We start from the raw sequence: 144,179 nt of genomic DNA, 5'->3' as shown, positions 1-144,179 counted from the left end.
GTCCTCACCAATTTTTATCTTGTCCTTCACCCAAAACATATCTCAACTCTACTTGAAATAACCTTGGTCTCCACAAACTTTAACTCATGTGTATGTTATAAATTAGAAAAACATTCGAATAATGTAGAATGAAATTAAAATATATTAAAAATAAACAAATAAATAAAATGATATGTAAAACAATAAATAAAATAATTTATTTAAATGAAATTATTGTAAAAATACTTAGATCGAGGTGACACAAGCCCATTAACTTCCCTCTTGGATCCCCATGGCTCCCCTACAATGACTCTCGATCCTTGCATCTGACGATGTTCACTTGAGGTGGGTCTTAATGGCCCTACCAAACAATTTCTCTCACAATCATGGAAGCCACCCTAGCTTCATAGAACATTAACTGCAACCCTCCACATGGCCTCACAATCCACTAACCCCAACTATAGGTTGACCTTTGATGCCCTATGTAAATCATTTTATCCTCCAAGGTACACGAAGCTCTTCCCCCCTCTAGAGCTAAGCCTGCCCTTGTCCTCCAACCATTTCGCATGAATATCTATTCCAGCACTCTTCAGTGGCTCTTTAGTGCAACCCGCTCTTTAATTGCTCTCTATTACATCTATTTTTGTTACAATCCTCACTTAAGGGGTCCTCCATGATCATCTCATACACCCACTATTTATCACTCGTTAGTGGCATCCCTCTATCCAAGTCACTCCCATTTAATGGTTCGAGAATAAGGCCGACCTGGACGTGGTGGAAATGGAAGAGGCGAGCCTCCTAACTTACCCTAGTATGCCTTGGCTATAGAAAGATTTTACCCATGCATTCATTAAAGACAGTAATGCTAAGTGGCAGAACTCAAAGATATCGAGCATTGATTTGTGGACAAAATTCATGGGCTCTCAAGAACATCCTACGTTGGCTTCTATGGGACTAAGAAGGAAGCTTGCTGGTGATGGATGTCAAAATCCTAGACCACTTACATAGGAGAATCAATGCAACTCTCAGAGACATGGAAGGCTCTCTCGACATCATTTTTCCTTCCTCCTCTCAGTGTGGATCACTTAAAATTTGTAATGAGAATGCCTCATAGTCAGCTCCTCATAATGCAGAGACATTTCCTACATCTACTTATCATGCCAAATATCTTTGCTCCATGTCTGGACATCTTGTCAAGCATCAATGTAGTAAAGATGACTTTCAAGCTAGTGTGAGCCCTCAGTTTGGTGATGAAAAGTACTACGGCATGACACCTGTTGAGGAAGACTCTTACCTCACCATCTCTCTTTTGGCAATCTTTTGTTCTAGCATTAGTCCATGCCTCACAGCTGATAACATATTTTTCATGCAAATTCCCACTATATTTTGGACTTACACCCTTTGCAAATCTAAAGAATTTTAGCTAGTAACCAAAAAAATCACTATATATTCCATGTGATACAAATATTTTGAACTTTTATATATATATATATAATTTTAATTTTAATTTATTTCACCAAATCACACTAAAATAAATATTAATGAATCAGCTAACTCACGAGGGCCCCTAAACTATCTAAAATACAGTAGCTACATTTATTGACAAACTGATTATTATCATGCATTATTTAAAACATAATAAAATAGAAAATCAATTTTTAGTATTATTTAATAAAATATTTGAATTTTTTAATTATAGTTTATTGGTTAATAACATTGTTTTTATTTAAATGATTTAATGCTCAAAAAGTTTTTTTTAAGGAATTATAAGTTTAAATCGAGGATAATAGAATGCCTATATCAAGTTAAATGTCCGATTCAAATGTAAAGAGAGAGAATATCCACACCTTAAAATAATTTGGCAAATAATTATTATCTCTAAAAAAAAATAAACTTAATATATTTATTTGATATTTGATTTCACTATTGTTATATTAAATAAATCAACTCGGTTATATTCATTAAAATAATTGAATTCATTGATCCATGTTTCAACATGGATTAATTTCATTAATAGTTGTTTCCCTTTTCAATGTAGTACATTAATTTTTTTTATTAATTACAAATCTTGATCTGATGATGTAAAATTAAAGATACAAGCATATTTTTCTCATGTACCTTATATCAAGAGATACAATTTTCATAAATAACTTCCATGCTTCTATAAATCTGTCTCTAAATCATATTTATATTTTCACATTTAATAAATATAATTATAAATTTACGATACAATTTATAAATTATCACATATCAATATTAGCTAAAAGTGAAAGAGTGATGGGTGAATTCAATATGCCATAACTCGAATTAATATTTTTTCTGAATAAGTCTACTCCTATATTGATACAAAATATTTTTACATAGAGGCCACGGCCTCGAAATGTCTAGCCCAGAAAGGCGGCTTACTCACATTACATTGCTGAAAATTGACCCAAAAAGACTAGCTGATGACTGACTAGAACCAGGACCATGACTAGTACATAGAGACTGAATACAACATTGTCAAAACTGTAGACTGACCAGAGGACCAAAACGACTTGTCTGAGCTTATACATATGATCAGGGGAGCGCTGCCCAGGTCAGAACTACAATCTAAGTCATAAACAAGCATTGAACCCTTAACATTGAACAAACAGGGAGACTGCAACCAAAGGGTGAAGACCTGATTATGCATCATGAGCGGTGGAAGGTGCTTCTTCCACGATTCGACATCCAAAACTGAAGGGATCATCATCATCTGAGGGATGGCCCTCTTCGCTTGGAGAACCGCCTTCAATTGGACCACTCGGACGCGCCTGAGTTTGCATATCCTGGGAGGTAGTACCACCTGGAACCTTATTCTGCTGGCTGTGAAACTGAGAAGTGCCTGGCGACTCTTCCACCCTTGCCTCCGTTGTCGCACCTGGAGAAGCAGCCACCAAACCAACTGTGCCCTCGCTCAGCTGAATAGTAACAAAAGCAATGAAAGAGTGATTACTGAGAGTGCAGGGGATTTGAAAACAGGTCGTATGAGCGTGAGAATTGTGAGAGCTCGACAGTAAAGCGTGCTACCCCTGCCCTCGTCCATGACCGCTCCTAGTAGCTGGATGGCGATCAGAGTCGAAGCCTGATGAGCAAGAAGAGGGGTCCGTGGTTGAGGAGGAGGGCTGGCGGATGGGTCGCCCATGGGAGCTTCCCCTTCTGTAGCCCATTCTTTGGCGCAGTTTAGGCATGCTGAATAGAACCAAAGGAGCGGAACAAGCAGCAAATCTTTGCCGGCTGGGAGAGACTGAAAGGGGGAGAGCAACCTCGCGTGATGGAGCGCTGAGAATGACGGAGGACAAGCGGAAATTACAGTTGCAGGAAGGACTTTGGAAAGCCAGAAGTCCCAGCTGAGAGTCAACACTGCATTCCTAAGCGCAGCGATTTCCTGGACTGACCCAAGAGCAGAGCGCTGCGGCAACGAGGAAGCAAAACATTCGCAGGGGAGGAACAGTGAAGAACTGGAGGAGCGCCATGACATAAGAGCAAAAATGCCGGTATGGGATGTCGAGCTGCATTAACGCAGCATTGAATGAGCTTTCAGGGAGAATGAAGGCTGGCAGCGAGTGAAGCCAGATGGCGTTGGGTGTGAACCACGTGCCAGCCCATCCAGCCGTCTTCGTACCCTACTCTGTACTACACACCCGCATCCGGGAGGGATAGATCTTGTTGCACCAGAAGAGTGCAGTCTTGTTTAAGTTGCTCATCATTAGAACTGCTCAGAGGACCGGAGAAGAAAGGGGATTGCTAATCAGATCCTTGATTTACCAATCTATCCGCTACCTTATTGGTTAATCACCGAATGTGCTGGAAGGTAATGCTGCGGGAAGCCTTGAGCCATTCTTCAATTTTCTCCAGTCTACTTAGAAGCCACCAGCTCGAAGCAATCTTTCTTGCTGATGTGCTCGAATGGATCTGAATAGCTGCCTCTATTAAGATTTGTGAGTCCCCTTCTACCACTAGAGGGAAAAAAATTTCATTATCTGCTATGCAGATGCCCTTCCATAAGCCTTCAAGTTCGGCAGCATTGTTGGTGTCTCTTCCAAGCGAACCATGATATATATGCAGAGCCAAGCCTTCAACATTTTTGAAAATACCACCATAACCAGCCGGCCCTGGATTGCCCTTGGCAGCACCGTCGAAGTTCAACTTAAAAGTCTGAGCGGTGGGAGGAGACCAGAATTGGGGGGAATCTGAATGGATGGAGGGATTGTGATTGACGGGAGCTGAGAAAGTGAGGTTCAAGTTCCAATTTTCCAGAATGAGGCGTTCCTGGGGTGAGGCAGGTAAGTCCGAGTTTTGCCAATGTTTCAGGGCTAGTGTTTCTTGAAGGTTCTGTATGAGAAGAAGCCAAAGGGAGTCCAGGGGTGAATGGAGATTTTTAAAGATCTTGTTATTTCTCTCCTTCCAGATGATCCAATAGACGAAGCCCGGTAAAAGGTTCCAGAGGGAGTTGAGTACAAGACTTTGGAAAGGATGTTGAGGCCAATTCCTGATGGTATTTATAATGTCTCCCACACGTCTGCCTGTTCTCCTGTTGCACTGTGCTATTCTCTCCCAGAGTTCTGCTACCAATGGACAGGTATCTAAAAGATGTAGGATGGTCTCTGTGTGGTGATTGCAATTGGGACATCTGGAAGGCCCAATAAATCCTCGCTTTTGAAGATTGTCCCAAGTGAGGATCCGCTATTTGCTTAAAAGCCAAAGGAAAGTAGAGACTTTAGGCCAGATGCTTGGTTGCCAAACCTTATCCCATAGTTGATCCTTGATTATCTACGCTAGATGATAGAGAAGTTGGTATGCTTCCTTGGTAGTGAATGTCCCTTTGGGAGTATATCCCCATCGAACTTTGTCCCTCTGATCTGAGAACTTAATTTTCCTTAGTTTGAGCTCTTGATCGATCTCTGCATAAGTTTCCTCCTGCCAGTTGGCCTACCAGGTATCGGCTGATCTCCATAGTTGAAAGCCTTGAGGGGATTGCTGCTACCAAAATTGATGAACATGGATTTGATCATTGTGCTGCATAGTAGCCTACCATTTGGGTTTGTGGAAGAGAGCAGCGAGTTTGGGAAGCTGCTGCCAGGAGTCTTCCCAAAATCTTGTTGTGGTGCCTGAATGAATTTCCCAAAATCTGTGCACTTGAATAAAGGCACTGTGTTGTCTAGCTGCATTCTAAATTAATGAGCCAGGGGTGGTAGTGATTATATGGATGAGCTCCTCTAAGGGACTACCTAGAGCATATTTGTCTTGCCAAATACGATCCCAAGGAGAATGTGGTTTGGAGACCCAATTCCACCAGATACCGGCGCACATGGTGTTATTACTATGGAGGGGATCCCTTAGACCAAGCCCACCAGCTGACTTCGGAAGACAGACTTCAGTCCATTTGACAAGTGCCCATTTTCTGTTGAGGCCTGAGGAACCCCATAGGAAATTTCTTTGAAGATTGCGAATTTTCTTAAGAACCCATTTGGGAGCTGCCAATATGGAGAATAAATACAGAGGCATGGCTTGGAGAATGGATTTGATTAGAATGAGCCTGCTGGCAATGTTGAGCAAGCGGAAGGTCCAGGAGGAGAGCCGGGTTTCTAAATTGTCAAGGAGGGTTCTCCAGGAAGCATGTTTGATGACTGAGTCTACCAGGGGAGCTCCGAGATATTTCGAGGGAAGTACTGCGATTGGAAAGCCCAAGATCCTAGCTATATTTCTCTGAGTGAGGATGGGGGTGTAGAAGAAGAAGAGCTAGGATTTAGAGGCGTTGATGGTGGTGCCTGAAGCTTCTAAGAAGAGATTGAGCAGGGATAGGAAGGCAGAGGCCTCTTGAACTGAAGGGTGGCCAAAAAGCATATTTTCATCAACAAATTGTTGGTGAGAGATGGGAGGTTGACCATGAAGAGAAATGCCTTTTAAAGAGTGAGAAGAGATGGCAGAATGAAGGAGGCGACTGAGACCTTCAGCCATGAGAACAAAAAGGAATGGAGAGAGAGGGTCACCTTGACGAATTCCCTGGGAAGGTCAAAAAGGTGAGGAAGGAGAGCCATTCAGAAGGATGGAGAAACAGGGGGAGGTAATAAGATTCATGAGCCATCGCGTCCAAGTAGCACTGAAGCCAAAAGCTAATAGCATTTGATTGATATAGGTCCAGCTAAGTTTATCGAAAGCTTTAGAAAGATCTAACTTAAGAATCATACCTGGCTTTTTAAGAACCTTGAGAGAATGGATCACTTCATGTGAAAGAATGATACCATCTAGAATCGGGTGCCCTTCTACATAGCCTCTCTGCTCTGGAGAGATAAGGAAAGGGAGAAGAGGTTTGAGCCTATTCGCCAAGACTTTAGAGATGAGTTTGTAGATGATGTTACAGAGAGTGATGGGCCTGTATTTGTCTGGAGTGCTGGATTCTTCCACCTTAGGTACTAGCGCTATGAAGGTCGTATTGAGGGAGGGGAGGATCTAGTGCATCGATCTTGCTTCTTCCACCAGTTCCCAAACCTCTGTTTTAATGTGCTCCCAGAAGGTGTGGAGAAAAATGTTTGTGAAGCCATCAGGTCCACGCACTTTTCCATCCTTAAGTTGGGCGAACGCGTCCTCCACTTCCTGCATTGAGATTGGCTGGAGTAGCATTTTGTTATGGTCCTCCATGATGATCTTTGGAATATGCTGTGTGATAGAACGTATTGCCTAAGTTCTGCAACCTGGAGGCTCTCGAAGAATATCCTGAAAGTACTCTTTGAATTCTTGTTCCATTTCTTCATGCACCTCCAGATGCTCTCCTTGCCTATTATTGATGAAGGCAATATAATTGTGCATTATCCTTTGAATTGTGGTCTTGTGAAAGAATTTGGTATTTTTCTCTCCATCCTTGAGCCATCTAACCTTGGATTTTTTATGCCACAATGTCTCTTCTTGTTGCCGTCATGCTTCAATCTTGGTTAGGAGGGTCCTCTCCTGTTGCGCATAATCTTCAGTTCTTCCCTCAGTGATAATGCATTGTTGTAGAATGTTCATTTGCTTCTCCAACACTTTCTGATGGTCAAAGATATTTCCAAACTAAGAGTGGTTCCAAGATTTGAGAGCTTGTTTGAGATGTTTTAACTTTTGTTGAAACTGAAACATCTTGGCTTCTTCTGGTGGTCTGAAAGATTTCCATGCATCGATAACAACATCTTTGAAGTTAGGATTTGAGAACCAAAAAGATTCAAAGCGAAAGGGTCTATTACACCTAGCACCCGGTCGCGACCATTGTAACATTATGGGCCAATGATCAGAGCCCACTTGAGGCATGATGGAGGGATGAAAGTCCCCCCCAGATGAATGGCATTATCCGACATGAGGAATCGATCTAGCCTAGAGGCTATCTGCTATGATCCCCTTCTTTTATTGGTCCATGTATATGTACCATTGGAAGTCTATAGGTCCATTAACTAATTTCTGTGGATGATGTCTTTGAAGCTGATGCTGTCTCCATCCATCCTCAAACATACACCTGACTTTTCCTCCAAAGCAGTGATGATGTTGAAGTCACCACCACAAATCCAAAGGGGAAAGCTCCTGTCAGAGTTGAGCGCTGAAAGAGTATCAAGCAGATCCAAATTTTTTTGTAATTCTTGTGGAAAATACACATTAGACAGATGTCCATGGATATTGGTCCCGATTAGATGGAAGGTTGTCTGAATAAAGAAGTGTGAGGCATGGAAATCATGAAGGGAGAGCACTTGAGGGTTCCATATGACTGCGAGCCCTCTGGAAGCTCCAGAAGCATCCACCGAGACTGAACGGCATCCCGACCAGGCTTTATTTAGAATTTTTTCTAGAACAATACTATTGCATTTTGTTTCTTGTAGGTAAATTAATGAAGGATTATCTTACTGGATCATATTTTTTAACATTTTTTGTTTTGCAGGGCTGTTAATCCCTCTCACATTCCATGAGATTAGCTTCATGGGGAACAGTGGGGAAGAGTTTTGTAAAACTTGGTCAACTTGGGAAATCTTCTAGATTCCACCAGCATTTCTCCAATAATAATGGTCTTCTACAGATCTATTTTGCGTCCACGTTTCTTCGTCTCTTTCAATATTTTTTTCCCATCCCAAGGACTGCCTACCTGAATACCAAGATATTTGTTGTGTTTTGCTTTGGCTAAAGCTACTTCGAGTCTTTCTATTTCCCGAGGGGGTATAGTGCTGAATTATTTCTGTTTACACGCTGCTTCCAGCGTGAGAATGTCCAGACCTTCCAGATCTACACTTTCTGGTTCCTCCTCCATGTGTATCGGTGTATTCTGCTCTTCCTCATTTGACTGTTGATGAATACTTAGAGCTAGAGCTACATCTATCTCCATGTTGGAAGATTGTAGGGCTGTATCTTTATCTTTGTTTTCAGAGGAGGTGGAGATGGGATGCTGATGGAATCGGAGGCCAGGGGCAGATCGGATGATTTTGGAGAAGGAGGGGGAGAAGAAGGAGATGGATCTGAGGGGGGGATTGAAAGGTTATCCTCCATGTTATTTTGAGAAGTCAAGATTTCAAAACTGTTCCGAGTTACGGGTTTCTTGAGATTATCAGGGTCGACTGGGGATTTCTTGGCATGCTTCCTTCTACTTGAAACTTTTGTAAAACCCTCAGCATCTTTTCTTGTCTCAGTGACAGGGGTTTTGGACTGCATATTCAGTGGGAAATCCCTGAAAAGATGGCCATGTTCATGCAATGAAAAGGAACATGCTCGTAGTCTATTGTTTGGACCTATTCAAAATCATCATGAAATAAGCTTACCGAGTCCGTGAGAGCTTTGGCTAGATGCATGTGTACATAGATCCTGGCATATGAGGTATATCTTTGGCATTTTGTTTCCTTAGCAACCTTGATGAAGACCCCCAACTATTACCTATGTCCTTTAGGGTTTCCTCGTTCCAGTATTCCAAGGGAAGAGAGTACACTCGGATCCATACTGGAGCCTAGTTGATGTCTTCTTTATCAGGATTGAACCTCTCTATCCAATCATGAAGGTATAGGCCTACAGAGTTGAAGAATTATGGACCACCCTCGAAGATGAGTTTTATCCTCTAGATAATTGAAAGTAGCAGTGAAGAAGCCTTTAGGTCCGAGCTGCAGGGTAACTTGACCTTTAGGCTTCCACTTGGAGGCAATCCATCCTTGCAAGGCCTTTTCAGTTGGCCAGAATCCAAGAAACTTGCCTATGAGTGCATGATCCCTCATATATTGGATTTGGCTATTGATACGCTGATTGGGGAGATCTATTTTGATTCTTTCTGTAGATCTGGGGATGCATGTTGCAGAGGACGCTTTGGGCCTTGACGTCGAGGCATTCTGGTTAGGACCTTTGTCTTTGGAAGTCGTTGGTCTTGCAGCAAAGTCACCATCACTGTTAATGGCAGGATCAGTGTCATGCTCTGCCAGCGGGGAAGAACCGGGACTGGCCTGAGTTCCTGCGCCTACCGACTTGTCAGAAGAGGGATCGATGGGGGGAGAGGGGGTCATACCCGCCCCTCCGGAGGGCGGATTCATGAAAACGGTGTCAGCAGAGACACAAAGTCAGGATAGCAGTGAGCACCATGGGGAAGGACAACAAGATTACACAGGAACCCTAGCAGCGTCGCTCGGCCCTGATCGCCATTCATCCCATAGCTATGCTTGCACTATTGCCTTGTGGAATCTAAGTGCATGTTTCTCATTGAGCACTCACTCAAATTAATATTATTAATATAAAAGAAATAACAATAATGGATCACTTTTTCATCGTTAAGTTCGATATGCCATAATTCGAATATACATATATATATATATATATATATATATATATATATATATATATATATATATATATATATATATATATATATGGTTTTAATGTCACAATCAAGTCAGATACCAAATTGGTGTATGAGACCTCCTTGTTTGTAAGACAAAGGACCTATATTTGCATAGTGATTTGAATGTTAAAATTTATGAAGGCATACATACTCTACCCATTTGGTTTTAATCCTATGACCTCTTATGAGGAACACATGATCTTAACCATTAGACGCACTCAAAATATAATATAACAACAATAACAATAACAATATTAATAATAATCATTTAAATAAATTTAAAACATAATATTACTATTAGTAATATTAATAATAATAATATTTTGACATATTAATTGTACCATCATTAATAAGATTAAATTTATTAAATATAATAAATTAGTGTAGGGTTGAGGAGAGTGATGGTGAAGCGAGAGGGTAGGGTTTCATCAAAATAATCCAGACAAACTTGCAGGAATCCCTGATCATGAAGTGATTGCACAAACAACATATGACGAACCTGCTGACTGCGGCCATGAGTAGATTCGTAGGGGGGAGAGGTACCCTCCTATGAGAATATAGCGGCAGGGGAATCCAGCTAGCACAGAGTAGTAGTAGGAAACAACGATGGCCACGAAAAAGGACCTCTAGTCCTAGGAGCGAAATGGCAACAATGTCTGGGAGGCCAATGCCTACCACGAGCCACCAAGTAACCGAGATTCATTATACCAAACAACAAGCAGGATGAATACAAGAAGTACATGAAGGACCATGCCTTTATCTGCAATTTTGTTGGAGCCTTTCCAATAATAAAGGGGTTGATTAAATGGATTCAACAAAGATGGAAACCGTAGGGCCACATTGATCTCAAATTGGGGGAAAAAGGCTTCTTCACAGTGATATTTTCCAACCTGGAAGAAAAAGAGAGGGTTTTTGAGGATGGGCCCTATTTCTTCAATAATGTGGGCCTTTTCATAAGACATTGGGAGGAATGTTACAACCCAGATACGGAAAGACTCCTTGTTGCCCCCATCTAGGTTCAACTTTTTTCCTTACCAATGGATTTCTACTATCCAGAAATCTTAGAAGGAATTGGCAACTCTATTGCAACCTTTGTTAAGGTTTCAGACTCCACATGATGGGGAAGGTACACCTATTATGCCAGAATCTACATCTACATGAGCATCACTGAACCATTACCAGATTTCATAGAACTAGTATACCATGATGATATTTGGAAACAAACACTAGATTGCAAGCACATCCCCTTGAGATGTCAGTGTTTCCATCAATATGGCCATTTGTATTGAGCTTTCCCGTTAAGCTAGGGTGAAAAACCTACAGCTGAGAAAAAAGAAGGGGAATCAACAGCAAGAGAAGATAGGGAAGGGTTCTAGGAGGTTCACAGACTGAAAACGAATCAGAGGCCTATTACAAACCAAAGAGTGAGCCAAGACAAAAAAGAGCACCGAAACTAGAACTAGTTCGTAGTCTTATAAGACGAGGAAGCGGGAGAGGAAATCCCTGAAATTACAATGGAAGCTAAAAATACAGAAAAAAAATCCCTAAAAGGAAACAAACCCAAGAGAAAAGAGGCAATAGAAACTCAAGGAAAGGATAACCCCATGAAAATGATAGGGAATAATCATATGGATATTGATAACCCGAGGGAAGACCTCATGCATCAAGGAAAAAGTGATGAAGCGCTTACGCAAGAATGGAGGCACTTAGATGAATGGTTCATCACAGAAGATGAAAAGCAATTATATAAGGAAACCTTCCAACAATACAAAGCCAAGCAGGGCACAACTATCATAGTTCAATAAGAACACCTAGGCTCCGAAGCCAGCCAAGGGAAAGAACGAGGACCCAAAGGAAAAGGGGGGAATAAGAGGGGAAGAAGAACCTTGAATGAGTCCATATAGAGGGATTATAATAATTTAATCCCCCCTCTCTCATTCATAATATAAATAAATAAATAATTATCTAACATCCTCTTAAAAAATAAAAATATATAAACAAATAAATAAATGATCATCCTATTGAATATAAATTTTTCTCATTATAAAACATTTCCCAAATCTAATTTATTTCATTACTAACCATTTATTAATAAATAAAAATAAAATTTTAATCTTAATTTATTAATTATTATATTATAATTAACACATCAATTAAAATTAAACAAATGGTTGTAATAACTCAAATTAAAATAATTTAGAACTTATTAATACTAGAATTTACATATTCTAATAAAATTATAATGAATCCTTAATGGCTTAAAATTCAATATAAGACATTTCATTTATTAATCTAAAATCAATAATTCTTAATAATAATTAAACAAATATATATATATATATCTATATATATATATATATATTCTTATTCTTATATGAAAATAATTCTCAGATTAATCAAATTTCACTACTATTCATTTATTAAAAATAAAATCAAAATTCTCATAATTTATTATAATCTAGAAATTCACATTAAAAGGGGTTGTAATAATTCAAATTAAAAATAAATCAAAACTTATTAAACATGAGATTTTATATATTCAATTAGGTTATAGTGAATTAATTAAGTAAATCCTTAATCAATCTAAGACATCAACAAAAATTTCATAATTATTCATTTATTATTCTAAAATCAAGAATTCTTAAAAAAAAAAATTCTAAATATTAACAAACTAATCAAATATTGGCCGACTAAATTTCTTATATTATTCCTTTCATAACCCATATATATACTCTGAAATACAACTCCTGGATACATCATTAATATCTTCTTAAAATCTATTGACACATCCCCTAATGATGGACTCACTTGGTAGTCTGAAACGTTGGGTTCATAAAACTCTATAACAGGTCATTCCTCCTCTATCAAAAAATTTTCCTCACGTGTATGGATCCATTATTTAATATTATCAAGTCCTACCATGGAAGGGACATGATGGACAACGCATCAGAATTTGAGAAATTAAGATTATCGAGAGAGAAACTAATTTCCAATTTAAAATTTCTTAAAAATTGCAAAGATAATAATCTCACTCCTAAAATCGCTACCTGCAAACATCCTCTTCGCTTGGGCGGAAATTTATCCATTTTTCAAAAAGTTAAGGGAAACTCTAATCAGAAATGAAATTAAATCAGTTAGATCAAAATTAATAAAAACTTCATAGAAAATTCTTTCCTCTCACCTATACCTTTCCTCATATCTCAGATATGATCTATGGCAATCCTTAGATGCTATTACATTCATAAAATCTGATAAATGCTTAACAAAATACAACAATAAAAAATTGAAGAAGCTAAACAATTTGCACACATCCTTTGATGATCCACCACCCAGCTTTGTTTGTTCAAATTATAACTCGTGCTCTCATTGCCACCACATTTTTTCTAGTTTACAAGTCTCAAATAGCACCCATCTTCATAATTCTAACAAAACTTCCCTCCGCACTATCAATACACCACCGTTTATAAACAGTGGAAACACACAACCCTTCATCACAACTGGTATTGGCAGTGTCAATACAAACAACGCTTCCTCCAGAATTTAGTCCATTATTAATTCCCAACCCCAGGTCTCGGTCAAGAATCTGCTTGTGAAGAGCCACACTTGCCCAGATTACCATAACTCATCATCTCTTGATACAACATGGAAGCGTGATCAATGATACTCAGTCACTGGTAATGACAACCCAATTCCTCCTCTCGAAATATCGAACTACAACAAGGTTGATAGTGGTCATTCTCACCCATCTAACACCACGATTAGTGATAGCAATGCAGCTACAAAGAATGATCACAGATCCCCATGTGGATGCAATGCAGATATGGAGCAGGATAATCCCAACAGCATGGTCCAAGTGGTAACCTGTCTATTGTACCCCTCCAACACCACATTTGATGACAACAACACAACTACGAGGCATGATTACAAATCACCATGTGGAAACAACGCAGATATGGAACAAGATAATCATAGCAGTGTGGACAAAGAAAATTTGTTAGCCTGTCAACAACTCAATAATACCCATCATTCGAATGTGGACAAAGGGTACTCCGACATCCATCGTAGGGACAACAATGCAGCCATATGACGTTACTATAGTTCCTCTAGCGGCCATAACATAGTTATGAGGCATGACAACCAAAATAGCTTTTCCTATAGCAAAGAATGCCAGAATTTAGAAGCAGACCATCAACTTAGAAATCCCCATCCAAATTCTGACATAACGTATTCCAGCATCCCTCATAGGGATAAAAACCCATATCCTGGCTTGTGAATCCCTCACTCAAGAGCTCGAACCATAAATACCAATCACCATCAAAGTCTAAAATCAGAGAATGCCTAAGTCATTAACTTAACAAACATTTGCTTAGATCAGGCAACTAAATCCATCCTGAAGAAAGGTCTACATTTAAGAGAATCATTAAGAGAATTGACTATCACAATCACGAAGAGAATTGATTATCAAAATAAAATGGAGGAACATCTAAATAATAGTGGTTGTTATGAAATCATTAATAAATATCCCAGTGATAAAATTATGCATGAGGTAATTAAGAAAATCAAAGAATCATCTCTTGACGACATCACAAAAAAGAAAATCATCCCTAATAGTTCCATTATTCCTAGAATCTATGGCTCCCCTAAAGTCCATAAACCTAACATACCTCTCATACCTATCATCAATACCATAGGTTTCGCTACATACCTTGTTGCTAGATACCTTGTTAAAAAACTCAAACCCCTATCTCGTAAAATCCCTTGTAATATTAAAGACTCCACTTCTTTTGTCCAATGAATTAATAACATAGAAATGAAGGATGAGGACCTCATGGTTAGCTTTGATATTGTATCTCTTTATACTATGATTCCTATTGATGAATCTATTAATGTCATGAGGGACATCATTGATAAAGAAACCATTAATCTTCTAGAGCTTTCCTTAAAATCCTCTTACTTCAGTTTCAAAGGAAAAATATATGAAAAACCCATGGTGTGGCTATGGGCTCTCCTCTATTCCCCATAGTTGCCAACATCTTTATGGAGCACTTTGAACATAAGGCTCTTAAGTCATTTCCATACACCCCTGAAGAATGGAAAAGGTCTTTTGACGACATACTTGCCAAATGAAGTCATGGAAAAGAAAAACTTGACCTATTCCTCAATCACTTAAAAAGCCTCTCTGACCATACAAATTCACTATAGAAATTGAAAATAACAACCAGTTTCGCTTTCTAGATATCCTTCTAACTAAAAAAGAAGGGTCACTTTTGTTTCCAAGTCTATAGAAAGAAAACCCACATAGAACAATATCCATATGCAAATTCCCATCACCACGCTAAACAAAAAATTGGCATCATAAGGACCTTAACCATTAGCGCGGCCAGAATATCTGATCCTGACAATTTAAAGGATGAACTCAACCATCTTCATAAAGTCTTTGAAAAAAATGGTTATAATAGAAATACCATTAAGAAAGCCGTGCACCAATCCCTAAGTAAGAATAACAATGATATCAGAGGTCAAAATTTGTCAACTCCTAAGGTCTCCTTTCCGTATATAAGAGGCACCACCAATAAAATTACTAAAATTATTAATAAACACAACATTAATGTAGCCTTCACCCCTACTAACAACATCAAACAATTATTCAACATAATTAAAGATCCCATACACCCTAACCTTCACAAAGGTGTTTATGTTATTCCTTTCTCATGCGGAAAGGAATACATAGGTGAAACTGGAAGGTATTTCAACATCAGAATTAAAGAACACACTGCTGTCTTAAGAAGAGAGAAGACCTCAAAATTTGCCTTAGTAGAACATGTTCAATCTTCCTCTCATTAGATCTGCGTGGAAGAAGCCAAACTAATTAGAAAAGACGACCACTATCTTAACAGAAAAATAAAAGAAGCCATTGAAATAGAAAAAAGAAAGAACAACTTGAACCATGATGATGGATTAAAACTAAGCGACACCTGGAAACCTTTATTCGAAATCTTAAAGAATGAATGATTAATGCATATCCCTTATAATAATTTAATCCCTCCTCTCTCATTCATATTATATTTTTTTTTTATCTAACATCCTCTTAAAATATAAAAATATATAAACAAATAAATAAATGATTTTCCTAGTGTATAATATTTTCTCATAACAAAACATTTCTCAAATCTAGTTTATTTCATTACTAATCATTTATTAATAAATAAAAATAAAATTTTGATCATAATTTATTAATTATAATATTATAAGTAACATATGAATTAAAATGAAATAAATGGTTGTAATAACTCAAATTAATGTAATTTAGAACTTATTAACCCTAGAATTTACATATTCTAATAAAAGTATAGTGAATCCTTAATTATTTAAAATTCAATATAAAACATTTCATTTATTAATCTAAAATCAAGAATTCTTAATAATAATTAAAAAAATAAATAAACATATATAAAAAAATTTCTTATATGAAAATAATTCTCAAATTAATCAAATTTCACTACTATTCGTTTATTAAAAATAGGATCAAAATTATCATAATTTATTATAATCTAAAAATTCACATTAAAATGGTTGTAATAATTCAAATTAAAAATAAATCAAAACTTATTAAACACAAGAGTTTATATATTCAATTAGATTATAGTGAATTAATCAAGTAAATCTTTAATCAATCTAAGACATCAACAGAAATTTCATAATTATTCATTTATTATTCTAAAATGAAGAATTCTTAAAAAAAAACTAAATATTAATAAACTAATCAGATATTGGCCAACTAAATTTCTTATATTATTCTTCTCATAACCCATATATACACTCTGAAATACAGCTCCTGGATACATCATTAATATCTTCTTAAAATCTATTGACGCATCTCCTGATGATGGACTCACTTGGTAGTCTGAAATGTTGGGTTCATAAAATTCTATAACAGGTTATTCCTCCTCTATCAAAATATGCATGTTTACTTGATGGGAGATAGGTAGTAACCACAACAGAAGGGGAAAGACTGAGAACTATGGGAGGGAAGTTTGGAAAGGGCACAAAACTAGCTATAATTGGAAGATAGGCGATGGCAACGTCATGGGGCTCAAGGATGAGGGGATGACTGGGTTGGGCTATTTGATTGCATCTTGGGCAGAGGGGAAAGGGTATGCATATTGTGGTTGGCTGAATGAGGGCGTGTGGTAGTGCTCACCAACTCGTAATTGGGGAGTGGAAGCTAACATTCTTGAGGCCGAGAGGTGGTGGTTGTGGCAGAGAGGTACCATTGGGGATGGTAGTTGGTCAGCCCTCTCCGAGGAATTGACCTACGACCATAAAAGCCCTGACACTACAATTGATGGGGAAGGGGAGGAACAAGGCAGGGTGGCAAGTTGTAACACTACCACCCAAGTGCAAGACTATTGTTATATTCTATTTAATTGTCTCCGGTTAACGAATTATTGCAATGAACAGGACTGGGATAACACAACCATGACTCGTCATGCGAAAAGTCATGGTTGTGGAAGACAGGCACAAGCGACCAAAAGGGACACAAATCCGGGCACGTCTGAGGCTCACAGAGGTAGGAAATAAGTGGAAAGACTTATCAGTGAAGCGGCAGAGGCATACCGTGAGGGCATAAATGAAGGTATCCTCAAGATTCTAGAGGAATGGGAAGATGAACTTAAATAGGAAAGTGAGACAAACATGAAATGGAGGACTGAAGGACCCTTCTCTCAGACCCTAGGAACAATAGAGGGAGGATCACTCAATACGAATAGACCATATACATGTATTGGCTGATCAAAAGTCTACTGGGCAAGGTTAAGGAGCAGATCTCGGTGGCCATGCCTGTCACTATTCAAGGCATGTCGATTTATAAACAGGAATTTCAGAAGGTCCAGTTTAAACTGCACAAGCAGGATGTTGGACTTGGCAGAATGGAGAGCCACATCTCATGTCTCTTGGAACTGACCGAGTAGCCAAGATTGAATGCCAAAGACCCATCCCCGATGGAATTCGCTTCGGTTGAACAAAATGGCTAGATAATCTCTCTTGTTAGTTTTGTTTATATATGTGTATAGTTTTTACATTTCCTTATGCAATCATATGTATATGTAAATATCTAGAGTTTGGACATGATTCTGACACCTATAGCTTCGGTAGAAAAAATGAAACTATTTTGTTACTCGATGGCATACAATGCAGATAGGTGGCTAATAGACTTGGTTTCCCACTGGGTAAGTTGAGGCCATCTAGCCAATCTATGTGGTGTAAATTTTCTTTATAAACTAATGAAAAAGGATGATGTACCAAGCTTAACAAAAAAAATATTAACATTGTTATAGTAATACACTAATTATAATAAAAACACATTATTAATGTAATAATGTTACTTTATTTAATAATTTATCTTAACGTTAATATTAACAACAAAAATGTAATAAGTTATTATTGCAATGTCACAAAAGAAAACTTTACTTTTCACTGTTATGAAAATTGTGGTACATCAATTTCGATGAACATATCTCCATATCAACTTTTACTGTAGACATTATAGTTAAACATGATAACCCAGAACTAACAATTCACGATATTGACCATTATCAACCATGATCAACCATGTAAAAGCGTGACCAAACTTAAGAAAACATAGTGAATATGTGTCCATAATTAACCACTTAACTCTGGTAACTATAATAAATTATGCTATTAATTTTTTAACATTATTAATGTTAACCATGTTAATAATAATAATAATATTAATATTAACCATAATTTTATGTTAATAATAATAATAAGATGAATAATGTTATTAAAGTTATTAACCATAATAATCTTTTTAATATTAATATTTATTTTAATTTTAATTCTTATTTAGTGTTTTTACTATCACCTAATATTTAAATGTTTCAATGTTTATCTTTTAATATAATTTTTATAAATGTATTGTAATACTAATTTTATATTATTTTAATTTTATATTGTTAGTAATATAACTTAATAATTTTAAAGTGGTTGGACAAACAATTAACAACATTACAATGTGTTAGACAATAAATGATATGGCAATTTCATGAACTATAAGCAATAATTTAGCATGATGAATAATAAACATTACCATGATGAATATTAAATGTCATCATATTGTGACAAACAAAAATGTCATTACAATGTGTTTTTTGGAGATTTTTTTTTGCACTGCGGCCCCAACCTAGCCGACGCTACGCAAGAGGCTGCTGGCTGCCTCGGCCCTTGTCTGCCGCGGAGGGCCTATCCTTCTTCCTGCTGATCGCCGAGAACTCTTCTCGCGCCCTTGAGGCTGCTGCGCCTCCGCGCTCGGTCCTGAGGCGCTCTTCTGAGATCATGGACTCCACCGGGGGCTCGGCTCCCCCTCCTTCGGAGGTCCTGGAATTAAAAGCACTGATCGAAGCTTGCCCGAAGAAAGCCCCATCGGTGGCTCAACAAAAGTTTATCAAGAGGATGGACAAGATCCCCTCAGTTGCCCTTTCAGAAGAAGAGACGTGTAAAGCAGCACTGAACCTGGCAGAGAGAGGCCTCATCGGCCAGTTCATAGGCCTCTGGCCTTCTCCAAAGTAAGTAGAAGATTGGACACAGAGAAACTGGAGCCCCCTGATCAAGAAGGGTGTGAAAAGCTACTTTGTTGGGAAAGGATACTTTGTCTTTGTGTTTGAAAACCCGGAAGACAGAAGCTTAATCTTCAGAAATGGCCCATATTTTATGGGACCGCAGGGCCTGTATCTGAATAAATGGTCCCCAGACTTCGATCCCTCCCAGGATGTCCCCTCAGCAGTCCCGGTATGGGTGAGACTCCCCCACTTGCCTCTCCACTGCTGGAACCAAAAATCCCTTGAAAACATCGGCAATGCACTGGGTAAATACATTGACAAAGCTGCAAGAAAAGATCAGTATTCATGCGCTTGAATATGTGTTGAAGTTGATCTAGAGGAGGGGTTACCAGAAGCAATCAAACTTACAGTTGCAGGCTGGGTGCATATCCAAGAACTGGACTATGAACAGCTTCCGTTCAAATGCAGACACTGTCACGAGCACCGACACTTCGCGAAGTACTGCAAGAAGAAGACAGAAGAGCAAACAGACAAACAGAAAGAGGAACAATGGACTCTAGTCCAGAAAACAACACACTGAAAAAAAGGCCCCAGCAAAGGAAAGACAACAGGGATGCCAAGCAGCTCCAAACCCATCCAAGAAGAGGAAGCAAGTGTACAAGGGACAACAAGCACACAGATCAACCCAACAGATCCGGAGCATGAAAACCTAGTGCATGTAGAAAGCACCCCTCCATGCAAAGAAAGTGAGAAAGAAAAGCAGGTCGAAGCCACACAAGGCAGCCTGCCCAACCCTTCATATGCAGAAGTAACAAAGAAAAATACAATAGAAAGTTCAGGATCATCGGAAGATGAAGCCTATGAGCGTCCTACTAAAAGAGCTAGTAGAAAATCCCGTAAAGAAATGAGAGAAGAAGAGGCCGAGAGACTTAAAACCCAAGGGAGCCAAGCCACAATAGAAATGTCCATTGGGCGGAATACCAGGCTGAGACCTTCCAAGGGAGGTCCCACCCCTCCACTAGGTAAATAATGAAGTTTTCCTCTTGGAATTGCAGAGGACTGGGAGCCCTGCAAAACTAGAAGCAGTCAAGGATCTTCTTAAAGCTGAACCCTCAGACATCCTCATGCTCCAAGAGACCAAAATTGAAGGGCATTCCCTTCTTGATATCAGCAGTCTAAAATGGAATAAAAATACAAGCAAGGCAGTTAGCGCAAGGGGAACCTCCGGAGGATTGGCTACTCTTTGGTCAGATAGCACATTCCAGCTCAATAATTATCATGAAACCCAGCACTGGATATACACTGAATTGACACACAAAGTTAGTAAGTTGACTGTCTCTCTTTTCAATTTGTATGTTCCGGTAAATTATGCAGAAAAAAGAGAATGCTGGTACTCTCTATCAACTTACCTAGAACAGCATTCCCCAAACAATATTATCATAGCAGGAGACTTAAACATAGTTCTGAAGCCAAAGGAGAAGAGGGGAGGCTCCAGTACCAGAGACTCCATGCTGGCCACGGTGGAGGAGCTCGTACAGAGCTGGGATCTCTTAGACTTCCCTCCACTCCATGGGCTTTATACATGGTCGAATAACCAGGTCGGGTCGGAACAAATCTCCACCCGGTTGGACAGATTTCTGGTTCAAAGCAGCCTTTTGGTGAATAAAAAAATTTCCAACACAAAAATCTTGCCCAAATTGACTTCGGACCATAAGCCAATACAGCTTCTGGATGAGGAAGTCAAAACGCAACGATCCACCTACCAGGCCTTCTGAACTGAAGAAGAATACTGCAGATTAAAGTCTAGAAGTTTATGGTTAAAGGCAGGGGACCGGAACACTTCTTACTTCCACAGAAAATACAGAGCTAGACTGTCCCGGAATCATATAGCGGAAATTAAAACCTTGGAAGGACATGTCTGCAAAGGGTTCGATCAGGTGAAAGGCATTGCTAAAGCACACTTTAGGAATTTATACAACATAGGAATTCAAGGCGAGGAAGAGGAAATCTTTGACTTTCTTTCTAACATTCCCCAACTTGTTAACGCTGAAGAAAACACAGACCTATGCAGACCAATCACAATTGAGGAGGTTATCAAAGTTATCTGGTCAATGGAAGCCGATAAGGCCCCTGGGCCCGACGGATTCACAATCCATTTTTATCAATCATGTTGGTAAGTTATCAAAACTGATCTCCTCAAAATGATCAGAGGCTTTATGAGAATAGCTAAAATAGGAGGTGGTATCAACTCCACCTATCTAGCTTTAATTCCAAAGGAAACCAATCCAGATACCTTTGCAAGATTCAGGCCTATCTCGCTGTGTAATGCTTCTTACAAAATCATAGCCAAGATCCTAGCAAATTGACTCAAGCCTCTGCTCAAAAAGTTGATTTCCAGCAACCAAGGCGGATTTGTGGAAGGCAGATATATTATGGACAATGTCATTCAGGTTTAGGAGACAATCCATTCAAGCAAACAACAGGGTGAGAAAGGTATGTTGATCAAACTCGATATGGCAAATGCATTCGATAGAGTAAATCGTTTGTTTCTATGCAAAGTCCTGCTTTCTTTTGGTTTCTCTCAGCACTTTGTCCAGCTCATTAAAGCATGCATAGAATCCCCGTGGATTGCCCCTCTCATCAATGGACGCCCTACTAACTTCTTCCAAGCTCAGAGAGGTATCAGGCAGGGATGCCCTCTCTCTCCCTTCCTGTATATCCTCATGGCTGACTCTCTCAGTAGAAAGCTAGCAGTTGAAAAAACCGCCGGCTCCCTCCCGGGGCTCAAACCTTCGAATGTAGCAACTTCTCTAAATCATGCCCTCTTCGCGGATGATTCTCTGCTCCTTGGAGGCGTTTCCACCAGAATAGCGAAAGCCTTTGACAATGTACTGAAAATTTACTACAGGGTGACTGGATCTCTTATCAACGAGAGCAAAAGCGAAATCTATAGTTGAAACGCTGAACAGCAAGAGATCATCAATATTTCGAGGATCCTCGGGTTCAAGGGTCAGGCCAAATGGGACAGCTTCAGATATCTTGGTCTTCCCATTTCCTCAGGGGTGAACAAGAGGTGTCTTTGGACTCATATAATCAGCAAAATTAAATCCAAAATCACTGCCTGGGGAGGATATTGGTTAACAAAAGGCGGCAAATCCATTCTAATAAAATCGCAGCTGTCAGCTCTACCCATTTATCAGGCACCTTTTCTCGTCGCCCCCAAATATGTCACGGACCAGATTGCTACCCTGCTCAGGAATTTCCTATGGCAAGGCGGGAAAGGTAACGATAAAAAGTTGCACTTAGTTAAATGGGACACGGTCAAGAGGCCAATAGATGAGGGCGGACTTCAAATTCGGGACCCCTCCCTTGTTAACAAATCGCTGGGCGGCAAACCTTTGTGGAAAATAATCAGCGACCCCTCACATCCTATCACCATAATTTTACATTCAAAATACTCAGACAAAGAAGCGCTAAGGAAAATGCAACTACAGTCTACAGCAACCAGTTCGCAGGTATGGAGGCTCTATTGTAAGAGCAGCGAGTTCTTCAAAAAACACATGTACAGAATTCCTGGAAATGGTAAGTCTACACATTTATGGAAAGATCGAATTATGGGAAAAGACCCGTTGGCAGAAAGAGAGGACATCAAAGAGCTCAGAAATTGGCTGGAAAGAGCAGGAGTTAACAGAGTTTATGATCTGGCAAGCTGTGACGACCGTGGAGAATGGTTAAGATGGGACTTCCATGGAGTCCCAGAGCGCCTAAGGGACCAACTGATTTAGCTCGAGAACCTGCTAGAAGATGCCACCCCAGTCAGTAGATTCAAAAAGGATAGATGGGGATGGGGAAAGTTTGGAGTATATACCTCAGCAGAGGGATATAGGACTCTTCAGGGATACAGGAACAACCACCATACTCCAGCCTTCTGGAAGCAGGTTTGGGAGCCATTAGCTCTCCCAAAAATAAATTTTTTCTTTTGGACCTTGGTACACAACAAGTTATTGACAGGGGACAATCTGACAAAAAGAAAGTTTGAAGGGCCTCATAGATGCGCTCTCTGCAGATGTCAATTAGAAACTGCCCAGCACTTGTTTCTAGACTGCGCCTTTGCCAAGGAGGTATGGGGGCTTCTTCTCCATGAATTCCAGATCTCTCTCCCTCAGCAAATTTCTGTCTCGGATCTGTTTGCGTCTTGGTGTGCTAGATACCCCAAAAGCATCCCCCCCAAGTCCTTTTGGCGTAGGATTTGGATAGCGCTACCCAAATTTGTATGCTGGCAGCTGTGGTTAACTAGAAATCAGCAGGTTTTCAAAGACGTGCAGAACTCCCCATCTCAAGTTGCTGCAAAAGCTAAGGCCCTTCTACTGGAAGCGGCTCAGCAGCAATATTCCAAAGAAGACCCCCTGCTCAGGCCAGAAGAAAAAAGGTGGCTTGCTCTAGATCCACATCCCCGAAAGTATAGAGTCCCACCCCTGAAAGCTAACCCGGATTGGAGAAAAAGAGAGACTGATGACATCTTTCAAAGCTGGTGGAGGGCACAAAATGTAACTACTATTTTCTTTGATGGAGCGTCCAAAGGGAATCCTGGAGCTGCAGGTGCTGGTGGAATCATCTACTTCACGGAAGGGCTCTCCACTATTTCTTTTGCATGGGGCCTCGGAGAGAAAACAAACAACCAAGCGGAGATTCTCGGGCTGCTTAAGGCCTGCCACATTGCTAGAGAGAAAAGAGCCAAAGAAATTCAAGTTTTCGGAGACTCAGAAATTTTAATCAAAAAACTAATCAAAGAGGAATACTTCAACAATGCTGGGCTCAACAAAATAATGGACAGACTGAAGATGGTTCTACAGAGTTTTGATTCATACAAATTTTATCATATTCTCAGAAATTCCAACAAGGAAGCAGATCGCATGGCGAACTTAGGTAGCACTCTCATCAAGGGAATCTTAAATGTAAATGGGGAAAGTCTTTATCATAATTTATGAAACTGCCTCTTTCCTAAGGCAGCAAAAGTAGGATTACAGCCATGTAAGCAGGGCTGCCTCGGCAAAGTCCCTCTTTGTTTTTAACATATAAATAAAATATACAACCGTTTTAGTTATATAAAAAAAAATGTCATTACAATGTGACAAACACCAAACAATGTCACAATGTCAAGAACAATGTCACATGTTATAAATAATCAATATTGTCGCAATCTGTAAAGTCACAAATGATCTCGTAATGTGATGAGTAGTAACATCATCACCACGTGACCAACAATATAACTATAATAACTTTAAAGTTGTTTCCAGTGCGACAAACAACAGATAACATCACAACCTATTAAGAAACAAATTGTGTTGCAATGTGAGAGAAAATAAACACCATTAGAATGTGCCAAACAGAAATCACCATCACAATGTGAAAATTGATATTTTTCATCATAATGTGACAAACAATAGAAGCCATTGCAAAGTTCCAAACAACAAATAATGTCACTATGTGACAAACAATGTCTTATCCTTACGAATATTCATTATTGTCCCAATATGCAGAATAAGAAATGATGTTGCAATGTGATAAAAAATAAATATCATCACAATGTGGCCTATAATATAATTTTAATAACTTTAAAATGTTTAGAATGTGTCGAACAACAATTGATGTTTCAATGTGAGAATAATATCACAATATTATGAATAATCAACATTATCACACTATGCAAAATAAAAAATGACCTCACAATGTGATCAAACATAAAATTACCATAATGTGACCAACAATAAATATCATGGCAATGTGCCAAACAACATATAACATAACCTAATTTCATATGCATCATAATATGGGTTGATGATGCCCAGCTTTCCCAATTTATTCTTCAGAAAACAATTTGCATTAAATACAAAGTTTACACCGTCCTCCAATAAAATTGCAATCTGATTTATAAAAAATAAATAAACCTCTTCATATCCACACTATTTCCTCCACAATTGATAACTAAACAGCTAAACATTGGTTTTAATAGTATCATTTCGAAGTCTTAATAACCAAATGTAATCATCCACCATACTATGTCCCAATGTTTTATTTTACATGATGTACTACTTTCTTTCCACTATAAAGAAGAACCGTTGGAAAGAGTAGAAGAAGAACCGTTGGAAAGAGTAGCAAAATTGTTACTTAGGAATATGAATAAGTAAGTTGTCACATATGTAGCACGCACTTTATAATGATTTTTAGTTCGGCAAGGAGGAGGAAAAGTTGTGCTCTTTGGGGCCGTCACACAGTGGCAAAAAATAAGAGAAATGTATGTAATTCGACCGGGTAATAATATCTCGCTCGGAAACGTGGTTCTCAAAGCATTTCGTAATCACAGAAGTGCGTGACATACTCACCCATTACTTGGAACACTCCGGGCAGACAGATACTTCTAACTAATATTTGGCAGATCGGTTGGGTTGTTACAATCAAATTTCTCCAATACACTGAAAGAAAACAAATAGATGGAGAAACAGAGGTGCTATCAATCTGTTTATTTTGTTGCTACGAAGAGCAATCTACCCCTGAGATGGTGAAACGGCATCAACTCCTCTGAGTTTAAGTCGATTGCTGATTCGCAGTTGAGTTTAAGTTGAATCTGATGGACATGGCCTGGCCAAATTGACCACACCCATATCCTGTTAGAAATCTGCTATTAGAAACTGCAAATGGCTCATTTACTTTTAACATTATGCAGTTTCTAATCTTAATGTGACGTTATGCAGTTTCTAAATCTGCTATTAGAAACTGCAAATGGCTCATTTGCTTTTAACGTTATGCAGTTTCTAATCTTAATATGACGTTATGCAGTTTCTAATCTTAATGTGACCCGATTAATTAAGTCATAAATAGATCATTCTATAATTAAAGCATTAGATCTGTGATTAATCTTAAGCGTTGAATTGGTATATGATGGACATATCAGATTTAGAGTTAAATGATATATAAAGGATTGGGTCCTCTCTCTCCCTGCCATGAGTCGCATTCTTCTCCATTAAGAAACGCATAAAGAAATAGGGTTAGAGAGAGAAACTATTTCATAATATTAAGTGTTGAACATCATACTATGATAAATTGCTGAGAGTTATGGCGGTTGTGCACTATTAATTCAATGCATTCCCTTCCATATACTACAATACCAGCAATCCATCAATTCATACTCATAATTTATATAAAACAGCATAATGGTCCACATAATGTCTTATATCATAATGATTAAACATAATATCTTTATAAGACTCTTTCTTGTTTAAAATTATATAAAATACGTACTACTACATTAAAACAAGAGACACATAATTGTATATCAGAAACACATAAAAGAGATAGGGTTAGAGAGAGAAACCGAATTCTGAGAAGAAGAGTAACCGTCAGGAGTCAGAAGAAAGTAGATGGCAGCCATTACATCTTCCGCTGTTAATCAAGGTATGTCATCTTAAACAATAGATCATATTAAGTTTTGTTTGTGAAATATTCGGTATTGATGATCTTTGGGCTGTTAATTGAATTGTTCATAATTAATCAAGAAAGATCTCAGAGATAAAATATATTTTACATATCCGACCAATTCACGAATATTCAAGGAATCTATGGCACATAAACTCCTTACTTCTTGAAAAGCAACAAATTGATCCAGGCAATTACCTGTCTACCCAGCGCAGAATGGAAAGGGTTTCCGGTGACCCGTGAATCAACAAAAAAATCGGAAATTTTAAGATTGCAAATTGAAAATGTTAAAATTAGTCTGGTTCTCTGTGTCTGTGAATGGATCCGGAACCCACTATGGACGATTCATTGTCTTGTCTCATTCATAACCGGTGGTCATTAATTTTATTTCACTGCAGCATTCCTTGTATTGTGTTTAGTGGCACCCTTTCTCCTGAGAGCTCTCCGTGGACGGTGAGAGGTAAAAGCATGCCACTGTAGCGGCGTAAACTCCATTAGATAGGCAATAAGCAGCTTTACCCTCCTATTCGTCCAGAAAAATTTGTTATGTTCCGTCAAAGTTTAGTTTTGTCAAACTATTCGTAGAGAAAACATAAGTAGGCCAATGTGCACCATATCTGCAAAATATAACCAAAGCGTATGACATGGTAGTTGTGAAGTGTTTAGTCCATTGGTTGAGTCCAGGAGTCTAGGTACTTCAAGCATTTTTGCAACTTTTTCAAGGATTTACGGTTGAGTTGGCAAGGAGTAATTCCTTTTAAGTGTATCAGTATCATACAAATATTCCCGTTATATCTATAAACCATATAAAAAAAATGACTCGCTACGTGCCATATGATGAAAAACATTTCAATTTGAAAAAAATTTAGACATTATATATCTTAAACCTTTAAATATATAATTTTTTTAATGTAATATCTATATTTTAAGTTTATTTTCTTTTATTGATTTTGAAATTTAAATAATTTTAATTATATAAATCATTTATAATTTATAATTTATTATCTTCAAAATACTAATTCTTTTCAAAACTCCAAACTATATTTTTTAAAAAATTTTAATTTATTTAAAATCTTTTTATAATTAATACATATGTAAAAATTAAATATATTTTTATAAAATTTTGTTATGTATATAAAAAATCAATTATTATATATATAAAAAATAATTATTTTTATAAAATTTACTCAACTTCAAAATTTCCATTTTGCCTGCTATCCCGCGGTAATCTGCATCTATTTTTGTTTAGGAGTTACAAGTTTACTATTCGAATTTGTATAGAATTATTCGATATAGGAATCGAATTTCCCTTTTTCTCTGATACAGGCGTATTTGGTCACTGCGACTCAGTATACAGCTACTAATAACTTCTTCCACCATTTTACTCAATGGCTATCATTTTTTGGATTTTTTTTATCATTTCATGAAATGGTTATCACTATTTTTCGAAGGACACTGAAGCAGTATATATCAATCTTTGCGTTTAAACAAGTACAAAAATAAAAAGTTGCTATATATTACCCAGTACATTAATGGAACTCTACTCCAAAATATATTGAATGTTACTTTGCATTTCATTTAAGGCTGACGTGAGCGTACAGTTTAGCGGTCCTTTTGGTGAGTGTCCAGGAAGAATGTTCGATGAGATGATTTTTTTTAGTCTTTCTAATTAGGTTGTAATTAGGTTGAGGAATTGATTGGACTGTTAAAAGTGGTCGAAATTTCCATAATTTTTTTTAAAAAAATCTTGTAGAAGTAGTGTTTGAATTGTGGTTTTATGGTGGAAATGGGTTCAGCGTTATCAAATACTTCAGAACACTTAAATTTTTAAACTTTAACAACTATAACTTGGATTTACAAAATGCTGGCCAAATTTTCTCTAAATATGACCGGAATTTCCATAACTTTCCTGGCAACTCCTCCCCTCATTAGACTACGCGAATTTTTTTTTGTTTCTAAAGACTGTTACTGTTCAGTGTGGGAGAATATTTCTCCGTCACTCTTCCAATTTTTTTCCTTTTTCTGCCGCAGAATCTTTAAGAGGCCACCGGCCTCTGTCTTTTGAAGTAGACTTCTTATCAACAATTGTCTGTTTAGCCATATATTTTTTTGTAACTATTATTGTTTTAAGTATGAATTAAACGTTACAAAAACTATTATTTCACACTCAAACCCGTTCCGTGCATGTTTTAAAAATCGTATGTTTTCGAAATTGTAAGCACGGCCAAGATAAGAGACATGGTAGGTTTGTTGGCGAGATTCTCGTCGAGGGTCATGAACTATGAGTGTTATCAGAGTGGTTCCCCGCAAGTGTTGTTTTGCTTCTCAAAAAGCCAACCAGACAGCATTTGTTGTGACTGCATGTGATAAGATTTCAACGCACAGATTCAAATGATTGCATTTGAAAAGACACTGGAGACTGCATTTTTTGACTGCTAGCTCCAATTCTATAAATGGAATCCCACGAGTACTGGACCATCTGGAGAAAAGTCATTTTCTCTGCTTGACATAGCAGGTCTATTCATGCAAAAAGTTTTTTTAAGATTCTACATGTGTGGTGGCCTAGTTTGTCTGTTGCTTATATGATCTTGTTTATTTAAGGTGCGTGAATCAAGGTTTTTTAATTCACTTTGATTATAAGACAACTTTGAAGGAAAAATTCTTCCGACCGGGATGAATTAAAAGCAATGTCTATGAAATTGTAAAATATAATGGCGCTTTCCTTTATTTAAAAAGTGCTCTCATTATAAATATAAGAAACAATTTGGAGGCAAGATTCTCTCACTGGCATGAATAAAAATCATTGTCTATGAAATTGTAAACATCCTCCTATGATCATGCTGATCTTGATTATGTTGTTGTGAAGATAATGAAAATTCTTGATTATGTTGTTATGCAGCTAATGAAAAATATATCTTCAGCCGATACAAGACCGGTTCATTATTATAACATTGCCAATTTTTTGTAAATTGTAGGGTTATATTGTCGGGTAAGAGGATATGCATTTTGGTAATTATTTAAAAAATTTAGATGTGTTTTAAGTCGGGTATATGGATTAAAAATTGGAAACGATTCTTTTAGAATTTGTTTCTTGCATATAAACGTTTTTGAATGATCTTTGACTTATAAAGCGATTCCAATGGAATCTTGACTCGTTATAAATACTTTGACTGATTTAATTTGGTACATGAACATTGAAATATACTTGGTCGAGAATGTAAGATGCAGATATAGATTTTGCGTATTTCCTTTGAAACTGCATATTTCCTCTGAAGACTTGACCTACTCCCTGTTTCTTTGGAAGAAGGTTAATGTACGAGCCCATAAAACTATCCAAATACAGCATAGCATATGAAAAAGTATGGAAGTAGATATGAGATGCTTTATCTATGGAAGTTGATTTAAAAATATTTTTTTAATGAAAGTAGATGTGAGATGCTTTATTTATTTACGATGAACATTAAAATGTTTTTAAATTATTTCATTATTTTCTTTCGAATGTTCTTTCTGAACCCTAAGCTAAACCCGGAAGGAATTACAATAGATTAATGAAATTTTAGACCCTAGTATATATATGTGTGGAAGAGATTATTTATTTATTTAATTTTTTTTTTATATGTATGTTAGGAAAATATTAAGTGAAGATTTTTTTATAAGTACAGTTTTGATGATTTAGAAGTTTAGAGAGGTTGATATTGTGAGAAATATTTTGAAATTGTATTGTAATTTAGAGTATTTAAAGAATATTTAAGAAAATATTTTTTATCTTTAATCTTTTTAATGTTATGATAAATTCTTGTGTCTTATGATGTTTTAGAAATTTTTATCTAAATGAATTTCTTATATGAGATCCAATTTTATAAATAGGATTCCTCTCTAGGGAAAAGTTAGTTTGTGTGCTTTACATGGTAGGTTATGTTGAAATTAATGGAGAAATCTAGTCTTTTCTATATTAATGTATTTGGTTCTTTGTTGTTGTAAGTGAGGATTGAGATCTTCTATATTAATGTATTTGGTTGTTTATTGTTGTAAGTGAGGATTGAGATCTTCTATATTAATTTATTTGGTTGTTTATTGTTGTAAGTGAGGATTGAGATCTTCTATTTAAATCTATGATCTTATTATTTAAGGAGTGGTTCAAACCACCCAACTAATGTATAAATTTATATATACTAAACTTTGAATGAATATAGTGTATTTAGTGCTTGGGCATTCTCCAAATATCAGGCGGAGAGCCTGGAGAGCCTCTTGAATTTATCTCATATTCTGCCTCTCCTTGATTTTAACCTCTCCTTGATTTTAACATGGTATCACTGGCAATGGGGGAGTTAGGGAGATTGTTGCCTGCGTGGTCCGCAGCTCGATTGAGATCAGCATGAAGAATACACGGTGGACCGTGAAGCACATTTTTTGTCATAATTTAATTGGCCTTGCGGAAGCTATACAAGCTCACTGGTGTGGTGGATGGTTGGTGCAAGTCAACTGATTCCACAAGTTTTAATGGTGGATCAACGATCCAGCGATCGAGCCATCCTCAAGGGTTCTTGATCGAGGCAGTGCACAGACTCTGTGCATCTGTTGTGTGGTGAGAGGCTGTTATGAGGGCTGTTTTTGCATCGCGAGCCTGTAGATTCGGTGGGAGGCGATAGCATTAGCCTGTTATTGCCTGATGGCGTATATAACCTCCGTGGAGCTGCAGACATGTTAGTAAATCCGACTGTGTGAAGCTGCAGAATATCGACTCAATATTTTTTTGTGAATCGAAGCCTATGTGTTGTATGAAGCCAATGTGTTGATTGATTTGTTTTGTGGCGTGGTGCACATAGGCCTTGGAGAATCTGTGGTAGATTAGTATTTCCCAACTACTAACTGATTGAGCTCACGAGGCTTCAATTTTCGGTGTTGATTGGGACTGTTGCAGCTGCAATCTGTGTAGAGCCAACGGGTAACACAATGACCAACCACGTTGGATCTGTTTTCTTTTGTCCTACTGTCTTCTAGCGTTGCGTCAAGTATTGCGTTGAAACATAGTGGGTATGTAGAGTGAACGAAGAGGCGAGGAGTTGTACGACAAATATTTGAGCTGTGACACATTTATTTTTGTTTGCGCAGAATTGTTGTCGTATAAGGTGTGTGTAGAGTCTCGAAAAGGAATGTGGAGTGAAATAAGTTTCGTTAGCAATAAGTCTGTATAGGAATGTGGAGTGAAATAAGTTGCGTTAGCAATAAGTCTGTATTTTCAGATTTCTTTGACATGGATCTTTTTCATGATGTATTTTTCATGTGGCTACATGGAGGCATTTTTGGCTTGGATAGTATTTCTGAGTCAGAAGAATTCTCCAACAAACAATATGGTTTTCATAATGATCAGAATTATCATAAGCCATATTCTTCTCAACAGGTTCCTGCGATTAAAGAGGTTTTTACAATTGAAAAGCTACCGGTGGTTCATGAAAAAGGGTGTAAACACTTAAATCATGAACCAATTGCTCAAGATCTAGATGATGACGAGGAGAACATAGAACTAAGAATACAACAGAGACAGAAAGGAAACAAAGGTGCCTTAAATGTAACTAATCATTCTTATCAAAGCCAATCATCATCTCAAACATTTCCATCTCAAAGCTCCAAAGTAATCTAGAGGGGACATAATAAATCATATTATACATTCTTAATAATAAGGAGATTGGTGATCCACAAGGAGCACATCCTATCAAATAAAACCCTGTGCGGGTGGAAAGATTCTCTTACTTAGATGATTGATACTGGAAGTGATGTCAACAATGATAAAGACACACCACATCAAGTGACCTATGTTAAGTCAAGGAAGAAAAAATATGACTTTGGGTGAATTTCTCCATTAAGGGGGAGTTGAAATTAATTGAGAAATCTAGGCTTTTCTATGTTAATGTATTTGGTGGTTTGTTGTTGTGCATGAGGATTGAGATCCTCTATTTAGGTCTAAAATCCTATTACTTAGGAAGTGGTTAAGACCACCCAACCCAACTAATGTATGAATTTATATGTAAAAGACTTTGAATGGATGTAGCGTGTTGAGTATTTGGGCATTCTCCTGATGATTAGCCTAAAAAGCCTCTTGAATTTATCTCATATTTTATTTTTCATTAATTTTAACTAGTCAACTTTGTTTCTTAAGATTCTACATGTCCGTGGTATAGTTTGTCTGTTGCTTTCATCATCTTGTTTATTTAAGTTACGTGAATCAAGGCTTTTCAATTCACTCATTATAAGAGAACTTTGAAGGCAAGATTATTCCACTGGCGTGAATTAAAACCAATGTGTACGAAATTGTACAGTATAAGTTGCTTTACCTGATTTAAAAAGTGCTCTAATTATAAGAAACAATTTGGAGGGCAAGATCCTCCCATCGGCATGAATAAAAATCACTGTTTATGAAATTGTAAACATTCTCCTATGATTTTGCTCACCTTGATCATGTTGTTATGCTTAAGGTAACCATAAGCATATCTTCAGCTTAGGATAGACACGTTCATTATTATAATATTTTCAAATTGCTGTAAATAGTAGGGTTATGTTGTATAAAAGGAAAAACATTTTGGAGAATTATTAAAAAACTTTAAATGTGTTTTTAGAAAGACTATCTTTTATAAAATTTGAAAATGATTTTGTACAATTTATTTTTTCATATATGTGGAAACGTCTTTGAACGATCTTTCAGTTATGAAGTATGATTTCCATGGCATCTTAACTCATTATTAAAACTTTCGTTTAACATGAGTTATATATTTTAATTTTGTACATATCTTTTACGAAAAATACTTGGTCGAGCATGTTAAATTCTTCAGGTAATCTATAAAAAATGAGTTGTTGACTTCCCTTTGAACTAGAAGGAGATTTTATGCACGAGCCCGTAGATCTATCCACAAACAGCATAGCATATAGGTGAAGATATTTAATAACATAATACAGTCACGAGAAAAGCATTTATGAAAGAGTCCCGAACATAAAACCACAGACGAATTAACATCCTGTTGGAGGATAATGCGTAATATAGATATAATTAAGAGATGCGTAAACTAAATTGTTGGTTAAATATGGTGTTAAAAGAAAAGGATTAAAGGAAAGTTAAGGATGTTTGTCTATACTAATTATTTTATTTTGTTTCGATAATTTATTATGCACTAAGAGAATCAAACTTTTGAAGTGAAATTTTTGTTTTATATTTTTAACTTATAAAAACATAAATAAATCTCCAAAGCTTATATATATATATTTTTTAATTTTATATTAAATATAAAATAGCTAAAATATTTTTATTTTTATTAAAATATTTGAATAATTTTTTTATTAAATATATATTTAGTTATTAATATTTTTTTCAATTTTAAATGATAAACTAATTATTGATATCTCTAATACATATTGGTTTGTAGAAAGGTACTTATCATTTAGATAAGAAATATTTACCTTTAATTAGGTTGAGCAGGAATGAATTCCACATTTCCATAATTGTATAAAGTGATTGTATAAAGTGTCTTTCGTTGTGATTTCATAGGGTTGCAATTTTCTTGCAATTCAAAATGGATTTGGGGGTCTCTCTTGTGTAGTGAGTGTGATGATGATATCTATGTGAGATTATTATTGTTGAAATTTATTTAAAGCATTAAGAAAAACTCTTTTAGTGATTGTAGTTTTGATAAGTTAGAAGTAAGGGGTTGATATTGTGAGAAATATTTTGAAATTTTGATTTAATTTGGATATATGTAGGGTATTTGAGAAAGTATTTTTGATTTTAAACTTTTATAGTGTCACAAAATATATATTTCTTTATACTATGGTGTTTTGAAAATTCTCCAATGTCAACTCTCACTATGTAACTCTGGTACATTGTAAAGTTGATTTTCTTCTTTGTGCTAGCTAAAACTAAGACATACTTTTGATCTTATAAATCATGATTGATTTTCTTTTACTCTATTAATTTTTTTTTCCTCTCTAATTCTTTATTGGATCATTAGATTATTTTTAAATTTGTATGTAACCAAAACAAGCCGTCTTAGTTTCAGATCTACCAACACTAAGAGGGATCAATCTCTCACATTGAAAACCTCCTTTTGAATGAAAAACTTGAGGAAATGTTTGCACATCAAGATATCTTATTGGTTATTGCAAGATTTGGAGTCAACTAATAAATTTTTTTAGCTATTACAAATTTTTAATTTTCACTTTGTTCTATCTAATATATAAATTTATTTTTATTATTATTATAATTTAAAAGGTTACATCTCTCAATGGAGGATAAAAAGAGCTACACATAATATAGTACCAATAATATTATTTTTTTCTCCTTCATTGCAAAAAAGTATTTTTCTCTTTTAATTTCAGTTATTACCTTTCTATATAAAGTTTGATGCAAAAAAGTATTTTTTTTCTTTTAATTTCAGTTATTACCTTTCTATAAAAGGTTTGATGCACAATTAAGATCGCAACACTTTTTCTTAATTACTAGTTTTTAATTATTAATGCAAGTATTATTAGTGGCTAAATGACTATAGCAATCAATTTCCGTGTTGAGCAGTAATTATCTAGCGTTGGCCATGAAAGTTTCTCATGTTTAACTTTAGAAATTAAACATATTTGTAATTAAATTAAAAAAATAAATAATTTAAAGCAAATTTTATTAATTAATTGTTGGTATTGATTAATTGTAAATATGAACATAACATAACATTAATATGGTTGTGTTGAATTAACATATCATTATTATTTAGAGATCTACATGTTAAAGAATCAAATAAAAAAATATCTTGATTAAAAATTATATATTATGTACTTAAATCAAATTAATAGACATTACTTCTGATTAAAGTTAAATTAAAGAAAGATATACTCAAAAAATTATAAACAAATAACACAATGACTATATAAGGTCAAATAATAATACGTTTTCAAAATAAATAAATAGATGAAGTTATAAACGATTATATGAAATTGCATTGTAATAAATTTTAAGAATAATAAATAATTACATTTGATGTAAATAACTAATTGTATACACCAACACTACATATTGTTAATAAAGTAAAAATCTCTGATAATTTTTCAATTATCATGGATATAATGGTTATGTTGAGTGAACATATCTTTATTAAAGAATCAAATAAAGAAAAATTCTTAATTAGAAACATACATTATTTATTTAAATCATATTGTTCTTGATTAAAGTTAAATTAGAGAAAGATATACTGAAGAGAAAAAAATTGTAACTATAAGATGTCATCTTCTAATCCAAGTAAAACTAATCAACAATTCAAACTAATTTTCATTAATTAACTCTTTTTATTCATTATTTTTAAATACGAACATAAGGTTAAGTTGAGGTAACATGTCTTTATTAGATCCTAAGACATGGTCACTGTATATAATATTTTTTTAGTAAAATTAGGAAAGAAATGCTCCCAAAATTCTAAAAGCTAATAACCAATTATCATAATAGTTATTATTTATAAAAAAATATAGGTAAATAAAACAAATTTAACAAAGTTAGGAAAGAGAAGCTTAGGAGATCCTAAAAATTACTATCTATATACAAATAAAACTAATTTAACAAAACTAGGAAATGAATACTCACATGATTCTAAAAAGTAATAAATAAATAAGACTATATAAGCTCAAATAATTATACATATTTAAAGTAAATAAATACATGAACTTAACTCTTTAACTCTTTCTATTTATTCATTGTAAATATGAACCTAATATAATGTTAATATGACTATGTTGAGTTAATATATCTTTATTATTTAAAAGTATACATCTTAAAATTATATATATATATATATCACATAATTGATATCACTTATAATTAAAGTTAAATTAGAGAAGAATACACTGAAAAAATTGTAATTATAAACTGAAATCTTGACAAATGAATAATTCAAATTATATTTTATTAATTAACTCTTGGTAGTGACTAATTGTAAATACGAATATAAAATAATGTTAATATAGTTGTGTTGAGTTAATCTATTTTAATTATAAACTAAAATCTTGACAAATGAATAATTCAAATTATATTTTATTAATTAACTCTTGGTAGTGACTAATTGTAAATATGAATATAAAATAATGTTAATATAGTTGTGTTGAGTTAATCTATTTTATTAGATTCTAATAATTAGTAACTATATATAAATAGTTTTTTAATAAAATTAAGAAAGAAATGCTCACATAACTAATTATGAGAATAGTTATTAATTATAAAACATATATGTAAATAAAACAAATTTAACGAAGTTAAGAAATCAAAGTTTAGATGATCCTAAAAATTAGTAACTATATACAAATAGAACTTGGAAAGAAAAGTTCACAAGATTCTAAAAACTAATAACTAAATAATAACATAATAACTATATAATATCAAATACTAATACATATTTAAATTCAATAAATACATAAATTTATATATGATTATATGAAATTGCATAGTAGTAAATTTTTTAAATCATGAAAAATTCTATTGAATGTAAATAACTAATTGTAAATACAAACCTAACATAACTTTAATAAAATGAAAAAATCTATAATTCAAACTAACTTTTTATTAATTAACGATAAAAAAACTTGAAAACGAGCTTAAATAGATTGATTCGTTACTTTATACAAAACTTACTAATTCTTATTTTCTTAGTTCACAGTGAATGCAAGCCAATAATGGATGAAAATTATCTAAGAAGTATAAGGTAGTAAATTAGCGGTAGCGGTGTCTCACTGATTGACATTCCTATAATTGACATGTCTGATGATAGGCCCCTTAGAGCAAGCAAGGCCGGATCGCCTTCGAAATGAATCTCATTGTATCGGTTAATATTAGAGGTCTGGGACCAGACCTGAAATTTTTGGCCTTAAAAAACTTCTTTTTGTCGGCAAATCCTAAAATCATTCTAATACAAGAGACCATGCACGCTGCACCTGTAACAGTGACATATTTCAAAAAAATGTTTCCCCTCTGGCATATTTCTGCTGTGGAGGCTAACGGCCTATCTGGCGGGTTGGCAGTATTATGGGATCCTCTGTGGATCAATGCAAAAGCCTATAGTTGCATCGCAGGCATACTCATTACAGCTCTGATAAGGGGGCAAAAATGTCCTATTAATATATTGAATGTTTATGCTCCATATAAGAACAGATCAACTTTTTGGGAAAGTCTGTTTGTTTCAGAAATTTTTGATGTGGAATCATTATTGATTGCAGGTGATCTAAATATCACTCTTAACATGGATGAAATATGGGGCAACAACAAAAAACAGGATCCTATCGCAGCCAAGATCAAGAATGAGCTTCTTAGCAGAAACTATATTGACATTCTCCCGCCCAAAATTCTTCCAACATGGGAAAATGGAAGGATTGAGAACGCTTATATTGCTAAAAGAATTGATAGATTTATCCTGCACGCCAGTGTAATAGACATTCTGGGCATGCCTTTTTCTACAATAGAGAATATCTTTATCTCTGATCATAGGCCGATCATTCTTGGATGGAGAGATAAGGGATTCAGAACAGGCTTCTCATTTAAATTCAACAGGCAATGTTTGGAGGACCCAGATTTTAATAACACTATAATAAAAGCGTGGTCCGAGATGTCGTCTTCAAAATCGCTACCTGCCTTAATTACTTTCAGGGAAAAGATGGAATCAATCCGAAAGGTAACAAAAGAGTGGCAGTTCCAAAAGAGACAAGCGAATAAAAAAGATCTTCGGGAAATTCAAATGGAGCTTGACAGTGTTGCGGATTCCATGGCTAACGACTCATTAACTTTTGAAATGAGATGTCGAATTAAGGATCTGTATAAGAAAAAACTGGTGATAATGAAACAAGAGGAAACCTTCTGGAGGTTAAAAAGTAGAGCGACATGGATGAAAGATGGAGATAGAAATTCAAAATTTTTCCATAATTATGCTAATTTCAGAAGGGAAAAAAATTCGATATGGAAAATCAGCGATGGTAAAGGGGGCTTTCTTTATTCTCAGCAGGATATAACAGACGAGGCGGTGGCTTACTTCAAAAACCAGTATAAAAGATCGGAAAAATGCAAAATCCAGGACATTTTATGGGGAATTGAACTATTCCCTCGCATGTTTGATGAGGTTTCAAACGAACAAATATTCAAGCCAGTTTCAGAGGATGAGTTGCTTACTACTATGAAATCCTTCAAAAAGGACAAGAGTCCTGGTCCAGACGGCTGGACGGTAGAATTCCTCATTCATTTCTTCGACATCATAAAAGCTGATCTGTTGCGGATGGTCGAGGGCACCAGAATGGCGGGCAACATTAATAAAAAACTCACCTCTACCTACATAGCGCTTATTCCCAAGAAGGGGGATGCTCAAACTTTTAAGGACTTTAGACCGATCTCGCTATGTAATATTTCTTACAAGATTGTTTCGAAGATTATAGCTGAGAGGATCAAAGGAGTTTTATCAGAGTTTTTAACAAAGGAGCAGCACGGTTTCCTGAAAGGAAGAAACATACATGATGCTGTGGCAAGTACTCAAGAGGGTCTGTATGCCATTCATTCAAAAAAATGTGATGCGGTTATTCTCAAAATCGACCTCTGGAAGGCATACGATTGCCTGGATTGGGGCTTCATCAGGTGTTTGCTGGCAAAGATCGGTCTGAATTCCAATATGATCAACTGGATCATGGCATGTGTTGAGCCAGTGGACTATGCAATTATCATCAACGGGATTCCATCCCCATTCTTCCGTGCGGAAAGGGGTCTTCGTCAGGGATGTTCACTCTCCCCGCTGCTATTTATTTTGGCAATGAATTCTCTTAGCCTGCACATCAATAAGGCTGTCAATGAAAACATGTGTCGCCCCCTTAAAATATGCAGAAACATTTCAATCTCACACAATTTATTTGTTGATGATATCATATTATTTGGCTTGCTTTGCAGGGTCACCTGGATATGCTACTATGAAATCATAAAAAACTTCCAGATGGCTACGGGTTTGATAGTTAACAATGAGAAATCTGCAATCTATCACAATGAAACAAATCAAGAAGTTGTTGAATGGTTATCTGATCTTTTCGGAATAAAAGTGCAATCTATCAGCTGTGGTATGAAGTATTTGGGTTTCCAGATCAAAGCTAATGGTTACTCAAAATCTGATTGGGGTTGGATCCTGGATAGATTTTACAGGAGGATATCAGCTTGGGAATTCAGGTGTCTATCCCTGGCGGGAAGAGTGGTTCTTGTGCAATCAATATTGAACCAACTCACGGTTTACTGGGCACATTTATTTTCTATCCCTGCAAGTATTATTAAAAGCATGAATAGACTGTCAGCTAATTTCATCTGGGGAGGACAAGCAGACAAGAGGAAATTCCATCTCACAAAGTTAGCCAGTATCTCTTTACCAAAGAGCATGGGGGGTTGGGGTTTACTTGATATGCACTCTTTCGGAAGGGCCCTGTTGTGTAAATCGCTGTGGAGAGCTGTTCATGGTGAAGGTCCATGGAGTAACATGATTCAGACGAAATACTTAAGAAGGAAGAGCTTAACTTTCTGGCACAGAAAAGGAATGATCGGGGCTTCATATGGTTCCTCAATTTGGCTTAGCCTTCGTAAGATTGAAGCTTATTTTCTGAAGAACTTAATCTGGCATTTTCAAAATGGTAACAAAATTCTTATTGGTAAGGACCAGTTTAAGAGTAGCATCGGGGAGATTAATATTCCTGAACCTCTTTTGAATTTCCTTCACAGAAGAGGATATTTCTATTGGGATAAGCTGATAGATGATTGGCAGGGACCTATTCCTCTGTGGAAAGACGCAGCCGCACTACAGATGCCTCAGAAGATCGCATTTCAGTGGGATTGTATAAGGGCGGGCCTTAGAAACTGTGGTATATTTCGCACTGTGGACTCTGATTACCTAATATGGAACCACTCGAAGGAGATGAATGTAATAAGAGTCAAAGAAGTATATCAACACATTGTTGACTCAAAGCGATCTCCACACAATCCTATCTTCCCACTAGTTTTCTGGAAGGATGGCTGCCCATCGAAAATGATTCATTTTGCATGGCTTACCTTTCATAATAGGAATTTAACCTGGGAGAATTTGATGAAGCGAGGATGGCACGGACCGGGCTTATGTCCACTATGCAGATCAGAAGGGGAAAATAATGTTCACCTGTTTTTAAATTGCTATAGATCTCAACAAATTTGGCAGACTCTGGAGAACTGCTATGGAGTCCAACTCAAGGCGCATGCTTCAATTAATGAAATGATCGTTTGGTGCAGCGTACAGAAGTTAACTTGGAGAAGGTTCTTCATCCTTTCCCTGTGGAACATTTGGAAATGGCGTAACAGCATCATTTTCAATGGTACAAAAATATCCAGCTCAGAAATCATCTTTAAAATTGTCGCTGCTTTCGAAGCCCTCCCACAGAAATCTATCAATCATAAAAGGGTCGATTCCTCTGACCAATCTATGGAGTGCTCTCCCTTCCCTAAGGCGTTCTTTGACGGTGCTGAACAGCAAGGCACATGCGGCTGTGGGATCCTGATCATGATAAATGAAAATACACAGTTCGCCATTCACTGGAACGGGGGGAGAGGTTCCAATAGTAAAGCGGAGGCCATGGCTCTCGCTGGGTTATTAAAATTTTGCCTCTTCCTTGATCTTCAGCATGTTTCGATATTTGGAGATTCGAAGGTTATGGTTGACTTCATCTCAAGAAAAAATCATATTTCAGTGCCACATTTGATTGGCTGGATGGATAGGATCAATTTCTTCTGGGACTCTATGGTCGGAGGTTCTATTCACTATATCCGCAGGGACAAGAATATTCAGGCCGATTCACTGTCTAAAATGGGTCTTCATGCTGCTACAGGTTTATGGTTTCTGCAGATTTTCTCTGAGGGGGAAAGCTATCATATCCAGGAGTTTAATCTGCCGGATTTCTAGGTACATTTTTGTTCTTCACAGGTTTCCCTTGGCGCGTTATGATCATATGCGGCTGCTTTTGCATATCTTGTGTATATGGGTGGTGTTATGATGCTATTGAACATGCTTATGTTTCCTGTTCTCTATGATCAACTGGTTTTTATTCATAGGAGATCCCCCAGATCATTTTGTCACAGCTTGATAATCTTATCATATAGCTGGATTTCTCCCATGCTGATCCCATTTTGACTAAATTCAATGGGTCTTTTTCAGATGTAAATATTTGAACTCTTATATCTCTCATATAATATAATATTCAGCTTTTTCGTCCCAAAAAAAAGAGAACTGTCTGGTTTTTGTTGTTATTAATTACTTTGCAGATATTTGCAGAATGTGAGAAAGTCACTGAAAATGAGTAAGCATTTCGGAATAGTCCGTTGACATTTGCAGAGGATGGTGTCGCATTAAGTGTGAATTATAGGGGTTTCGGAGAAAATGTAGATCCCCATGGTCCAACCCCACGGATGCCTCTATCCTCTTAGAAAAAGTAACTCGCACGGTATTTGATTTTGACCACAATTATTCTGATCAAGATTATTCTCTGTTGTATTGAATTGAATTATTGTTATCTTAATAATGCCAACCTGCTTCTTGATAATGAAGAGAAGGTCTACACGGATTTACAGTTTAGTTTTGGAGGCTCTAAAATTTAGAATTCAACTTTATATGGATTTACAATTTAGTTTAATTTGATTTTGTAGTGGATAATAAAAATCAAAATTTCGTAATTACACGAATCAAATTTTACTGTCCCGAAATATTTTAGAATTATTCCGGACAACTTATGAAGTCAAACATTATATTCATAATATTTTTAAATTTACAAACAAACAAGAATGACAAGGAAAAATAAAAGATTACAATTGAATTTAAAAAAATAATTTCATTTTAGTTTTCCACCAATGACGAATTAAAATGAATTATTCCTTTCATATAAAGTGAAAAAAGAATTAAAATTTCTTACTTAACCAGCTATGGTATATGATGATCGCTTACTATGTTACCTCAAGTAGAGAATTGTGTAACTCCTTTGATTCAGAGTATATAGACAATATTATGAAACTAATTATGACTATCCTGTATAATCCATAATATAATAGTGTTTCCTAAATAGATTTTTATGGTGTAGTTTAGATTTTTATCTTTTATATACTTTATTATTGGTATATGTATTATATTTTAAATTGTGTTTTTTTAAGAATGTGATGTAAACATTTTTTCTTTGAAATTACGAATTTTCATTCTTTAAACTATGATATAGGTTTGTTATAATTGTAACAACCTCGTTGTAATCAAAAGTTTTTAATTTGAATGGGGTAAGAAAAACTTTATTTATAAAAAATACAATTCCTTAATGAAAACGTCACTATCATAATAAAAAATTAAAAACTAAAGTGATAGAATCACTCATTCATATTTATATTTTTTTTGTCAATGATTTTTTAAACAACCAATGATTTGCTTCACAAAAGTTCCAGGTTGAGAACTCTTTCCCTTAACTTGATGCTAATATTTAGTAGCAATGTTATATTTTTTTTTGTCAATGATTTTTTAAACAACCAATGATTTGCTTCACAAAAGTTCCAGGTTGAGAACTCTTTCACTTAACTTGATGCTAATATTTAGTGGCAATGTTATAAGATATATGCAACGCTAATAGACAATTTCAATTAATTTACAAATAATTTAAGCATATTTTGAATCAGGTTCAATGAAATAAAAATTGAAGTACTTAGTATATAAAGAGATATTTTATGGAAATAAAACTTTTATACCATTTAGTTAATGGAAATAAAAAAATTAGAACAATGAGATATTTTATGCAAAAGATTTAGAAAGTGAAAAAGACCTTGAAAAAATGCATAATTCAAGCATATTTTGAATAAGGTTAAATAAAATAAAAAAATTGAAGTAGTTGGTTTATAAAGAGATATTTAACATATACAAAGATATCTAGAGAAGAAAACTTTTATACCATTTAATTTATGGAAATAATAAATTAGAAACAAAAGAAATTTTATGAACAAAGTTTTGAGAGGAAAAAAATTGAAAAATTTACAAAACCCATTTAGATTTAATTTAAAGGGATTATATTTATTAGAGCATATTATTTTTTAATAATGTAAACTTTGCAAAATTTAAAAAATGATTTATATTCTGAGAGATTTAAATATGGAAACAATTACACATGTTGATAATACACTGATAAAATGTTTTAATCGGCCTTGTGGATGAAAACAATGTTTCTTAAAAATATGACTCGAGCATTTATGGACAATTATTTATAGGATATTGTTGAATGGTTTCCAAGATGCTTAGCTATGTTTAATGGTCCCCAAGTGTGTAACCGTTACTAAAATCACTTGAGGTTCACCATCATCTTAACTTTATTAATACCATGTACTTTCAAGAATCTACAAAATGTAGATAATAATTTATTAAATAGGAAAATGATTATCAGTAAAAGATGTTCATACTTTTAATCAATTTTTTGTCTAATTAGTAAAAGAAATATAAACTCTCTTATCATTTTATGGAGCTAAGTCAAAATTCTCTACATGTAATATAATAGAAACTACATATCGTGGAAGAATAGGTAACATAGGAACATAGTTAATAATGAAATTCTTAATTCACAAGAAACATAATTTATTTTTTAGTTTTAGGGGACCAAAGCAGCAGAAAAAATGGACTTTGGTTTCATGGCAACATGTAATCAGGCGGAAAGAGGAAGGAGGCCTTGGTGTCAGGGATTTGGAAATAGTCAATAAGGTTTTAGGGGCAAAGTTATGGTGGAGATGGGTGCAGGGGGGTGCGGATGTATGGAAGAGAATATGGAATCAAAAATATGATATGCCACGATCAATTGCAGGACGCCTACGGGTAGCAGAAACTCCACGGGGGTCACAAATATGGGAGTTAGCAAGAAATAACAAAGATCTGGTTCGGGACTTCGCTTTCTGGGAAATCCGTGAAGGAAGTTCAGCGAGGTTTTGGGAGGATGGATGGCAACAGCGTGAGCAGTTGGAGAGAAATCAAACTTTACATGAACTTCAAGCAGTAGCGCAGCGGGCAGGAATGGAATACGTTAGGGATTATTGGAGACGAGCAGACTTGAATGATATGTGGAGGATATGGAAAAGACCGCACGAATGGGATGAGAGAATCAGTCCGGAGACTCAGCAAGCGTATATCAGAGAAATGGATTCGCGGAAAATTAAGATCCGGGCAGGCAGCGATATCCTTAGATGGGGTAAAGCAATGCAAGGTATGTTCACAGTTAAAGAAGCTTATTACTGGATTACGAAGGAGGAAAGGGTGGACGAACCAGTGGATTGGAAAAAGATTTGGGAAGGTAAATGGTGGCCAAAAGTAACACTTTTTGCATGGTTGGTGTGCAGAGGAAGGATCTTGACTTGGGACAATTTGCAGAAACGAGGAATGATTGGTCCATCCCGGTGTTATCTGTGTAGCAAGGAGTTAGAGAACCAGGAACACCTATTGAATAGATGTATGTATACTCAGAGTCTGTGGGAAGAACTTCGGGTACTCTTTGGCCAGTCAAACAGGGATCCCGACAGTCTTAGGAGTACCATTTTACAATGGGGAAAGGGGAATTTTCAAAGTAAACTTGTCAGGAGGATATGGAGTCTAGCGGTTGGTTTTGTAATATGGGAGGTGTGGAAAGAACGGAATCGTAGAATTTTCAGAGAAAGAAGCTGCCATGAATCAAGAATTTGGGATGAAGTCTGTCGATCGATTAAAGAGACGGTCTTATCTGAAGCCTGGAGTGAAGATGATTGGAAATTAAACTTGGACGAGCAGCGAATACTATCCAAATTGAATATTGACTTTACAATGTTATATCCCAACACTGACAGGAGTAATAGGTATCGCATGCAGAGCCCAAATCATTTTAGATTCCCAGGAGACAGCCGAATTAAATTGTCCTTCGATGGCGCATCAAAGGGCAATCCTGGGCAAGCAGGATGGGGAGGTATTTTCCGAGATAGTAGAGGGATTTCAAGGTGGGCATATGCTGAATGGGGAGGGGAAATGTCAAATAATGAAGCAGAGTTATGGGGGGTCTATCATGGACTTCGAATTGCAGCAAGAAATGGATATCGAAACCTTGATATTGAAGGCGATTCCCAACTTGCGATCGAAATGCTAAGGAAATTGAGGGGTGGCAAAAGCTGGGACCATGTGGCGAAAAGCTGGAGGACAGCTGCGATCATACAGGACATAGAAGGTCTGATGCGGACGGTTGACTATATTACGATCAATCATGTTTTGAGGCGAGGTAATAGGGCTGCCGATTTCTTAGCCAATTGGGCATGTGGAGAGCCGAATAGGGCGATGGATGGTAGTTGGTTAGTATTCCAGGAGGATCCACGGTGGAATGAGTTAACATCCATATTAAGACAAGATAATGATGAGGCGATCGCGCTTGACAGGACCGATTAGCTGCCTCCTCATAATGAATTGGAGGGGAAAAGACAGGATCATTAATGATAGCACCGGGGGTATGAAGAACAGTGTCGTCCAAATTAAATTAAGGAGGAGTGAGTATACTCAGGCCTTGGGAGAAATGATCATCCCAAGAAGGAATGGGGGTCAGGTACCGAGGTGGTGGAGCGGTGGCGTCAGAAGGACAGGGATCGTATCACATCATGATCCAAGACCTGAGACGTGTAATAATGAGCAGGCTTGGAAGCACCCAAGCAGTAAGGAGGAAAGGTGGCCGAGCGGGGTTATAATGCTGCATGCCTGTAGATGGAGCAGCGCTCTATTCTTGCATGCCTGTAGAAGGAGAAAGGTTTTATTGATGCATGCCTGTAGACGAACGGCGACAAGGCTCAATTTGAGAGTGTACAACAGTCAAGCGAGGGGGGGAGGCTTGGATCTTCTGTCTGAGTACAGTATAGCGGAATTGGGAGCGCATATTAGAAGGTTCACGAAATTGCTGATAAACATTATGGCAGTGAACCCAGACAGAGGTGAAGGTAGGCGAACGCGCAGCCAGGGGGTGAGTATGGATGCGAAAGGGAAGAATGTGGCTGAGGAACCGTCGCACCGCATTTACCTGGACATACCGGAAGATTCGGAAGAGAAAGAATTTGATATACGGGATTATCTTGCAGAGGAGGAACAGCGGCCGACCTCGGGCGGAAAGGTTGGGATATGGAAGCGGAGCACTGCTCCATTGGGCGCCAGGGGAGATACGGAGGAGGATTCGGAAGACGATGAAGAGGATGAGGGTAGCAGGCGTGGAAGGAGTCGAGGTCGACGGGGTCGAGGCAGCGTGAGGAGCAGAGGGAGGCCTGCAGGAAGTGGAGGGAACCGAACTAACAGAGCTGCGTATGAGGAAGGTTCAGTCAGTGGGGTCAGAGGCAGGAAGAGAGGAAAAAAGGATATGAGGAGGAAGTTGCAGGAGGCAGAGGAAGCCTATATTAATGAGACCAATCCTAACATTCGGAGAATTATAGACCACTTAGAAGAAGAGGCAATGCAGGAACTATCTGAACCTGAAATGGAAGATTGGGAGAGTTTTCTCCCTGACCCGGGACACACTAGAGGGAGAATGTCCCTTTATAAGCAGTCATTACATGTCTACTGGGGTATGAAGAGATTACTCGCCAAGGCCATGGAACAAGTGGCATTTGAAATGGTGGAGCTGGCTCAAGGAATGCCCACCCTTAAAAGAGAACTGAAGAATATCCAAATGACTCTTCTCATGCAGGATAGGAAGATGGACAAGCTGGTCCAGCTGTTTAAAGCAAGTGGAATAGAGGTTAAGGCAGAAAATGAGGTCAAGCCTGATGCCATGAAGCAGTAGAATATGCAGATGTCGACAGGAGGTTTTTCTATGAATCTTTTTGTATTTTTGATATATTAGATGGTCTTGTTTCAAGTTACGAAAAGTATGTTTTTAGGACGAATAGAGGGGTTTTTAGCATGGTTAGATAGACTGAACATCTACTTTTTTTGGATGGCTGTTATATACTATCGAAGGCCACCCGGTTTCCCTTCTGGGCGGGTGGCGTCCTGTTTATGTATGTACTATTTCTTTTAGTAATAGAATCTTGCCTTAGTTTACAAAAAAAAAAAATTATTTTTTAGTTTTAAATTTGCAAAGAAATATAAGTGGAATGTACTGAAAAAAATATGCCAATAGAGTAATCATCTTTGCATAATACTCTTCCTACATGGTTTTAGGTGCAGAGGTTTGGATTGCATGTTTCACTAAGCTATCATAATAATCTTATGGAAAATTCTTATATCACTCTTTGTTCAAGTTCATTTAGCAATTTGTAAATCAAATACGCAAGGAGAGTAATCATTTTTGCATAATACTCTTCATACATGGATTTAGGTGCAAAGGTTTGGATTGCATGTTTCACTAGGCTATCATAATAATCTTATGGGCAGTTCTTATATCACTCCTTGTTCAAGTTTATTTAGGGATTTGTAAAACAAATACGCAAAGAAAGTAATCATTTTTGCATAATACTCTTCATACATGGATTTAGATGCAAAGGTTTGGATTGCATGTTTCACTAAGCTGTCGTAATAATCTTATGGGCAGTTCTAATATCACTCCTTGTTAGATACACAAAATCATTAAAATGACTTCATAAAGATTGATTTCATATTAAATCCATACACAAAATTGAGTTAACTGGTTACATAATATTATTTTCTTAAATTTATGTGGCAAAGACTATTGTACCATACAACCCTTTATTATTTCACCCAAAAATATTACGAATTAGCCTCAATATCAAAGTACATAAAAATAAAAATAAAAATAAAATAACATTAGGAAAAATTTAAAAATTAAATTAAGAGTAATTTTTCGATAGTATTCTTAACCGTGGGCTTTTTTAAGGATATTCTTAGATCCCTTGGCAGGTTGGAAGAGTCGTACGCAAATGCAAGTGCCTCTTAAGCCTTGGTGGATTAAGCAATTGTCATCACTGATTCCAAAAGGCCTTTCGGCCAACGTTTGGCCGGTGGTCGTCTTCAGTGTATCATACAGTCGAAGTAAGCATCTCTCCCTATAAACACATGATTATACAAATGCAACGAACAACTTAATGTTGAGCTTCACAATTGTGTGTGCAGTGTTTCCGCGAGGTTCATGATTGCGTGTGTAGTGTTGCAAAAATTGGCAGAGCTTTTCAACACTTTCCATTATATTTTTGACCCTTTTTGTTTGGAAAATTTCTTCAATGTTTTTCTCGTTTTTCTCCAATTCATTTTTCTGGCCGAAACCATCGATTCTCCATGTTTACCAAATTAACATTCTGGTTTCACATTGCGCTTTTCAGATCTCTTATTGGAAAAATTATTCTGCTATAAAAATATTGCTTTCTATTATAAGAGAAAGTATATGAGTGTGGGCCATGTGATTCTCCATTACAATCCTAAAACAGATAACAAAAAAACAAATTGCATACAATATATCCTTTATCAGAGTACTTGAGCAGGGTTGCTCATTAGAGCTTACAAAACTGTTTTTGCCCGGTGCTGAAATGATCTGAAGAAAGAAAAACCAGCCATTACAAATATCACACTTAACAACATTACAGAGGGACAAAAACCACAAGAAAACAAAAGGAAAAAACAAGGCAGACAGAGTATGCCAGCAAGTAGAGTGTTCATTTTAAATAAGAATGACACCTTCCGGCCCTGTCAGCGTCTCTGTTTCGAAAGACGGTCGGCTTCACTGTTTTGTGTTCTGCTTATGTGCTGAAAAGTTAAATAATGGAAAGCCCCTGATATTCTACTATATTTATCCAGAATTCCAAGCAGCTGCGCAGTACAATTTTCCGCATGTAAAAGCAGTAAATGATCTCATCTTTCTGATAATAACTTTATTTGATTTGACTTCTTCAGGATTCGGATGTTGGATTAATTCGTGACTGCGCAGTACAATTTTCCACATGTAAAAGCAGTAAATGATCTCGTCTTCCTGATAATAACTTTATTTGAGTTGAATTCTTCAGGATTCGGATGTTCGATTAATTCGTGATTTTTGAAGATATCAAGGGAAATTCGAATATTCCTACTCGATCGGCTCTGGAGTGAAATAAGCTAACAGAAGCTCAGGCTGTTTGAATCTATGTTCTGGAAATGCAACACCCAGCTGATGTGATTGGAAGGTTTTTCACATTTCTTCCTCTGTGAATTATCGAGGAGAGTATTGATTATCTGAACCTGCGTTGTTAGTACTTACTTGATTAATTCTCTTCTTAGACATGCACTAAAATGGTGACCCCTGTAGCCCAAACGCACATAGAATGATGTTTTCTTCGTAGCCAGTTGAAGCATGGTCGCAGTTTGATCTAAGATCTATTCGAAGCAGTGCTCGAAGGATTTTGGAGTAATGCCAAGGCCATACGGGATAATTGCCGAATGTATATATAATACAAAGTTGTTTTTTGTTTTCCTGAATCAGACTATTTCTATTAATGATACAAAAATTTTACATAGGGGCGGCAGCCTCTTGAGGTCTAGCGAGGATATTGGCTACCTCACCTGAAGGATTTGAAAAACAACAAAGTTGTTTTTTGTTTTCTTGAATCAGACTATTTCTATTAATGATACAAAAATTTTACATAGGGGCGGCAGCCTCTTGAGGTCTAGCCAGGATATTGGCTATCTCACCTGAAGGATTTGAAAAACTAAAAACCAGACTGCCTGAGACTAAACCCAAACTGTCATTACAAAACGCATACTGACTGAGGTTCCAAAACTGCTGAACATAAGTAAAACTATTGACGCGAACTGTTTACATAGACAGTGGACCATTAAACAGAGACAGAAAACCAGTAAGCATGTTCTTTGACCAGACACTATGATTCCAAAGGATGACGACATCCAGATCAGGTATCGTGAGCATAGGAGGGCGATTCTTCCACAATTCGGCAACCATAACTGGAGAGGTCATCCTCGTCAGATGAAAGGCCTTTATCATATGGCTGATGCCCAGCATCCGGAGGATTTGAGTGCGCCATAGCCGGCTGAGCCAGGAGAGAAGAATTTTTAGGTACCTGAGACTGCTGGCGATGATTCTGAGATGTGCTTGGCATATCATTCGTCTTCTGCTCTGAAGTTTCATGCGTAGTAGCAGCAGCCACATCTGCGACGCCTTCACTGAGCTGAATCGTGACAGTAGCGACGAAGGAGTGGTTGCTAAGCCTGCAAGGGATTTGAAAGCGGGCCGAGTGCTCATGAGAGTGATGAGGATTCGAAATTGCAGCCCGTTGTCCCCTGCCACGGCCACGACCACGACCACAACCACGAACAGGCGGACTTTGACCACGACCACAACCACGAACAGGCGGACTTTGACCACGACCACGACCACGAACAGGCGGACTTTCAGTAGTGGTATCCTCGGAGGAGGCAGAGGCATGGCGCAGGGGCCGACCATGAACGCCTCCTCTGCGGCAACCCATTCTCTGTCTCAGGATGGTCATTATGCCCAGAGGATGGAGAATAGAGCAAACAGCAGAACTGGGCTGAACAGGATCAACGAGAAGGGGGAGAATTGACTTGAATATCAGAGAATTAGGAGAGCTGGAGAGCTTACAGGGGAGGAGAATGCTGAATGGGCAGAGGCGTTCCAGTAGAATCTTAACAGAAGGAGTATCACGAGCCTGTATACCTTGGATACCTGAAACCTCCACCGGACAGAGCTCTGCATCTGCGTGGAAGCCGAAAATGCGAGAGGAGGGAACAAATCTGGGATGGCTATGCGCCATTGGTTTAATGCCAGAGAACTTGTGGGGAATGTCAAACCAAGAGAGCTCGGCTTTGAATGAACTTGGCAGAGAATTGAATGCCATCTGCAGGTGGAACCAGGTGGCACGAGGCGTACTCCACGCGCCGACTGCTTCTGCCGCCATCCTCCGATCATCTGTCCTAGGGAAATATATATAATACAAAGTTGTTATTTATTTATTTTAATTAAATTAAAGTATATAGTATATATTTTATATTGAGATAAAGGACTGAACACTAATAAATATTTTTGCGGAGATTATATAATTAAATTTGTAATTTTAAGAATAAGTAAAATTAATTAAAGAATATATTAAAAATAGGATGTAAAATGAAAAATATTTACATTGTTATTTTAATTTTAATTAATGCACAATTATATATGAGAATATGTTGCACATTTTAACTCAATAAAATATATTTAAAATATTTTCCAATAAATAAATATATATTTCTAAATATTTTTTATAAAATGTATTTAGATATTAAATTGAAAATAGTTTATGCTTACATATCATAATAGCTTTAATAAAACTAATAATTAAATCAGTTTAGATAAAAAGTAATAATTAAAGTAATGTTGGCTAAAAGAGATTTGTATCTCAAGAGATTTGATTCTTTTTGGAGTTTGGTAGATAGACTTCAGATGGATTTACGTTTTTTATTTTTAGATGAACATTATATGACAACATCTCCCTCCTGATGAGGGAGTAGGCTCTATGAGAATGACCTTATTGACATTTTATAATGATTTTACTCAAAACTAACCAAATATTTATATTCATTTTTGTTTTTATTATAACCAACATTGATTTTTTTTAAGAGTATATTTTATTTTTATTTAAAAAGGGGCTCATGTCAACTCCACATTCAGCATGGAATGCATTACACATCTCCCTTGTTGTAGAATGCACCTCTCAGTACAATAATACTTCTAATATTATTGTTTTCTTGCAAAATGATTTCTTCTTGTATTTTTCAATGATTTAGCCAAGTCTTAGCATCTTTAGGCCATGCTTGCTTCAATGGTGAGTTGTTTTAACTAGAGTTTGAAGCAACATTTGGGAGACTATTTCCATATGTGTTTCTTATCTTGTTTTCATAGATTATGTATATAATTCTATGATGAAGATCAAATAGGGTGTATTTCTTTCATTCTTGATATTATAGGTTATAAAAAAAATTGAATCTACACCACACTTTTCCAGGATTCTCTAGATATATGGCCTCGCCATACATCAATTACATGTATGAGGGCATTTCCTCCAAGATATTCGTTGTACATGAAGTTGTCTTTGTTATACATAAAGGAGTTATAAATGTGTGTTTTTTCATTTGCTACACTTGTATCTTGCACTATTTTTATTCTTTTTAAGGAATTTTTACTTCAGATTAACTAATCATGCAAATAATTAACTAACTTGTTTTAAAAAAAATATGGTTTTTATTTTAAATCCACTCATTCATCTATACTCTATAACGCTCACTACAAAAGTAGATCTTGCATATTTTCATGTAGAAGCATTGACTTTAATGCTACACCTTCCTCTCTTGAACCTTCTACCAATATAAAATTGTTTGTCTCCCCAACCTTACTACTATGAATCCCTCACTAATGTTAATGAAAATGCAATTTTTTAATACACTTCAACCCTTCTTTTGATGCACAATTGTAAAATAAGAAATTAACTAGCTACTTTGATCCTCAACAATTGAATCTTCCCACTACCCCATACCCCTTTTATTACTAGTTGTGTTGGGTTTAATAATATGCTCCTCGTTCTCTCATTAAAAAGAGATGTGCAATCACATTTGATATAATACATTTTCATGACATAGTAGGTTCTGACATCTCTTAATTGACTACTCTAATGTCCCCTGGGGAGTATATTATAAAATGCCACAAAGTACCTTACACAATGATCACAATAATACTCATAATATTTTTAAAGATTGAAATTCCTAAGAACTTATCTATACTACAATTTCACTACATTTCCCCACTACATGTCCCAATGAGTTGGTTTTCACAACCGCCTCTCCTTATTTTTTTCTCTTCATATCCTCACCCTAAAAGTAGCTCCTATATCTTTCATCCAATAGGAATATTACCATTGTTGTATTTCACCCTAATACAACATAAGGTAATTAAGATTACATGCATGCCTTGGACCTCCTCCCTATTTCCTATAATCGTATTCCCTTGGTTCTCTCAACAAATATATCAATGAACTCTAGTGATGGATATCAAGTCATATGAAGAACGTTAATTATTCCAATTTGATGTAGTTATCAGTAGCATCACCAACAAAATCCACTTTTGGACACTATTTTATTTAGGCATTCCTGGTCTTTAGCTACGGGGTGACTATTAGCACAAATCCATTCTTTCAATTCTTTAGCACCACTTACCTTGGACTACTCTTCTTACAACAAAATATCATCACTCTATTCCTCCTCCAACATACTTGGTAGACATAAATTTTAAAAGTAGCCCCATATATAGTTTGATGGAATGCATTAAGATAAAACACATCATCATTTAATTACCTTACCATTCATCATGAGCGCTTTGGTGACCACTACCATTCAAAAAAGCCAAAATAGAAGTGCCCATTATCATATTCTAGTTAGCCCACACCACGTAGCATGGTATTCACGCTTCCATATAGGCATTCAGGTACTTCATGGATCACAAGAAATCTATTGGAAATATAGGCTAAAGTTGCACAACAATGTACTCTTGAATCTCATGCTTTCCTTTGTCCTAGCATGAAGGATAATTTCTTGAATGCATGATACACATCATATTTAAATATTAGTTCTATGTTGGGTATTATCACTTGGAGACATCAGCATATTCACACTAAAAAACACTTCTTAGATTGCATGCTTCTGTGGTTCATGATATAATGCTAAGATCTCTAGGTGAAATGACATAGAGAACATATGGTTGACATCCCTATGAATTAGTGTTCCCTCTTTCTACAACATTTCCATCACGAGATTATGTCAAACTTGCAATTTCTTTGTCAATAGAATGATACATTACTTCTAGAATGTCCCACCCCCTGCCCATATTCCTAAATTTGGATGAAGGGAATACCCACCCACACATATAACATCTCCTTAACCAATATAGTTTTACTATTACAAGCCATCATCCTATAGACTATTCTTAACATAACAATTTCTTTCATTTACTGCATATTTATTTTGATTGTTTCCCACAACATGGCTTTATCCATCCCACTGTTCTAAATATGCACCTACTAAATTCCTTTTATATCACTTATAGAATGAAAACTAGGAAGTGAACCCATGTTTTGTTGAGAAATAAATTTTCATAAGGTAATATTTTCTAGTTTTGTAAGGGATGGGAAATGTTTTCTCTTATTTAATATTACTATTTACGTGATTCAAATAATCAATCCCATAAGCATATTTTCCTATTGACAACCACTAAAGAGTTGTTTAGTTTACTCCCTATGAAGCTACCTATGGGGAAAAAGTATGGTATGTCAACTTCCTTTAATAAGCTTAAATCCTATGTGAGAAATTTATTGTTGGCCATGAATGAAAGAAATGTTGATACCTTTGGTCACTTCTCTTTGTTTATACTTGGTACCATTACTTTCCTCTATTCTCGTCCATTTGAATATCCTAATACTGCATAAAATTATTCTTGTTGTAGTTCTTGATTTCTTGATTCCCATATGGTTTGTTTAGCTATGGATCACACTAGTTCTTCTAGTTTGTAAGAAACTATAAGGGAGGTTGTAGCAATTGTCATCTACCCTTGCAGGCCATTCTAATCCGAAGATCCATAGGCTATAATAATTGTGAGGATTTTCTTCATGAGCCTTCTAGTAGTTGCTTAATGAAGTCTACATCCAATCGTGTAGGATTATTTTTTGTTTCAACGAGGTGATATTAGACAATATAATTCCTCTTTACTACAAAAAATCACCCCATATTTTAAGTTTTGAGTTAATCCATCTCAACAACACAATTTCTTAAAGATAATATCCAAAGAATAAAGTGAAAAGATTAAAACAATAGAGTCATTGCTTAATTGAATAGTTTTATGGTTCATTCTAGGATAGGATATGAAACCAAGCTAAGGGAATAAAATTTATCATGATCATGGAAATTATAATCATGATCATGAAAGCCGCATATTATAATTGAATAACTTATGTGATATGGTTTGTTCTAGGATAGGATATGAAACTAGGCCAAGGGAAGAAACTTTATCATGATCATGAACATTAGAATCTTGATCATGAAATATACACATTACCATTACCCTTGCTTCTATTTTTTCTACTAGTTATGGTGGTGCTAAACCAATATATCAATATACAAGGAGTACTTATTGGAATATATCAATTGATTATCGTGTAAGTGTTACCTTGGTTTTGTATGACTACTTTAGCGTCTCAGTGTAGAACATTTGATTATTCCATCACAAAGAGTCTTCCACCTTCACTGGTATCTACTTATCAATGTTTTCTTCCGTTTATGTGGATTGTGGCTACTTCTAAACCTTTCTTATGAAAATATTAGGATCCATAAGGCACAACTATCCTAAAGAGTTCACCTTTCTATGGTGGTTAGGCATATTGTTTCTCAAACCACAAAAGTTTCCAAGGAAAATATCTTTCATACCAACATGATCTATAGACAAACTTGGATTTTTCAATTTTAAATCCACAAAGCATATGTGCAACCATAACTACTACAATTAAACTATGCCCAACTATGTAGCTAACTATTAGGTATTTGATGTACTTTATTAGAAAATAAGACACACCAACTAGATTTTTTCAATATCATGACATGAAAACAAAACTATTATAGAATTGAGACACATGACGAAATACAAAATTTATCTTGGGAATGTCATACTATGTTTTTTTTGTAATAATAGAATATTTTTATACCTTATCCCCCATCCCATTTGGGAAGAAATATATTGCCCCTATGCATAAGTGCCCATTTTCTTCCCCTAATAACGCTACCTCCTAACAAAAATCTCTAAAAGTATTGAATCTACTTGATTATTTTGGAAGGATATATAAAGAAAAGGAAAAAATTAATAAAGATAAAGGGGTTGAAACACAATATTGATTAAGGAATTTTTATAAGAAGTGAGAGAAAGTAAAAGGTTTAGCTCTGTTGTTTGTTATATAGTTTGGTGAGCTGTTCTTTCCAAGAGGAATTTCTTAGAGTATTGAGAAGGAGAAGAGAACCCCGAGTTTGAGGGTATATTTACTTATTGAAAACATGGTATTATAGATATATAATTTTAACAATTAGAGGAGCTTCAGAAATCTATATAAAAGGTTTTTCTTAAATCACCTAATCTCCCACTCATAGTAATAATGTGGCCCACCTTGGTTCAAACCATGACTAAAATTGGTTAGTATAGTGTGTGGTATATCAAATTATGACATGGGATTTTTTCTTGGTGGTAATTCTACATGACCCTTGGTGAAAACAATGATTTCATGTTCTAGTTACAAAATCCTGAAACACCCCTCCCTCACTATAAAAAAAGGAACAGACATTACATGTGATGCATAGGAGAGCAAGAATGTGTCAAGCATGTAATTGAAGGATTTAGCTTCTCAAACTATCAAGTCTCCCATTACAAGAAGATCACCCACACAGTTTAAATGGGACATAGTTTCAACAACTTGATTTAGATTTATCCCATTGAGAGAAACATTTTCTAGTACTTATTTGATGCTTCTTCCAAGACCTTAAGCACTAGTTATGAACATAAAGGTTTATATGGGATCACATTGTGAAATTCCTATGGAGGTATTAGAAAAATAAGAAGGATCCACACAACCATAGATGGAGAAGAAAAGAAAGGATATGAGGTTTCCAATCTAAAAATTTCCTTCTTAATTGAAGCCAAAAAATGTTGGAATCTTAATCATGAATTCCTTATTAAGGTTCACATGGACTTTGGAAATACATATTTTATTAGAAATCTTATACAGTTTGCTAGTTTTAAGGATTGAATAGTTTCATGGGATATGATAATGCCATCTAGGATTTGTAGCACCTCCCCCTCCTAACCCATAACCCAACCAGAGTTAGACGGAGGTAGTTACTATGTGAATCCAGATCTTAAGGTACAATTATTGGAATGGGACCTAAAATTTTCGACCTTTTTCAAACTTATATAAACCCATAAGTACCATCTATTACAACAACAAGGAAAACACATGGAAGACAAAAATTATCTATGAAAAATATGAACTCTTCATACACACAACATAGATGAGATTTTAGGTTAAATCCAAAAGAATAAACCAATTCATTCGAGCTTATGAAACAATACCATTGTATAATAGTAGTTACAAGAGCCTACAAAAAGACAAGAATCACACCATTATAAACATGAATGTACCTTCATGCTACTTATTTTCAAAAGGGTGATCGAAACACATATAGTATTTGCAAGGAAACATTGGTTGAGAATCATAAATAGAGTCATCTCACATTTCATAATCTCATTGCTTGATTCTAACAACTCTTCAATACTGTCAAGCAACATTCAAGTTAGCCTATATAAGAAATAAAACTCAATCCAAATTTCAAACAAGAATAACATCAACTCACATTAGAAATATCAATACTGATCAATGGCTACTAAGAACATGAAACACTTGTATGCATTCACACATCCTTAAATGGATCATAACCAACCATTCAACAGATAAACAAACGTATTCCAAGACTGTAAACGAAACAATAACACAACCTTCCTATCCACTGCAACATGATATCCACACAAGAGTATGTACGAGGAAACTTATCTTGGATACAATCAACATGGGAAACTAAGTTTGGGACATCACCTCCCCACCCAACCATAGACAAGTTGCATCCAAGCGACTTGCAGTTATCACCCCTTAGCCACATTGCAAGGGTCTCACATGGCCTTGCTCAAGGGAATAAACACCATTCTACCAGCTCAAATAGGTACTATAGAGGTTCTTCTTCCTCCACCCACTAGTTTCTCAATTGTTCACTAATGCACAGAAAGTTCTAGAGGTCAATTGGCTCCACCATCCAACTATCTAGTAATGGCCAAACAAATGCACAAGGAATACTAGAGGCTTGCTACAGCGTGTATCCACCTCTATGTTGTCTCTCTCTTTTTCCTTTCGATATGTTTGTTGGAGAGCCTCCTCTCAGCTTCAACCTTTCTCTAGTTTTCCTCTAGTAGTGTCTCCTACTTCCTGCTGTAGCTCCATTTTATTTTTCGAGCAACTTCATTCCTTCCTCCTTCCTTTCTATCTGTTCTCGTAGGCAAAGTCCATCTCGCCATGTTATTTTTATACGTCTACTAAGTTGAGTTCCCCAGACCTCTTCAAATATGTGTGCCTCACTCAACCCATTTAAGTTTTAAAATTCAATTACACAATGAAATTGTATGTCCAAATAAATACATTCATGGGCTAGCCTGTTACAAACCTTTCCCAGTTGGGGGAACAATTCCCTTTTTTTTCTCTATCCATATACACACATAAAATACGTTAAATCAAGAAAACATTAACTCACTATATTTAGTGATTTATATCCAAAACATTTTATGATATTTACATTTACTTACATGTCACTCATTCATAATTTCTTACCCAATAACTAAAAAATTATAAAATAAAAATGGTTAATTAGATCGGCCACATTTTGTGGCTCTTTTGAAATTTCTCGGTGCCTTTTCCACACCAAATAAGGCTTAGATCCTTTCCTTTTTCTAGAGGGTAGTATGCCTCCAATATCTAGCACTTATTTTCCTTTCACTCTTATTCCATCAATGAGAAGTTCCTATCTCATTTCTTCCCTATACAACCCCAATGTGCTTCTGATTCCAATCATCTCTGCTCATGAACAAGAAACCCAGTTTATTTTTTTCCCTTCCCTTCTCTACTTCTTAGTACCTCAAGAAATCCAGTTACCCCTTCTTCGAACAACCACTCACCTTCCATGTTCAGTCATCCTCTTCTCTGTTTCTCATTCCCTTCAGTGATCCATTCCTTAACAAGGCTTCCTCGTAGTGGAAAGGTGTAAAGCTAAGCCAATCCCACCTTATCATGGTTATACGGGTCATAACATGCTTAATCGTAATAAATTAACATCATTGGTGTTAGTATATCACAATGGACCCATTATTGAAATCTGTAATCAATGTTCGAGTGCACACTTTGATATCTTTTAGCTGCAACTATTTATCTTACAACCAAGTCCATCCACCCAACCAACAATTTCATACTTTTTGGCATCATAGCACATATGTTTCCATGAATCCCATCATTAAGGAAATGAAATAAATTTAACTCATACCTCACTATGAGCTTATTCATGAGGTGGATTGGAATTATCCTTTAATTCGTATCACAACAAAACTAGCTTAGCTCATAAATCATCCCATCATAAATCATAATATTGAATTTAGATTCATAAGGAATAAATTTCAAAATCCATGAAATATTGATGCTTAGCTTGATTTTCTCCTTGTTACTTCCTCTAGACACATTGGGTCCCATCTCGAAAGCACCTAGTAACTTCTCTTCACTTTCAGCACATACACACACTGGATTGCTTCAGTGCCTTCTCTTTTATTTTACTTCCACTTCGAGGTGGATATGGGGTATACATATGTATTTATATGTATAATCCCTTTCCCTACATTGTGAATATGGGTACTACCATCCATGTAGTATATTTTTAACAAGAGGTGTACTCATTACCATTCATACATTCCTTTCCACCTAAACAGGGACACACAATCTGGTATTTTCCTAGCCCAAAGATAGGACAACACATAAGAAATTTACGCATACACAACACAAAGGCCAAAATAATCCCATACTTACATGTCCTCGAAAATTTTCACAACACACACTTGTACATATGGTACGATGCAACACACATAATACAACTTTTCCCTGTTCCCATACACAACACATGCCTATGTATGACAGAAACACATACACGCATAACATATCACGTTACACAATCTCACAATTAATCCAGAGACCACACTGTCTCCATGCATGTGAACCAAGCCTTACTACCTCCCATGTTCTCAACCTTGACATGGGAATAATGTAAGAGATATGTTTCTTTCTTCCCAATAAATTCCTCATCATAGCGGGAATCTTTTCATGCCATACATATCATCAAAAAAAAATTGAGCAAACATTTTTTCATTCGAATCACCTCTTACAACCCTATCATACACAATGGAATTTTCATATATATATATATATATATATATATATATATATATATATATATATATATATATATATATATATATATATATATATATATATATATATATATATATATATATATATCATGATCATGTATGAAGCATACCACCATCCACCAACATAATCATGTATGCAAGATATATGTACAGATGTAAGTATATTCAAGGGTTAAGAGAACTCCCTTCTTTCTATTTTCCTCATTGCACATGTCTCTATCCATTATTCTCATGGAATCAAGGAGCCCATTAGGCTATTACATTACTTAGTCATGGCCACAACAACCATTGTATTGTGCCAAATAGATTTATGGTTTAGATGACTCCCTGATTAAGGCCAAGCAACCATATACAAACTTTTCACACTGCTATCATTTTCGTTCCTACTTCTTGTTCTACTCATGTACATTTCCCAACAATGTTCCATTTTTTCTAGAACTTTACTCTACATGATCTCCTTGAATCCTATCAAACGTTTCCCTCATTTTTGTTAGGATTCTATGGCCTTCCAACCACTCCAACCCCTTATTCCAAGATTCCCTACGCATGTGATTCAAAATTCAAAAATCAAAATCCAATGCAAGAGGAATAATAAGGGAAATCATTGGAAAAGGACATGGAATTCATAAAATGGTGATACATAAAGTCAAACTAAAATATCATCATAAACAAGACCAAAAAAAATATGATAACCAAACCTAAAAGCTAACATGTCCATGCACAAGTCTAAAAAAAAATGATAACAATCCATGAAGTCGATAACTAAAGCCACAACACATAGGCATCAAGTAAACAATCCCCAAAACTAAACTCAATATTCATGACTCCAACATTAATGGAACTATCAACCATCATACAATTGTACATCTATACACTTATATACAAAATCCGTTGAAGAGGTATTTATAATGCTAGCAACAACCTTGAAGTCTTATGCTCCAAAAACATTCACAAGCAGTCTTTCAACATATACATGTGTGTATCAATGAGCTTTAGTGAGTGCCCCTTCCTCCTTCTCAAAATCTTGCATTTTTTTTTTGTGTGTCCTTGTGCATCACAAGGGTTTTTTCTCTCTCTTTCTCTTCCATTGGGACAATCCGTTTTTTGACACTCTTCTCCACAAAACCATCAAGAGATTATTCCCTTCTTCTCTTCAGTCTCATGAGGCATTTTCCTACTATTACCATTGTTCCTTTTTGAGGATTCAACTTGGTATTGTATCTCGCATGACTACTTTTATATATAATCATTACACTCTACCAATTTTTGTTGTCTCCTGGTGTTTTTTCTAAGTTTCGCCTTGCATATTTTTAGCTCATTTTCTAGGTCTGTGAGCACGAACTCCAATTTCCTAAATGTTATTTTTCTTTGGAGGGATGTCCCTCTTTGTTAGGTCCCTATAATACTAGTGTATTCCCTCATTTTTATTGTTAGTGTACCCACTTATTGTATTGTTGTTCCCCATGTAGTCCCCATATTGTTATTATTGTGCCCTTACATTATTATTTTTATGTCGGCTTTTGTCGGTCAGATAAATCGTTCTTGCGGACAAGACCGATCTCCCTAGTATCTACAGATATCTAGAAACAAGCAAGACAAGCAAATTCTACCTTTCTCTAAATATTGCGATTTATAAATAAAAGCCAAGAGGTGTTTTAGACCCTACCTTAAGTCCAATGCTAGTTTGTGGCAGCCACGCTTCGACCATCCAAATGAGCTTCCTTTTGAGAACCTGCAAACACAAACAAGCACACATCAAATAACACCTGCATAGCCAATATAATAAATCATATTTATCATGATGATCAAGGAATTCATGAAATAAACCATAGAAGACAGCTTATTGAGAAAAATGAACTTGATTGTATTAACTTTAAACAAAGAATAACTTTACAACCTTGGTGCCTTGATGTTGTACAAGCTCCTCCCAGGGTCCAGCAAGAATCTCCTCTACTTTGACAAGCTTCACACTCTTCCCAATGAGATCAAACGGTATGTAATCTCTCCTCTCAAGCTCAATTAGGATGTCTAAATTCCAACAGCATTTACCCTAAAAAATATTCAGCTTTCAACCTCCTTAGTAACCACCCCAATGCCTCATTTTATAGTGCAGAGGAAGGAAGTTATGAGGTCCACCTTCAAAGGAATAGAGTCCTCCTTCAAAGGGATAAGCTCCTCACATCAAGAGGTTAGCTGCTTTAGTTATGGGATGCATGAACCACCTAGGAGCGAACTTGCCACCTCAAGATTCCTTCTAGAAGCATCCATAATTAACCTAAAGTGAGTTTTTAAGAATAAACTTGCGCCTTTTTTACTTTTATAGCGGTTCGCACTCTTTCCTTTAGAAACAGAGCGGGCAGGTCCGCAAGGGACATGACCAGGAAGTGCGGGACTGCAGGTAATGCTAAGAGAAAGTGCGGAACAAGAGTTTTAGAGATTTTCAAGAACTTTCTCTCATTTTTAAGGCTTGACATGAAGAGATGAGGTTTAAGAATTGCCAAGGAGGACAGTATGAGTGGTGATAGACTCACACTGACTGCAGAATGTCATGGTGACAATATTTTGTGTAACAGATTGCCCCCTAAAGTGTGAAGTCTTTAATAGATAGTATTTGTCATCTAAGAAGAGTGAAGTACTTTATCATTTCAAGGATCATCTTGTGTAGAGCCTGGTTGGAACCTGTAAAAACATTCAATACAATATATATATATATATGTGTGTGTGTGTGTGTGTGTGTGTGTGTGTGATCATATCATCGCTAAGGTAGGCATTCCCATACTCAGATCAAAACTGACTAGAAAACTAGCTAAACTACTCTGATATAGAATGATCTTGTAATACATCACAAGTATATACATATGTAGACACAATATGGATGTAGCCATCTATTTATGAATAGTCCACTGTATAATGAATAACAAAATTTCTCACAGCCTGGATGGTGGAAACTAGATCCAGGGTCTTGATTTCTACTTCCCGTAATAGTACGATTCTATCCATGTGAATGAATGAGTCGAAGTTGAACATGGTAGAAACCACTTGATTACTAGTCAATGATGTAAACTGTTAACAAGTGTGAGAGAAACCACCAGTAATGTCAATGGCTCTCAAAGTACTCAGTGCAATGAATGAAATGTGAATAGATGAGTTGATGTCGAACATGTCACGGAATCCTTTGATCGAAGGTCAATGATGCAACCTGTCGTCGAAGGCGAGAAACCTGCCATTGAGGCATGTAGATTCCAAGGTACTGATGGTTTCTAGATCATCTTTCTAGACAATGAGTTGAAGTCGATAGAAAGTGATTTGTCGTAGGCAAGCCCACAACATGAAATCATAGATCAAGTTTGAAGAAATATGTTGCAAGGACTGACTCAGTGATGGTCAAGATGGATGATAGACATTTTGCAGATGAATGGTTTATTTGTACTGACCTCTTGAACACATAACGACACTGCAAATGGTTTGGTGACAATTCACCCAAAGCTAATACCCAGAAACCAGTGGAAGACTTTCAATACGGTTTGATTAAATGTTAGGCAAAAGATTTCCCAACCCAAGTGAACAAAAAATGTCGTGTTCAAGAGTGGTTGAATGCTTTTCTGAGACAAAGTATAACAAACAGGTTCATTTTTCTCTCTTTTCCCCCACCATTTTTGGCAATTACCTCTTTATTTTTTAACAAGCTTGAGGAGGATAACATTTGCTTGGTTATAAGCTCATCCTTCGGATGAGTGTAGCTTAGTTTAAATTCGAACCCTAAAAAGGAGTGGTTCATTCCTATTTGTAATTGAACAGGTCCTTTATTGTTAAATTTTAACGAGTCCAGTATAGGAGAAACTTGGCATTTTTAAATTTTATGGAGTCAAAAGAAAAACTTAAGAAAACTCCATGGTTGTCCTTTTTCGTAAATTTGTGTCTCCCAAGCCCGAAAAAGTATAAAATAATACTTGAGAGAACCGCTTGACCATTACGATCAAGGAGTACTTTTCATAATTAGTGTCTCTGATCTGAAAAAGTAAAAAAGCGATCAACGACACGTCGTTTTATAACCAATATCGAATTTGAAACGACAAAAATCTGGCAATCTTTTCATGTTTATACGGTCAGAAAAGAGCTGTAAGTGGACCATCTTTTTAATTCCGTTTTAACGAGCTTAAAAAGAAAAACTCGGCAATCTTTTCATATTTTAGGAGTCAGAAAAGAGCTTAAAGATGACTCTAATGTTTTCTATTGAAAATGATGATTTTTGCCTGAAAAATCCGACATTCTGCACAAAAACTCAAACATTACTCATACCCATTTAAAATAAATAAAAATGCATCAAAAAGTTACCACTTTAAAGTGAAAAATAAACAAATTAAAAATTCATTTATTCAAAAAAGTTTATAAAAAGGGCTTTTGTAAATTCATATTTACTGTTTGATTTAAGAGTGAGAAAAGAGAGCTTTTAGGTAAGAAAATTCCCCTGAAGATTGCGGAAAATCCGCCCATTGGAATCGAAAAACGTCACCTCCAGGTAATCCACATCACTTTAATCTTGCATTTCAACCGTTTGAATTTTGTTTTTAGGTTTCTATTTTGATTTTTAGGAAGAATTTAGTTTAAAAGACTGCTCGTGGGGGTCTGCAGGCGCAGCATGCGAAACTTGCGGACCCATACTTTTTCCTACACAGGAAATAGCCAGGGGCCCGCATCTGTTGTTTAGGCAAAGTGCGGACCTACGCACTGTCCTTAATTGGAGAGTGCAGTCCCCGTGACATAGGTTTTACAATTTCAAATTCTTCAATTTCCGCCCAAAAATTTTGAATAAAAATGTTCTATTCTGCCTTTTCTTTCAATGTAGGATATATACCATGCTTAGTTGGCGGGAATGGGAGCACGAAGATGTGGACCTCGCTGAAATTAATCATCAACCTTCGATAGATATTGAAGGCATGTGGGTTATTTAAATTCTAGGCCATACCTGGAATGAGGGCCCAAGTAGACTTTTTGCAGTGGCTGGTGGACAGATGGAATATACAGGACCAATGTTTCATTATTGGTGGCCATTAGCTTGAAGTGGAGCTAGAGGACATTTAATTTTTGACTGGTTTTCCCAAGAGAGGTGAACAATTGACTCTATTCGGGACTAGGCCAGGTGGCTAGTCTATCGATAGTCTCCAGCTAGAGTTTTGTAACGACCAAACCAAGGACAAAGGGATTGATATCAAAACCATCTACCATCCTGAACTCAAAGTGATTGCATTTACTATCACCAGACTCTGCGAAAGCGCAACACTGCATATGGCCACCGGATCCCAAATGCGGATGGCAGTAGACTGTTATCTAGGCACCGTCTTCAACTGGTGCGAAGCTGTGTTGGCTAATGTAAAAGGCCAACTGACTAGAGCAAAGAATGAACAACTAAAAAACTTTGGATATGGTTTCTTAGTTGTGAGCTTTGGTCTGGAGAGGGTCCCGATGTTGGTCTCACAGCATCTTTCCATTGGAGCTGGACTTCCCTGAGAGCCCAAACTGATGTGTTGGGTTGCAGTTATGGTCCGTCATCCTGAGGAGGGTTTAGAGGTTGTTTGATTTCCTCCTGAATATTTTCATTGGTTGGAGAACCAAGTTTTCATGATTCAAGATTTTCCTTATGCTGGGATGGATTATCATGGTGACCCAGACATGGCTCTTCCACCAGGAGAGCAATGGGATGACTCAGGTAAAATCATTTTCAACATTTTCTAATTTTAATTTTTTTTTGTTTTTAAATCATCCCAAAACTGATAGTAAAAAGTTTCAAATGCAGATGTGGGTCCACGACGACCAGCCACTCTCTGACCCTATGAGAGGAAACACCCAGCTGCAGCAGTACCAGCCCCACGGGATGAATCTACAGAGACCCTGGCCGAATTGGAAAACCATCTAGAGCATTTGAAAGCAGATATTTTGGAGACTAGCATAGATGACATTCCTCTTAGGTTACATCGCTATGTGATTGGGGTCCCGGGACCTTTTAGGAGGTTCCTTTGTAGGGTGGCCCGAGCAGTGGTTTCTTATCGTGATCATCACCAGTGATAGGATTATCTCCTTTTGTAGACGACATTTTTTCTTTTTGTACTACCATTTTGTCGATCATAAGGTGTTTTTCAACCTATGATCGAAGACGATGTATATTTGACACACTTCTATGCTATGCTATATCACTATTACTGGCTATCTTGTAAAACATGTTATGGGATGTTTTTAAATTTACTGTTTGATTATTGAAAATGTCTACTTAACATTCAAGAAGAAATTACATCTGCTAATGTATTTAAATATCTTGGAATATGCTGATATTCAATGTAGTCAAATTCACGTTCCAAGAGACGAACTCTTAAAATAATCTTAATAAAACTGGATTTCTAATGGCATAAACTCTATTAAGCTGCAATACAACGAGTTCAGAATCTAACCTCACAATCAAACTCCGAATCCCAAATGAGATGGATTCAGACAATAACTCAATCACTGCACTATACTCTACAATGTTGATCGTTGTTTGATCGAGGCTTACCCCATGCATAGATACCAACTCATCAGAGGGTGAATAGATAACCCAAGTTGCGGAAGAGATGTTCTGTGTATTACGACAAGCACCATCAACAAAACCAATGTATGTTTGAAGAGTCGTCGACATCTGCAATATCAAGAGTAAAATCAAGATAAGCAGGAATAATGACAAAAACACTCTCTAAACTAAGCACACTTTTCTAATCTAAAACACACCAGCTAGAAAGAATACTAATCTAACTAAAATCTCCACACCTAGATTTAAGCATAATATCTCTTCAGATAGAGACCATTTCTAGGCTTACCTAAAGAGACACCGTCAAAATACACCAATTCATAGGCCCCTTTTGCCAGCTTTCGCTTAACAACATAAGGACCATGCCACATAGGTACGAATTTTCCAGCCCCTAGCTTATTGTTTGCTTGATCTTATAGTAAGACTATGTCTCCTTCCGAAAAATTACAAGGTGTAACATTTCGATCGTACTAAGCTTTAATACGTTTGGCATGAGTTTCGATTGTTAGTGCAACATCACGTCAATTTTCATCTAGCTGAGCCAAGTACAACAAACATTTCTCCTCTTCGAAAGTGGTTGGGAGTAACTCTATGGCTATTTGCAATGACGTGATTTTGCATTCAATGGGTAACACAGCTTCCAAACCGTAAACTAGTTGGAAAGGAGTGAAACCAGTTGATGTTTTTACTGAGGTTTGATACGCCCAAAGGACTGAAAATAACATGTTATGCCAATTTGACCTATGAATCCCAATGATTCGTCGGATCATAATGACTAGAACTTTGTTGATGGCTTCAACCAAACCATTAGCCTGTGGGTAATATGGAGTAGAACTATCGTGACACAGGCCAAGCTGATCTGTTAGTTCAGTCATCATGATGTTTCGAAAATGATGCCCATGATGAGTGATAATCACTTGTGGAACACCGAATCTAGTAATTATATGATTGAAAATGAAAATCGCAGCAGTTTTGCCATCTGACGAAAATGTAGGCATCGCCTCGGCCCACTTGGTAAAATAATCTACCGCAACGATGATATACGCATGCCCCCCGGCAAAGTGAGGGTTACATGTAATAAATTTGATACCCCACTTTGCAAAAGGACTGACGGAAATTATAGGGTGGAGAGGAACTGGTGGAGTACGCATCTTTCGATCAAAAATTTGACAATTGTGGCATTTTTGGACTGTGTCGATACAATCTTTAAACAAAGACGGCCAGAAATAGCCAACATGAAATATCTTTTGGGCTGTGGCATACGCAGACATATGACCGCCACACGCTCCAGAGTGACAGTCATTTAGAACCTTTTCAGCTTCCTCATGAGTTAAACAATGTCAGAAAATAGAGTCCGCCCCACGACGATAGAGTGCATCTCCAATAATCTTGTATTGTTGGGATTGGAAACGTATTTTCTGTCGCTGAGATCGTGAAATTTCAGGCCGAAAAGATTGGGTTTGGAGCTAAACAATGATATCTGCATACCATGGATCAAGATTGCTGATAAGAAACAAGGATTCGTCCGCAATGGGCTCTTCCGCCACAGTTTCAGTGTCAGCACGCAGGAAGTCACACATCAACTCCGCAAAAGCTAAAGATTTCTTTGACTTAGATTTTTCAAATTCCAAGTCAAATTCCTGCAGGATAACAATCCATTTGGAATACTTGCCCCCTAACAATTGTTTGGTCAAAATATATATTGTAGGGTTACAGTCAGAAATTACAGTAGTTTTGTGTAGTAAGATGTAATGACGAAATCTTTGGACAGCTTGAATAGCTGCAAAGGCCAATTTCTCCACATGCGAATATATTAGCTCAGTCAGATTCAAAGTTTGACTAAGGTAATAAATCACATGTTCACTACCGAATTCATCTTCCTGAACTAACACCATTCAGATGGTGGAATGAGAGGCGGCGAGATATAAGAAGTATTCCTGGTTGTAGTTGAAAAGATGCAATAACGGTGCATGGGCCAACACGTGTTTAAGTGCATCAAATGATTTGTTAGCTATCTCATCCCAAAAGAATGGAGAATTCTGTTTCAACAACCTGGTAAAACCCTTTGTTATCTCGGCGTAGTTAGGAATCGACGTAAAAAGTTTGCTTTCCCTTGCAAACTTTGGAGTTGGCGAAGAGTCGAAGGAGGAGGCAATTTGACAATAGCTTCAACCTTCGAGGGATCAACATGAATGCTGTCTTTTGAAACAACAAATCTCAGTAAATGACCTGTTTCTATACAGAAAATACATTTGTGTGGCTTCAACCTAATTCGATAATGCCTACATCTCATAAAGATTTCTCGTAAATGAATGAGATGATCGGCTCTACGTAATGAATGAGCAGGTAAATCATCGAGATAAGGTTGCACAATGTGCTTGATGTCATGAAACGCGTAAGACATAGCTCTTTGAAAAGTTTCTCTGGCGTTCTTCAGCCCAAAAGGTAATTTGCAATAAGAAAACGTCCCCCATGGACAAATGAAAGTCGTTTTTGGTTGATCAGCAGGTAGAATGTTGATTTGATTGTGTCCAGAAAAACCATCCATAAAGGAGAATATTTCACTACCGGCACAATCATCAATGATTTGATCGATATAGGGAGTTGGATAATTGTCTTTTGGACAAGCTCGATTAATATCCCTATAATCGATACATATTCTTATCGTTCCTTGCTTTTTGTTAACAGGAACAATATTCGATACCCAATCCGTTAAGGGAATTGGATAAATGAAACCTGCTTTAAGTAATTTCTCAACTTCTTCTTTAATAGCAATAGCTTTTCGCGGGTGGATCTGACGCAAACGTTCCCGAACGGGTTTAGCATCTGGGTAAGTTTTGATTTCATGAACAACAATTGCTGGATCAATTCCTGGCATTTCTTCATATGACCAGGCAAACACATCGCAGAATTCTTGAAATAGGGCCTTATATGTTTGAAGTTCATTTTCCGTACAGGAGGCACCTATATGAATGTTTTCAATAATTCCAGGTTTAACTGAAATGTCAATAGGAACCATTCGAGAAATATTTCCCAAATTTAATTCAGAATCAGGATTTTGCAATGGATTCTGAGGTTCTTTGACAAAATCAATAGTAAAAATAGATGAAAAATCATTTTCAAAATGATCAATCTCAGGTAAGAACGAAGATCTATGATGAAGATCTTCCCATGGTAAGTCATCAACAGACAAAATTTCACGAATCTGCTCATCAGTATGAACAAGTTCAGAAAAAGTTGTTGAATCTGAGTTTGATGTTGAAAGTGATTCTCCATGGACCACATTCATTAGATCAATTTCGGTTGAAGAAGGGTCGGAAAACGACTGTACAACCTGATACACAATTTCATAGGGAGTCAAAGGCATAGCATCGCCAAATGAATCCATCTCAGATTCGGAAGGTACGATCCAAGGATCATCACAAACAATAGTGTCCGATGAAATCATATGAACGGTTGCAGTAGAAGGTGATACGTTAGGAGGAGGAAAGGAAAAAGTTCCTAGTAAACCAGAATCTTTAACTAATCCTACTCCAGCATCCTTGTAAGGGATAGTTGTTTTGCCGACATGTTGGATACTTTTAGAAGAGGCTGGGTCGGATGAAAAGTAAGTTAGCTGGTCTATAGTTACAATCTTTCCATTGTGAGGAAACTTTATAAGCCGAAAGACCGATGAGACAACAGCAGTCATAGCGTAAGACCAACTACGACCCAAGAGAAGGTTATAATCTAGAGGGGCATCAACCACTTCCACATCTAGATTAACAGTTTTACCTTCAACCCCTATAGGTAAATCCTGTAGAATGCCAAAAGGATTGAACCCACGGCCATCAAAAGCCTTTAGAATCGTCGGGGATTGATTAAGTGTAGGAGAACCAAGCGATCTCCAAAACTGGATCGACATAATACATGTTGAATCTCCCTCATCAATTACAGTCCTAATGCAAGGTCTGTTTTTGACCAACACTGGAATTTGGAAAGCCATTTGATGAGGTAAGCAAGGTGTACTATTTTCTAAATCGAAAATTATAAGGTTTGAGTCCTGAATATCAACAGCTCCTATAGCGGACAATAGCAATTTACGCTGTGCTGGACATGATTGCAGCACCTCCAAAGCCAACATTGCTGAAGGGGAAATAGCTAAATCTTCAACAATGTTATAGTTCTGAGCAGCTCTCGCATGTGGATTGAAAGCTAACTTTCGAAGTATACCTTTAGCAGGCGGTTTGATTACTAAGTCTGGGTTAGGTTTCTCAATCTGTAGCGGATCAGAACCAGGAGTTGAAGTTGATGGGTTCGAATTAGAAGATTCTGCTTCCTTACCATCAACAGGACTTTTACTTCCATAATCTTGCGATCGTGTCGCAATCCTAACATGGGACATCATCATTATGGGTTCTTCCGAGGCATTTGAGGAAGAACCAATCATCTTATTGTCTTGACTAGGAAAAGGATCCTTCAAGACAACAGGTGTTTGAGAACCTGTGACAATTTTAACAACCTCAGCACGATGAGGGCAATCTCTTGTAAAATGCTCTTAATCACAAATGAGACAAGGATAACGAGGTTTACTTTTCTCATCAGTATATTCCGTTTTATCTTATTTCTCTTTCAAATTTTGTTTATTTTTCTTCTTCCCCTTCTTTTTACCGTCGGATTTTGATTTGGCCGTAGATGATTCTATGACATGAATATCGGCAGGAATTTCAGCGGAAGAGTCTCTTGTCGGGGAATCTGGTAGAGTTATGATGGGAGAAGAATTCTTTGAAGATTTCTTCTTACTTTTGGTGTTAACTGAACCAATCATACCGTCAGTGGCATGAGATCTTGAAGGAGCTGCAGTTATTTGATTTTGTTTCGAAAGGTCGGGGATTTTCTCGTGTAAAGTACCTAACTATGTATAAACGAGGTCAAGGTACTGAGCTTGAGAAATTACTTGCTCTTCAGTAACAACTCCTGCCTTAGCTACATCCTTAGTGATTTTAGGTAATAATGATTTAACAAACCATTCTAGATTTGATCCGGAATAAAAACTTTCACTAAACGCCGTCGACGTCTCCATTCATGAATGTGATCTAAAATATAAGTGGACGTTGACTGTTTTAATGAAGTTAATAATTCCGTGCCATTGTAATATCTGACAGCAAACTGAAAATGAGTTAAGAATGAAGTAGCTAGCTGACTAAAATAATAAAAAGTGGCTCGCGGTAACTCAATGTACCACTTGGCCGCAAGACCAATTAGAGTGCATTGAAAAAGTCGTAAATGAATTCAATCATCTGTAATGGAGTTAGATGCACACCAGAGGTGATAAGTCATCACATGGTTTGACGGATCCTCTCCTTATTTACCTTCAAACTTTGGGATATCACTGGGCAACTTATTCGGCACTCGCGGACAAAACGGAAGATAATTAATCGGATCGTTCGTAAGGCGCGACAAATCAGGTAAGTCCAAAGTTGCAATGAATGGTAACTGACGATTAGGGTCTTGAAAACCCTCGGTCATAAGACTAGCCCCAGGAGGAGGATATCCAGGGTAACTTGGAATTGGAATTGCATTTGGGATATTATATCCTCTAGGAAAACCAAGATTAACCGAACTGTACTGGGTTTGTTGAGGTTTTTGATAAGTATATCCAGGGTACGGTTGACACTGATAGAATGGGTTCTGCACAGCAGGACCGAATTGGTACTGTCCCTGGTACAGTTGATAAGTAAGTTGAGGTTGACTTGTGACAACCGTACTTGAACCAGGTTGTCCTGCAGGCATCTGAACCGAAGTCTGAATTGTAGGTCCAGGCTGAGGTAAAGATGCTTGAGGAGTTGATGCAGGAAGAGTAAAAACTGGAGCTTCCGAAACTCTAGAAGTAGGTGGGGTAGATTGAACAGATGCTGCAATATTTGCAACAGTCATTTGAGGCGGAGTTCGAGGCGAACTAGGCCCAAGCTGAGAAACTACACCAGGTGCAGATGTTTGAATAGTAGGCTGGATAGGTTGCTGGGTTGAACCAGAAACCAAGGTTTGTCCGGATTGAGATGACAACTGCACATCAGGTTGCAAGATCTATTGAGATTGAGATGGATCCCACACTATGTTCATTCCGGGGTATGGACCCATAGAAGGTTGAGCATATTGAGGGCCATAACAGGGTTGAGGGTAGGGTTGATAATTCAAAGGTACATTTCAAGCTTCTTGGACAAATGATTGACCTGAAGGTGGTTGGAAACCTTGGGTTGGTTACTGACCTTGAGGTTGATAACCTTGAGGCACATACTGAAACTGGGGTTGAACTTGAGGCATATATTGATATTGGGGTTGACCTTGAGGTACATACTAAGTCTGAGGTTGACCTGGAGGAATGTACTGTCCTGAAGGTATGTAGTGTCCTTGAGGCTGCCCCCCAGGCGGTAACTGACTACCTTGAGGCTGCGGATTTGGAATGGTACCTGACATCATAAGAATATCTTCTACACTCAATAGTTTAGTTCCGTTATTACCAGTTAATAATCCATGTTCAACAGGTTGAGGAGATGCTCCTGAAAAAGTACTAGTAAGTGACTGATAACCAGAAGGAACAGAAGGACCGCCATATAAAACTATTTCCGGAGATTGAGAAAACATGGATGACTGTCTCGACATATTCAAAGGAGGATAATAACCTTTAGGTGTTGGCTGAAAAGGAATGCGAGGTGTCAAAAAACTTAGACCTAGATTTTCTAAAAAGTTGGTCAATGAAAGATACCAAGCATCCCTCCTAGGTGGACTGTAAAAGATCGATTCACGCTCCCTAAGTTCTATACTTGGTTGATTTTCAGGGATAGATATACCTTCTTCTGGAGTGACAAGTTCTTCAATAGCAAAAAGTCAAGAAGGTAGATTTTGGGTAATGATTCTTCCTACCATGGGTGAACCAGGACCACTGGAAGTTGGAGAAGAAAATCTTGATGATGGAGTAGCAGCAGGTTCAGTTTCAGGCTCAGAAATTTCAGGTTCTTCAGTTAACTCAGTAGTAGAAGAAACACTACTAGTAACATCGGAAATTGGTTCAATAATATACTTTGTTGCTTCAACTTGATAATTAGGATGAACAATTAAAGAAGATTCTCCTTCTTCTGGTGACCCAACTCTACTGTCACTAGGAGTTACAAGAGCTCATAGCCCTTCAAGCTGACTTGGTGAATACTCGGGACGTTGCCCCCGAAGTCTACGGGATTGTCTCGGTAATTCAACCACGATTAAATATTTTAATTACTTCACACGCAAACAAAGAAAAATTTCAATAAAAACACCTAACGTCTCTAAAGAACCAAAAAATTTGAGTCACACGCCTAAGGAATCTAGGAGTTCAAACCACACACAAACAGTAACTTTCTGTACCCAAAACACTAGTTGGTGATGAAATCCAACGTCGCAGAATTCAATACAGAAATGGCGGTTGGAGCAATTACCCCGACAACCTGCTTAATGAAACAGACTGTCACAAGTTTCTCCACTAAACTGTCTCGAGTGAAGAGAACCCCCCAGAGAGTCCAAGTGAGTCTAGTCGACATCTGCTCCAGGTACAGTGGGATCTTCCCTCCACCGTCACCTTAGGAAAGAATCCTATAGATTATGGTCACTATGGTTACCAACAGAAACAAATATACCTGGGGGAACAGTCTGTGGTCCGATACACACGCAAGGGAAGAGTAACAAAGCTCAATCCCCTTGAATGCTCCTTGACATAATCCAAGGTTTACCAACAAGTGACCCCAGGCTCCTCGACAATGGTTAATCCAAGGTTTACCATTTTTAATACATGTATATTTTCTATCATTCCCAATGAGGAAGGATTGATTACCCCACTGGTTTGGATATGATCTCGTGCTTGACTCCTTTAAGAGGAGCTTCCTAGAGCATAGATGTAACAATTGGAATTTATCTCCTACCGCAAGATATAGCTACTTGTTTGTTTTAACTATCTTGGAGAGTTAACTACTCCCTACTCAAAGATACTAGCCTAAGCTATGTTGGTGATAAAGAGCCCTAGAAATAAAAAGATTGCTAGATAAATTTTACTTAAAGCGTTATTTTTATGGTTGTTTCTTAAGTCAAAAGGTGTGGAGATGAAACTTTATAGTGTGAAGACTCGACTCCAAAACACTAAAAATGCACCTAAGATGATAACCATTCCTTTTTCTTCAATGAATTCCTAGCTAAAGAAAGAGTTGAGAATGCAATTGCTTGAAAAACAAATCTTTCCTTAAAAAATAAATGAAAAGAAAAACTTTTTTGTCTTTTTCAATAAACTAAAAAACGAGACTACTAATTATTCTCATCAAAAATACCCTTTCTTTTCAAAACTCAAAAACTACAAAAAAAAAAAAATTCAAAAGAGATTCTAAAATTTCTAGAAAACACTCAAAACTATTAAAAATCTAATCTTGAGATCTATAACTTCTAAAAATCTAATTGAAGCAAAAGCTTACAAAATTTCTTTTCGAGGACGTTTTACTTAGTTATTAAGCAAACTAAGGACTAATTCGTTCAAAATAACAAATTAATCAAAAAACACCCATCTTATGTTTTCTTTTTAAAAATGAAATTCAAAACTTTCAAAACAAGTTCTTTCAAAGCTTTGCAAAGAGAAAACGAGATCTATTTCTCACCAAAGGCAGATTTTACAAATCAGTCAGACTCATTAAGAAGACCAACAAAAACCAGGGTAATCTGAGGTTTCTTAGGCTTCTAATCTCTGAGTTACTACAAAGACCAAACGAAAATCAAGCCAGGCACGCAAAACTTCTAGAAAATCACCTAAAACCTAAATGCCAATGGAACTCACTAACAAGAAGTTTCTGACAAGACACATGCAGATCTGGGCAGAGGCTAAAAAACATAAACAAATCCTAAGCTTAACTGGATGAATATATTTTAGGTTTTTCAAAAATTTGACAGGGTCCATAGGCGTTTGGTATAACCAGGTGCAGTACCGCTCTGTGTAGTAAAGCAGCAGTGCGGGGATGTACGCACTGTGTTACAAACAGAACGTGCGGTCCTCTTTCAAAAGCGTGAAAAGAAAAAAACAATTCAGGATCTAAAAAACTACCCAATTCCACACACATCAAGAAAAAACCAGAAACAGAGAAAAAGTTTCTCAAGTCAAAGTAAAAGTAAAGGCAAGAAACCGAAATTCAAGTCCCCAGTGGAGTCGCCATTTTTTCAGCCAGATAAATCGTTCTTGCGGACAAAACTAATCTCCCTAGTATCTATAGATATCTAGCGACAAGCAAGACAAGCAAATTCTACCTTTCTCTAAATATTGCGATTTATAAATAAAAGCCAAGAGGTGTTTTAGACCCTACCTTAAGTCCAATGCTAGTTTGTGGCAGCCACGCTTCGACCATCCAAATGAGCTTCCTTTTGAGAACTTGCAAACACAAACAAGCACACATCAAATAACACCTGCATAGCCAATATAATAAATCATATTTATCATGATGATCAAGGAATTCATGAAATAAAACATAGAAGACATCTTATTGAGAAAAATGAACTTGATTGTATTAACTTTAAACAAAGAAGAACTTTACAACCTTGGTGCCTTGATGTTGTACAAGATCCTCCCAGGGTCCAGCAAGAATCTCCTCTACTTTGACAAGCTTCACACTCTTCCCAATGAGATCAAAAGGTATGTAATCTCTCCTCTCAAGCTCAATTAGGAAGTCTAAATTCCAACAGCATTTACCCTAAAAAATATTCAGTTTTCAACCTCCTTAGTAACCAGCCCAATGCCTCATTTTATAGTGCAGAGGAAGGAAGTTACCATGTCCACCTTCAAAGGGATAGAGTCCTCCTTCAAACGGATAAGCTCCTCACATCAAGGGGTTAGCTCCTTTAGTTATGGGATGCATGAACCACCTAGGAGCGAACTTGCCACCCCAAGATTCCTTCTAGAAGCATCCAGAATTAACCTAAAGTGAGTTTTAAAGAATAAACTTGCGCCTTTTTGACTTTTACAAGGGTCCGCACTTTTTCCTTTAGAGACAGAGTGGGCAGGTCCGCAGGGGACATGACCAGGAAGTGCGGGACCACAGGTAATGCTAAGAGAAAGTGCGGAACAAGAGTTTTAGAGATTTTCAAGAACTTTCTCTCATTTTTAAGGCTTGACATGAAGAGTTGAGGTTTAAGACTTTCAAAGGAGGACAGTATGAGTGGTGATAGACTCACACTGACTGCAGAATGTCATGGTCACAATATTTTGTGTAACAGCTCCGATTATATTGTGACCCCTTAGACCCTTATATATAGAGAGGAGATCTTGTCTTTTAAATCATCTAAGAATTGTTCATTTGTGTAATGAAAAGGAGGTTGTGCCTCGAAGAGGTGATTCTGAAGTCGTTGATCTATCTTTTCTTCTATTTTGTGAGTTGGTTGCATAACACTCTTCCTTGTTCTTAATGTGCATTGTCTATATCTTGTTGTACAGTGCAATGATACATGTTTCATTTCACTTACACTGAGTATTTCTCTGTGCTTCCACATACACTCATCTATTAGTTCATAAAATAAATTAACAACATACATGCTAGTTGTCATATTTACCATGTTAGGCCAAGTATGTCATCTCTTAACATTCACAAATCCTTAAGATCATCAACCACGTATCATAAACTAGGGCACCATTATCACATACGTAAGCTTGTTTTCAAAATTTAGAAATTCATGTGTATTAATATTATTGATAATCGTCATCAAGCCAAAGAAAAAAAAATAAAAGTTCAATCTTCAACCCATACTAACAACACTATTTAATATCATCCTCTCTTCTAAGGCCACACTACTTTGGACACAAGAAAAATTTGGCCCTCTTATCAAGGTCATCATAAGCCATGGCACCTACAATTTCAAAGGGTTAGTTAGAAAAATCTCATGTTATCATACTTATAATTCTCATCTTCAAACACATGCCTTATAGGACCTACATGCATTTCAAGTTAGCACATTTCGTAACACGCCCTAGTCAACATACACTTTTCTCATGTAACTAGTTAATAACTAGTCATGATCCTTGTTTCTATAAGAAATACTTGCAGCCAAGTATTTTTCAAACACTTGTCCTCCTCATGTTGTGCAACATCATACTTCTAATACCTTGAGGGACTATATCATGTATCGATCATTGGATGTTCCCATCCAGTTAGAATATATATATATATATATATATATACACACACACACACACACACACACATACACACACACACACACACACACACACATACACACACGCACACACACACACACATGCACACACACACACACATATATATATATATACATCTATGATATATATATATATTCAATAGTAGAAACCAACATAAGAAAAAATCATCTAGTGCATCATTTTCTAGAAAGCTACAAATCATGTATTTACAAGGTCCACAAAGGACCCCTACCTTTTAGTTCATCCAGTTCTAGTATGAAAAGAAAGCATTAACTCCAAAGAAAAATTCCTTTTAGTTCACTATGGTTATTTGTCTTGACAAAAAATAGACAGTGGGATCTCGACATCCCAACCAACATAAAATACATATTCTCATCATCCATTGGAACAAGAAGTGTTATGCATAATAAACATTACATAGGGATTATTGCCCAAATCCCTCAAATCGTGTGAAAATAATTGTTCTAAGCATACCAAATTCCACCTCCCAACCAATGGTGTTGGTATGCTATAATCAACTCACTATCGTGCATGTAGTTCTACAAAATTGAAGGAAAGACAACTTCCAATTCCACAACCACCTACTATCCAAACCTTCCCGATGCCAGCCAAGAATCACATGCATTAAAAAGACATTAGTCACAATAACATGTTGAACATCCATGTAGTTAATATGCAACTCCAAATCGACACCTTGAGTAGGATACCATCCTACTCACATTCAGATATTGCCCTCAAGGTTGATCTCCAACCTAGATCTAGGGATCCATGCATTAGTACCTTGCTACATACATGTATCACAACGTAACCCTTCAACCATGCATGCCATAAATAATTTATAGCCAACTTTTAACACCTAAACATTTATTTATTTATTTTTCTAAAATTAGAATGAACCCCTTTGCAGTAGCCCTGCCATCACTTATGCATGATAGAGATCATCCATTCCAACTGTTGAACTTGGCTACTCTGATACCACTCTCTAACACCCCCCCTCCCCCCATCCTAATCCACAACCCAACCAAGGTTATAAGGAGGTATCTACTATGTAAATTCAATTCCTAAGTTATCATTATGGGAATGGGACCTAATTTTTTTTATCCTTTTCAAACTTCTCAAAACCCATAATGTCCATCTATCATAACACCAAGGAACACACATGGAATACAACATTTATCTAAGAGAAATATGATGTTCATCCACATAACAGAGATGAAATGTTGACTTAAATCCAACAACATAAACCAATTAATTTGAGCCTATGAAATAGTAGAATTGTACAATGTGAGTAGTTACAAAATCCTACAACAAAACAAGAATCATGTCACTATAAACATGAATGGATATCTATGTTTCTTACTATCAAAAGGGTGGAAAAATTAGATGGCCATCATAAACAGATTCAACTCATAGTTCATGATATTGTTGCTTGATTCCAACAACTTTTCAATAAAGCCAAGCAACATAATTACTAACCTATATAAGAAATAAAACTCAACCCAACTTTCAAACAAGAATAGAATCAACGGACATCAGAAATATAAATACTTATCAATCACCATAAAAAACATGAAACACTTGTATTCATTCACACATCCTTACATGGATCATAACCAACCATTCAATAGATAAACATAGGTAAGTCAAACATTTCATACAAGAAATAATACACCCTTTACATTGCAACATGATATCCACACAAGACTATGTACAAGGAAACTTATCTTCGCTTACAATAAATATGGGAAATTGAGTTCACGACTTAAAATATCCACCCAACCATAGACACATTGCATCCAGTCTACTCGTAGTTGTCACTCCCAAGACAGATTCCAAGGGTCTGAGGTGGCCTTGCTCATGGGAATAAATACCATTCTAACAGCTGAAACACAGACTCTAGAGGTTCTTCTTTCTCCACCCACTAGCTTCTCAATAATTAACTAATGCATAGGAAGTTCTAGAGGCCAACTTCCTCCACCCTCCAGCTATCCAATAATGGAAAAACAAATGTATGAGGAGAACCAAAGGCCTGATTTTGTGTGTATCAACCTTTGCATTGTCTCTCTCTTTTTCCTTTTCACCTGTCTTTTCGTGAACCTCCACCTAGATTCAAAATTTCTCTAGTTTTCCTCTAGCAATTTTAGCTACATCCTCTTGCAATTTCTTTGTTTTCTCTAGAAACTTTGTTTCTTCCTCCTTCCTTGATATCTACTCTGATATGTAGAGTTTGACTCCTTATGTTTCATGGATACCACTATAGATTTTGTCTCCAGGCCCATGAATATATTTTTGTGGCTCCCAGTTGTTGTGCATCCAGTGCTGCACTATCCCCTAAATGAAGTTAAGTTGCTCCTCCCTTCTTTGCTCTATATCTGAAAGTAATTCATCTCTTTTATTTTCTTTTTGTGGTCTTTTCTATTGTGCATTAACTCATTTCATCCTTTCATGTTTGTTGGGTTTGCCAAGCTATGATAGGCTTTTCCCTTGTCTTCCAATTAAGGTACAACAACTAGCCTTAAATGGTTATCGAAAACTATCTAATTTCTCCCTTCAGCAAGTACGCTGAATTTCAGAAGAAATTGACCTCCCTAGACCTCTTGGAATTTATGTTCCTCACTCATCCCATTTAGTTTTTAAAATACAATTATATGACAAAATTATATGGCCAAAGAAAGCCATTCATGGGATGGGCTATTACAATTGTCTTTCCCTGGATTTATCCACCCTTCTCTTGAAAATCTCTTTAGTCCATGAGTTGTTTTAAATGGTTTATAATCAATTTTCGTGATGATTCTATAAATAAAATTACAAAGGAATATGGGTAGAAATTTGTTTTTAATGTGGTATTTTGAAACCATAGTGAATAGAGAAATGAAGGTTGAGTTGAATCCATCAATTACATTCCTCGAGTTTCTCAATTATTCAACTACCTCCTATTCATATTTACCAGTCATAGGGGAAACATGCCTACAAAATATATATATATATATATATATATATATATATATATATATATATATATATATATATATATATATATATATATATTGAATTCACTAAGGACTTAAAATTTAGCTATATATATATTGAATTCACTAAGGACTTAAAATTTAGCTATAGCCATTCCACAAATGCTTTAGGTGAATTCCTTAAAACTTGTAATTTTTATCGAAATTAGATTCCATTCATTAGTAATTGTAGAAGGAATGTTGTTTGTAATAAATTGAATAGGTATTGCATTTTTCCATGGAACTTTCTAAGAGAATGATGAAAGTGATTTATTATAACTCATACTTAATCATAGCTCTATTCATAATATAAGATACTATAATTATTTTTTATTCCTTTTACCAAACATCGAATTATTTAATAAATTATTATTCTTGTCCCCCTCTTTGAGCCATCTGATTCTTCATTTTAATCTCTATACATTTTCTTCTTATTTGGATCTAAGTGAGAGAAGAGTTTGGATGCCTTATTCTTGAGTATTTTTTTTGTTTTCTCTTCCCTCCTTACTAATGGTTCTTTGTAGCTTTCTTATATCCTCTTCTAGTTTTGTTTGGGCACAAAATATATATTCAAAAACGTTTTTATTCCATTTTTAATTTTTATACTTGAATTATATTAACTCTTTCTAAAATATATGTATGTTTGTGCCCTTACTTCCATTATCTTTTATCCCACAAGTTTCTTATATTATCCAAAAAATCAATATTATATAACCATATATTATATAACCATTTCTTTTATAGGTAAAATGATTTGGGTCCAAAGATTATAGATCTATTACATGATAGAGATATTGGTTAATGGTAAAGCTTTCAAAAGGAAAAATACTAGATTTTGTTTTTTTTTTTTATTTGAATAGGGACTCTTTTATAAGAAATTACTCTAGCCTTTCTTCTATTCAATGTGCACCTCCTCTTTTTTTATTCCATGTATAGCATCTATTGGAAGTTTGAAAATATATCAATATTTTCCTAATACTTTCATCTCAAAAATTTATTCTATCAACATATAGTTTCTTGTTACCTCTTATTTTTCCTTGAGGATAGGTGATCATGTTAAAATATCCCCTTGGTATCTACAATTCCTCATTGATTGTTTCACTAGTGAAAATGATTGAGTTAAGAAAGGGTTTTCTTATGAGCAGTGTAAGTGGGGCCATAACCATTAGTGTGGAGTTATTTTCCTTAGAAGTAAGGCATGAAAATTTGATGGATATAAGGTTCGTTGTGTCGTTTTCAATTTCTAGGATGATTTGGTATAAATCCTATAAAACTACTAGAATCCCAAAGGAACCTATATTTGTAGTAGTTATGCATTTACATCGTTTATTGTAGCCATTTATGTTTCATGATACCACCTTCATTTGAAATCATTAGCAGATAGGAGAATTATTTCGTTAACCATTGTTTTGTCTATCCTGAGTGGACTAAAGGTGCATCTACTTCTACTAGTTTATAGTTTGTGGTTTTTTTATTTATTTTATTTTCCTTTTTAGTTGATTTTATTGTCATATTTGAGAGGAGTATTTATTACAGCTATGTTGGTAGCTAATCTATACTTCAGATGTGAGATTCTTAGATTTGTTTTAACCTTCACTATTTCCTTCTGAAGTTGGAGAAGTTGATCATTTTCAAGAATGACTATGAGTGTTTCACCATGATTTGTCACGAGCATCGCCATATATGTTCCTTCCACTAGGTTTTTCTCATGACTTCTGCTTTTAGTATTAGTTTCCTACAAATGGAATATTTTATTATTGGTTGAACAACTTGACATTATTATTTAATGACTTTGATTATTTATGTATGTGATTCCTAGTATCTCCTATGATTAAAGAACTTTTAAAACTATTAGGATTATTTCCATATGCATTTTTTTGGGTTTTAGATTTGTTTTCACTTCATTGATTTTACTTGTGATGATGGTGTTGGAAATTCCTCAACCAAGGATGTATCCCTAATGTGAAGTACCAATTAGACCTCACAGCATTTGGAGTAGGAGCCCCAAGCATAAATACGATCATTTTCCATTGTGCTTAGCGATTTTCCTTAGCTACCATTATTAATAGAAGAGGTTATAAAAACATTCATTAAAAAAAGTAAGTAATATGACACTGTGAAGCATACAATTGTGATGTATATAAGGTACTTTCATGACAACGAGAAAGAGAGTGAGACTCTAGAACAAAAGTAATAGTACTATCCTAAAAGAGACACATAAGAGCGTAAGATGATCATTAGTTAACCTGAAAAGTAGTTCACACGACAAACATGATCATAAAACCAAATACAACACACCTTCAACAAGATAAGTACCAAGGTTACTGAAATAGCTCAATTTCCTTAGAACATGTGAACAAAACATATACCACAAACATATATAGAATAGTCATATTATATTCACGATACATGCATGAAAATGTTTTTTGTCATCGAGCTTCATATATTATGTGAAAGTTACAATATATAAAAGTACAATGTTGTTTCACTAGCCCTAATAGTGGAAGATTAAGTAACCACATACTCCTGCAAAGAAAGATATTCTCTCCTTTGAAAACCTAGAGAATCCAAGGTGAAAGTTCAAATCCCAAAATTCCATTTTCTTGAGTTACGAGAGTGTATTTATAACAATTGACGTAAATCTCCACCTTCCATGTGACTCTTAACCTCTATCATGACTCTTGAGTTTCTACAATGAATTTTCAAATTCGTACATGACCTTTGAGCTTCTATAAGACTTTAGAAAATGCATATTTCTTTAATAATGTTGTTAGAGGTGCTGCTATTCCATGTGGGATCTAAGTTCTTCAACATATTTTAGATTTTCTCATTTTTGGAAATTACATAATCACATTCTGAAAATAATATGGGAAGAAATCATGACACATGTGACTCTTGACAATGATGATATGGAACTTCGTGATGGTGTGGCATTCCCAAGCTGCCCCTTTTGTTTCTTTATTTGCATCTTTGTGATGGAACTTGCATGTGCTTTGTATTTATCCTCCAAGGGGATGATTGATATGGGGTCTTAATATGATCCGGATTTAAACAGGAACGCAATAAAATACAGAGATAACCATAAAGACAGATATGCAGCGGAAATAATACCTCAATTCATTACTGTAAAATACTGAAATATGCTTACAAACAGAAATGGAAATAAACCAGCTAGGGCGATGGTAGCTTATCTCTGAGAAGAGATGTGGTGGCTACATGCCTCTGAACTGTCTTACAATGAGGCTCGGAGGCCTATTTATTTTTGAGAAACAATGGAAAACCCTTCACATTCCAAAACCTAACCCTAGAAGATGAAACGCCAAATTGTGGGCCCCGTTTTTGGGTAAGTTGGTACATCAACTTCCTGGGGTCGCGAATTGGTCGTACTATCTCCGTTTGACGTGCATGATAGCCCATTGGAAAGATCTCTCCGAGGACTACGACGGAAAAGACGATTTTTAGACAAAAAAATCACTGCCAGTGGATTTCCCAAAAAACGTCGTTTACGGCCTTAGAACGGCTCCGGAAGTTTAGGACCCAAAAAACTGCTAAAAATAGTAAACTGTGCTATAATTAAGGAAACAGAAAAACTGAAAGAGACAGTTGTGGGGGTCCAAATGGGATATGTGGGTGGCCACCAACATCCACCTGGATCATTCCTCCCCCTTAGGAAGCAATGGTCCCCATTGCGTTGAGTTCCTCCCTGAGATGAGGAAGCTTCTACTGAGCTAGGTCTTTGGTGAGTTGTTCTGCAATCTCTGATGTGTCCAGAAATGGTGGGGAGCATGGTCGGCGACAGTCCACATTGAACACTCGGTGCAAGCGAAGGAATGGAGGAATGTTGTGCTTCAAAGCATTGTTTCTCGTAGCCTTGTTACTGGTGTAAGGACCATGTCGAAGTGGTCTGAGTTTCTGATGGGTTCTGGTAAGGCGCTCCCTCTGCAAATGTAACCAAACTTTGTCGCCCACCTGAAACTTGTGTGGTACCCCTCCGGGTAAGGAGAAGTTGTTCTTGTGTTCTGTCACGACTGTATCCCTTTGTTGTTACTGATGTGTGGAGGAACCCTTCGTGGGGGTCATGGATGTAGCAACGATCTTCCCCTTACTTTGGGAGCGAACCAGACAAAAAATAAATTTCCTAGTCTGTGAGATGAGCTTGCTACCTTTCTTAGCAGTGATCAAAGAGGTGGCGGTAGGTGGGGCTACCTCCGGTATCCTATATAATGAATTATCCAAAGAAATGATGACAGCGCGAGGCCTTGACTCATACACAGCATGTCGCCTCCACAAGTATGGCTGGCCTAATAGTACATCACAAACATACAGAGGTGTAACATCACACAATACCTCGTCTGTGAAGGGCTTGATGCTGTAGGGAAGGCAGCACTGCTGGCGAACTTTGAGATCTCGTCCTTCGTGAAGCCAACCGATACTGTATGGCTGTGGGTGTGGTGTAGTTGGTAGGCCCAACCGCTTCACAACCTCTGCTAAAATGAGGTTCTTTTGGCTACCACTATCGACAATGAATTGCAGCGGCGAACCCTTCACCCACATCTATGAGTGGAAAAGACGTTCCCCCTCCTCTGGATCTTCGGGCTCATTTTTCTGGATCTTGGCAGTAGCAACAGTGGCACTGGGATCCGCATCAATGATCTGCTTCCCTTTGTCATTCCCCTTGTCGGGTTCTGACTCAGAGTCGGAACATGCATCTGATTCAGAAGCCTTCAACTCGGCCACCAGTGACTGCTTGGTCCGACACTCACTTGTGTTATGAGTGGGACTCTTGTGGAACTCACACCACTTTCCTGTGTCCTTCTTCGGCTTCGTGGTGTTGTTCTTTTCTTGCGGCTTCGACGGGTTGTCTTGGGTCACCCCACCTTGGCTTTGTCCTTTGGGCTTTGGATTTGCAGATCCAAAGTCTCGCTTCTTCTGTTTGAACTTTTGCTCGATTTTGACAGCGTATCGGTATGCTGTGCTGAGTGAGGAGATGTTCAAGAACTCCATCTCTTCCTGGATGTATCTGTGTAGGCAGCCGCGGTATTTGAGTACCAGATGCAGCTCAGAATCTTTGATACCCAATTTTGTGCGAAGGGTATGAAAAATGTTTGTGAACTCCGGCACATCTTGGTCTCGTCCCTGCCGCAGTGTGGTCCATTTGATGTATTTGTCCTCATAGCTTTTGACAGGGTAGTACTACTCCTTGATGGCATCGCGGAAGTCATTCCAAGTGGGTGCGACTGAAAATAGTGAGCCTATACTTTCATCCTTCTGCTCGCAGTAGGTTTCCCACCAATCCTTGACGTGGGGGGCTGCTTTGAGAAGAGCAAAAATAATCTTTTCCCGACTAGAAAAATCATGAACAGAAAAATAACCCTCTAGCACATTTAACCATTTATCGACGGCATCTGCGTCTATCTGACCCTCGAATATGGGGATTTCAAAATTAAATTGTACCTTAAATGGTGTGGCGTTTCCAGAGTTGCTGTTGGAAGCCGATGCGTCGCCCCTGGGTAGCCGCTAAAGGATTTGGGCAAAGTTGTCCATCATCGCGTTCCTTTGTCGCTCGAGGGCTTCTTCGAGCAAGATTTTGATAGGATTTCCTGCCCGCTCGTCTTTCTTTTCATCCGCCATGGGAGGCCGTCAGGATTTGCGAGGCTGGTCTTGCAAAGGTTCGACCAGTTCAAGCCCTAACTCCTTATATCCCGACCTCGTTGGGGACATGCAAAGAAAAACAGAGAAGAAAAGCAGACCGCTCTGATACCACTGATCCAGATTTAAACAGGAACGCAATAAAATACAGAGATAACCATAAAGACAGATATGCAGCGGAAATAATACCTCAATTCATTACTGTAAAATACTGAAATATGCTTACAAACAGAAATGGAAATAAACCAGCTAGGGCGATGGTAGCTTATCTCTGAGAAGAGATGTGGTGGCTACATGCCTCTGAACTGTCTTACAATGAGGCTCGGAGGCCTATTTATTGTTGAGAAACAATGGAAAACCCTTCACATTCCAAAACCTAACCCTAGAAGATGAAACGCCAAATTGTGGGCCCCGTTTTTGGGTAAGTTGGTACATCAACTTCCCGGGGTTGCGAATTGGTCGTACTATCTCCGTTTGACACACATGATAGCCCATTGGAAAGATCTCTCCGAGGACTACGACGGAAAAGACGATTTTTAGACAGAAAAATCGCTGCCTGTGGATTTCCCAAAAAACGTCGTTTAGGGCCTCAGAACGGCTCCGGAAGTTTAGGACCCAAAAAACGGCTAAAAATAGTAAACTGTGCTATAATTAAGGAAACAGAAAAACTGAAAGAGACAGTTGTGGGGGTCCAAATGGGATATGTGGGTGGCCACCAACATCCACCTGGATCATCATATGATCCCGATTTTTTATCTTATATTGGAAGCTAATGTCTCTTCATCTTCTTGCTCGATGAATTAGTCATGGTTCCATCTCCACAAGTATATTTTAGCATAGTATCCTTCTCTTCCTCTCCAAGAATCATCCCATCAAGTCAAGGTATAGTACCTACAAGTTAAATCCACTGATGACAAGACAATATCAGTATGGAAACTAAATTGTTTCTTGAAAACCATAAGCTGACCTAGAGCTAGGTATTGGACTAGGAGGAAAGCTTAAGGATTATACAGTGCATAGCTCCAGAGACCTCAAGTGAGAGACTAAGGCTTGAGATTATGTAATGTGAATTTTTGGAACTGTGGGTAAGAAGATTGTGTAGCTGGGGAGCTTAGTGAGGTAGGTTTGTGCCTTGATACTGTGTAATCCATGGTTCACGAGAGAGAGAGGGGTTTTCGTTTTGACATTTGTGAAGATTAGGAAGGTAGGAAGAAAACTTAATGACTAAGACTGTTGAATGCATAGAAGGAGGTTGGCCAGACGAAAAACTTGTGTAGTTATGGAGGTTAAGGAGCCATCTTTGAGCACTAATACTATGAAATGTGTAGTCCATAGAGGACAGAACTTCACATTGTCCAGTTCCAGGAGGCAAGGGGGGAGCTTAAGCCTTGCTACTACGTAATTTACAGTTCAAGGAGGCTGAGTTGCATAAAGTTGGGTGGGCGAAAAGCTTTTAGGATGTCGCTAAGTGCAGGATTAGTAGGGTAGAAGTGAGACCAAGTTTAAACTTATAAATTATCACACACTTAGAAAAATTGATGACATGAAATTGAACACTCAATACATAATAAAAACATGATGCCCTCAACACAATGGTGATAAAACAACCTCCTCCAATTGTGACACTTAGTATATACTTTGCGATGACAATGATGAAACTAGTACTAAAATGATCAAGGCTTGCGGAATATGTCTGATTTATTTCCTTATGATGAATAGGATACATTAATGTAGGAGAATGCATCAGAAATTCCCTTTAATAATGTACAATTTACTCCCTTCAACTAGGCGCGACAGTTATGATACACTTTGCGATGGTAGTGACGACACTAGTACACAATGCATGAAACTTTTGGAATGAGTCTACTACATCTCCACATCATAAATTGGATCCATTTGTACCAAATTTTCCTCTCACAATGAACCAAAAATATTCTTTTATAATGTATGAGACTTCTCATGCAAAAAGACGATGCTTGCAGAAGTAAGAGAAAAGTGCAAATGAAACTTGCAAGTGAAAACAACATTGAAAGTGACGCATGCCAAGGTGAAGATAAAAAAAAATGAGGCTTATTTAAGTGAAAACAAGAAAAATTTATAGTCGTAAACATGAAAGTGACACTTGAAAAAGCGAAGGTCGCAAAATTGATAGTTGGAAATGTTCACCGAAATAGAAGTGAAATTGCACCCAAATGTGAGAGGTTGTCAATGAAAGTACACACCGAGTGTCGACATAGGTTGAAAATTTCAGAGGCATTATCTTTATGGAATGTGATATGCATGTTCAACCTTGTGTAAATAAATGTGCTCATGAACTAATTACGAACTAAGCATGTGAGGAAGTGACTTCGACACTTAGAAATCGAGAAGAAGACTTAAACACATTAATCTAACATGAAGTGACTACGAGAAATTGAGGAATGATAGATCATAGGATCATAAGTAGACTCCAAAATTCAAGTGTAAGAAACATTTTGGAGTGTGTTGATCATAACATCAACACTTGGTGACACACTGGTAGAACTCCAGCTTCTCTGTTCAGGTTTAATCCTTAAGTGCAAGGCCCCAGTCTTTTAAGAAGTATTGATTCATCCCATGGATTACCTTAGATTCCCCATTTGACTCAGTTATGGATATAGTCCCCTATATTCCTTTTCTCAACTAAATATATTCAAAAAACTTATCAAATCACAATTTTTTTGATTCAGTAGAAGGGTAATATAAATTTGTGAGTTTAAGATAATAAAATTCTTATTTTTCATCTTTAGTGTTGCTCCGTCACTAGCAGGCCTGGACAATGCCCCAACAGAGTCACTATAGGAACAAAAGAATTACTTTGCTACTAGTGAGCCTTAACAATACCCCAGTGAGGTTACTTGCTTCACCTTTCTATGCAAGAATCCTTTATCGTATTTCACTCTTTATTTATTTATTCATAGGATTGTTCTTAGGCACTTATTTATTTCACCGTGGTGGAAGAGGGATCCCATATTATTGAGAGCATAAGAAGTTGTTCCCTCATATAATGTTATATATCCCTTTGATCTTGGTTTTATCGCTATTCACTTTTACCTTTCCCTTATTCTACTCGATTGTATTGATAAGAAGAACACTATTTAATTACAACGCTAAGTCAAGGAATGAACATCCTAGAATAGATATGGGATACATGATTCGAACAAAGGCTTTGAACTATAATGGATCATATTTCCCATTTAGACATCACAGACTTTAAAGATATGTAAACCCAAGATAGAGAATAGGATAAATAATAAGGAAAACATTGTTCGTCATGACAATTTCCCTTTTGAATCTTTTCCACATTGTATTTTGAACAACCAAGAAACATATTTCATGCAAAGTATTATTAAGAAAAAGCAAGAAATACAAGACAAGGCATTACAAGAAGAAAAAAGCAAAAATAGAGTGGGAGTAAACATTAACTGAGAAGAAGCTTGGGAGACAAACAAAACAAGCACACCAAATGTAAGGGCTACTGCAGGGTGACTAGAGAGCTAAAATGTACCTAAACCTACTCCTAACTTAAGGGGCCAGAAGTTTAGCATTAAGTGTAATGGAATTTCCAGTTTAGTTATAGTAACTACTCCCAACCAACATTCACAAAGATAAAAGAAATTAAAATCAATATAAATCATAGCGCAAGAGTAAATAAAACAATTTGAAAATCTTGCACAATGAATGGAAGGGATTTCTTATCAATAAAAATACGTGTCATACTAACTATATTTAATCAATTTCATGATTTACCTTATTTCTTGAAATGACGATCATACAAACCTTGAAGGTTGTTGAACGAAGTGCAATCATTCATGTTTTTAGTTTTAGAAAAAATCAAGAAAGATAGAAACTTGTTATTTACAACAGAACTCACTAGGTAAGATTTCTCTAACAATTCAATCATTGGATCTTTATATTTAGAAAAACATAATTGAAAACCCTAAGGCTCGTGATAAACTAGATTTCCAATTAACGCATTCAAACCACAAAGAGAATCTTGGGAGGGGGATTCAATTTGATCTAATCCATAAACTTTGTCAAGACGGTGAGAACCTGACATAAACATCATCTCGTGTTGAAGTGATTCAACTATCCAACAAGCATCTAAACAATGAAATGATAAACCGTGAATATCATTGGGTTGAACAAAATTAATCAATGTAAAGAAAATATCACCATATATTCTAATTGGATAATGATTAATTGAGAGATAGTTGTTAGAACCAGAATCATTATTAGATTGGTGAGTATAAGATCCCTGGTTCTCCATTGGTTCCCTTTGTATCTGATTACTTGCCATGCTAGAAATATGAAAGCTTAAGGTATTTAAAACAATCATTGACATTGCAAACGTAGGAAACCAATTATGATACCAATCTCATGAACGATTGGAAACAATGATAGAATCATACTAGGTATTCATATCAACACAAGGGTTTTTATTAACTAAATGACTCAACCATTTCCTATCATTCAATAAGAGATATTGTGCCAAAAATATGATCAATCTTATGACATACACAAGAGGGATAAGAAGGTGATCAATCTCAGAAGTGTTTGACAAAGAGAAATCCTTCAACCATAACTAACTTTATCTTGATAATCACAATGATAGGCTTTAAAAATATTGGGATCCACAAAAGATGTGCTATCCAACCCTTTGTCTAAGGAATCTAGATGAAAACGGGCTAGCCAAAAAATAATATTTCATCTAATCATAAATGTTATCTTGAAGATCATGAAGACCAACCTGAAAATATTGAATATCCTTTAAGAATGAACTCACAACCAGTGGAGAATTTTTGAGGAAAGAGTTATGCCTGAAAATCTGGATCCAAATTAGTTCAAATATCTCAACAAGGTTGCAACAACCTAACATAACTATCAACAAGGGATAAAGTTCATTAGCTTCCTGACTATCTCTAAACTATTTGATCATGGATCATCAAATTTGGATGGCTTAGAAAAATTATCAGGTAAATATGAACCAGTATCATTAGATGTGTCAATCAAAAAAATATTAATGCCATTGGTTTGATCAGAATTAAGGTTAAACATATCATATTTTTTATGGATAGAGAATTGAGGTACATTTGTCGAAAAAATCCCCTAATCGTTTATAGTTATAACGTCTTCCTCCTGACTTATAAAATATTTACAATTGAATAGATCAGGAATTATAGATTCAAGTTTCTTATCCTATAATGGTAGAATCACACAATCCTATACCTCATTACAAGCATGACCAACCAGATAGAGAACTAAAGGATTTAGATAGACTGTTGGCCTAACAAACTTATCGTGCATATTTGTGTATAATAAGTAGTGTGCTAGAGCTGAGGAAGGATGAAAAGACTCAAGAGGAGGAGCATCAGTTGTAACTAAATCAGATTGAGCTTGTGACAACAATGTATCAACATGCACGTTATACCACATGATATTATTTTCATCATCATAGTGGTCGAAGGTAAGCATATCAATGTAAAATTTATATTGATCTTGGTTTTCCTCAATATGGTATACCAAAGATTCAAAATCATGACAATTTAGAACTTATTCAAATTTAGAGTATAAAGATGAATGAGTTAAAGAAAATTGAGAATCATTCTGAATTGAAAGAGGCTCCAGTCGCATAAATGTATATTGTTAGATATGAGAAGCAGATTCTAAATCGATTCCTTATGAGTCTAAGCCTTCAAAAGAGGGAAATATATCATCTGATTTAATTAGATATCCATCACCACATTTGTTAATGGAAGCATGGATTCCATGGTGATGGTTGTCTAAAGTCTCAACTTGAATGAAGGATATGAAATCATTTGACATATTAACAATATTACAAGATGGACGATCAACTAAGAATATAGGATCATTATATTGAAAATGAGAAGAAAGATGAACATGTCTTCAACACTTTTCTCCTCTAGCTATGAAATACAACTACCTTGTTCTTGATTACTATTTGAAACAAAAATATGAACATCATTAAATGTTGAAGTAGGTTGATCAAGCAGATCACGAAACAAGGAATCATGGGATGTAGATGGTAGAGGTTGAAGAGTATCCATTGAGGAAATTATGTTTTCAGTTGGATCAAATTCAAGATTAGGATTATATACATTAATGTGATCTTGAAAAAATAAGGGATCAAATTTTACTTTAGGCTCTGTGTAATTTATAAACCATTCCAACTTCTCCTCAATAGGATACAGATCATGGGAAATGGGTGAAGCTTTAATGGAGGAATCAAAAATTTGATTTTTAGATTTCCCAAATTTAACATCATCACCAGGAGGCTCCCAAATTGAACTGGAAAAAGAGCAGGACAAGGAAGAAAAAATATTATAGGTACCTCCTCACAAATTTGGGGTGTCTCATGATCAACAAAATCTGGTAAATCAGCGTCATCTGAGGGTTTGGATTCAAAATAGTTCAAAGAGAGGAGAATGAAGCCCTAAAGTTTTTCACTGATAAAATTTGAATTGATTAGTCCCTCTGGAAATTCATATCAAAGTTGAATAAACCAATTAGGAAAATCCTTTATAGATTCATGAAATTTCATTCTAAGAAGATCAATCCAATTTCATGCATCATAATAACCATACCCTTCAAAGGCTTGATGAATCTCCTTGAGGAGTTGATCAAATGAATGAATGGAAGTGGATGGTAAAGTATGACACCACCTCTTAATGCAACCTTCAAAAGTGAGGATGAATAATATACAAACAACATTTTCATCATAGATTTCATTAGATTTACAAAAAGCATGAAAATCAGATACATGTTTAGCTATGAATGTACCACCCCCACCATCAAACCTGAATTGAGACAAGTCATGAAACTATTCCTAAGAAATTAAAGGTTGACCAGGAGATAGGTTATAAAAACAATATGCAATTATTATTTGGGAAATATCCATTTAAGACGATAGATTCAAAACAGACTCAACAGGAAGAAAATATCATCTAGCCCTCCTTCTAGTGCACATTGTTGACGTCACTGGAAATTTCTCAACCAAGGGGGTCTCCTAGATGTGATGTCGCAAATAAACTTCATACCATTTGGAGTAGGAGCTCCAACCAAAAATACACATGGTTTCCATTGACCTTAGGGGTTCCCCTTGCCTACCAATATTAGAATATGAGGTTATATGAACATTATTTAAAACAATCAAGTAAGCTAACACTGTGAAGCATAGTTTTGTGATGTATATATGGCACTTTCATGACAAGAAGAAATGTAACAGTACTATCCTAAAGGAGACACACAAAAACATAAGATAATTAGTTAACCTTCAAAGTATTTCACAAGACAACCATGATCATAAAACCAAATACAACACACCTTTAACAAGATAAGTACCAAAGGCTCTGACATAGTTCAATCTCCTTGTTGCATGTGAACAAACCATATACTACAAACATATAAAGACTAGTATTACTATATTCATGATACATGTATGAAAATGTGTTGGCCCATCGAGCTTCATATATTAAGTGGAATTTCCATGATATACAAGTACAATTCTACCACACTAGCCCCAATAATGGAACATTAAGTCACTACATGCTCCTAAAAAGAATGATCTTCTCTCCTATGCGAAGCTAGAGAAGGAAAGGTGAAAGTTCAAGTCACAAAGTTCCATTTTCTTGAGTTATGAGGGTGTATTTATAACAAATGAGGTGACTCTCCACATATCATGTGACTCTTGACCTCCCTCTTGAATCTTGAGCTTCGATAATTACTTTTCAGATTTTTACATGACCTTTGAGCTTCTATATGACTTTAGAATTGAATAGTGACTCTTCATATTCCATGTGCGACCCTAGGTCTTCCACATATTTTACATTTTTGCATTTTGGGAGATTACACAATTACATTCCAAAAATGATGTTATAAGAAATCATGATACATGTGACTCATGAGATGACTCTTGACAATGATGATATGGAACTTCATGATGATGTGGTATTTCTAAGTTGATCCCTTTGTTTCTTTTTTTGTGTCTTCATGATGGATCTTTCATATGCTTTGTATTCATCCTCCAAGGGGTTAATTGATATGGAGTCTTCATGTGATCATCATATTTGATCTTCTATCGAAATATACTAACTATTCATCTTATTGCTCGATGACTTCTTCATGGTTCCAAATCTACAAGGGTGTTTCATCAAAGTATCCTTCTCTTCCTGTCCAAGCATCATCCCGTCAGTACAATATATAGTACATGCAAGTGAAATCCACCAATGACAAGATGACATCAGTATAAAAATTGACTTACTTCATCAAAACCATTGGTTGATCTAGAACTAGGTACTGGACTGGGAGAAAAGCTCAGAGATTACATAGTCTGAAGTTCGAGAGGCTAGGAGTGAGGGATTAAGGCTTGAGATTACACAATGTGCAATTCTGAAAGCTTGGGAAAGAATACTACGTGGTTGGTGAGCTCAATCATGTAGGTCGTACCCTTGAGAATACCCAATGTGTAGATTATTAGAGACATTGGGGAGTGGATTGCACTGTTGCACAACTTACGAAGGTGGGAAAACAACTTGTTGACTAATACTGCATAATGCACATAAGGAGGCTGGATGGAAGGGAAAATTGAGAAATTCTAGAGGTCAAGGAGCCAGGGTTGAGCACTAAGACAATGAAATATGCAGTCCTTAGAGGAAAGAGCTATCATTATGTAGTTCTAAGAGGAGAGGGGGGAGCTTGCGCCTCTCTACTACGAAATGCACATCTCAAGAAGGTTGAGTTGGGTCACGTTGATTAGGTGGAAATATTTTAAGGATATGCCTAAGTGCAGGATCTGTACAGTATAAGTGAGACCAAGTTTGAACTTATGAATTATCACACACACTCAAAATAATTGAGGAGAAAATATTGAACACTCAATACACAAGAACAACATGATCCCCTCAGTGTGATGCCAATACAACAACCTCCTCCAAGTGCGACACATAGGATGTAGTTTTCAATGATAGCGATGACACTAGTATGTCAATGCTCAAGACTTGGGGAATATCTATGATGTATTTCCTTATGATTAATAGCACAATGTGATAGGTCTAGGTTAAAAGTTCATGTAATAAAGTTAATAAATTCAAAATAATACCAAGGTCATCGGAAACGTATTCCAAGATGGATGTTGGGAAAATTTTCATAGTGGGAACCATTTGTTGTTTAGTTATGGATAAGGGGGGATTTGCGAAGGCATTAGGAAAGGATTTGAAAAGGAAAAAAGGCATTATTGGCATTTTATTTATGAAAATAATGAAACATAGTAAAAAGGGAAGGCAAAATTTCATAGGTTCCATGTGAGTAGGAAATTGAAGGAAAATAGAGGAAAAGTGACAAAATTAGAGGCTTCAACGATAAAAATGCTTCTAAGGATCAATTTGTTGGCCCTCAGTTTGGTCCATTTTTGCTTAAGGAAACTTACTTAATCCTTATATTTTCCATCCATTTTCCATCACATCCATCTAATTTTGATGTATTCTATGCATATTAAGGTATTTAATTTTAATTTTGCAATTTATAGAAGTTTTTATGAAAATTGAATTTCAAGTGCAATTTTGGACATAATCAGAAATTCCCATAATAGCTATGTGGATGACATATTTGCAGGACACTTGGGCTCACGTTGGATACATCAATGGAAAGCTTGGGAACTATGACTAAATTAATTCCAATTGGTTCGGTCAAAACAAGCTTTATTAGGCCCGGTTAAGGTTGGTCAAACATGACTAGTCAACTAGAAAATCCCTAGGAAATAAGGCAATTTTAGGATTTCATGGGATTATCCATATTTCTAGTGATAGATTGGATGGATTCAACTTAGATAGATGGATATGAATATGAAGACTTTGAAGGATTATGATATGTAATTTTGATAGAATTTTATGCTGAGATATTTGGATATTGGAGATTAATTAGAAGAACATGTTCTACTTCCATTTTGTTGTTCATTGATGTGGATGAGTGACTAAAGTTTCAGCATTTGATAGCAACCTCAATTGAGCAAAGCAAGGGTGGAGGGCCCCCACTCCAAGATAAGTACACTTCATTGTTAAATTAGCTTAATTTTCATGAACTGGTTACTTTAGATTTGTTTACTTGCTTTTTATCATATTTTATTATGAATTAATGTGTGATGATTTATATTATTGGTGAATCTTAGTTTGTTTATCATTTTAATAAGAACATACAACAAAGTGTTCAAGTTGAATCCTCCTTCTGTTGAATTAATAGATCAAAACTAGAATTTATCTTTGTTACATTCAAGTAGTTTTTATGTACTTTCAGTTTTCCAATGGTAGCATAATGATGAATGAGTTGTGATGAAGAATACCCAAAGATATCTTAAGTTAAGAGTCTCCTTAATTGTTTATTTATGCATCTTAAGCTATTTTTAATTAATGATTTCTGATTTCTATTCATTAAGTGATAATTGAGAGAGAAGGACACAAATGGATCTATTAAGCTAAGAGCCACTTCATCTTTCATACATTGCAAAAGCGAATTAGAAATTGTTAAAATAGGCTTATATTTGTAATATGTACTTCTTTAGTTCTTCAAATTAGCTCAACATTTTGGCACCATTGCCGGGGAGGCAATTATCAGCATAGTCAAATAGAAAGATAAACAAAAACACTAAAAATTTGATAAAAATAAATAAAAAAATTATTTAAGATACATTTCTTTTGGTTATGTTTCTTTATGCCTAGAAATAGAGATCCTCAAGGTAGATTTATTAAACAAACCCCCCCCTCAATAGAAGTAGGACCATGAAAGCTAACAACACCAGTTGCTGGTAAACCAACAATTGAGGAATTAGAAGAAAAATAAAGAACAAGACAAAGATTAACTTTAATTGAAAGGCAAACTTTGTTAGCCTGGGACGTAAAAAAAAAACAAACTCCAACAATAGCACCTACTTAAGGAAAACAAAAAGAAATTGTTAAAGAAAAGCAATCCATTTTTTAATCCATAGATCAACCTATTTTTGAACAACCTGAGCCTCAAGTTGACTTTGAGACAACTCAAGTTATGGCAGAAGAGGGACATGGATCTTTTATTCTTACTCCTGAACAAATACTTGAATATGAAAGAAGATGGTGGTGATCAAGAAGCTACTTTTGGCTTTCCAATATTGGATACAAGTGCAGTGTTAGGAGAAGATGTAAAAATGAAAAATAGTCCACCTTTTTTATTGCCTAACTTTTATGGAATGTCAACAGAAGATCCCAATTCCTTTATGTTTGAATTTGACATCTTGTGTCGAACTTATGGATACACCGATGATACACACAAACTTTGTCTCTTTCCTGCTACATTGAAAGCAATAGCATTAAAATGGTTCATGGGTTTAGGAGAGCAAATAATATCTTCTTGGGATGAAATGAAGTCAATCTTTCTTAAAAAATATCAAGCCTATTGTAGGCCTAAGGACTCGAAAGAGGATGTTTTCATAATGACACAACAAGAAGATGAGAGTCTAGAATACTATTTAGAAAGATTTGCATATAATCTACAAAAATCTAAAAGGAATAAGAGATGAATACCTTGATATTCTAAATGTAATGGGCAAGGTTGACATTTCAAACTTGCCATTTAACAAAATTGCAGAATTATGTCAAAAATATTCTAGAGGAAGATCAAAAACTAGAAGGAGAGATGTAAGTTCAAAAGCAGCAAAATCAGCAACAGGAGGACTAACAAGAGCGGAGATAGGAAGTTTGCTAGAAAACTTCAAAACTGATCTCCTAAGTACACTAGGGACACAAGTAGATGTTCTAAAATCAAACAAAAAGAAAGAAGAACAAGAACAAATCTTAGCAATATTTTGTCCCAAATGTAGAAAGAAACATGCATTAAGAGAATGTCCCTTGGATAGTGTTCAAGTGTGTGGTCTTTGTACATAAAATCATTCAACCGAAAATTGTCTAAAGTTGAAGGAATTGCAAATGAATACAATGGAAGCAGTGCAAGGAACAGTTTCTATTATGTAGCACCGAGAAGATCTTGTTAGCCAAGGATTGCTCAAGAAAATCTACAACAATTCCCCCAACAGAACTCTCAGTATCCACCTCAAAATTCTTGGAATACTCCAATGCCATGGCAAGCTTGGCCTCCACAACAATATCAAAATGAACCTACACAAGGTTGGAGAGGATATGGTTATGGAAATCATCCATATCAAAAAATTTACCCTCAACAGTACCAACAAAACTAGCAGCAACAACATCAATAGCCATTTCCATACCAACAATACCAACAATATCCACAATCCATGCCATTTCCGCAACAGAATTCTCCACCACTATTAACACAACCACAACAATTACAACTACCTTCAAACTAGCCCATACCAACTCAACTACCAGCCCAGCCAGTGGCAAATCCAAGCAATAAAATGGATAAACCTGCATACAATATTGAAGAAGCAACACATTTTCCAACATATTATATTGTTCCCATAAACGATGTCCATTTAAGGTCCGAAAAGGTGCTTTAAAAAGATTCTCCTCCAATCATAGAAGAACCAAATGAGCAAGGAGAATAACCTAAAACATCACATTTAGAAAAACAAACTTAGAAGGGAAAAGCTATTATTACTCAAACACCACCATATCTAGAGAGGTTAGTAGAGAAGAATATTCAAATGACCCTTCCTGGATTTGACATTTTGGATGAACTGAAAAATGCTTATGTAAAAATTCACTTATTACAAGCAATCAAAGAAATACCGATATATGCTAAAAGAATAAAGGAATTGTGTATCAAGAAAACTGGTAAAAAGAAGAAGGATCCTACTACAATCCAAGTCATTGGAAAATTAGCAAGCCTCATGTCTACAAAAACAGTAGTAGAAAAATATATTGATCCTGGTATCCCTTTGGTTACTATTTTATTAAATAATTTCTCAGTTCCAAACACATTGATAGATTTGGGAGTTGCTATAAATGTAATGACTATGGAGACAATGAAGTATCTACATTTAAACAACATTAGATCTACTTCTACAATCTTAGAGTTAGCAAATAGATCTAAAGTTGTGCCAGAAGGAATACTAGAAGATATTATAGTCTCTTTGGATTCATGGGAGTATCCTATCGACTTCCTCATTTTGTAGCCAAAAACAAACTTGGGAGGACATCCTCTAATCTTAGGCAGACCATGGTTAGCCATTGTTGATTCCTTTATAGGATGCAGATCTGGAAGTATGATTATTGCACATGGAGATGAGAGAAAACACATTACACTTTATTCTCCTACACAATCACCTTCTTTAGTATCAATGGTTGGAGAACCAGAACAACAGCAAACCAAATCAGTTCTAAGTATCAATCAAGTCTTTGACCTTAGAGAAGAAGAAGAGAATGGAGATCTAATCGATCTTTTCATTTGAGAACCAAATATTTCAGAGAAACTTACAATGACTCAATATGAAGATGCAAGTAATCTTTTGAATCAGTGTTTTCAGGAAAATTGTACAATTCAATCCTTGCAAGAATCCTTTAAAACATTTTTCCTGTAAACACAATTACCAATTCAACAACAAAAACAATTGAGATATATCCTGGAAAACATTTGAACATCTGTAACCATTTAAAATTGTCACAAGAACAAGAGGTAATAGCATTACTACAAAAATATTCAAAATATTTTTCCTGGGATTATATACATATGCAAGTAATTCATCCCAACACATGCATTCACCACATATATATGCATGAAGAGATTAAACCTGTAAGACAACCAGAAAGGAAAATGAATCCCATGATGAAAGAAATAGTGAAGGAGGAACTGCAGAAACTACTTAAAGTTTGGTTCATCTATCCTATTTCAGATAGTCAATGGGTCTCTCCACTAGTGATTGTGCGAAAGAAGAATGGGAAGTGGAGAATATATGTGGATTACTAACAATTGAACAAGGAAACATTAAAAGATCATTTTCCGCTACCATTCATTGACGAGGTTCTAGACTCATTAGCTTGGAAGAAATTCTTCTCTTTCCTAGATGGGTTTAGTGGGTATAATTAGATTAGAATAGCAATAGAAGACCACGACAAAACAACATTTACCTGCCCATGGGGAACCTACACATATAATGTTTTGTCATTTGGATTATGTAATGCACCTGCCACTTTCCAAAGAGCAGTGCTTGCAATATTTGTTGATCTAATCCATGAATTTGTAGAAGTCTATATGGATGATTTCACAGTATATGGAAACACATATGATGATTACTTAAAAAATTTTGAGAAAGTTCTAAAACGATGCATAGAGACAAATTTGTCCCTGAGTAATGAAAAATGCTACATGATGTTAACCAAAGGGATAGTTTTGGGACACCATATTTCCTCAACAAGAATTAAGGTGGATCTAGCTAAAATACAAGTCATTGTGAATTTAATGCCACCTACAACTCAAAAGGAGGTAAGGAGTTTCTTGGGTTATGTAGGCTACTATAGGCGATTTATAGAAAACTTTAGCAAAATAGCACAACCTCTATTCAAGTTATTGGCAAAGGATGTTGAATTCCAATGGGAAAATCATTGTCAAAATGCATTTCAGATATTGAAGGAAGAGTTATCAATTGCACCCATTCTTCGTGGACCAAACTGGTCTTTGCCATTTCATATTTCTAATGCATCCGATACTGCTATAGGTGCATCGCTTAGACAGAAGGAAAACCTGTTCAATTATGTTATATACTTTATAAGCAAAAACTTTACACCAGCAGAATTAAACTACAAAGTCATAGAAAGAGAAATGTTAGTTGTAGTACACGCAGTGAACAAATTCAGGCATTACATAACAGGATACGAAGTATTCATTCATACAGACCATTTAGCAATCAGATACTTAATGAAAAAATCAATCACAAATGGAAGAATAACAAGATGGTTATTGTTAATGCAAGAATTTAACATTACAATTCAAGATCGACCAGGGAAAGACAATCAAGTGGATGATTTTCTTTCAAGATTACATACACCCAATGATCCAAATCCTATTGTAGATAACTTTCCAGATGAACATTTGTTTGCAATAATAGTAAAAATGTCATGGTTCACAGACATAGCAAACTATATATCCTCCGGGAAATTCCCAACTCAATTAACAAAGAAACAAAAACAAAAAATCATTAGAGAAAGCTCCAGATATAGTTGGGTAAATGGTGATCTATTTTATACTAGTTCTGATTTAATAATAAGGAAATGTGTGAGAGAAGATGAAATACTAGAAATCTTGAAAGCATGTCATGATGAACCATGTGGTGGTCATTTTGCAGACAAGCGAACAATCTACAAGGTACTGCGATTGGGCTACTACTAGCCATCAATCTTCAAAGACTCCAAATATTACGTCAAAAGATGTGACAATTGTCAAAGAATAGGGAGACAAATAGTATCAGATGAGATGCCACTTAAATCACCGGTGCTCATAGAACCATTTAAGAAATGGTCTCTGGATTTTGTGGGACAAATAAATCCACCATCAAATGGAAAGAAGTACATCTTGGTATGTACAGATTATGTAACTAAATGAGTGGGGGCAAAGGCAGTCACAAAGGAAACAGAAAATACAGTGGTCACCTTCCTCTTTGAGGAACTGTTTGTTAGATTTGGTTTGCCTAGATAGATTGTAACTAATCACGGGGCACAGTTTACTTCAAAACTTGTTCAGGATCTTACGGAAAAGTATAAAATAAAGCACCGGAAATCAACACCGTATCATCCTTAGGCAAATGGACAAGTGGAAGCAACCAATAAAGTCCTAGAGAACATAATGACAAAAACAGTACAGCTGAATAGGAAGGACTGGTCAAAAAAGTTAAGAGATGCACTATGGGCATACAGAATAACATGGAAAAACACAATTGGGTTTAGTCCATACTAGTTAGTGTATAGAAAAGAAGTCTTATAGCCCATAGAATTTCAGATAAACACATTCAAATTGGCAGCAGAACTAGGACTAGAACTGTCTGAAGCATAACAACAGCAGATAATGGAATTAAACCAATTGGATGAACATAAATAATAGACAATAGAACACACAACATTGGCGCAGCAACAAAGAATGAAATGGCACGATAGGTTCATCAAGAACAAAACATTAAAAAAAGGAGACTAGGCATTACTGTTTGACTCCAAATTCAAAGATTTCAAGGCCAAGCTCAAAACACATTGGTTAGGGCCATATGATATAGAGGAAATGTTTGACAATGGAGTTGTTCAAATCAAAGCAATTGATCAAGAATCTACATCGTTTTTGGTAAATGGACATAGGCTTAAAGTTTACAACAAGCCTATCAACAAAGAAGAATTTATGAAACAACTAACACAAGAGAAAGACTGGAAGTAATGGAACAACATAGCCATGTACCTTCCAGTACTCTAGAAGAATAAAAATAAATAGAAATAAATAAATATATAAAAATAAATTAAAAAATATAATAAAAAAACAAAAAAAACATAAATAAAAAATTTGCTAGTGAAAACCACGCAACTGGCACCAAGCAAACAAGAATTCATAGGGGAAAACCAACTCGTTTTGCCCTGTATGAATTCACACCTTCTTGTTCTACTCTTACAACAACTTTGTTTAGCAAAAAAACCTCCAAAAAAAAATGACTTGATGACAAGTCTTCCCATCATTAAGGGGGAAGGTCGCAAAAGAAACTTAGTTGTGCAGCTGAATTGACGATGGAACTTGTATTGTTGGTAGTTTGGACCTAAAATACTTTTTAAATCAGTGGCAGAAGGGACATGAAATGTTAGAAAAAACATATATATATATATATATATATATATATATATATATATTGCATAAAAATGTACATGACAGAAGGGACCTGAGTTATTATGAATCAATTGCAGAGGGACCTGAAATGTTAGAAAAAACATGTATATATTGCATAAACATGTACATGACAAAAGGGACCTGAGTTATTATAAATCAATTGCAGAGGGACCTAAATGACATCGACAATAAATGAAGGATGTTAGAATAGAAGGCAGAAATAAATTCTATATTTCAATCTATCTAAGACATGTGACCACAGGACATCATCCAATATTGTCAGGGAGTACAAGTATTGTGAGTAAAAAAAATTTCTCTTGCAAATTCGAAATTTTTAGATCTCGTTAAAATTAAGTTAGTACCTAAATGCATATTTTATATTCATTACATTACCCTCATCCTATACCCATTATCCTATACTTAATCCTAAGTACACCCTACATGTATACATTCCATTCATATATTTCATATTCACTTCATAACTTTAAAATATTCCATAACCCTAAGTATTTTTCCTTATAAGAAAAAGGGTTCAAAATGAGGATTTAATATGTCGGAACCTGCACCACCGTATAAAACATTAGTATTATGGAGTTAATTTTAAACATGACCTAGGGTGGTCATTTTAAAATTAAGTGATATATTGCAATACATATGGAACATGCACATTATGAAAAGTAATCAAGAAAACAAAATCGAAATGATTTATGTGTTAAACCTATCATGGCACATAAGAGTAATACTATTGATATGATGGCAATGCAATACTATTGGGGTGTAAAGGTTATCATAATCCTCATATGGTGGCAATACAATGCAAACTTAAGTGATAATGTTTGAAGGGACAGCCATAGGAAATGGTGAAAGTGGAAGGCAAAATGTGACAAGACTACGATCCATGCAATTAACATGGCAATCAAAATAATGCATAACAAAAATAAACCAGTACTCAGAAAGAAATACGATGGTATATATGTCAGTCAAAGTCAAGCCACAATAGCACTATGGGTTGGTGTGTAGGACACCCATGATGGGTTGGACGATGACCACGAATGCAACAGATATAAGCTAAGGTATATGGGCGGAGATATAATGAATGAACCTAAGCTATAATTATAATAAAAAATGAATTCAAATGCAAAAATGATGAACCATACAAATAATTGAAAATGGTTCCATTTATATCAAAATCATTTCGATTTGGTATTGCAATGAAGTTTGTTGGTATGGTACATGGAATAGTTAGAGGGACTAAGCCACGACGACATTCCAATCAGAGGACGGCATACCAAATAGCAAAACGGTCAAATTCATTTTAAATAATAGAGACAAGCCTTGCGCATTTAACAATGTAAGCCTCCGCCATTCTTGAAACCACAGATCTCAGAAACTTTGAATTTCCTTTGCCATCATAGTCATTGAGGCTCAGAGAAGATGGTGGATGTTTTAAGCCATTCACATACATTTGAGTGAGGTAAAAGAGGTTTGACAGAGAAAACAAATCAAGGAAGGGAAGAAAGAGATATAGCATTGAGAAACTGGAGAGATAAGAAGGGTAAGCTGAGAAGACTAACGAAGGAGGAGTAGTTAGTTAACAAAAATCTCATGAAGAGCTAAGGTAAGAGAAAAATATGATTCCCTTAATGCAATGGATATTTTAAAGGAAATATCGGGATTTTTCGCCGAGATATGGATTGTCTGTCATTTATTTAAAATTTGTTTATGCCACCAGTCAACAAATAAGGGTGTTTAACAGTGGGAAACGATATGAAATGCAAGATAATTGGGCCAAGAAACAAGGGAATGATGACACTTCAACGTAGTCACGTAAATCGATTTCGATCCTCCATGAAATTGTTGAGTTTGTTAATAGAATGAGTGTTTACACGGTGAGTTTAATCAGACAGATAGTGGGCTTGATTGCACAAGTAATGAACTGTGATATAGCTTCAGGTTAACATGTGATTTGTTAACGCAGGATAGAAAAAATCAAAACGAATCTTGGCTGACAGATCATATTTTCCACGAACAGATTGTCTTATTGAAGTTTGATTGCATGTTGAGTTATGAAACAAGAAGTTTAAGTGTAGCTTGAAAACTTGTAGTTTCTGAAAAACGCATAGTTCACCGAGCTTAAAACTACATCCATGTTTACAATTACATAAAAATGTGCTTTTATGATGAGACAGTGTGACAGAAGAACAAGTTTCAGTTTGATTGCATGAAGGAATTAGTCAATAAAAATAGGGTATTGGGCTTATATTTGAATGCGCAAAGCAAATTTGTGAAACAATAGTTGATTGCAAATTCACATTGCATGTTGATTGTATAAACAGTGAAGTAAAAATGTACACACAGTGGACTCAATTCAACAATCAGTGAATGAAGAAGCGACTCTAATTTGATGTCATAGGAATATGTTAAGAAAAACAAAAATCGAAGGGAGGAGTTGTGATATGATTTTGGTTATATATATATATATATATATATATATATATATATATATATATTTCTTTTCCAAAACAGAGTTCAATTTCTTTCTTACAGAGGTGTGTATAAAGATGGATATTTGGTTTGCATGAACAAAGCAGAGTGTTGATAGACAGGAACAATATTGTTGCAGAGAGAGACAGGGACTAAAATAGATTGGTTTGACTATTTTAAAGAACATCAAGGGAAAGGTAAGCCTCATACAAACTAAACCAGAAAGGATTTTTGTGCATAAATGTTTGTTATGTGTCATTATTAAAAAAATGAAGTTAATGACAGTAGAAGGATATATCCACTAGTTTACAGAAAATATGACCACTAGGATAGAGCCGAAATTTCAAATAGAGAATTGGAAGAAGGAAACAGTAGAAATTTGTATCAGGCAGGGCTAATAGGGTTCCTACAAAGATTTAATGGTCACAGTGACGGTATAATAAAGGAATTTATGAATAATTATACTCAAGAGAAAATAAGAGTAGGAAATCTAATCATTCCGGTGACTCAGGAATACATTTCCCAAGCATTAGACCTTCCAAAGATAGGGGAAAATTATCATAAAGGTCTACATTTCAAGGAGAAAGTGTGGAATTTCTTCCTAAACAAAAACAGAAAGGGAACCTTTGACAAAGCTAAAGGTATACCCAGGGAGTGGTTCAATGAGCCATGGGGAGAACTAGTCTTGATCATTCAATAAATTTTCACTTGTGATAGGGGATACAGTGTGGCACATTTGTATCATATTAGGCTCCTTCAGCACATTAAAGGGAAGGTCAAGATAAACTTACCATATTTCTTCTTTCAAAGTCTCATTAAGATGATAGAAGCAGTAAAACATCAAAACAAACCAAGAGAAGCTCAAGTTTATCATCAAGGGTTGATAAAAATTTTGGTAGAATATCAAGTAAAAACTCAGGGGATAATTTGGAGAGAGTTTTTAAACCAAAACTAGTATGAGGAGCACGTCACTGAGGAACAAAGCAAAGTAGAGCAGGAAACTAGGGGCATTGTGAGTTCACCACTTTATCCTAGAACTAGATCTAAGAAGCAAACCAACACACTCATGGTTGAAAAGGAAACATCTATCATGTCCATCCATAGGAGGTTTAGGAAAAAGAGCCCAATTGAAGCAAGTAGCAGGGACCAAGAAGTACAAATTGTGGAAACATGTTCTACAGAGAAACAGGAAAGGATATTATTGAGAAATAAGCTCTAGAGAAAGATTCCTATTTTGATGATGTGGCAACAACATCATTTATGAAAAAAACACAGGAACTTGAAAAGGAATTACATTTGAGAAAAATAGAGAATTAACAGATCAAATAGAAATAAATAAGATTTTGGAAAAGCACTTGAAGAAGGAAAACAAGGCAAATAAGAAGAGTAATGCAAAGTTGGTTAAGGAAATGAAAAATTAACTGAAGAAATAGGAAAACTAAAGAGAAAGAATAATATAATTTGCAAACAGGCATTGAAGTGGCTTAAGGAAAAAAACATGTGGAAAAACAAATATGAAAAAGAGAAGGTTAAGGCTACTTTGTATAAAGAAGAACATAACACAGGGATGGATTATCTATTAGAGGTAGCACAACAATAGACATCAAGGTCCAAAACAGGATGCACAACAGGGGTAAGAAAGTCCAAAAGGAAGAATCAAGCATGAGGACATGCTTGAAGATCAACAAGGGGGAGATGTTGGCCCTCAGTTTTGGTCCATTTTTGCTTAAGGTAACTTACCTAATTCTTATCTTTTCCATCCATTTTCCATCATATCCATCACATTTTGATGTATTTTATGCATATTCAGGTATTTAATTTTAATTTTGCAATTTATAGAAGTTTTTATGAAAATTGAATTTCAAGTGCAATTTTGGATAGAATCAGAAATTCTCGTAATATCTATCTGGATGACATATTTGTAGGACACTTGGGCTCAAGCAGGATACATGAATGGAAATCTTGGGAACTAGGACTGAACTAATTCCAATTAGTTAAGTCAAAACAAGCTTTATAATGCCCGGTCAAGGCTGGTCAAACATGACTAGTCACCCAAAAATTCCCTAGGAAATAGGGCAGTTTAGGATTTCATGGGATTGTCCATATTTCTAGTGATAGATTGGATGGATTTGACTTAGATAGGTCGATATGAATAGATGTATTTGTTTGAGAGACTTTATATCACTTTGTTTCACGATCTTCTATTTAAGCCAAGACTCTGAAGGCTTATGATATGTAATTTTGATATAATGTTATGTTGAGACATTTGGATATTTGAGATTAATTAGAAGAACCTGTTCTACTTCCATTTTGTTGTTCATTGATGTGGATGAGTGACTGAAGTTTCAGCATTTTATAGCAACCTCAAGTGTGAAAAGCAAGGGTGGAGGGCCCCCACTCCAAGCTAAATACACTTCATTGTTAAATTAGCTTAATTTTCATGAACTGGTTACTTTAGATTTTTTTAATTGTTTTGTTTCATATTTTCTTATGAATTAATTTGTGATGAATTATATTATTGGTGAATCTTAGTTTGTTTATCATTTTAATAAGAAGGTACAAAAAAGTGTTCAAGTTGAATTCTCTTTCTATTGAAATAATAAATCAAAACTAGAATTCATCTTTGTTACATTCAAGCAATTTTTGTGTACTTTCAGTTTTCCAAAGGTAGCATAATGATGAATGAGTTGTGATGAAGAATACCCAAAGATATCTTAAGTTAAGGGTCTCCTTCATTGTTTATTTATGCAGCTTAAGCTATTGTTAATTCATGATTTCTGATTTCTATTCATTAAGTGATAATTGAGAGAGAAGGATGATGATCCCCGAATTGGGTAACTTATTGGGCTCATTTTGCCTAATTTTCCTTGTTCAATCTTCCATTTTTCATAGATTATGCATGTTTTTCTAGTATGTTTGTGTTATTTGAACGAATAAGGGTGGTCACTCTACCAAGGAGGCTAATACGTGGTCATTTCAGGTTTCTTGGACATATTTTGGAGCAAAACCAAGCAATTATGGCCTAGGTGACAGCCAAGCTTGAGGTGAGGATTCGTAGGGAGGTTATCTTTGGCATTAAATGACCCTTCCTCGAAATCTCCACCCTCAACTCCGAGCTCAACAGGCCACCAAAACGAGTTCTAAAGGCAGCCGAGCAGCTTTGGGAAGAGTGACTGTTTACTAGCAGTTGGAACAGCCGAGTCCCTTGAATTTAGGAGGGCTGCTAGGCCCCTCGTAGTGTACAAATAGGAAGGCCTCAGCCTTCATAGTTTACTTTTGGAACTGTTGGTATTTGCACTATAGTGCTATCCTTTTCTCAACTCGTTTTTCTTAGCTACTGTTGTACAACTTTCTTGTGATGATTATTTTTGAGTAATGAGAAGCAGCTTTACTTGGCATCAGATCTGAGTTCTTTATAGGAGCCTGCAGCTCTTGGGGTTGGGCCCAACCCGAGTGCTAAGGCCTCCTTTATGTATTGTTATTTGTTCTTTATGTATTTGCAAAATCATTTCTATTAAGTAGATTAAATCTTGTTGATTAACTAGGTCACTGTTGATGATTAGAAAGACTTTTGATGTTCAGATTGAGTTGATAGGTTGTTAACAAGGAAAAGCTTCAAAAAAGGGCCATCAAACACCTCTGATTTCACCTCTCCCTCAGTGGGATCCGGAGCTGGGATCAGGGTGACCTTACTGCCAACAAAAACACTGACTTTCTTTGCCATGCAATCACTAGTGTTCGATTTTCATTTGTAGAAGTTGGTTACATGTTCAGATTTTTGTTTTCTTAGTTGCATAAGTTAGTATACATGGTTTCATTGCAGGTCAAACCTCTGTTCATTCTCTTTACTGAGAGCTAGATCAGATTAGGTCAACGTAACTAGGTCTTTGATTCTACAAGTATTCGTTGATTCAGTTGGAAAAGCAACTTGCAGAGCACTTGTACAACTTCTCTACCTACCCATACTCCATCAAACCCATCTGCTCCATCCCTCAACTCAGCTTCTTGCCTTACGTTTGCCATTTTCTCATATAACCCTAGTTTTTGTGCAACATTGCTTCAGTCCTCCTTGAACAAATCCAGCCATCTACATCTATCCTCAACTCCATCCACCAAGTCCTGGACCACCTCCAACCCTTATCCTACCTCCATACCCACTCCTTCATCTTTCTCCCTCCATCCATCCTCCAAAATCCCATTTCTGAACATCTTGTAGAAAAATTACAGACATCCTGTAGAAAATCACAGACATCCTGTAGAACCCCTGCAGACTTCCTGTAGAAGCTCACGAATGAGGTTTCTTGATAGCCAAACTCTGTGAAACTCTCTGGAAGGGTGTTAGGGACCCCTTAGGCCCTCTCTAAACCTTCTCGACCTCCTCTAAGCATTTCCTCTTGCCAATCCACCTCTGCACAGTCAAAACAGTCAAATCGCATGCATGATAATTCTGGCAACTTATTCAAAAATACAAAAAGATGTATTTTTTTAGATGTTCCTGTACAAGCAACTTAGATACATGTATTTACCTTCCTAGAAGTCAATGGAATTACTTTCAGTGGCTTTCATCCCCTTTCTTGCATCGGTAGGGATAGCTGGTAAAATTAGGGTTTGCTAGGGTTTACGTTTGCTTTCATCTTTCCAGTTTCTTTCTGCAGGTAGATCAGTCTTCTTTGAGTTAACTTTCGTCCATCAGTTAAAAATCTTCTTCTCAGAGCTCATAGAAGTTGGCTTAAGCTCCTAGTGGACTTGTGCCAACTGACCAAGTGACAGTTGCGGCAAGAGCTAGTACTTGTGCATACAACACCGTCGCTTCCAAGTTTGTTACGAACTACCGGGTTGATAAAAGTAAAGAAGGGAGTCCCAGGAGTTGCAGCATTATTGCTGCAATACTAGAGCTCACCAAAGGACACAAATGAATCTCTTAAGTTAAGAGCCACTTCATCTTTCATACATTCCAAAAGTGAATTAGAAATTGTTAAAATAGGCTTATATTTGTAATATGTACTTCTTTATTTCTTCAAATTTCATCTTCTAAGCTTGGCTATACCTGATATCCATACATTGTGGACTTGCCTCCAAGTTTTACAAACATGGATTGATAATGAATACTTCTGTTAATTTGTGTTAATAAATTAGCTCAACATGCTTCGCATATTTTTTTCCAGGTTATTGTTGGTTCATTTTTTGAATTCATTTCATAGAGGAGAAGGAAAGCAAGGAAGCAAAGGAAGGACAAGGAAAGCAAAGGAAATAAAAGGAAGGACAAGGAAAAGCAATGAAGGGTTGGATCAAGTGGCTTCAACAAAACAATCTTGCAGGTAATAGGTTTCATGTATGTTTTTCTAGTTGGTTTTAGCATGCATGGTATAGGCATGTGCATATTTGGCCCAAGTGTTGTCAATTGCATGGTTTTTTTGGGGTTTGACAGTGGTTTCAACCTTACCTTGCCATTTCTGGATAGCCATGGTGTGATGGGATTCATTGTTTGTTGAGCTTTGGATTGTCAGAAGGTTTTGAATCCTAGTGAGGTGGTATTAGGAAAATCCCAAGGGTTGGGGGTGGAGATGGTTTTCACTAGGAAGCCCTCAATAGGTGGTTGGAGACTGGAAAATTCTTCAAGGGATGGTGAAGGAATTCTAAGGGATCTATGCTTGGTTTGGTTTTTTGATCTCAAGACCGGTTTAGGTGAGATCATGGTAGGGTGAGGGTAGAGGTGGTTTAACCTTTGGATTCCATAGGTTTTTTATGTATTGGTTTATTACATGAGATCCAAAATTCGTGCTTTGAATATGGAACGATGGTGATTGGCTAAAAGAAATATTTGGTTCACCTAATCTATGGTCGGGTGGTACATGGAATTCCTTTACATGGTTGGATTTTGGATATTTTAATAAGAGCTAAGTTCCTCTTGTATTTCATGGGTAATTATACATTTTATGATGTGGATTTAATGATTATTCTATCATTGTTATGATTCTTGTTATATGTTGGTTGTAAGCATCATTTTATGATAGATTCTAGTCATGGATCTTATCGTTATTGTTTGGAAAATGAATGTTTATTGAATGTGTGACTTAATAGATGTTATTGCAACTATTGTGAGAGGGAATTAGACCTTCTTGATGATTCTCATCTAAATTTCAAATCTCTATGTTTAGATGTGCATTCATGACCTGTAGATTTCATGTTCAACATGTGTTTGATGGAATGACTATCATGGTTATACATGGCTAGGTCGAGTTCTTATCTAAGTTGTCTTAAAGGATTGTTCCTTGTGTAATTTATTATTTTTGGAAGTTATATCAAGTTATGGGTAGAGGTATGTGTTAGGTAAACTTGACTCTGGATAGAGTCAAAGTTGACCAGGTTAAATAGTGATGGTTTTGGGGCACATGGTATTGTGCACCCATAGTATTATGCCCGTGGTATTATATGTAATGGAGCTTATGAAAGGATAGAAGGACTTCATTGTAATGCAAGACCTGGAGGTGAGCAATGAAGGCTCACTTGGTCGGATTGGCCAGGGTTTTGGCCAGTGCTAATGAGATCTTATTAGGTTGGGTTTTTCCCCAGATTTGGGGTTTTCCCAGATAAACTTTTTTGTGTTTATGTGTTTATGGTTGTTGCTGATTATTTTTATATTTATTCCTCTCAATAACTATTTATGTTATGTAGTAAATTTCTTAATAACTAGTATCGGAGCTAGATATTGGCTTCAAAGAGATTCTTTGATTCCAGGGGTTTATAGTGCCTGATGAGATCAATGCAACCTTTTTACAGATCTGGGTCTAGAAAATAATGGTGAAACAATCTTACGTGGAAGAACGGCGAGGAGAATGTGCGGAAGATAGTGCCGTAACTGCCAGGGATCGCAGTGCATTTGTGATATTTACCGGTTTGGAACATGATGACGAATTGTTTGGGATTCATGTGGCTATTTAAAGAAGGTCAGCATAAGAAAATTTTTCATGCGGCTTCGAAAATTGTTCATTTTCTGCTACATCAGGCCATCAGTGCTGGAATCTACGAGGTTCTCGAGCTCGCAACTGGAGCGGTTTGATAGGATTTTTTGAGCAAATCAAATTAATAGAGGATGAATCAGAATCACAACAGCAATATATATATATATATATATATATATATATATATATATATATATATATATATATATATATATATATATATATATATATATATATATATAAAATTAATGAAGTCAAAATTATTGCATGTAAATGGGCATACTACTGTAAGACCTGGTAAGGCATGTCTACCCCTTGGTCGTCACCGGTAAAGTCTGGGTTAGACCTAGGTGATAGGGGGATGTCGGTTTAACAATACCCCAGGTAAAAACTCTGAGGGGAGTAAGAGCTAGAGTGAGTGGGATTGTCTCACTTAGCAGGTTTGGTTGGAGTTAGTTAAGGAACCCCAAGTCAAGTTTACGGGGGAAATTGTTAGGTAAACTTGACTCGGGATAGAGTCAAAGTTGACCAGGTTAAACAGTGATGGTTTTGGGGCACATGGTATTGTGCACCCATAGTATTATGCCAGTGGTATTATATGTAATGGAGCTTATAAAAGGCTAGAAGGACTTCATTGTAATGCAAGACCTGGAGGTGAGCGGTGAAGGCTCACTTGGTCTGATTGGCTATGGTTTTGGCCAGTGCTAATGAGATCTTATTAGGTTGGGTTTTTCCCCAGATTTGGGGTTTTCTCAGATAAACATTTTTGTGTTTATGTGTTTATGGTTGTTGCTGGTTATTTTTATATTTATTCCTCTCAGTAACTATTTATGTTATGCAGTAAATTTCTTAATAGTATGTATCCTAGCCTTAAAAAATTGGCTCAGATATCGGTGTCACATGCACATAACTGAGTAATTTTGTCAAAAATCACTGGGAGGAAAGGTCATCCATGTGACTAGAGGGTTACATTCACTACTTTTCCTTGTTAGGCAAGTGACTGGGGCTTCAAATCATTGAAAAATAAGGTTATTTGAAGGTTTGGGCACCTGGAGTGGTTGTTTAGCTCCTTGGGGTCCTATAGAATCTGAGGGAAGTGAGTAAAGTTTCAAGTTGTCAACTCCACTTCCTTAACTGTACTTAGGATGTTGAGTCATTTTAAAGTAATCCTTCACTCATGTTTACCGTGGAAGGCCGGTGAAAGTGTGTAAATGTAGGAGGTGGAGTTACAGAGTGCTATAAGAGTAGGTTGTGCTCTCTTTGGGTAATATCTGCTATTATAGAGTGGTATCAGATCATGGTTCAATGTTATGCAACTAGCTCATAAAATATAAGAAAACGTAGAGAAACAACTTCAAAATCAGCCTCTTCGAGGGGGAAACCTCCTTTACATTACACAAATGAACAATTATTCCATGATATAAATGACAAAACATCTTTTCTATATATAGGAGTCTAAGGGGTCATAATATAATCAAAGCTGACATAACAATAATAATATAATGGCACAACAATAACAATAGTGGGATTCTATGGGGCACAATAATAACAATATGGGGACAACAGGGACACAAGAATAAAAATAAGGGCTACAATGACAATAGTAATGGGGGAATCACTAGTATTATAGGGACCTAACATGTCCCTCTCCTTCAAAAAAGTGTTGTCCTCAACGCTTGAGTAGTTTTGGATGCTTCTGTATAAAATTCTCATCCTCCCATATGGAATCTTTAGTGGATAAGTTCTTCCACTTGATGAGATACTCCAAAAGTGATCAATTTCATAGTTGTCGAGTTCTTGTTTTTGTGACTGCTTTAGGTTCAAATATAATTTTTCCTTCCTCGTCAAGTTCTAGAAATATTGTTTGAACTGGGATGTTGTCACCTATAACCTTCTTTAAGCATAAAACATGGAAAACTCGGTGCACTCAGGAACCTGCAGGAAGCTCCAATTTGTATGCCATAGTACCAATCTTTTGCAACACCTTTTACGAACCATAATACTTTCTTGATAATATATTATCCTTCTTGTCTCACTTGAGGGAAATTTGTTTATATGGTTGTATCTATAGAAATACCCAGTCACCTACATCAAAAATTATTTCACTGTGATGTTGATCTGCTTGTTGTTTCATTCTGTTATGCGCCAATGTGAGGTTATCCTTTAAGAGTTGGAGAACTTGTTGTTGATGCTTGATGTGATCTTCCACTGCTTGGACATTAGAATTTTCTCTTAAATATGATGTGATGGACGATGGATGATATCCATAAAGTGCCATAAATGGGGTCATTTTTTCTGCAATATGGAAGGAAGTGTTATACCACCATTCAATAACAGGCAACCATTTGACCCATTGTGGCTGTTTATCACATATAAAGCAAGAAATATATCCTTCCAAACATTTGGTTACTATCTTAGTTTGTCCATCAGATTGAGGATGATAAGATGAGATACGAGCTAACTGAGTACGAAGACAAGAAAATAATTATGTCCATAAATTTCCAGTGAAAATTGAATCTCTGTCGCTTACAATAATCTTTGGGTTTCCATGTAGCTTTTGAATTGTTTCCATAAATCCACCAAAAACTATATTGGCTTTAAATGGATGAGATAATGCACAAAAGTGTGCATTCTTGGTAAGTCTGTCAACTACCACCGTGATGACACTCTTTCCTTCAAACTTGGGTAAACCTGTGAGAAAATCCTTCAAAACCTCCTCTTAACATTGGCATGGAATGGATAGAGGTTGTAATAGACCTAGGTTCTTAATTGTTTCAACTTTATTTTGTTGGAAAAACAAACATTCCACCACAAACTTTTGAATAACAGATTTAAGGCCATCCTCAAAAATTTACTTCTTAACCTTGTGGTAAGTTTGTAAAAATCTTGAGTGAGCTCTTAAGGGAGAGGTGTGCAATTCCATAAGAATATTTTGTTTGAGTTGGGAATTCTTACATAGGTATAAGCGATCTTTGTACCAGAATGAATCATTTTTTTATCTAAATATATCAAATGTACTGACATCCTGTTGTAACTTTTGAATGAGTTCCCACACTTCTTCATCATTCTTCCATTCATCTCTTACTTTGTTTATCCAATTTGGTTGGAGAATAGAAATGGCACAAAGCAATGATTCCACATCCTCATCCTTTCCTGAGAGTGCATCTTCCACAACATTTTTCTTCCATTTTTTGTAGATGATTTCAAAGTCATAACCCAACATCTTTGTGACCCATTTTTGCTACTCTTCTGAAGATAATATTTTTTCTAAAAAGTATTTAAGACTATCATGATCCATTTTTTCCTTGAAGTGTCTTCCCATTACGTAGGGTTGCCATTTCTTAAGTGCATGTAGTATTACCAACATTTCCTTCTCATAAATAGCTTTGTGTAAATACTTTCCTTTGATAGGATGACTTTTGAAAGAAATGGGTCTTTCTTCTTGCATTAAAACAACACCGATTCCATTTCTTGAGGAATCACATTCCACAATAAAGGTTTTTGTGAAGTCTGATGTAGCTAAGACCGATGCTTGGCACATCTCCTCTTTAACATGTTCAAAGGCCTTCGTTGCTTTTGTAGTCCATGAAAATGCATCTTTCTTCAATAATGTTGTTATAGGTGCTGCTATTCTCCCATAATTCTTAACAAAATTGTGATAATACCCTATCAACTGGAGAAATCCTCACAGGTTCTTTATGGATGTGGGGATTTTCCATTCCTTAATGGCTTCAATTTTGACAGGGTCTACCTTAACACCTTCATGAGATACAATATGACCCAGATATTCCACCTCTTGTGCTCCAAAGAAACATCTGGAGCTTTTCACATATAATTTTTTCTCCTCCAATAGTTTGAGCACCCTATCAACATGTTGAACATGATCCATCCAAAACTTGTTGTATATTAGTATATCAACAAAAAATACTACCACAAATTTCCTAAGGAAGGGTTTGAAAATGGAATTCATTAAACCTTGAAATGTAGAAGGTGCATTGGTAAGCCAAAAAGGCAAGACCCTCATGAGTTCGAAATGTTTTTTTTGGAATGTCTTCAGTCTTAATTCTGATTTGATGATATCTTGAACAAAGATCCAACTTGGTGAAGTTAATTGATCCATGGAATTCATCCAATAATTCATCAATGACAGGAATGTAAAATTTATCCTTAATACTGAGCTTCTTGAGATCCCTATAATCCGAACTCATGCGCCATGATACATCCTTCTTGTGCACCAATACGACTAGTGCAGAGAAAGAATTTTGACTAGGTTGAATCATACCAACCTCTATCATTTCTACAACCATACGTTCAATTTCACTCTTTTGGGCATAAGGATGTATGTAAGGCCTGATGTTTGTAGGAATACTTCATGGAATCAAATGAATATCATGATCATGATCACAAATAGGTGGGAGGCCTTTGGGAGTCTCAAACGCCTTCGAATGATTGTCCACAACTTTTTCGAGATCTGTAGAAATAGATGATTTTGATGTGGAACCTCTAGCGAACATAATTGTGCAATTACGCCTCATTGTTCTTTCTTTAGAAGCTTTGTTATTCTGTTAGAGCTCATTATCTTTCCCAGTTTCCCTACAATAACCCTGAATTCAACTTCCTTTCCTTCCAAAAAAAATTCATGAAACTTTCTTGAAAATTAAAAGCTATCTTACCCAAATATTGTAGCCATTGGAGTCCTAGTACAACATCAACACCACTCATTGGAATGGAAAACATTGGGCTATTCAATACATATTCTCTCATGCATAGCTTGATATTATGGCACCTTCCAGAGAAATTTATGGGTCCTACACTTGCAACCATCACTTGACACATTGGTGCTGGATATAGGAAGCAATTTAGTTCCTTGGCTATTTTACAAGGAATAAAATTATGGGTATTGCCTGAATCAATCAAAACTATTACGTTTTTCTTTTTTGATATGTCTTTCTATCTTGATAGTTTGAGGAGTGGTAACTCCGACCATGCATTACAAGATATGGTCGGATTCATTTCTTCTTACGTCCTTCTATCTTCACAGTTTGTTCCTGGTGTATATCCTCTTCTTTTGATGTTTCTTCTTCCTTTTCTTCCTCCTCTTCACAATCGATGTAAAATAATTTATTCTTAGCATAGTTATGATCTTTAGTGTATTTTCTATCACAACTGTATCAAAGCCCTTTTTCTCTTTTTTATTCCAATTTTTGTGGTGTCAGCCTTGTAGGTTGTGGAAGGCTAGGGGAAGAAACACTTGCATATTTATAGTTGTGAGTGATAGGCTTCCTTTGTTTTCATTATTTTTATTTCCATTTTTCTTAACAACCTGAATGCCTTATCCAGTGAATCAGGATCCCAAAGGCGAACCTCATGTTAGATGTTATCATTTAAAGTCCCTATGAAAACATCAATCCTATGCTCCTCTGGAATATATTTTACCCTTATATTCAATTTTTGGAAGCCCTCAATGTGCTCCTTCGTTGAACCCTTTTGTTTGAAATTTATCAATTGGCTAAAAAAGGTGTTTCTTTTTGTATCCTCATAATGTGTTATCATTTCATCCATAAAAATTTCCCATGTGGAAATTTGTTTACGAGATAAAATCCACCGATACCATACAAACTAATTTGGTTCCAAATACAAAGTTGCAATGCATATCCTTTGTGTGTTTTTCACATTATCGAGATCTAAATATTGCTCCATCTATAGTATCCATGTCACGGGATCCTTGCCGTCAAAATTCCTCATATCGATCGTTGGAACATGGTGGGTCTTCAATCCAATGTTAGAGTCTGTGAAATCATGATTAACATTTATTTTTTTGTCATCATGAGTTTCCTTTACTACCATTTCTCCATTAGTAAGCATTTCTTGTACCAACATTGTCAAGTCTATCTTCAAATATTCCATGTTGTGTTGAAGTTTTTCTTCTATACCATCCATCTTAGGTTCCACGTATTTCTTTAAACCATCCATCGTAGCTTCCATACCTTTCCTCAAACCATCCATATTAGCTTCCACACCATCCATATCAGCTTCCATTCCTTTCTTTAAAACATCCATCTTAGCTTTTTTTGCTTTTTGTGAGAGTAAATCTTGTTGCACTTGGTCTCATAATTTTGATATATCATGTTTCATTTCTTCCTCTTCTTCGTTAGTCATGCTAGAGATTTTAGGTTTCTTACTAGGTGTTTCCATTTTATTTTTTCGGGGTATCGATTAACGATAATTATTCTTCAATATTCCATTTGAATTCCTTCAAACTAATTTTTCAAACCAAACTTGTGCAAAATTTAAAAAAAAACTACCAACCTTTTTTCATTTTGTAGGAGCTCGATATTGAATTTATTGTATCTCTGTTATTTCAAATTTCCAAGGTCTGAAATTCCATCCTACTTTAGCCCTCTATGTTCTCTTTCTAAAACCACAAGTGTGATCAAGATTGGATCCTCCAAGGAAGAGTTAAGTCAAATATGCCACGATTACCAGATTATAGACTGATTCAGTAGAGAGAACTTGTACAAAGTGCCATGTCTCATTGTTTCAACGTTCGAACCTGAAACCGATACACAAAAGCCTAAAGGCTATCATATTTCTGTAACGTTTCACAAAATTCCAATCTGATTCTCAGAGATAAAGTTATAATGATTTTTCCCAGGTCACCTATTTGAGATATAATTCAGAATCTTGTAAAAACCCTAATTTCCTTGGATCATACATCTTCAAATATAGCGAGAAAAGATCTGAAATACGTGCTTGAGGTTCATAAAAAAATGGGCTAAAATGGGTTTTAATTTTAGCTTCTGAAATGTCATAGAAAAAATGTTATAGCAAAAATTCCACAATGACTTGTTTGAAGCAATGAAACCCTACAATCCAAAACTTTGATACCAATTGCTATGCAACCATCTCACAAAATATAAGAAATGATAGAGCACCAACTTCAAAATCATCCTCTTTGAGGGGTAAACCTCCTTTAAATTACACAAATGAACAATTCTTCCATGATACAAATGACAAAATCTCCTTTCTATATTTAGGAGTCTAAGGGGTCACAATATAATCAAAGTCGACATAACAATAATAATATAAGGGTACACCAATAAGAATGGTGGGCTTCTATGGGACACAATAATAAAAATATGGGGATAATAGGGGCACAACAATAACAATAAGGGCTATAATGACAATATTAATGGCGGAATCACTAGTATTATAGGGACCTAACATTCAAACACTTGGACTGGATGGGCTAGATGCATGTTGTTATGCATGCATTGTCATGGTTATGGTTGTCATACATGATGTTGTCATATTGATATGATTATGATTATACATGTCTTTTGCTAATGTGGACTGATTTTGCAGATGAAATAAGCCCCCCCTTAACATCATTGAGATATGATTTTGATTATGGTATCTATTTTATTTATATGACATTGCACACTTGCAGGAACATGGGAATCAAAGATAATGGGCAAAATGGTGGAGCACAATTCACATGACTCTCCCTACATAATAGTTGGAAAACAAGGTGATGAGTACTCTCCTGATATAGTAGACATGTTGAGGAGTTTGATGGAAAATATCACAATTTGTAAAGCAAACAATGACAAATTGGTTGAGGTTTAGGAAATAATCTCAAGGGCCACGTTAAAGAAGGAAGAGGTCAATGTACTAATCCTTTCGATTTTTTCAAACTTGTAGATATAAGGAAAACTGAGGATTAGAATAATGGGGAATACAGTAGTAGGACATGGTAAAGATATAAGTCGGATATAGGGGAGATAGTCAGAGGTGGAAGATCATTGGGTACACCTAATAGGATTGGTATGTATGGGTTCCATTCTAGTTCTTCATCCAAGATATGTCATCATCATCATTGCCACAATCATCCTTATAGGAGTGGTTATTTTCTAGAGGATTTCAAGACAGTCAAGCCTCTACATTTGATGGAGAGATGAAAAAGCCAGAATATGGAGAGGCATGGTTGCTTGTGATGAAGAAATTCTTTAGATTGCATAACTATTCAGGGAACATGAAATCAAAAATAGCTACCTTCAGTCTTAAAGCGAAATAATATATCTAGTGGCAAGATGTGAAGAATGTCAAAGGAAATGGAGAAGAAGAGTTGATTTGGGATGAGCACTAGGGTTTCACTCAATGAACCTCTGACATAGCATGTGCTTTCATGACATATTAAATAATACCCTTAATTTGACTATATATTGGAAAATACCTCTAAAAATCCCTTTATTTATCCCTCTACCAATACAAACCCAATACACCTTCCCAATTTAAAAAACACTTACTTACACTAGATATTATATGTATCCATTTTTTCATTAACATTTTTTATACCCATTTATATTTTTACATTAACTTTGAGGTCACTTTTTTATACCTGCCAAAATAAAAACCCTTTACACCTTATTATATGCTAAATATATTATGTCATTTTACCCTCAATATATATCCCCCAATATGAATGCACCTGTTATGGTATTCCTCCCTTAGCGAATCCCCCATGGGGATGAGTTTGAGAGACTCTTCAAGAAGAAGTACCTATCTGAAAGTTATTATGATGATGGAGCGAAGGCATTTTATGAGTTGCATATGGAATCCATGATAGAAGCTAAGTAAACTAGTAGGTTCATGGATCTTTTGGTGTATGTGCATTTCCTCGAGGATGAGAAAGCGAAGATTCAAAGGTTCATTAATGGGTTTCCAGAAGCGTATAGAGACCAGATTGATTTTGATGAGCCTCGATCACTAGAGGAATCCTTCAAGAAACTAACACATCTCTATGAAAAAATCAAAATGTAAAGTTGATCCTAAACATGAATTGAATGGGAATGAGAAAGCTAAATGGTAGTTTCAACTTAATCGGGGAAGATCTCAGGATGTAGGTGAGAAGGAAAATGTTGTTCCTTACAAGAATTTTAATACAGTTGAGAAGGGACATGGGTCTCAGCGTGGAGAGCAACATAATAGAGGTGATGGTAGGGGACCTTTGCAACATTGGATTTGTGGCAAAGATCATCTCAAGAATGATTTTCCATTGTACTAGGGTGGTAGGAAAAATATTTATAGTGCTTAGGAGGCGCAAGAAGTATGGGGATGTTGGTCATAACATTCCTCAAATTTATTTAGCCATAGACAATAAGAAAGAAGATCCCCAGATTCCATATTGAGATGGAAGGTAAACTGTGGGATTGAGTTGTTTTTATTTTGACTAACCTTGGATAGAATTATAGTTATGATAATCTTGACCTAGTGGTTTGAGAAAATAAGTGCATGAAAAGTCTTGGTTGGTACAATTTTCTATAGGAACTAAGAAGAGAGTTTGACCTGGTAAATGTGGTTTGAGAAAATAAGTGCATGCAGAGTCTTGGTTGGTGCAATTGGCTATAGGAACTAAAAAGAGAGTTCATCATTGGGTGAGAGCTTGTACATTTGAGCTGAATGGTATCCGTACATCAACACATCTAAAAGAGATTACATTGGGATCATATAGTATGCTTTTGGGTATCGATTGGTTGTATCTTCACAGGACCAAAGCAGACTTATATGAAAAGGCTATTGAGTTCTTAGATGATAATAGGGAAAAAAGAATCTTGCAAGGAAAGAAGAAGCCTGCATCGATGAGGATGGTTATAGCTATGGAGCCTATGCATAGTCACAGGAAGGTGTGTGTACTATTTGTAGTTCATATTTCCAGTGAGAAGGCTAAGGATGTTGGGGATGCAAAAAGTCTTGAAGAGGTACTTGATCTTGCAGCAATTTCAGGATGTATTTCCAACAGAGATTTTAGAGTTGGCTCCCCATAAGGAAGTGAGACTTTCTATTGAGTTGGTACTAGGGGTGGAACTAGCATCAAAGGAACTATATAGGATGATCACTCTCGAGCTAATGTTCAATAAGGGATACATTAGGCCAAGTGTATTGCCTTGGGGTGCACTAGTATTGTTCATGAAGAAGAAGGATGGTACTCTCAGGTTATGTATTTATTACAAACATCTGAACAAGGTGACCATCAAGAATAGGTAGTCATTTTCTAAGATTGATGACTTGTTTGATCATTTGAAGAGAGAGACATTGTTCTCAAATATTGATTTGAGATCAGGATATCATCAGGTATAAATCAAAGAGGAGGACATCTACAAGAGTGCTTTTTGGACCAAGTGTGGGCATTATGAGTTTGTTGTGGCTCCTTTCATTTTGACTAATGCTCCATAAAGTTTCATGTGTTTGATGAATAGTGTGTTGCATCCTTATCTTGACAAGATTGTGATTGTATTCATTAATGATATATTGATATATTCTAAGAATGAGGAAGAGCATGCCAAACACCTAGTGGTAGTATTGAGATTGCTAAGAGAGCAACAATTGTATGCCAAGCTTAATAAATGTAGTTTCATTCAGACATAGGTACATTACTTGGGCATGTTATTTCCAATGACGGATTAGAAGTGGATTCGGAAAAGATAAGAGTTATCATGGAATGGGGAAATCCTAAGAATATGGATGAGGTTAGGTTATCATGGAATGGGGAAACCCTAGAACCCTAGTTGTTTATGTTCAAATAGGTGATTTCCTTGTCTCCAACGTCGTAATAGACCTAGGAGAAACTATCAATGTTATGACTAGGAAAACCATGGAAATACTTGGGTTGGACCACATCTGCCCTACCCCTACTATGGTTCAACTTGCTGACCAATCTAAAATCAAGCGAGATGGTGTATTAGATGATGTGGTTGTTTCAATTGATTCTTGGGAGTACGTTGTAGATTTTATTGTTCTTTAGCCAAAAAAATCATATTGCAAGACATCCCTTGATTTTGGGATGACCATGGCTTGCCACAACAGATGCCTATATAGGATGTTGCCCTGGTAATATGTATATTTTTGATGGAGATGCTATGAAAAAGGTCACCTTGTATCCACCTACTAGATCCATTCAGGAGCTTCAAGATACCTTATGGCTAGACTATGACAGTAGTGATGAGGAGACTCGACCTATTTCTTTGATACATCAATATACTGAGTCAATTGAGGAGGGTGATATTCTGGATTTCTTGAGAAACTTGGATACTATGCTAAATTTTGAGTCATTATCTCATATATTTAGTCTGAGTTTTCAAGAAAACCATGATTTTTGGCCCTTTCCACTACAAATTTTAGATGCATCTACTAGAATTCAAGTCTGAGACCACTCTTGTTGAGATTAGTCCAGGTAAATATTTATATATTAGTTCAAACTTGAACCAATCCCAACAAAATCAACATGTGAGCTTGTTAACAAACCATCTCTGTGCATTTGCATGCATCTATGAGGACATGAAAGGTATCCCTCCTAAAACTTGCACTCATCATATTTACATTCTGGAAGGAGCCCAACTTGTTTGACAACCCCAAAGGTGCATGAATCCCACAATAAGAGATATTGTTAAGGAAGAAATACAGAAAATCTTAGATGTTGGATTTATCTATCCAATATCTGATAGTCATTTAGTCTCTCCTCTGGTGATAGTTTCGAAGAAATATAGGAGATGGCATATTTGCATTGACTATAGAGAATTAAACAAAGCCACTCTGAAGAAACATTTTCATTTATCGATCAGGTGCTTGGTACCCTTGCCAGTAAAAATTACTTTTCGTTTTTAGATGGCTTTAGTGGTTATAACCAAATCAAATCACACCTAAGGATTAGGACAAAGTCACTTTTACCTGTGCATGAGGAACATTCGCCTATTGAGTGCTTCCTTTTGGACTTTGTAATGTGCCAGATACCTTTCAAAGGGAATTATTGGCCATTTTTTCCGATCTTGAGTGCATAGAGGTTTACATGGATGTCTTTTTAGTATTTGGTGATTTTTTCCCATAAGCCCTCAAAAATTTAGAAAAAGTTCTTTTTCGTTTCCAAGAAGCTTGCCTCACTTTGAGTGATAAGAAATGTAGACCGATGTGTAAAGTGGGGGTAGTTCTTGTTCATATTGTCTATAAGAATGGTATTCAGGTAGACCCAACCAAAATAGAAGTTATGTTATGTCTTCCTACACCCAAAACACAAAGGGAAGTGAGAGGATTTGTTGGACATGCAGGATATTACCGAAGATTCATTGAAAAAGTTTCTAGGATAACTACTCCTCTTTTTCAACTCTTAGCTAAGGATATCAATTTCTCTTGGAGTAAAGCTTGCCAACAAGCCTTTGAGCAGATGAAGAAAAAAATGGTACATGCACTAGTCTTGAAGGGACCTAATTGGTCTCTTCTATTTCATATTTCCTCAGATGCCTTATATACTACTATTGGCATAACCTTAGGACAAGAATAAAATCAACAATCTTAGGTTATATAATTCATTAGTAAAATATTGTCACATGCCGAATTGAATTATATCGTGACTGAGAAAGAGAATTTAGTTGTGATATTTTCTATTAATAAATTCAGACACTACATTGCAGGTGATGAATTACTTGTACATATAGGCCATTCTACCATAAAGTACTTAATGAATAAACCTTTGACTAGTGGTAGAGTGACTAGGTGGTTACTTTTACTATAGGAATTTAATGTTACCATTATCGATAGACTAAGAAAATCCAATGTTGTAGTTGATTATCTTTCTAGATTAAAGAATCCTAGTGAAATAATTCTTGTAGATGATTCCTTTCCTGATGAGCATCTTTTTTCTGTGTCAACAAACTCTCCTTGGTTTGTTGATACAACTAATTACTTAGTTACAGGAAAAACACCGCCTCATCTATCTACTCAAGACAGATGGAATATTATTCAAAAAAGTTCCTTATATTCCTAGATTTAGGGAGACCTCTTATACGTCGGACCTGACCTCATTATTTGTAGATGTGTCAGAGAGGAGGAAGTGTTTAATATCTTGAAATTTGCCCACGATGAACCTTGTCAACGCCATTTTGTTGATATAAGGACAACATATAAAATCTTTTGTGCTAGCACTTTTGGCCTTCCTTATTGAGGGATGCCAAACAATATGTCAAGCGCTATGATAGTTGTCAGTGAATGGGCCAACCTAGTCAAGCCAATGAAATTTCTTTGTGTCCTCAACCTATGATTGAACCCTTTCAAAAATGGGCTATCGATTTTGTAGGAGCTATAGCTCCAAAATCCTTGAACAAAAGACATATCTTGTTTTGCATAGATTTTGTAACAAAATGAGTAGAAGCTAAAATCGTTTCTTTTGCCACTGAAAAAATTGTTTAATTTTTATTTACTAAAATTTTTACTAGATTTGGTGTTCCTAGAGAAATTGTTTCTGATAAGGGACCTTGGTTTGTTTCTAATCTGGGAAAAGGTATTATGGATCAATATAAAATTCATCACAAGGAATCAACACTGTACCACCTGCAGGCACATGGCTAGGTAGAATCTACTAACAAGGTGATTGAGTCCATTCTTACCAAAACAGTGAACCTTCATATGAAATATTGGGCAAACAGGTTACCTGAGGCCTTATGGACTTATAGAACTACCTAGATGAATAACACGGATCATACACCTTATGAGTTAGTGTATGAAAAGAATGTCCTATTGCCGATTGAATTCCATATCAAAACTTTGAAAATTGTTGTCCATTTAGGATTGGATCTCTTGGAAGCATAACAACAATTTCTCTTACAACTGCACGAACTTGATGAAATGAGAGGGGATGTTGTCTAACAGAATACATTAATGGAACAACAACAAAGGAAATGGCATAACAAGATGATATAAAAGAAGCAGCTCCAACCAGGTGATTGGGTACTCCTCTATGATTCTAAATTCAAACATTTTTAAACATAAATTTTGTACACTTTAGATGAGACCATACGAAGTGGTGAAGGTTTTTGAAAATGGAGCAGTAGAAATCAAGACCATTGATGTTAGGTCCCTATAATACTAGTGATTACCACATTACTTTTGTCATTGTATCCCTTATTGTCATTGTTGTGACCCTATTGTCCCCATATTTTTATTATTGTGCACCCTAGAATCCCACTATTGTTATTTATGTGGCCTTATATTATTATGGTTAGGTCGGCTTAGGTTATATTGTGACCCCTTAGACTCCTATATATAGAAAGGAGGTTTTGTCATTTGAATCATCCAAGAATTACTCATTCGTGTAATGTAAAGGAGGTTGCCCCCTTAAAGAGGCTTATTTCTAAGGCATTCATCTATATTTTCTATCTTTTTGTGAGTTGGTTTCATAACATTTGGTATCAACGCTTTGGATTCTAGGGTTTCGCTTCTCCAAACAAGTCATTGTGGAATTTTCTCTATAATTTTTTTTCTGCGGTGTTTCAGAATCTAAAAAAAAAACCTATTTCAGAAGACATCACGCTGAACCCTGAGTCCAAATTCCAGATCTTGTCTCTCTATATTTTCAGATATATAATCTGAGAAAGTTAGGGTTTCTGCAGGCACTTGAATTACATCCCAAACAGGTGACCTTGGGAAAATCGTCATAACATTCTCTCTAAGCATCAGATTGCAATTTTGTAAGAAGTTACAGAAAGAGGACAGCCTATAGTTTTCTGTGTATCTTTTTCAGGTCCTAAGGTCAAAACAGGGATACCTAGAACTTTGTACAAGTTCACTCTTGTGAAAAGGATGCAAAGAGCATGCAGAGAGCTACCGTAGGTCGGAATTTCAAAACTGGAGGATCAGAAATTACAGAGATATATCAGATTCAATATCGAGGACCTACAAAGTGAAAAAAGGTGTGTATTTTTTTAAATATTTGCAAAAGCTTGGTTTGAAAAATTAGTTTGGAAGAATTCAAAGGGAATAGGGAAGCATTATTATTGGTAATTGATGCCCCGAATAAAGAAAATGGAAACACCTAGTAAACAACCTGAAAGCTCTAGCATAACTCATGAGGAAGAGGAAGAAATGCTACATGATATATCAAAATTAGGAGACCAAGTGAAACAAATATCACTCTCACAAAAGCTAACATAAGCTAAGATAAATGGTGTGGAATCTAAGATAAATGGCATTGAAGCTAAGATGAATGGCGTGGAAATTAAGATGGAAATCATGGAAGATAAGATGGACAGCATGGAAGCTAAGATGGAATCTAAGATGGATGGTATGAAAAAATTGCTACTAGAAAGGCTTCCTAATGGAGAAAAGGTAGGAGACAAAACTCATAATGAGAGAAAAAAGGAATGTTAATCATGATTTGAAGAATGACAACAAGGAATATTTGAAGAAAGACATTGAAGGATTGAACGAAGGTTTGAAAAAGTTGCTACAAGAAAGGCTTATTAATGGCGAAATGTTATAGAGGAAACTCATGACGAGAACAAAAGAAATGTTAATCATGATTTCATAGACTCTAACATTGGAACAAAGACCCACCATGTTCCAAAGATCGATATGAGGAAGTTTGATGGCAAGGATCCCGTAACATGGATACTACAGATGGAGCAATTTTTCGATCTCCATAATGTGAAAAACACACAAAAGGTACACATTCCAACTTTATATTTGGAACCAAACCAGTTTGTATGGTATCAATCGCTTTGCTGTCGTAAACAAGTTGTGACTTGGGCAATTTTAATGGAAGAAATGACAACACATTATGAGGATATGAAAAACAACACTTTTTATAGCCATTTGATAAACCTCAAACAAAAGAGTTCAATGAGGGAGCACATTGAGGACTTCCAAAAATTGAATATAAGGGTAAAGGATATTCCAGAGGAGCATAGGATTGATATGTTCATAGGGACTTTAAAGGATAACATCCAACATGAGGTTCACCCTTGGGAACCTGACTCATTGGAGAAGGCATTCAGGTTGCCAAGAAAAATGGAAAGAAAAATTATGGCAACAAGGAAGCCTACCACTCACAACTATAAGGAGGGAAGTGTTGTTTCCCCCAGCTATCCACAACCTACAAGGTTGACACCCCAACAATTGGAAGAAAAAAAAAACAAAAGGCCTTTTGTTATAGTTGTGATAGAAAATACACTAAAGGTCATAAGTGTGCTGAGAATAAATTATTTTACATAGATTGTGAAGAGGAGGAAGAAAAGGAACAAGAAACACCAAAAGAAGAGGATATACAGCAGGTACAAACCCTAGAGAAAGAAGAAATGAATCCAACCATATCTTGTAATGCATTGGATGGAATTTCCACTCCTCAAACTATCAAGATAGAAGGATATATCAAGAAGAAAAAGGTAATAGTGTTGATTGATTTGGGAAGTACCCATAATTTTATTCATTGTAAGATAGCCAAGGTATTGAATTGCTTCTTATATCCAGCACCAGAGTGTCAAGTGATGGTTCCAAGTGCAGTAACCATAAATTGCTCTGGAAAGTGCCATAATATCAAGCTATCCATGGGAGAATATGTATTGAATAGCCCAATGCTTTCCATTCCAATGGGTGGTGTTGATGTTGTACTAGGAGTCCAATGGCTACAATCCTTGGGTACAATAGCTTTTAATTTTCAAGAACTTTTCATGAAATTTTCTTCAGAAGGAAAGGAAGTTGAATTAAGAGGTATTGCAGGGAAACCAAGGAAGATAATCAGCTCTAATGGAATGACAAAGCTTCTAAGGAAAGAACAACAAGGCATAATTGTACAATTATGTTTGCTAGGGGTTCCCACATCGAAATCATCTATTTCTCCAGATCTCCAAAAAGTCTTGGATTCCAAAGTATTTGAGACTCCCAAAGGTCTCCCACCTATTCATGATCATGATCATGCTATTCATTTGATTCCAGGAAGTGTTCCTCCGAACATCGGACCTTACAGATATCCCTATGCCCAAAAAAGTGAAATTGAACGTATGGTTGCAAAAATGCTAGAGGCTGGTATAATTCAACCTATTCAAAGTTCTTTCTCTGCTCTAGTAGTATTGGTGCACAAGAAGGATGGATCATGGTGCATGTGTCTAGATTATAGGGAGCTCAACAAGCTCACTATTAAAGATAAATTTCCCATTCCTATCATTGATGAACTATTGGGTGAATTGCATGGATCGATTTACTTCACCAAGTTGGATCTTCATTCAGGATGTCATCAAATCAAAATGAAGACTGAAGACATTCTGAAAACAACATTTAGAACTCATGAGGGTCATTATGAATTTTTGGTCATGCCTTTTGGCCTTACCAATGCACGTTCTACATTTCAAGGCTTGATGAATTCCATTTTCAAACCCTTCCTTAGAAAATTTGTGTTAGTATTTTTTGATGATATACTAATCTATATCAAGTCTTGGAAGGATCATTTTCAACACGTTGATAGGGTGCTCAACCTATTGACGAAGAAACAATTATATGCAAAAAGCTCCAAATGTTTCTTTGGAGTACAAGAGGTGGAATATCTGGGTCATATTATATCTCATGAAGGTGTTAAGGTAGACCCCAACAAAATTAAAGCCATTAAGGAATGGAAAATCTCCACATCCATAAAGCACCTGCGAGGATTTTTCAGGTTGATAGGGTATTACTACAAGTTTGTTAAGAATTATGGGAGAATAGTAGCACCTCTAACAATATTATTGAAGAAATATTCATTTTTATGGACTCCAGAAGCAACAAAGGTCTTTGAATATCTTAAAGAGGAAATGTGCCAAGCACCCGTCTTAGCTATGTTGGACTTCACAAAAACCTTTATTATGGAATGTGATGCCTCAAGAAATGGAATTGGTGTTGTTTTAATGCAAGAATAAAGACCCATTTCTTTCGAAAGTCTTCCAATCAAAGGAAAGTATTTACACAAAGCTATTTATGAGAAGGAAATGTTGGCAATACTACATGCACTTAAGAAATGGTGACCATACCTAATGGGAAGACACTTCAAGGTAAAAACGGATCATGATAGCCTTAAACACTTTTTAGAAAAAATATTATCTTTAGAAGAGGGGCAAAAATGGGTCACAAAGATGTTGGGTTATGACTTTGAAATCATCTACAAAAAAGGGAAGCAAAATGTTGTGGCAGATGCACTCTCAATAAAGGATGAGGATGTGGAAACATTGCTTTGTGCCATATATATTATCTAATCACAATAGATAAACCAGGAAAAGGATCAATGGAAGAATGACGAAGAAGTGAGGGCACTCATTCAAAAGCTACAACAAGATCCCAGTGCATTTGATACATTTAGCTGGAAAAATGATTCATTATGGTGCAAAGATCTCTTATACCTATGTAAGAATTCCCAACTCAAACAAAAGATTCTTATGGAATTGCACGCCTCTCCCTTAGGAGGGCATTCATGATTTTTAAAGATTTACCATAGAGTTAAGAAGGAATTTTTTTGGGATGGCCTTAAATCTGACATTCAAAAGTTTGTGGTGGAATGTTTGGTTTTCCAACAAAATAAAGTTGAAACAATTAAGACTGCGGGTCTACTACAACCTTTATCCATTCCAAGTCAATGTTGGGAGGAGGTTTCAATGGATTTTATCACAGATTTACCCAAATCTGAAGGGAAGAGTGTCATCATGGTGGTAGTTGACAAACTTACCAAGTATGCACACTTTTGTGTATTATCTCATCCATTTAAAGCCAGTACAGTTTCTACTACATTTATGAAAACAATTCAAAAGCTACATGGAAACCAAAGATTATTGTAAGCGACAGATATCCCATATTCATTGGAAATTTTTGGACAGAATTATTTTCTTATCTTGGTACTCAGTTAGCTCATAGTTCATCTTATCATCCTCAATCTGATGGGAAAACTGAGATAGTAAACAAATGTTTGGAAGGATATCTTCATTGCTTTGTATCTGATAAAAAGACACATTGGGTCAAATGGTTGCCTCTCGCTGAATGGTTGTATAACACTTCCTTCCATACTTCAACAAAAATGACCCCATTTATGGCACTTTATGGATATCACCCACCATCCATCACATCATATTTAAAATAAAATTCTAAGGTTCAAGCAGTGGAAGGTCGCATCGAGAATCAACAAAAATTTCTCCAACTCTTAAAGGATAACCTCACCTTGGTGCAGAATAGAATGAAATAGCAAACAGATCAACATCGCAACAAAAGAAGATTTGATGTAGGGGATTTGGTATTCCTATGGCTACATCCATATAAACAAATTTCCCTCAAGCAAGCTAAGAAGGATAATAAATTATCACCAAAGTATTATGGTCCATACAAGGTGTTGCAAAAGATAGGTACAATGGCATACAAATTGGAGCTTCCTGTAACTTCCCGAGTGCACCCAATTTTCCATGTTTCATGCTTAAAGAAGGTTATAGGTGACAAGCTCCCAGTTGAAACAATATTGCCAGAACTTGACGAAGAAGAAAAGACCATATTGGAACCTAAAGCAGTTAAAGAAACAAGAACTCGACAGCTACAAAATCAATCAATTTCGGAGTATCTCATCAAGTGGAAGAACTTACCCATTGAGCATTCTACATGGGAGGATGAGAATTTTTTACAAAAGCATCCAGAAGTACTCAAGCGTTGAGGACAACACTTTTTTGAAGGAGAGGGGCATGTTAGGTCCCTATAATACTAGTGATTACCCCATTACTTTTGTCACTGTATCCCTTATTGTCATTGCTGCGACCCTATTGTCCCCATATTGTTATTATTGTGCACCCCAAAAGCCAACTATTGTTATTTATGTGGCCTTATATTATTATGGTTAGGTCGGCTTGGGTTATATTGTGACCCCTAAGACTCCTATATATAGAAAGGAGGTTTTGTCATTTGAATCATACAAGAATTATTCATTTGTGTAATGTAAAGGAGGTTGCCCCCTCAAAGAGGCTTATTTCTAAGGCGTTCATCTATCTTTTCTATCTTTTTGTGAACTGGTTTCATAACAATTGATGGACAGGAATCAGTTTTCCTTGTAAATTGGCATAGACTTGAAGTATATTTTCAGCCCACTACGAAGGAAAAATTTATACAGAAAGTGTAGCAGAAACAAGATTTAAGAATGGTAGGTGGTGATACAAACCTACTGTGAATTTGATTTCTCTTTTCCAATAAAAAAAATTGAAAAAAAAATAGAAAATTAACAACTTGAAAAAATAATCTACCTACGACTGTGAAAACCAACTTGTTGACATGGTTATGGAAGGATCCGCCTGAAAACTAGCATGTTGGCAGGTGGATCAAATTTTTATAATTAAATGGGATGTTACTTGATTATTATAAATGATGATTTTTATTGATAAGAAGGAGGCCTTTGTCAAAGGTTTCTGGTGACAACAAAATGACTGCCAGAGTTGAGCCCTTATCCAAGTTCAAGGAAGTTGACATGGCATATTTCAAACGAGTAACATAAAACTCATGTTGTAGTTAATTCATTCATGGTACGACACTATGTGGTAGAGTCACCTGTGAATTGAGGTAAAAGATCTGCCTTCCTTCTTGTTCCCTTTTCATGATTTTCCCTCTATTTACACTTTTTTCCTCGTTAAAATTTCCCTCCTATTCTTCACAAAGTTTCCTGTCCCAACTTCTATTTTCCCACTGATTCCCGAAATTTTTCCCCACTCCCTTTTCTTATATCACTCTTATGGTTTATCTCATTCTATGTGCCCTCAATAATTTCCTTCCCTTTCTAAAAATTTATTGTTGTCTAACTTATTTTTCTCCCTAATAAAGTTTTACAAGATGTGATGAATCTTTGAAGACCTCACATGATCAGATCAAGGAAGCATATTGACAATTGGAAGCTAGTGATAGAAGAAAATCTTGCAATTTATTGATGAATTTAGCCTGTGTATAACAAAGGAAATTTATTTTCGTGAGAATCCCTTATACAGTATAGGAACTGTAGCTTATGGTGCAGGAATATGTTTTAGTACAAGGGAGTTGGGTTCGGGTGTAGGAACCTTGTGAGGGTACAAGAATTTTGATGCAATCATGAGTTTTAATGGATTGTTTGAATCATTGTTTAGATTTATGATGGTTGTTTCTTAAAAGCCATGATTGTTAAACTTTCTATATGATTGACATTATTTTTCATTGCCAATAGGAATAAATATTTTAAGTGCAGGAATATTATGGTTTAGTTAACTTTATTTTTAAAGCACTACCATGTTCCAGTTAAAATCATGATGGGGATTGGGGACGTGTGTGAAAGATTCCTTCCTTAACTGATTGATTAACTAAACCTTGTTACCTCTTTAATGATTTTGGTATTATCATCTATAAACCATGCATTTCCTTCTTGAAATTCTAAACCACCATTGCCACCGTTAATCATCATTACCCTGCTTGCCTCGAAATCATACCAAATCTCTGGCCTTTCCAATCAATTTTTTACATTGACAGGGTGACAGTCATTCTAATCATTGGTATAAGTGGATAGGACATTGAGGAATGCGAATTAAGGCACTGATGCATGCAATTTAAATTTTACAAATACAGAGATCATCAACACACCCTCAGTGTTTTAAAAAAAATTATGTCCATAAGCGTCTTCCTTGTAGGATTTTGCAGGAGAGTGGGAGTAGTGTAACTTTAGAATCATATGACATTGATATGAATTAAACTTTCTACAAAGGAACTGGAGGGGACATTGAGTATGAGGGAAGTCTGCCCATATTGCAAGAAACAAGGTTTCTTCTCTTCCTGCTCAAATTCAATGGTTATGACTCCATTGTAGCTCTGGAGTTTGCACACACCTTTGATCGAAGGGCATCCATAGTTGGATCTATACAATTTCAAGTGACAAAGATTTTTATATCTTAGGCCACAGAGCTACCAGCCATGGGTGAGAAATGGTTTAAGAAAGGTGAATTGGAGAAGGGTGTGAGGCATCATTTTCTACTTGAAGAAGATCACGTTGTGAACTAGAAAATTGGGTTGCAAAGGAACGCTATGGTTGAGAAATGAAAATACTTGTTGTACATTCTTCAGAAGTTCATCACTTGTGAAGGGAGGTACTCATTAACTTATCTCTACCACATTCAACTTCTGCTACATTTTGAGTCATGTAAATTGATCAATTTCCCTCATTTCCTATTGAAAATTTTATATAAGATGTCCAAAAGTGTGAAAAAGAGTAGGAGAGACCAGATAGGTTTTAAATTATGCCACTATGGCCTAATCAAAATTCTAGTTAGAAAAGAGTTGGAAAATAGAGGCACCACATGGGAGACATTTTTGAAAACATTTCAGGGTGAAAGCACAGTAACACGACCTCATGGTAGGAGTCATCTAAAAAAAGGAAGAAAAAAGGTTGTTAAGTTAATAGTCAGTCAATAATATGGGAAGAAGCCACCACCTTTAAAAGGTGGAAAAGGAGGAAGACTGAACACTGAAAAACCCCAATCTAAGGAGATGAAACCTAAGAATAAGGAACAAAGTATAGGACAAAGTGAAATCGAGAAGTCTCAACCTTCACGAAGGGTTACATGAAGTTCATTGAAAAGATTCCATGCTTATGTGGGAATAGAGCTGGTTACAACAACTACTACATTGGAGATCATCGAGGACTATATGAGGAGTGTATTCCCCAAGGAAACCCTTCTATGGAGATTCCTATAGAAAATTTGATACTGCAAAATAACCTTTCTATATTAGCACAAGTTGTAACCTTGGGTACTTCGATCTTCAGTCTGGTTTATGTTGAGGAGGAGGATGACATTCCTTTGTCATCTCCAGTGAAGGAATCCAAGAAGAAAAAGGTAGCTCACAAGAATGACATGGTGCTTGGAATAGTAGAAGACCCTACATTAGAAATTCATGAGGATACTATTCCTCTGGATCTTGAAACTCAGGAGTTTGAGAAAGAAATAGGAAATAATGACACTTTTCATGAGCTAGTGACTGAAAGGGTGATAATACAATAAGAAGATGAAGAATTTTTTTTTTTCCTTTGATAATGAGTTGAAGTAGCAGGTATACAAATTGGAAGTTTTAAATCACTGTGTAATCGATCAGAATACTACATTGAAGAGCAGGAATGAAGAATTGTTAACAACAATTCAGGAATGGAAGCAAAAGGAAAAGAAATGGAGATTTCATGCATCTCGCTATAAAACTCATTTGGGAAGAGAGATTAAGCACCTAAGGAAAGCACATATTAAGATGTTAAAGGCAGAGGGCTCCAGAAGTAAAGGAAGGCTTTCAATTTTGTTTTCTGTAGAGGTCAATCATTATGTGAGGACACACAACAAGATGAGGTTGGTGGGATGTTGGTCATCACAATTGTCCTTCTTTTAACCTTATCCTTACCCTAAATTAAACCTTCACATGGTTCTTGGTCTCTTTTTGTGATTTTATTGGATATGGATTATAAGGGATTATTTGTTACTAAAAAGGTTGAATAGGCTTAATTTCCTTTGTAACTTATCTTTTCATATTTCCTTAAGGCATGGTGAGTAAATTCCATTAATCAAAGTTGGAGTCTTGTTGGTGTAGGATTCATAGTTCTTGTACCACCAGTCATTCCTGTGCCAGGTGGCTAGTCAGCCCATTCATTTTGGATTAAGTCCAAAAATACTACACTTTTTAAGGAATGGCGTCCACCTCTCACCGAGGGTTTCTTCCATTTTCTTCATTAGGTATGGATCATTATGAATGATCTAAAAACATGCATGGAGCATTATGGATGGACTAAAGATGGAGGTTGGTCACTGTTTAAATTTTTTTTCTTTTTAAGCTTCCATCACAACTGAGAGCCAAGATTTTATGAAAAAAATAGGGATTCTAGGATAGGCTTAGCTAGTGATACTGTGAATGCCTGTTTATACACTACCATTGTAATTTTGTAATCTTGTACCACCCTGTCTCTCTAGGCTGGATCCACGGTTTTAAAATGTGTATTTGCAGAAGACTTTGAATAAGAGAAGGGTCTGATGCAAGTTTCATATTTTAGTTCCTGTCATTATCTTTAATGTTTCCTTCGCATAGTTGGTTTGAGTGTTTTCGTAGAGGGAAACGAGCTATTTGCCTAGGACCCAACCAACCCAGCTTGTTCTCCCTATATTTCGTAAGTTGTTTAGATCTGTTTATGTCCATGTGAACATACTGATTTCTTTTACATGCTTGATCTTGCAGATTTTATGAAGCCCTTGTGAATGTTTTGTGTGTGATGTCAAATCTGAGGATTCTCCATGTGATGAATTAATTTCTATTTCTAGTTTTAGTATTTCTTTACGTTCTTGAAAGTATCACACTATTTTGTTCCTTTTTTGAGAAATGATTTCTGAGTTCTTTCAGAAAGATTTATTAAGGTTGTGACTTTGAATTTTAAATCATTTTCCTTCCAGTATATGTGTGCCTTATATGAATACAAACTTCGGCAATATAATAACAACTCTATATGTAAATATTAAACTGTAACAATTTCGTATATGAATGCAACTTGAACATTATTGATTATAGGGATCGTTTATGGTGCCTTTTCGAGATTAACAATTTTATGGAATTTATCTTTCAATGTAGAGTTCATCTATTATTGTGACCAATATCTAAAAAGGTTAAGTTATAACTTTTGTATAGGCACTCTTATTTATAGCGCAAGTGTGTTTCCTTTTCTGTCGTTGTGAGATTTCCTTTCCATCTTTTACGGTCAGTTTCATTGAGTGTTTGTTTCGGATTTAGAGTCTTTCTATTAAAGTTCAAGCTTAAGTTTTCACTCTCTTTTTCCATTTATGTCCAGCTATAACACATTCATATTCGAGTTAAGATTAATTGGAACAAGACTATCCTAGTGCATGAACAATGCGTTCTAGTGTAGGAACAATGAATTTCTAGTTTAGGAACAACGACTTCTTAATACAAGAATAGACCATTCTCGTACAAGAACAAAACATTCTAGTATAGGAACAAAACATTCCAGTACAGGAACAGAGCATTCATGTAGCAGAATAGAGTATCCCAGTGCAAGAACGAGACTCATTTCGGTACATGCACATGGTTTATCTAGTACAAGAATGATATAGCTTTAGTAGAGGACACATATATTTATAAGTACAATAGAATATCATTCCTTTTGCTTTTCTTTAAGCATTGGAGTTTTTATTATAGGAACATATTTCATTTTCCAACACTTTTCATATTGATTGCAAGGCATTCTTTAATTTCTTCTGTCAAGGTTTCTTTTCAAGTATTTTTCTTGAATTGAATCCAGTACCTAGAGTGGCTTGGTGTTGTTATGCTGAAGGTTTTCTTTGAAATTTCATTTCTTGTTGATTCTACAAAATTTAGTTAAAAGGTTAGACGTAGGATTTACAAAAGTTAAACCATAAGTCTTTGGCATTTCTTATGCTACACCTCTAAGCTTATGTAGCCCTGGGTTGACAAATTAAGTCTTGAAGGAGTTTACTGAACTCTGACTCCGACACCCAACAATCATGTACATTCAGGGAAAGGAAAGCAAGGTTTCAAATTCTCTTAGTAGAAAGGTACAAGTAAATCACATAGCAACTATGAGTTCATATGGGAAAGATTTGTAGGATCAAATCTTATAGGCAGGACGATGAGATGACACATATTCACAACTTAAGCACATGTTACATAAGGGTACAAGTGAGCAAGATGTGAATTCTCATCTCATGACAAATGGATTCTTCAGATTTATGGAAAATATCTATATATTCGATGACAACAAGCTCAAGAAGCTTATCTTGAGGGAGTTTCATGTCAAGCAAAATCTAGGTCACCCAGGGTAACAATATATATTGAAAGCTATGAAGAAATCCTACTATTTCCTAAATTTGAAGAAGGAAGTGGAAGAGTTTGTTACTAGATGCTTTGACTATCAGTAGGTGAAAGCTAAGTGTAAGAGCCCAACTGGTTTGATACATCCTATTCCAATTCCGAAGTGAAAATGGGTGGTCATTTCCATGGATTTCATCACAGGTTTTTCGAGGACATATCATGGTTGTGGTTAATAGGTTCAACAAGGTACTCACTTCATTCCATTGAAGACTACTAATTCAACAAGTGAGGTAGCTCAGATCTTCATCACAGAGATAATGAGACTACATGGTATTCCTAAGAAGATAATATAAAATAGATATTCCAAGTTCACTTCGAGGTTTCCGAAGGAGTTATTTTTAGGTTTGGGTGCAGAGTTGGCCTTTAGGAAAAATTATCATCCACAGACAGATGGACAAACAAAGAGGGTCAACAGGATTATGGAGGAAATTGTAAGGGTGTACATTATGCATTAGCAGAGGATGTGAGAGGATTATCTTCAATTGGTTGAGTTTTCTTAAAATAATGGTTATCAGGAGTCACTTAGGATGAGTCTGTTTGAGGCACTCTATGGGTGGAGTTATAATACTCCCATTAGCTAGAGTGATCTAGTGAATATGGTACTTATAAGACTAAACATGTTGCAAGAGATGGAACAGGAAATGTAGGTTATAAAAAAGAATCTAAAGGCAACACAAGATATGCATGAGAGTTATGTAGTTCAGCACAAGGCATTTAAGGAGTTTCAAGATGGGGAGCATGTGTAATTTCGCATCAAGCCCAAGATGAGCTCCTTGAGTATAGGGTGATGTGCCAAGTTTGCACCTCAGTATTGCAGGTGTTTTGAGATCCTTAAGAGGATTGGACCAATGGCCTACATACTTGCACTGCCTCCAACAATGAATGTGCACAATTTTTTCCATGTTTCATTTCTTAAGAGATATGTGAAAGATGTGCATCATGTTATTGATTGGTTTGTATTGCAAGTGGAGCCAAAAAGAGAATACAAGCTAGAACCTTAGCACATATTGTAGCGGAAATAGCTCATGCTCCAGAACTGAGCATTTGAGTAAGTTAAAGTGCAATGGAAGCGCTCTAGGCCTGATGAAGTTACACAAGAGATGTGAAATCACATTCAAGCTATGTATCCTTTATTATTTTCTAGTGGAGGAAAATGAGTTTTGACTTATGTACATATTTATGTGTGGTTTCTATTGTAAATACCACAATGAGTTGTGTTATAAAGCTCTAATAAGATGTATGATGGTTATGTTGTCATGTTTGTCATGATGGTTTTTCTTTTGAGCAGATTGTTAATTGTAAATACTGCATCGAGCTAAGTTATAAATCTCCATGGCCAATATGTTTTGGTTTCAGTATTATTGTTGGTTTTAGGTGTGATATAACATCAATAATGGTGTTCCCCTAAGGGGGAGGGCTCCGTAATAGCCCCAAGTTAAAATTTCATGTAATATAGTTAATAAAGGAAAAATAAGACCAAGGTCATGGGACATGTATTCCAAGTTGAATGTTGGGAAAAGAATCCTAGTGGGCACCAATTGTTGTTTATTATGGCCAATGATAATTGGCAAAGCTATTTTCAAAGGATTTGAAAAGGAAAATAGACATTATTGGTATTTTATTTATGAAAATAATGGAAAATTGGAGAAAAGGACAGTGAAAGGTCACATGTTGCATGTGAGGAGGAAATTGAAGGAAAATAGAGGAAAAACGAAGAAATTAGAGATATCAATGTTAAAATGGCTATGAGGATTAGTTCACATTTTTTTTCAGCCTTTTGTCTATTTTGTTTTGGAATTGGTTTTACATAGAAGAAGGAAAGCAAGGAAGAAAAGTAAGGACAAGGAAAGCAAAAGAAAGAAAAATAAATCAAAGGAAAGACAAGGACAAGCAAGGAAGAGTTGGATTGAGTAGCTTTAGTGGGAATACTTGTAGGTAAAAATTTGCATGTGTGATTTCCTAGCTAGTTTTGGCATGCATGGTACATGCCTATGCGTATTTGGTTCACTTGTTGTCATTAGCATGTGTTTTTTTGGGATTTACAGTGGTTTTAGCCTTGCCTTTCCATTTCTGGATAGCCATTGGTGTGATGGGATGCATTCTTGGTTGAGCTTTGGATTGTCAAAAGGTTTTGGATCTACGTGAGGTTCTCTCACAAAAATCCAAAGGGTTGGGGGTGGATATGGTTTTCTCTAGGAAGTACTCAACAAGTTGGAGACAGGAAAATTCCTCAAGGGATGGTAAAGGAATTCTGAGTCATCCAAGATTGGTTTGGTTTTGTGATCTTAGGATCAGTTTAGATGAGATGACCATAGGGTGATGGTGGAGGTGGTTTAGATGAGATGTCCCATAATAGCCCACATTCATGTTTGCAATATGGCATGGTGGTGATTGGTTGAAAGAAATATTTGGTTTAGCACAATCTATGGTTGGGTGGAACATGGAGGTCCCTTACTTGGTTGGATTTTTCATATGTTAATAAGAGTTGAGTTTGTCTTTTATTTCATGAGTAATTATACTTGTTATTATGTGTCCTTAATGGTTGTTCTATCATTGTTATTATTCTAGTTATATGCTAGTTATAGGCATGGTTTTATAAACATACTAGTCATGGCTCTTATCATGTTTTTTGGAAAATGAATGGTTATGGAATGCATGGCCTAATAGATGTTATTATGGATATTGTGAGGGGGAATTAGACCTTATGAATTATTATCATGTAATTTTCATATTTCAATCTTCATATTTGCGTTCACGACCTGAAGATTTCATGTTCACCATGTGTTTGACGGAATGACTGTCATGGTTAGACCTTGCTAGGTCACATTCTTGTCCAAGTTTTGTGTTAAAGGATTTTTCCTTGTGCCATTTGTTATTTATGAAAGCTATATCATCTTCTGCGAAGAGGTCTAGATCATATCCCTACAAAAGTGGCTCAGATCATGGGGTCGCATGCACAAAAATGAGTAATTTAGTCTACAATTGCTGGGAGGATGGGTTATCCATGCAACTAGCATATCATATTCAATGCCTTTCCTTGTTGTGCAAGTGATTGGGGATTCATATCACTAAAAAATAAGTTTATCTTACAGTCTAGGCACCTTGAGTGGTTGTTTAGCTCTGAGAGGTCCTGTAGCACCTGAGGGAAAGCAGTAAAATTTCAAGTTGTCAATTCCACTTCCTTAACTGTACTTTGGAGGTTAAGTCATATTATAGTTTCACTGTGCTCACCTTTACCCGAACATTCTATTGAAAGTGGGTAAATGTGGGAGGTGGAATTACATACATAGTAGTGTAGCAGAATGCATTAGAACTTCCCTTTAAGAATGTACAATTTACTCCATTCGATTAGGTTTGACACTTAAGAGAGACCTTGCGATGATAGTGAAGACACTAGTACGATAATGCGTAAAACCTTAGAAATGAGTCTAGTACATGTCTACATGATAAATGGGATCCATCGGTACTAAATTTTCCTCTCACAATGAACCAAAACTTTGCTTTTACAGTGTGTGATACTTCCCATGCCAAAATATGACACTTGCGATAGTAAGAGAAAAGTGAAAATGACACTTTCAAATACAAACAAAATTGAAAGTGACACATGCCAAAGTGAATATAACACAAGAAAGACACTTATTAAACTGAAACAAGAAAAATTGATAGTCATAAACATGAAAGCGACACTTGCGAAAGTGAATGTGCGCAGAAGCGATAGTTGGAAAAATTCACCAAAAAATAAATATGATCACAACTAAAAGTGAGATACTGTCAATGAAAGTGGACACTAACTGTTGACATATGTTGAACCTGAGACATGCGATATCTTGATGGACTTTGTTATGCATGTTAAAGAAATGTGCTCATGAACTTGTTACAGACTGAGTATGTGAGCAAGTGACTTTGACACTTAGAAGCCGAGAAAGAAACTTAAAGACATTGATTGACCATGAAGTGAATACGAGTAATCAAGGAAAAAAAGATCATAGGATCAAGTGTAGGCTCAAAATTTTAAGTGTAAGCAAAATTCTTGAGGATGTTGATCACGATGTCAAGAACTTGGTAATTTTGTGAAACCATCTTCATCAATCTCTAAGTTACATTTATTCTTCATTGTTTCTATGTTACATGAAAAACCCTTGAATAGTTTGTCATTCCATTATTTTTTCAACACCTAAGGAGTATATTCTTATAATATAGGGTTTGGATCCATTCATTATCATTGAAAGTTTTCTTAATTGATTCTAAAAGCGCGCATCATATATACATGTAGATGCAAAACTTAGAATGTGAGGTGTATTGATTGGAGAAGGTTACCTCTAAGATTTTGACAAAAGTACTAAGATTATTATTTGTACCCATGAGGGATTCTTCTTCCCATAATTTTAAGAAATTATTACATCCTAATACATTTAGGCTCTTTAGTAAAATATTATTTTTTGAGATAGCTATTTCCATCGAAAATATGTAATTAAATCCGATTAAGTTGCGTAAGGGAACTCTTCAAACACTTTGTTTGTTATTAACGTTGTGCCTTAAAATGATATTAAACCAATAATTACACTCCTATTGAAAGGAAAAAAAACTCCTTTTACAATGAATAAAAAGTACAAGAAAATATTAGGTGATGTTAAGACTAAGCCTCCTTAGTATATATATATATATAGGAGACAAGAGGTAAAATTATAATAAAATAGAACCATGAGAGGTTTTAGCCTACATAACAATATAACAATAGAAATGTAATCACTTAATATATAAGTCTTAATAGGTAGTTTTATGGTTAACAAGTGGCTTATAGAGGGCTTGCCATTCCC

Source organism: Pinus tabuliformis, chromosome 3_1, assembly GCF_031772625.1.
Source record: "Pinus tabuliformis cultivar Carrire ecotype Pingquan chromosome 3_1, CPIR1, whole genome shotgun sequence".
In the NCBI taxonomy this organism is placed as follows: domain Eukaryota; kingdom Viridiplantae; phylum Streptophyta; class Pinopsida; order Pinales; family Pinaceae; genus Pinus; species Pinus tabuliformis.
The sequence above is the reverse complement of the archived record's forward strand: the minus strand, read 5'-3'. Positions refer to the sequence as shown.